The sequence below is a fragment of the Abramis brama genome, assembly GCF_963993115.1.
Source record: "Abramis brama genome assembly, chromosome: 12".
Lineage (NCBI taxonomy): Eukaryota > Metazoa > Chordata > Actinopteri > Cypriniformes > Leuciscidae > Abramis > Abramis brama.
The window spans coordinates 27,210,667-27,341,651 of NC_139974.1; the positions used below are offsets into that span (position 1 = coordinate 27,210,667).

At 37.3% G+C, this 130,985-nt stretch overlaps 6 protein-coding genes across 23 annotated transcripts in view; 3 read left to right on the forward strand and 3 right to left on the reverse strand.

Moving 5' to 3' along the window:
- Window positions 1-20,782: 20,782 nt before the first annotated feature.
- On the reverse strand, window positions 20,783-24,650 carry s100v2 (S100 calcium binding protein V2). The gene is made up of 3 exons (XM_084130444.1): window positions 24,404-24,650; window positions 22,305-22,436; window positions 20,783-21,091 (listed from the first exon to the last, which is right to left on the reverse strand). Exons 1-3 carry the CDS (start codon window positions 24,413-24,415, stop codon window positions 20,933-20,935), a joined length of 303 nt encoding a protein of 100 aa, XP_083986570.1. The 5' UTR covers window positions 24,416-24,650; the 3' UTR covers window positions 20,783-20,932.
- Window positions 24,651-30,359: 5,709 nt separating this feature from the next.
- LOC311094190 (uncharacterized protein) lies at window positions 30,360-33,941 on the forward strand. Its single transcript, XM_084131963.1, has 4 exons — window positions 30,360-30,425; window positions 31,108-31,434; window positions 32,249-32,542; window positions 32,993-33,941. Exons 1-4 carry the CDS (start codon window positions 30,380-30,382, stop codon window positions 33,154-33,156), a joined length of 831 nt encoding a protein of 276 aa, XP_083988089.1. The 5' UTR covers window positions 30,360-30,379; the 3' UTR covers window positions 33,157-33,941.
- A 4,358-nt stretch (window positions 33,942-38,299) lies between these two features.
- Window positions 38,300-39,824, forward strand: LOC311092968 (immunoglobulin kappa light chain-like). Of its 3 annotated transcripts, none has more exons than XM_084130002.1 (4): window positions 38,300-38,397; window positions 38,517-38,882; window positions 38,984-39,289; window positions 39,447-39,824. In XM_084130002.1, exons 1-4 carry the CDS (start codon window positions 38,349-38,351, stop codon window positions 39,551-39,553), a joined length of 828 nt encoding a protein of 275 aa, XP_083986128.1. In that variant the 5' UTR covers window positions 38,300-38,348; the 3' UTR covers window positions 39,554-39,824. The 3 variants fall into 3 exon arrangements, with proteins under 3 accessions (XP_083986128.1, XP_083986130.1, XP_083986129.1); XM_084130004.1 differs by having other exon boundaries at window positions 38,517-38,852; XM_084130003.1 differs by having other exon boundaries at window positions 38,324-38,397; window positions 38,535-38,882.
- A 6,846-nt stretch (window positions 39,825-46,670) lies between these two features.
- LOC311093146 (uncharacterized protein) lies at window positions 46,671-77,842 on the reverse strand. 9 transcript variants are annotated; one of them, XM_084130313.1, is made up of 15 exons: window positions 77,549-77,842; window positions 68,912-69,076; window positions 68,478-68,795; window positions 68,084-68,389; window positions 56,760-56,858; window positions 56,608-56,635; window positions 56,467-56,504; window positions 56,286-56,326; window positions 55,463-55,521; window positions 51,326-55,336; window positions 50,497-51,217; window positions 49,751-49,849; window positions 48,509-48,549; window positions 47,419-47,480; window positions 46,671-46,878 (listed from the first exon to the last, which is right to left on the reverse strand). In XM_084130313.1, the coding sequence occupies exons 2-9, from the start codon at window positions 68,967-68,969 to the stop codon at window positions 55,465-55,467; spliced, it is 945 nt and encodes a 314-aa protein (XP_083986439.1). In that variant the 5' UTR covers window positions 68,970-69,076; window positions 77,549-77,842; the 3' UTR covers window positions 46,671-46,878; window positions 47,419-47,480; window positions 48,509-48,549; window positions 49,751-49,849; window positions 50,497-51,217; window positions 51,326-55,336; window positions 55,463-55,464. The 9 variants fall into 9 exon arrangements, with proteins under 9 accessions (XP_083986439.1, XP_083986434.1, XP_083986433.1 ...); XM_084130308.1 differs by lacking the exons at window positions 68,084-68,389; window positions 68,478-68,795; window positions 68,912-69,076; window positions 77,549-77,842 and adding exons at window positions 57,183-57,488; window positions 57,577-57,903; window positions 58,045-58,234 and having other exon boundaries at window positions 51,326-54,042; window positions 55,297-55,336; XM_084130307.1 differs by lacking the exons at window positions 68,084-68,389; window positions 68,478-68,795; window positions 68,912-69,076; window positions 77,549-77,842 and adding exons at window positions 57,183-57,488; window positions 57,577-57,903; window positions 58,045-58,234 and having other exon boundaries at window positions 50,497-50,802; window positions 50,891-51,217.
- A 16,244-nt stretch (window positions 77,843-94,086) lies between these two features.
- Window positions 94,087-104,874, reverse strand: LOC311093148 (uncharacterized protein). 5 transcript variants are annotated; one of them, XM_084130320.1, is made up of 11 exons: window positions 104,703-104,874; window positions 103,784-103,995; window positions 98,260-98,424; window positions 97,800-98,117; window positions 97,406-97,711; window positions 96,564-96,662; window positions 96,412-96,439; window positions 96,263-96,300; window positions 96,081-96,121; window positions 95,264-95,322; window positions 94,087-95,160 (listed from the first exon to the last, which is right to left on the reverse strand). In XM_084130320.1, the coding sequence occupies exons 3-10, from the start codon at window positions 98,315-98,317 to the stop codon at window positions 95,266-95,268; spliced, it is 945 nt and encodes a 314-aa protein (XP_083986446.1). In that variant the 5' UTR covers window positions 98,318-98,424; window positions 103,784-103,995; window positions 104,703-104,874; the 3' UTR covers window positions 94,087-95,160; window positions 95,264-95,265. The 5 variants fall into 5 exon arrangements, with proteins under 5 accessions (XP_083986446.1, XP_083986443.1, XP_083986445.1 ...); XM_084130317.1 differs by lacking the exon at window positions 96,081-96,121 and having other exon boundaries at window positions 104,703-104,872; XM_084130319.1 differs by lacking the exons at window positions 103,784-103,995; window positions 104,703-104,874 and having other exon boundaries at window positions 98,260-98,741.
- A 127-nt stretch (window positions 104,875-105,001) lies between these two features.
- Window positions 105,002-130,985, forward strand: part of sema4ab (sema domain, immunoglobulin domain (Ig), transmembrane domain (TM) and short cytoplasmic domain, (semaphorin) 4Ab) — a 40,127-nt gene continuing 14,143 nt past the window's right edge. Inside the window, exons 1-3 of one of the 4 annotated variants that reach the window (XM_084132077.1) lie at window positions 105,002-105,294; window positions 105,413-105,470; window positions 121,354-121,601. In XM_084132077.1, coding sequence (XP_083988203.1) covers window positions 121,508-121,601 — 94 coding nt within the window. In that variant the 5' untranslated portion in view covers window positions 105,002-105,294; window positions 105,413-105,470; window positions 121,354-121,507. Of the gene's footprint in view, window positions 105,295-105,412; window positions 105,471-106,874; window positions 107,135-121,353; window positions 121,602-130,985 lie in introns of those variants that run through there. The other 3 variants (XM_084132075.1, XM_084132076.1, XM_084132074.1) reach the window with 3 other exon arrangements.

Sequence of the window (130,985 nt, forward strand, 5' to 3'; positions counted from 1 at the left end):
AGCATCCACCTGGATGATGCGACGGCAGCCATATTGCGCCAGAACACCCACCACACACCAGCTTACTGGTAGAGAGGAGACAGTGATGAAGCCAATCAGTATATGGGGATGATTAGGAGGCCATGATGGACAGAGGCCAAGGGGCAAATTTGGCCAGGATGCCGGGGTTACACCCCTACTCTTTTACGAAGGACATCCTGGGATTTTTAATGACCACAGAGAGTCAGGACCTCGGTTTAACGTCTCATCCGAAGGACGGTGCTCTTTGGCAGTATAGTGTCCCCGTCACTACACTGGGGCGTTAGGACCCACACAGACCACAGGGTGAGCACCCCCTGCTGGCCTCACTAACACCTCTTCCAGCAGCAACCTGGTTTTCCCAGGAGGTCTCCCATCCAGGTACTAACCAGGCTCAGCCCTGCTTAGCTTCAGCGGGCAACCAGTCTTGGGCTACAGGGTGATATGGCTGCTGGCCATAAATGTACAAAACATTAATTTTATTCTTATTCAGAGAAATACGTATTCTCAGTGACAGCTATATGTAGGGCAACATCTTACACAAATTCAGCTGTTATAGACAAATTAATATATGCATGATCTTTTTCCATCATGTTTGGACTCTGTAGGCCTATGCTCAGACTAATGCTGCCTTCATGTGTTATCGGAATTATCATAAATACAAGTTTCCTAGTTAAATATTGGACATGAGTGCCCTCTCAAGTCATATTTACCACTGGGATGTTCGGTAATGGGAGATGGGAACTTGGGTATCAAAAACGCTTTTTTCAGCGCGTTTATATATTTATTTAATATTGGATATAGGTTATTATATTTTAAAATATATTTTTACGTTTTTTGAGCATAGCGGTGTAGTTATTGTATAGTTGTATAAGTCTTCTATTTGCCTTCTGTTTGTTGTTGTTATCTAATCAAAATGTGCTGTCATTTTGTGTCATGGTTATACTGTGTGAATTATTTTTTGACTATAGTTTTGAGCCTTTTACCTTTACTCAGAAAGAACAGTGACGAGTGACTGGAGAGAGATAGGGTGGGATCGGTAAACGACCCCGAGTCACATTCGAACTTGGGTCCCCTGTGAGCACTTGGATCTGAATATGATACGGACATGGCAGTAATGATTTTGTTACTGTTTACGATCTTGTCCAAAGAGCTGGACTTGGAGGTTTTTGCACAAAAAAAAAGCCCACATGGACTTAGGGCCCTATTTTAACGATCTGAAATGCAAGTATCAAACACGAAACGCAAGTAACTTTGTGGGTGGATCTCTAAACGCAAATCTAAAAAGGGTTGGTCTGAAGTAGCTACATTACTCATAGGTGTGGTTTGGGCGTAACGTGAAATAAACCAATCAGAGCGTCATCTCACATTCCCTTTAAAAGCAGGCGCGCTTGTTCCATGGCAGATTGCTATTATAATGGCGGATTTGCCAGGCGCACACCAGGAGCGGTTCACAGCCGAGGAGACCGACGTTCTCGTCAGGGCCGTAAAAGACAGAGAAGTGACATTGTATGTGGATGGGAGAAACCCACTCAAATTAGATTCGGTTAAACAGGCGTATAATAATTTGGGTAAATGTGTACGCTAGATTTATGCCTATTTTTTCACATCTTTATGGACACCACAATGATTTCCCTTGTGTGGTAATATTTTTCCTTGTAAATATGTATGATTTGCAAAAATGGGAACTGCTGCCAGCGTCTGTGTAGATGAGAGATGCAAAGTGTATGTGCGTTGTGCACACGCTACATTACGGCCAAGCATGCGCCCTTAAAATAGCATCTGAATAACGCGCCACTGACTTTAGACTAGGTTTTTCCTGGTCTGTGGCGGAATTGTTTTCTGGAACTACAAAATGGCACCAGGAACACGCCTCCTCTTTTCGCTGAACCGCCCCTGGGAGCGCAAGTTCATTCCCTAATTTACCGACGTGCGTCTGTGGAGGGAAAAGTCCAATGTGCGTCGGGTGCAAAATAGGAATGATACATGCGTCGTGTACAAAGTCAAGCTGGATGCAAGATAGGGCCCTTAGTGTCACAGATTCACCAACACCATCACTCCAGCCATCAGCACCAGATTACCACACTCCGCCCACTCGTTCACCAGAGTTCTGATCACCTGCACGTCCTCATCAGCACACTTTATTTAGACCATCATTCCCTTCACCTCATTGTCTGGTCTCGTTTACGACAAGCTCTACAGACCCTACCTGCATACTCACCTGAGAGACTTACCTGAACTACCTGATCCGTCTTTAGTCTGCCATCATCTGCTCCTCGTCTTCTGTTGTGATCTCCTGTTCGTCTGCTCACCAGCCAGCTAAGTCTGCATCGAATCATCTATTGCCTGTTGACTTACCTGTGTCACCTCCCTGCTTCTCATCCACTCCTGCAAATAAAGTTTTATTATTAATCACTTACCCCGTCTGTCCTCTTCTGTTTATGACACTTAACTGGTTTTGCAGCAAAAGACAATGGGCCCTATTTTAACAATCTGAAACGCAAGTATCAAGCGCAAAACGCAAGTAACTTTGTGGGCGGGTATTGGGCGCTGTTGCTATTATACCGGCGGGATAAATGACTCTTGCGCCCGACGCAAATCTAAAATGGGTTGGTCTGAAGTAGCTTCATTATTCATAGGTGTGGTTTGGGCGTAACGTGAAATAAACCAATCAGAGCGTCATCTCACATTCCCTTTAAGAGCAGGCGCGCTTGTTCTATAGCGGATTCCTATTATAACGGCGGATTTGCCAGGCGCACGCCAGGAGCGGTTCACAGCCAAGGAGACCGACGTTCTCGTCAGGGCCGTTGGGGATGGAGAAACACACCCAAATTAACTTCGGTTGCAGGCGTCTATCATCTATCATAATAATGTATGATTTTCAAAAATGATAACTGCTGCGTCTGTGTGTAGATGAGAGAATCAAAGTGTATGCGCGTTGTGCACACGCTACATTGATTATGGCCCTTAAAATAGCATATGAATAACATGCGCAACGCGCCATGGACTTTAAACTGTTTTTTTTTCGGTCAGTGGCGGAATTGTTTTCTAAACCTGCAAAATAGCATGAGGGAACTTTTGCGCCAGAACACGCCTCCTCTTTGCGCTGAACCGCCCCGGGGAGCGCAAGTGTATTTCTTAGTTAACCGACGTGCGTCTGTGGAGGGAAAAGTCCGCTTTGCGTGGGTGCAAAATAGGAATGATACATGCGGTGTACAAAGTCAATTGTGGTGCAAGATAGGGCACTTAGTGTCACAGATTCACGAACACCATCACTCCAGCCATCAGCACCAGATTACCACACTCCGCCCACTCGTGTAACGGATGACAGAACAGGATGTAAATGCAATAACGCTCTTTATTAGAAATCACAGTTGGTCAGAACACAGAACACAGATGGTCGCCAACACAGGGGGACAGGCGGGCGGACACAAACGCTGGTGGTACAGTGACGCAGGGACCTCGGTGGACAACAGGTGCTGGTGCTTAAGTCCAGTGATGATCCCTCGTGACGGTGCTCTGGTGCAGTGAGTGATCCCACGTGACGGTGCTCGGTGATCCAGTGCAGAGTGCAGAGAATCCAGAGACGAACACGATGAAGACACAGGGAATCCAATCCAACACGAAGAACACAGGAACAGGCACAGGAAACACACCGGGAAACCACAACGATCTGACAATATGAGACACCAGTTACTGAGCATATAAAGGGACAAACAATTGAAACCAGCTGGCACTACTGATCACCGATGATCAGTGACCACGCCCACAGACACACATCCACGCACACACAACAGCACGTTAGACGAGAGAGAGAGACAGTGAATTCGTAAACCTTGACAGTACCCCCTCCCCTAGGAACGCCTCCTGGCATTCCCCGACGGACTTACCTGTCGATTGTAATCATCGATAAGGGAGTGATCCAGAATGTCTCTAGCAGGAACCCAACTTCTCTCCTCCGGACCGTAACCTTCCCAGTCCACCAGGTACTGAAATCCGCGTCCCCTCCTTCTCGAGTCCAGAATACGGTTAACCGAATACGTTGGTTCCCCATCTACGAGACGCGGCGGGGGAGGAACCGGGACTGGCGGATTAATGCGTGAATAAAACACAAGTTTAATTTTTGACACATGGAAGGCGGGAGGCTTCGACCGGTGGCGATCGGCTTTAGCCTTGGTGCGCGCCCCCACTTGGAGTAGAGTCTCACGGGCTCTAGTCCAAGTGCGGTGACACCTCTGGACGAAGGCGTGAGCGGAGGGGACCGCGACTTCGGATTCCGTACTGGCAAAAACTGGTGGCTGGTAACCTACACTACATTCAAACGGAGTAAGGCTCGTGGATGACACTGGTAACGAATTGTGGGCGTACTCCACCATAGAAAGTTGTTGATTCCAGGAGGAAGGATTCTTGGAAACCAAACATCGCAACACTCTCTCCAGATCTTGGTTGGCTCTCTCCGTTTGACCATTGCTTTGGGGATGAAACCCCGAAGAGAGACTGACAGTCGGCCCCAGTAACTTACAAAACTCTTGCCAAAATTTGGACACAAATTGGGGTCCCCTGTCGGAAACCACGTCCGTCGGGAGGCCATGTAAGCGAAAGACGTGATCTACGACAGTTACTGCTGTCTCCTTGGCGGAGGGTAATTTGGGCAAGGGAATAAAATGAGCCGCCTTCGAGAACCGGTCCACGACGGTCAAAACGACCGTCTTGCCCTGGGAGGGTGGGAGGGCGGTAATAAAATCTAGCGCAATGTGGGACCAGGGTCTCGAAGGGACAGACAGCGGTTGGAGTAGCCCATCTGGGGGTCGATTGGAAGTCTTACCAGTGGCACAAACCGAGCAAGCCAAAACAAAACTGCGGATGTCGCGAGCCATTAATGGCCACCAGAATCGTTGCTTCACCAAAAAACTGGTGCGATTAACTCCTGGATGACATGCTATGCTGGAACAATGCCCCCACTGAATGACTTCGGACCGACACTCCTCTGGCACAAACAAACGATTCGGTGGGCAATCGGGCGGAGGCGTTACACCTTCTAAGGCCGTTATGACCTTCGATTCGACCTCCCATCTGAGAGTGGAGACCACTAATGTCTCGGGTAAAATACACTCGGGAGTAGCCGGTCGTTCGGATTGGTCAAAAATACGAGATAAAGAATCGGGTTTGATGTTCTTGGAACCCGGGCGGTACGAAAGAGAAAAGTCAAAATGTCCGAAAAAAAGTGCCCACCGAGCCTGCCTAGAGTTGAGTCTTTTGGCGGTTCTGATATATTCTAGATTCTTATGATCGGTCCATACAATAAAAGGTACCCCTGACCCTTCTAACCAGTGATGCCATTCCTCCAGCGCTAACTTGACCGCCAACAATTCTCTGTTACCAATGTCATAATTACGCTCGGCAGGTGATAAACGATGGGACAAAAACGCGCAAGGATGCATCTTGTCGTCTGTGGAAGAACGCTGGGAAAGAACTGCTCCTACCCCCACCTCTGATGCGTCGACCTCCACCACGAACTGACGTGATGGATCAGGGGCAACGAGGATGGGAGCCGAAACGAAGCGGCTTTTGAGTTTGGCAAATACAGCCTCCGCTGTATCGGACCACCTGAACGTCGTTCTGGGGGAGGTCAAGGCAGTCAGAGGTGCGGCTAGTTGGCTGAAGTTGCGAATAAAACGCAGATAAAAATTGGCAAACCCCAGAAACCTCTGTAGGGCCTTACGGGAATCCGGACTTGGCCAATCTATCACAGCCTTAACCTTGTCAGGATCCATACGCACTCCCTCAGACGAGACGATGTACACTAGAAAAGGAACAGAATGTGCATGAAAAACGCATTTCTCCGCCTTGACAAAAAGCCCATTCTCTAGCAACCTCTGAAGCTCTCGTCTGACGTGCTGCACGTGTTCCTGGAGAGAAGATGAAAAAATCAATATGTCATCCAGGTAGACATATATGAACTGGTCAACCATATCTCTCAGCACGTCATTGACGAGTGCCTGGAAGACCGCTGGGGAGTTGGACAGCCCGAACGGCATGACCAAATATTCAAAGTGCCCCCTAGGGGTATTGAACGCGGTCTTCCATTCATCACCCTTCCTTATGCGAACCAAATGATAAGCGTTCCGTAAATCCAATTTTGTGAAGATGGATGCTCCCTGTAATCGCTCGAAGGCTGAAGACATCAACGGCAAAGGATAAGTATTCTTTACCGTGATGTTGTTCAACCCTCGGTAATCAATACACGGTCGCAGAGACCCATCCTTCTTCCCAACAAAAAAAAAAAACCGCCCCGCTGGAGATGAGGAAGGTCTAATGCAGGGGTGTCCAAACTTTTTTTAGTGAGGGCCAAATACAGAAAAATAAACAAAGGGCCGGGCCACACACTAGAGGTGACATATTCACACATGAATACTGTGTTTTTACGACCTGGCTTGTTACTCGAGGTCTCAACATAAAAAGGAACACGAACAAACAGTTTAGGTTTTAAATAAAGAACTGTTTATTATTAAAGTCAAAATTGTCTAGGAGGTATGAATTAAATAAAATGTCAGTTGTGTGTGTTTGCAAAGAGTCAGGTTAATAACTGGAACTGCAAGCCCAACCCTGCCCGTGCACTGGAACGACAGGCCTGCAGGTGGCACGGGGTCATAACAGTGTGTAGTGTAGCCTATTTCTAACTCACCTATAATGTGAAGAACATTACACTCAGTGGGAGCAGTGATGCTGTCCTTTGGATTGAAGGATGGCTGACATGTCAGGAGAAAGTTTGGTGGTTGAGACTCGAAGGACTTCACAGAGATGGCTATCAGCCATTCTGGTTCTCAGTCTGCTTTTGTTCTGATTTAACAGAGCAGTGTTAATTTCGTTAACGAAAACTATGACGAAAAATGTTCGTTGACGACCTTTTTTCCACTGACTAAGGGACCGTTCGGTATTTATGGAAGGGGCCACCGGAGGAAAATAGGGGAGGGTCATGTCTTTTTTTTCTTTGTTGAGGGGAGGGTCATCCAACTTTTTTTAGTCTAGGGGGAGGGTCACCCAACTTTTATATTCATGAAAACAGCAACATTTCAAAGTGGCTTGTTTGGTGCTATTTTTTTCCATTTAGCTCCATGTTGATCTCGCGTTATCAGCCCTTCGATATCAGATGGGTCTGACCCAACAAAAATCCAGTTTGGCGCTGTTTGACAGTGCGTGCGCACTTCAGTTCGCGCTTAGAAAAAGTGCATCATGTCAGAACAGAATGCCAAAGAAATGTTTACCCGGCAAAGCTTTAAAGCACGAGCATATAATGAACTTTTGTGATTGCAAATAAGTGCACAGTGTCCTGTGAGTGTAACTCTACCGCTGCATTAACATGTGATGTGAACGTACGTCGAGTTTTACAGTATTGGGACTGAGGCGCCAAAACTGCTGAGAATGTGAGCTGTAGCGCGATACCATATTTTAGTTTCCATTCTTATTTTGTTTCCACGATGTGTAAGATGTAGGGCTACCACATCTTTAAATTACTATTAGTATTATTTAAGTTAACATAATAAAATACGTAGACCTACACCACAAAAACTAGTTGAGGATAAATTCGTTAAAATTGGGCGATTCCAGTGTTATGGACTGACATTTGCAGTCAAAACTTGAAATATAAATTCTCAGAAAATGCATTTAATACCAATATTTTGAAACGTCTGAAAGGAGTCAAGACATTAGAAAAATATCAGTCTACACATGCGTTTTATATTTAATATGAGGGAAATACACATGTGACGTGACACAAAAAATCTTTAACTTTTAAGTGGCAAAATATTTTTTAGTAATTCTATAAAATACACTGTGCAAAACAAAAGATATATACCCAAAGATATATATGGATGAATAAAGATTGGCCTCCACAGAACATAAAATATTATTTTTATTTTATTTTTCGTGTTTGCATTTATGTAAAAAAAAAAAACCCAATGTTAAGGGCGTGACAGTTCTCCATTACGGACATGACTGCTCTGAAAGCGACTTTAAACATTTCACAGAGACCTCAAACAGAAAGCACAAAGCCTTTCTTTAAAGTGAATTTCGTTTTTTTATTAATTGTATCTTAATTTTAATCAATGTTTCATCTGGATTTAATAAATAAGAAGTAAATATATTAGAAAATTGATAATAATGACACGGAGGCGCGGGCGAGTGAACTGGACTCTTGTCTCATAAATGAACCGAAACTCACCAGCGTAAGGTAGGCTATGCTACTTGCCTCACAGACCTGAGAAATATATAGAAAGCTTGAAATATCTACTTTTAAACAGAACAATTCAAAACGAAGGAAAACAGACTGCTTTCTGCTTATGAAATGTGCATTTCTCTCTGGCGCGTTCTGAGAAGATCGCGACGCATCGTCAGCTTCATCTTTGCAGTCGACACAGAAAACACTTGTTTATTAATAAACAATTAAAATGTCTCCTTGCTATATTTGACATATTAATAATCATTACTTTTGCCGGTTCTTTGTGACAGCTTTTAGATGCTTTGTTGGCAGCGCCACCCACATATTGAACGAGTCACCGAAAACATGATTTTTTTCAAATCTAAAATAAAAAATCGTGATACGAACCGAATCGTAGGTTATAAGTTTATTTGTATAGGGACAGTACAAAAAAAACATGATCCCAGTCAAAACTGGAAAATATGTATTGCACAGAGAGTATAGCAAAAGCTAATTTGCATCTCAAGGTTTGGTCTATCGTTACAGCCCTAGTAAGATGAAAAAGCAAGAGTTTATGGTTTAAAAAAAAAACAAAAAAACAATGGCTATCTGAACATCTTTGCCAAGCGCAAACCAGTACGCTATCAATAAATTATCTGGGAGGGTCATGCCTTTTTTCACAATCATTTTGGAGGGTCATAGAAAAATGTATTGCTGGCGAAGGGAGGGTCATGTCTTTTTTGACAACAGATCTCAAAACTCCTCCGGTGGCCCCTTAAATAAAAAACGAACAGTCCCTAAGACAAGACGATGAGAGACGACACTCACGTCATTAAACGATAACTGTGACTATATCAACACATGCAATATCGTTGACGAAAAAAGACGAGACTGAAATGTGTTTAAACATTTTTAAACTTAACCAAAACCACTTGTTTGTGTCAAATAAAGGAGACGACAACACATTGACTGTTTTTTACGAGCGTTCATGCTTACGGTTGCCAGATTTTAATAATTAAATCCCCAGAGAGAGCTTTTCTGTTAAAAGAACACGTTTTCTACCCGGTCTTTTCAATAGTATCTGGCAACCATGCGCGCGCGCTCTCTACACTGCTGAAGAAGCGCGGATGATCTGAAAACAACACAGACAAGTAAACTGGAGTTTAGCGATCATCATTTGAGATTTTCTACTTAAATTAAAGTGTCTTTCAGTCGGTCTGTGTTCTGCCACGAGCCGTTTGCGCTATCTAAATCTGCGATCAAAATATAGGCTGATATCCAGTGTTTTTAATGTCGATCATATTATACGAGCAAGAATGCAATGTTTCCTTAATATCCACACGATTTCAAATGAGACATTGATTTTATACAACAGTTCAACAAACAGAAGGGTAACATTAAATTATTTACTACATTTAAAACAGTATTGTCATAGGCTTATTGCTCTATTTTGCAACGAAAGCCACAGCAGAACTGCAGCACACAGCGGTGATTCGTGAACGATTCTGTGGCTTAGAATGAATCGTGAGATTCCTGACCCGTTCATAAAAATAGCAGCTTGCTTCCTTACTGAATGAATGACTCCATGACTCACTCATAAAGACAGTGACTTACTACTGGCTTTAATTTAATATTTTAAAAGTACCGGTATCACTAAGTTTTTACCATCATTGCATATTTATTGAACATTGTTTAATTTAAAAATATATATATAAAAAAATATTGTCCCTTAAAGGCAGGGTAGGTAGGAATGGTCTAAAAAACTTCTTTTTCAAATTTGTTTAAAATTTATGTACATATCAATACATAATTAAAATGTAAGTACTCTGAAAAAGAAAGTATAAAAATCGAGTGTCTGTAGACCTCTCAGGACTGTTTTAAAGACAGTTCATTATTTCCATTCACTCCCACCCCCTCCCTTCTGGGCTCCTTCCAAAGCCACGCCCCCAAAACACATGAACGCGCGACTCCAACCGCTGAGCTGAAGACGCATTATTTACCTGAGACAAGCAGAGAGGAAGGAGCACAGTGCATGTAGTGACATCATGTCAGAATCACATGTAATAAAAAAATCTAACGCTAATTGCTTATGAATATAAACAAATAAGATGTATTTTAGTACTCACTATCAAGCTAGCATATTGATATTGGTAAATTTAAAATATATATTTTTTGATTCGCTAACGAGCTAGTTATATAAGCTAAAAACAGGTTGCATTGATACACTTTTTTACATTACCATCAGTTATATTGTGATGAAGATGAATTTCGTGTAAGATTCATAACATATATGGTGTTCTGCATGTAGGGGTGGGAGATATTGACAAAAATGAATATCTCGATATTTTTTTCCAATATCTAGATATAGATATTCAGGCGATATTTTTGCCATCCTTCAAAGAAATGTGAGCAAACTGGCAAAGAAGGTCCAGTTGGTCTTTTGACTTGCTGCATTTGACCTATATTATTCTAGGCTATAGAAAAAACAATAAAGGAGCTAACTAAACAGAATCTGTGGCACCCCCTACTTTTTCCACTTACAAAAAAAAAAAAAAAAAAAAAAAACTTAACTAGGCACTTCTTGCAACAGTGATTATTAAATCAAACAACAATATTGTTGATGATCAATTCAAAGTAAAAAAAAATTAACATTTTCAAAACGGTATAAATCCATTCATTTTTCCCCCAAAACGCTATAAATCCATCTTTTTTTTTTTTTTTCTAAATTTATGGTTTGTCTTTTTAAAAAAGTTTTTGTCTTTTATTTTTCGTGTTTGCATTTATGAGGAAAAAACAATATTACTTGACAGTTCTCCATTATGGACGCGAGCGCTCTGAAAGCTGCACTGAGACTTTCAAACTTTAACAGAGACCTCAAAACAGAAAGCACAAAGCCTTTCTTTAAAACGAATTTCGTTTTGTATTAATTGTATCTTAATTTTAATATATTTTTTTTTCATTAATTCATTAATATTTTCATTCCTGCATTAAATACATAAAGTAAATATAGGCTATCAATCACAACATAAGGTGCTTGAACTGGAGATTATATCATCGTGAACCGAACCGTAGCCTCGCCTCACAGGCCTAAAAAATGTGGAATATATTTACAGAAATCTGGTTCTAAACAAAACCATCCAAAACAAAATAAAACTATGTAGCCTAAATGTGCATTTCTCCGGTGCATGCGTTCACTAGCCTACTGCGAAGATCGCGAGTCAAATATCGTCAACTTCATCTTTGCAGCCGACACAGAAATTAATAAACAATTAAAATGTCTTATTGCAATATTTTACACATTCATAATCATTACTTTTGCTGGTTCTTTGAGGCAGCTTTTTAGGTTTATGGCGTTTTGGAAAAGAGCTCTTCACGTACAAACACCGTTTCACCAAGGCACAGCAGCCCTTCAGCACATAAGAACAAAAAGAGAAAAAGCACGGACTTACTAATTACGAAACTTTGATGTGGTTGAACAGCTGAAACAGTCACAAATTCCTCTGCAACTCAAACATTCGAAGGAAGAGAACAGCATTACAGTTTTCAGCGCGTCCTCCTTTGATTGCTGTGTTGTGACTGGAAAAGTGCATGCAGGAGCACATGCGCAAAATGTAGGTTTGTAAAATGTCCTTTTGTAAAATAAAAATAATTTTAGGGCGAAGCAGAGGAGGTCGTGCAAGAGGCCGTGGCGTGCAACTAGGGTCCGAGGAAGTAGAGGCTGAGGACGGGGTGGTCGCTGGAAAGCTACGCCGATATTGACACGCGTTTTATTTCTTTGTTTATCCAAAGACTTTTTGTTCATTACCTTTTCTTGTACTGTCTTCTTTTTTTTGCCTTGTTTGCCTTCACTAACTGCATGCCGGTAATGTGAATTTTGATTGCTCTTTCTCTGCCATTGTTTTGCTATTCCTAGGTTCAGTGCCTCTCGAATTCCTCAAATCAAACGTGCGCGCGTCCGCGCGCAAGTGGGCAGATCCCGTGGCAAAAGGGTTGTTGCCATGGTTGCGAGAGAGAGTGACAGTCGCCTAAGCCAATCCTTTGATTCGTCCCGAATCGAAATAATGAGCTGTGTTTAATACAGATTAAACGGTCTAGAGTCACTTGATTTTTATACTCTTTTTTTCAGAGTACTTACATTTTAATTATGTATTGATATATATAGAAAGTTTTAACAAATTTGGATCTTTTTTTTTTTTTATAGTCCTACCTACCCTGCCTTTAATGGAAAAAGTGTGACTGCAGTCTAAGTGGAAGAGAGGGGGTACCAGGGGGTAGGGCACTCTAAAAACCACTGAACTAAGGAAAAGGGGTATGTAGAATTGCACAAGTGCTACTGCTAAAGAGTGCATTGTCAATACAGCCTGTTACCTTAATTTACATTTCTCATAAGCTTAATTGAATTGGCCTATTGATAAAAAATTAGGACATTTTTTGTCTAAAGACTACATATAAATAGCTACCAAAATTAATGTCGGTAACTGCAGTTTGACTAAAAGTTGACAAAAAACGCAATGACTTTTCGTCAACTAAAACTAGACTAAAACTATGAAAGACAAAATGACTAAAATGTGACTAAGACCAATAAGTATTTTCGTCTCAAGATGAAAACTAAGACTAAATCAAAAATGGCTGCCAAAATTAACACGTAACAGAGAAAATGTTTGTTCACATATGTACGTTGAGCCGAACAGGCTCATCATTCTTTTTGCATGGCATCTCATCAGAGGAAACTTTGCACTATCCAAACTCTGATAGAAGTCAGGGAGGGAGAGAAGCTGATTGAGAATGTGATGATCACATTGCATTTCAATCAGTTCTAACTGCAGACTCTCTTCCACTTCTTCTGCATCCACCAGGAAGGGGGTCGAGAACAGATTGATTTGTTTTTCAATGACAGAAAAATCTTGGAAACGCTGGTTGAATTCTGTCACGAGAGATGCAATCACATATTTCTCCTTTTTAGCAGAAAGGTCGGCCTTTGGAAAAGCAGACTTGATTTCAGACAGCGCAGGGAAGTGTGCAGCATTAAAGCTTCGTAGTTGTGTCTCAAACAGGCGGAGCTTTACACAGAAGGCTTTAATGTGCGCATATAGGTGTGGCACAGGGTGGGAATTATGTAATTTTAGGGGCAAGGCCATTTGGCCTCCACCTTTTTTTTTTTTTTAGGGGCACCAAGGCCATATGACAGGGCACAAAGGCCATCGTACAATTCGATGGTTTTCCCATTCAGATACCATAACATCCTAATTTGGAATAAGACATGGATTATGACTTTTTTAATAAAAAAAAAAACATTTTTTAATGAGAGAGAGAGAGCGCCATTACATCCAGAAGGTATACACCATCACACAACAATAGAAACAACATAAATGCCAATAAAAGCATTCAGAAACAACACAAATGCCAATAAAAGCATTCAGAAACAACACAAATGCCAATAAAAGCATTCAGAAACAACACAAATGCCAATAAATTAATAATTTCCTGCATTGTCGAACGCTCTTCTTCATGCGTTTCAAATATGGACTATAATGTTCAGTAGAGCGCCCTCAGGCTGCTGGTATGAATTGAAACAGCACATCAGATCAGTATACAGCGCTCATAATGATTACATCGACGCATTTGGCTATAAATTCAATAAAATATTATTCCTGTCAATAGAAATCTGATGTAAACTGAGAATATATCAATATTTCTCCAAATCTGCACACTTTTGAGCTAAGAGTCGTGAGGGACGTTGTTTTGTGAATCGCTTTCATGACGACAGCATAGGAGTTTTTTATGAATGGGAGCGTCTGACGCTCATAATTCATATTAAAGGTATCGACTCATTTTTGCATTTCATAACTCCTGACACAAATTAAGACATAACTGTCAATATAAATTTCTCAGAATACAATAGTGGTCAAATACTGAAACGTGAGTCTTATATCTTTTTAATGATGTAAGTTATAGTTTGTCAAGGTAATAACATTAAATCTTATAGTAACTTTGAACTATTAAAAAAAAAACGCTTCAGTGCGCCGACGCCGTTACCTCTGGAACCTTGCATAGGGCCCTTTTCTGAAAAGGGCACTTATCTAAGTTACTAGCAAATAGATTTTGATATTTTTAGGTCAAACCGTTCTTGTCTGTCAGTCATATAATGCAGGTCTATGGTCACGGTCTCAAAGAGCAGCCATCCACAGAGTCCAAATTAAAACAATTCCCCATCGTAAGTACACATTGATGGCCTAAGACACGAAACGAGCGGTTTGTGTGAGAAAACGAACAGTATTTATATCGTTTTTACCTCTTGTAACACAGCGACGTCCAAGTGATCTGAGGGCGCCCGCGCTTCCTGCTGTGTGACGTGTGCGCAGACTGGTGCATAGATAGACATATAGATTTCGCCTTGGCTACGGAACCGGGGAATTGTTTTAATTTGGACTCTGTGGATGGCTGCTCTTTGAGACCGTGACCATAGACCTGCATTATATGACTGACAGACAAGAACGGATTGACCTAAAAATATCAAAATCTATTTGCTAGTGTATATATCTATGCACCAGTGTCGACAACAGAGTGTCGTTCTTCTGTTGGTGCTGACGTTACATGCTTCTTGCACTGCTGTTTTGATGCGTGAGATCATCGATGTGATTATGACACTGCACCTGCGCGAATCCACAAACTAATTGAAGTTCAGAGACTACTTGGGTGGAACTTGGACAGGGCCAGGGCACACAGGCCACTGTGGCCATACGATGATTTTTTTTTCACGGGGCATGAAGGCCAAAGTGTAGGGCAACGGCGGCCATGGCCGCGTGGCCGCGGTATAATTCCCACCCTGGTGTGGCACCAGCTGTTCTTTGCCTTGTAGGTTCTTGTTAAGTGTATTCAGATGATGAGTAAGATCAACTAAAAATGCCAGGTCAGCCAGCCACAGAGGGTCACTCAGTTCATGAAGAGGTCGGCCCTTCTCTTTCATAAACTGATCGATTTCTGATCTCAGCGAATAAAACCGCTGCAGCACGTAGCCACGGCTCAGCCAGCGCACCTCAGAGTGGTAGAGTACATCCCCATATTCAGCATCCACATCAGAAAGGAAAGCTTGAAATTCTCTGTGGTACAGTCCTCTAGCTCGAATTATGTTGACAGTTTTTACAACAGTATTCATCACATCGCCCAGCTGGACAGTCTTGGCACACAGTGCTTCTTGGTGGATTATACAGTGCATCCTAACAGCCTCACCTCCGCTCTCTTTTACCTTGGCGCACACCATCGATGCCATTCCTTTGCGATCGCCCGTCATGGCCGGAGCTCCATCCATTGTTACTCCACAGAGCTTGTCCCATTTAAGCCCCATCTTTTCAACTGCCTCTGACACAGCTTCAAAAATATCTCTACCCGTCGTTGTGCCTTTTAGGCTCACCATATCAAGCAGCTCCTCCTTACAGCAAAAATTATCATCTACTCCCCGCAAAAAAATTAACAGCTGCGCGGTGTCTGTAGACTCTGTGCTCTCGAGTAAAAATCAAAAGCACAAGCTTTGTCTCTCAGCTGAAGTTTCAAGTTAGCTGACAAGTCCTCGATTCTCCGCACCACTGTATTTCTGGATAAGCTCACGTTGTTGAAATCCTGCACTTTCTCTGGGCACATTATTTCTGTGACTTTGATGAGGCACTGCTTTATGAAACCACCATCTGAGAACGGTTTGCCGTGCTGGGCAATAAGTTTAGCGACTTCATAGCTTGCTGTTGTGGCGTTTTCCTGTATTTTATTAGCACGAAAAAAAAAACTGTTGTTGAGCTTGCAGGCTAGCTGCCATTTGCTTGACTTTCTGTGTTCGTTCGGCACCGGTGTACGATGTGTAGCTCTGATGTTTGGTTTCATAGTGCCGACGGACATTATAGTCTTTCATCACAGCAACATATTCATTGCAAATCAAATAGACACACTTTCCGTTGATTTCTTTGAAAAAATATTAATTTTTCCACCGTGTTTGAAATCTTCTACACTCACTTACTATTTTTCGTTTCTTGGGTGCTGCGATTTCTGGTGACTCGTGGTAAAAATCTTTGCTTAATTTTGTTTAGTAGCGGTTACCGGGTAACGGTTGAGAAGCACCGTTTCCGTGGCTGGCTCCATCTAGTGTTGAAACTGAGAAGTGCAACAGTGTTGAGCTCAAGGTTCTTGTGTGGGCCATATTCAATTATATTTTCAGAATTTGCTGCGGGCCAATAAAAACTGGACGGCCCGTGGGCCGTAGTTTGGACACCCCTGGTCTAATGAATTTGGATGCTAGAGAATCAGAAATATATTTCTCCATAGCCTCCCTCTCTGGAACAGAAAGTGAATATAACTTGCCTTTAGGCGGAGACTCACCTGGCACTAAGTCTATGGCACAGTCATAGGGACGATGTGGAGGAAGAGAAGCAGCACGAGACTTACTGAACACTTCTCTCAGGTCCTGGTACTCCTCGGGCAAGTTAGACAAATTCACCGCCTCCTCCTGAAACACAGACACAGGTACAGACGAACACGCAGACACTAGACATGACTCATGACACGTATTACTCCACATGGATACAGAATTGTGACCCCAATCGACTCTGGGATTATGTTGTGTAAGCCAGGGATGACCGAGTACGACAGGTGCGAGGGGTGAGTCCATGAGGAGGAATGTTATTGTCTCTGTGTGGTTGCCAGAAGTGATGAGAGTGATGGGTTCAGTAGTGTGTGAAATGTTAGGAAGTTGTTGTCCATTTAGAGCTTTGACAGAAATCTTGTACAAAAGAGGGGAAACAGGGATGTGAAGACGGTGAGCCAGTTCCGAGTCCATAAAATTACCTTCTGCCCCCGAATCCAGTAAAGCCTTGGTCTCGTGTGTGGGTTGCCCACCTTAGTCTTACCGGAAGGAGAGTAGATGATGATGGTGATGATGAGGTCTTCTCGGCGGAGATCCCACCCGATAGTAGCCTCATTGTTACTATCGGGCTTGATCTTTTAACGGGCATGAGTGGATGAAGTGGCCCCCCTTCCCGCAGTATAGGCACAGTCCTTGGGATCTCCGCCGTTCTCTCTCCTCCCGGGAAAGCCGAGCTCTACCCACCTGCATGGGCTCGGGATCGCAAACGGGACTTTGCCGGATAGCAGCGTCAGAACAAATGCCACCTTGGTCTGTTCTTGATTGAACGTCAGTGGCTGTAATGAAAAGTGCATAGAACATCGGGTCAAAAATGCTCTGCAAAACTCCGGTTCACCTGCATATCCCTCTGGTGTTGGCAGTCTCGGTTCACGCTGTTGGGGCGGCTCTGGTGGATTGGGCTGAACGGGCGGTGTGGGCGGCGCAGTGGGAACTCTTAGCTGTTGAAGTTGTTGGGTGAGCTCGGACACCTGCGTCACAAGCGCTTGAACCGCCCGTCCTGTGTTGGAGATGCTCTCCTCTTGGGTGTCCATTCTCGCGATGCTTCGAGCCGCAAACTCGTCCCAAGTCGTGGCACCTGCTACATCCATAATATGGTCAGATCGTTCTGTAACGGATGACAGAACAGGATGTAAATGCAATAACGCTCTTTATTAGAAATCACAGTTGGTCAGAAAACAGAAAACAGATGGTCGCCAACACAGCGGGACAGGCGGGCGGACACAAACGCTGGTGGTACAGTGACGCAGGGACCTCGGTGGACAACAGGTGCTGGTGCTTAAGTCCAGTGATGATCCCTCGTGACGGTGCTCTGGTGCAGTGAGTGATCCCTCGTGACGGTGCTCGGTGATCCAGTGCAGAGTGCAGAGAATCCAGAGACGAACATGACGAAGACACGGGGAATCCAACACGAAGAACACAGGAACAGGCACAGGAAACACACCGGGAAACCACAATGATCTGACAACATGAGACACCAGTTACTGAGCATATAAAGGGACAAACAATTGAAACCAGCTGGCGCTACTGATCACCGATGATCAGTGACCACGCCACAGACACACATCCACGCACACACAACAGCACGTTAGACGAGAGAGAGACAGTGAATTCGTAAACCGTGACAACTTGTTCACCAGAGTTCTGATCACCTGCACGTCCTCATCAGCACACTTTATTTATTCATTCCCTTCATCTCATTGTCTGGTCCCATCTACGACAAGCTCTACAGACCCTACCTGCATACTCACCTGAGAGACTTACCTGAACTACCCGATCCGTCTTTAGTCTTAAGTCTGCCATCATCTGTTCCTCGTCTTCTGTTGTGATCTCCTGTTCGTCTGCTCACCAGCCATTCACCTGCATAGAGAAACACTGTGTCACCAGCCAGCTAAGCATCGAATCATCTATTGCCTGTTGACTTACCCGTGTCGCCTCCCTGCTTCTCATCCACTCCTGCAAATAAAGTTTTATTATTAATCACTTACCTCGTCTGTCCTCTTCTGTTTATGACACTTAGCTGGTTTTGCAGCAAAAGACAATGTGTTAATGCATTGACTAAAGTGACGTTTTTGAAAATAAGACATTTCAATAACTGACAATAACCTTTTCATTACCATTAAAGTGAAATTACTGAACCTAAACACGGTCCCTCAAGCCGGTGGCAATGCCTTGGACTTCCGGGCCTGCAATGTTGTCTCGGGCAGCATCTTTTCATTTTCTCTGGGGTCTCCACCTTGTTCAGCTCCATCTCCATTGGTCGGCCCCCAGGCTCTGTGTCTTGTCTGCTTACCACTGCTATAGTGCTGACACTTACATTCAAGGAAAACAATTTATCACTTCATGCATTCTGGGAATTAAACCCAAGACCTTGGTGTTGCTGCCTCCACTTTCTAATGTTTGAGCTACAGGAACACAAAAGGAACTCACTCTCATATTTTCCCATATGACTTTACACAAAAACAGATATTTTGAAGAATGTCTTACAACAACATTTTACCCTTAGGGGGTACAACAGCTTTTTATGGGGAAATCCTCTCAAAAGGACGTCATTGTAGCCTACCGTATTTAACAGCAGACGATGGTCTGTATGATCAGGATGCAGAGCTTCCCCCATTTTGGCAAATTAAAGTTTATGGATAAATGCATGTATTGCACTGGAGACTGACATTAATTACTTGGGCCCCCTAAATTTGACCGAAATCAATGATTATTGTTCAATCGGAATAGTGTTTTTGTTGGGCAGTGCACTACTGGTATATCTAATGTAGGGTGTTTACCTTAAAAAATACAATACTTTAAATTTGAGACAGTATATATGGTTCATTTTCACTGTAGATTTAGGGGAGTGCAGGATGAAAAAAAAAAAGCATGCAAAAGTGTTCATTCAAATAGGCTGATAAGATAAACGTTCACAGACCAAAATGCTAATTCTGTGGAGTAGTTTTGACAGAATATGTGGTGAAGAAAAAAAAAGTGGTGGGTGTCTACTCCTACTGTGAAAATTTGCTGTGGTGAATTTGTTCATTACAGTACTGAATTAAGAAATCTTAGGTCTGTTCGCCTGTGACCATCCTAGCTTAATGTCTAAATGCAAATTAAGACAGATCAAGCAACATCTGCAAGAAGGAATACTCCAATTTATCATCTTAAGGTCTATAGAGTTGAGTTGAGTTGAGTTGAGTTGAAAGTTGAAAGTTTATTTGCCATTTGTACCGGTACAGCTGTACAGGTACATAGGAATTTTTGTAGCAGAGCTCGTTGAGTCAGAGTCAACGAGTTGAGTCTATACTCAACGGACAAGTGTAGAACTGCCCTTAAAACATATACTGTAGGCATTTTACAATACAAGAGAAAAGAAAATGCCACATAGTTTTATTTATTTTTGTGTGTGTGTGTGTGTGTGTGTGTGTGGTGAAGACAGTTCTCATGCGAACCTACACTGTGATAAAAAATAAAAAAAATAAAAAATATTTACATGTAACCTTATTCAGCAGTTTTTAAAACAGATATAACATTATTAAAAGACCTGATCATCTTTCTGTAGTTGCGTTGTTTTTTTGTTTTGTTTTTCTCAGAAAGGACCTTAGTCTTTACAGTAAGACAGATTTGTTAATATTTGTGTTGCACAGTGACAGCTGATTCTAAAATGAAAATTACAATTGGTTATAAATCAGAAAAAACAAGGGATGTTTTTTTATGTGAATTTTATTAAACAATAATTCAGGGTGTTATTGATTTTTGGCCATACAAAAACAGTATTATAAAATATAAATAAAAGTTGTTGATGTTGTTTTTGTTTGCCAAAACCACTCAGTACATGTCTGCCTGTAAACATAAACATACTTTAGACTATTATGGCAGTAAGTTTAAATGTAGTGTTATTACAAAAAATAATAATAATACTAAAAAGAAAAAATTAAAGATTTTTTTACTGAGAAACACTCAATTCATGTTAAATGTATATTGTGTGGGAAGCTGTAACTTTACTTTCAAGTAAAAACAAATTGAACTCCAGGTTAATTATGGAATATGAAGTAGTTAGTTAACTTGTCTGTATATTACGATTTACTTGATACTTGATTACTTGATACTTGATTGAAGAGAGATGATCACTGTAATGCTTGACACAATGTAAAAAAAAAAAAAAAAAAAAACTAATGTAAAGACATCTTGATGTTTATTTTGTCAGCATTTTATTGGAATGTTTAAGAAGGAAAGTTAGTGTTTTGTCTGGAGATGAGTGGTTCTGGATAAATGCAGAGATGCAGAGAGACCAGATCTTAGTGGCAGATGCAGATGAAGTCTGCGGCTCATAGTAAAAGGCAGGTGCATTTGGACAACTTCTCTTGGCTGAGCAGACCATGCTGGGTTGTGGCCAAGTTCTGGATCAGGCCCCAGAAGTGTTTGAAGCTGATGCCTTCTCCATCTTTCACACCCATTTGCTTCAGCACTTCTCCAAAATGATCCGACTAGAGGAAAAAAAAGAGAGTGAAAATCCTCACTGATGTTCATGTATTCTGTCAAAATGTGCCCCATTTAAAATGTTTTTTTTTTTTTTCTCTTTTGCATTTGAACAATTGCACTTTAGCGCCCTCATGTGGCCGTTGGTTTGTCTGTATTGCTCAGTAATAAACATTATTTTGATAATTAAAAAAAAATGATTATCAAAATTATTTTTCCCCCTTTATTTTAATTAATTATCCCCCCCCTTATGTTCTTTATTAACTCTGCAAGTTCAAGTGCAATGAGTAGATTCAGGCTTTCAGTTATAATCTTTAAATATAATCTAACCTAATTAAACATTGCAATGCTTGCATAATCATATATACAAGATTGATATTAATTTTGTGCTAATACATTTTTCTAAATCTGTACAGTGAGTCTATATAATTTTCTTTCTTCTGTTACTAACATGTCACAACATGAACTGTGAGCACAGTTACATCAACACTGAAGTACAGTTCAAATGTTACAGTATAATTTACCTCAGAGCATTTGCTCTTTATTCAACTAAAATAAATATAAAATCTTCTATGTCACAGGATCTCCCTGAAGCTGTAGAAGGCCTGCCATAACATGATCTAGTACCAACTGTAACTGAAGAGCAGGAGAAATTTAGATCAACGGCAGCCACCATTTTGCTCCCTGAATGGAGCCACACCCAGTGTCCTTCACAGGCTCAACCTGAGTTTAAACTGATCTGTGTAATCAGACCACGCCTCTATCTAAGGCAACAAACTATGAGAAACAGTCTCTATGAAACCAACCAATCCTTCACAGAAATCATACACAGGAAAAACGTTAAATTATGGTAAAATGGCAGCTGTGGTTACCAGAACTTTACTGTAATAAATATGGTTTATATATTTACCCCCCCCCCCCCCCCCCCCCACATCTCTAAAACAATGCAAAAACATTAACTTAACGTAATAAGCTATACAATTAATACTTTTTATATCTAAAAATTATTTTTACAATGTTTTACAGCAAAAGCTTATTTTAAAAAAATAGGCCTAACATTATTGTTATTAAAAAAAAAATGTCACTGTAGCATTTTTTACATTTTCCCCCATTGAAAGGATTATCAATTGTTAAGCTGCAGCTTAATAGTCACCGGACATGAGTAATAGCAGTTTTTAGACATTCTTATCTGGTGGAATGAATGGCATCATGGGTTTTTACCTTGACTAAGGTTGGCATCTGGGAGGAGAGAAGGTTCTTGAACTCATCTACCTTCAGCGTAGGCCGATTATCAGGAGAAGCAGCATGGAAGTTTGTGACCAAGGTGTTAATGGCCTTCTCAAGGTCAGAATACTGCAGAATTAAGAGAGTACAAGATGTTGTGTACAGATAGAAACAAATATTTAAAAGAAAAATAATATAGGTGGAGGTTCTACTGCTTAAAACTGTTTGATTGAAAACAAAAAGGGTTTCATAGCCTGATGTTTTAGGAGAACCTGTTTCAGTTTCACAAAGAAGTTTTCTCTCTCTAGTTCTTTAGAAAATCACCCATGTGTTGGCACTTTAAAGAACATAGAAACAAAAAACACTGATCTGGGGAGAATATAATGATCTTTTTTGCTCAATGTCTATCATAATTCAAATGGAAAATGTAGTGCAGGAAACCATCTCTTAAATTACAAAAATAGAAATGATATGATGATCAGCACTTTTTTTTTGTATTTAGAAATTATTTATTTAGTTTTGGTATGTTAACATCTGTTGCTTTGTCTTTTATAATGTAGAACAATAAACATTCAGGCTGAAACAATCATATGCGCTCAGTTTTATATTGATCAATCAAATTGTCAAAAAGCTTGTGCTTTTCTTCACTCTCTTCAAAACTATCTGAGCACTATTAAAGGAGTCTGTAAACTGTGTGTATTCAAACCTTGCTCCCTTTCACACAATTATCTAGATTCTAAAGTACCTGAAATACCTGCATGTCAGGCCATGACAGCGCCCCCTTCAAGCACTATTTATCTAAGCTGAGCCTTTTATGACGGAAACCATTTCCCTGTTTTGTTAAGACAAAGGGTTAGGGTTTCATTGTTATGGCTCGAAATACATTTACTGTTGAAATAATACATAAAAATCCTGTGGCTACAATAATAATAATAAAAAAGGATTAAAGGGATAGTTCAACCAATAATGAATTTTTTTTGTCATTTACTCACCCTCATTTTGGTAACCAGACAGTTAACTGCACCCATTGACTTCCACAGTATTTTTTCCTGGAAGTCAATGGGTGCCGTCAACCATCTTCTTTTGTGTTCAACAGAAAAAAGTAACTCATAAAGGTTTGTAACAACTTAAAGGGCGAGTAAGTAATGACAAAATGTTCATTTTGGGGTGAACCATCCATTTAATATCTAACACTATGCAGCCTTGACCATTCACAACCACCCTGGTCTCACACCTTCGTCTTGAGGCCTCTCTGCCAATGCACAACAACGCAAGAGTCTGATTGATTCCCCGTGCTTTCCATTTCTACACAATGGCTGTATGTCAAAACCTAGTGAGCTGCCTGCTTAGACAGCATTTTTTTGGCTATCATAGGCGCGACGGGGGTGGTTAGGGTTGGAACGCAGGCAGCTCACTAGGTTTTGACACATAACCATTGTGTCGTTTGAATAGATAAAATTGCGAACATTTCATTGCAGCGATGGTCCCGACTCATATGGCTTGAATTATCTGGCACTATTTCTAAGATTCTTTCTTTGTTAGGGTCACAGGGCGAGTTTTTGCATTCAAAAACAGGGAGACTCACTCAGCGCAGCGGGATGCCAAAGAACGCACGCCCTCGAGAAGAGTTTTCGAAAGTCGAATTTCTTTTCAATCTACATGTCCTATAAAACGCGGTGGTTATGACACGAGACATAACAAAGACACGTCCGCATAAAAACAACCAACCAACCAACCAAACAAACAGAAAACAGCACAAATGAGGTATGCGTCAGTGGCACTTGGAGTTATTAACTGCTCACACAAAAAGGAAACAGAAGCAAAGATCTTTGGGTGGGACACTTTTATAGACTAACATTCACTAACATTTATAGAAAAAAAAGTTTTCTTGTTTTAGTTTGTTTGACAGCAGAATACTGCAGCATCTTGACACCGTTTCAGTCAAGTGCGATAGATTACCGAGACTGACAAACAAAAAGTTTCAAGAGAAAAAACCGACGAAACGCAGCTTATGTAAAACACTCATAAACTGCGTGAACCCCAATTTAAATGTAAAAGAGCAATCACAGATATGTAATATAATGTACACCACATACCTCTGCCGCCATTTGAAGTGAATTTGTTTTATTTTCTTGCCACTAGATAAACTTTACTGTTCCCGTCGTCAGTACTCCTACTTTACACTCTCAGCGTCCCATCGCTTCTGTCACATCTTGGCTGACATCCTGAATCCTCCCACTCTGGGGGAAAAAAAAAGGAAGAAAAATCAAACCCACCTTCCGTGTCAGTGACCGCTATGGGAAAAATGTCTCCTGTAACTTGATGCTTTAGGACAGTAAACCTAACGGGGCGGAGTCGATCGGGTTTCATATGCTCCACACTCTGGAAAAAACTCTGGAAAACCAGGTTTCCGTATGACACATTTTTGTTGATGGATGAAACTATTGGAAACTATTAGGCCTACTGCTCCTTTGGGAACACATCTGGAAGCTCTCAGGATACACATTCCTTTGCGCAACAACAGGCCTTTACTTCAGAACGTGTGATTAGGTTTGCATTGGCCTAGTTTTTAGTTGTGTGGCATGTCGTAATCGTATTGTCATAAAAACTGATAAGTTAGAACGTGTTAGATATTCAGTGTGCAGTTTTGGTCAGCATTAGGCCTACTACACATTTTTCATGAGATTCTTTCCAGGAAGCTATCAGAAATACTCTATAGATTCCCACTGAGCAAGGCGTATCCCTCTACAGATCAAAATTCACTGACTGGCTGTCTTCCTCTCCTTGTTTTCTGAACAGTTCTGGTTATGCACAGGCAAGGGCATGCTTAGCATTTTGGGTGGGTGCACTGAGATTACGAGACATGACACTCCTTTGACAGCATTACAGCAGCACATCACTACAGAATATAGGGCAGCATTGTACAGGTGCAAAAGCACACAGATTTACACATAAACAAACTGAGCAATGAATTAGTCAGCCTATCTTCATCTTCAAACAGTTGCACAACCCTCTTGTGCAATTTTAAAAATGGTAATTGATAACTAGTGGGCTTTGTATAACTGACTCACTTACACAAGCAGAATTACACACTCACACTATATGAGTATTTCAGGTGTTCAGGGACCTTTTTACCCATACACAGACACACGAAAATGGATTATAATTTTTTTTAGTGTTATAGTGAATTTTACATTTAAGGCCTTAATGTACAGTTAAATATACTTTACATGTGCTTTAGTCAATACATCAAAATAAGTGAATTTCTTTAAAGCATGTCAATATTATTAAGGCATGATTTAAAATGTACTTCAATGAAAAGTATATCTTTATTGCATTAGTAATGAATAATATATTATTTTCAAGTACAGATATACTTTTAAGATTAGAAGTACACTACAAGTGCACATTCAGTTCAATTAAGCACACTACTTTTTCACAATGGAATACAAAGGCCATTTGTTTCTGTCTTATTAAGTTTTTTTGTAAGTTGTCCTTAGTGCATGTTGATTCTGGTTTGTTATTGAACAATGTCCATTTGAAAACATCAGGGTTTGGCCCCATATTCAAGTAAATTGTAAATGGTCGCAATTTTTCTGTTCTTTTACCTTGCTATATTTGTATATTTTTTGGGTGTGAGCACAAACAGCAGTGTTTCTCACTGCAGATGGTAGTTTCAACTCAGTGCAAGTCTACATTCTTCACATACCACATTTTTATGGCAAACTGGAGGTAAAACAGGCAGTTTGCAAATGGCAGTCTACCTCAAATGTAGCATACTCACAAAGAGAACAAATGTACTTTGTATGTACAAACTCATGTTCATACTTGTATGATTGTGATGCATAGATTATGCATGCTTCAGAGTCCAGAGTCAAGTATTTGCTCATGAGTGTGTCACCATCATCTGCTTCAATGGATGCTGCACTCTCATGGCTAACTAAACAGACAATAGAATATGCACTGTTCAGCCACAACATTAAATCCACTGACAGGTGAATTGAATGACATTGATTATAACATTACAATGGCACCTGTCAAGGAGTGTGATATATTAGGCGGCAAGTGAACAGTTGGTTCTTAAATTTCAAATGTTGGAAGCAGGAAAATGGGCAAGCTAAAGATCTGAGCGACTTTGACAAGGGCCAAATAGTGATGGATAATGGCTAGTCTTGTCAGGTGTTCTTAGTTTGCATTGGTTAGTACATACTAAAGGTGGTGCAAGGAAGGACAACCGGTGAACCAGCATCAGGGTCATGGTCACCCAAGGCTCGTTAAAGCATGTGGGACTGCTGAAAAACGTAATGCTTCACAGTGCAACTTACAGTACATCGCTGTCTTACATCAAGACATGGACTATAAGGACAAATAAATTTGTGATAGGACTGTAGCTGACACAAATTCATATGTAATTGTTGAAAAATCTTTCAGAGAATAAAATTATTGAATGTTTATCTGCCTTCTGAGTCTGTCTGGTACAACAACAAATTTGATCCATAGAGGCCCCACCTCGAAACTTGCAGGGCTTAAGGCCCCGAGGCCCGATATATACTCACAGTGAAGTTCTTTTTTGTTCTTCACTTTGGGGTAAAAAGAAGTTAGAAATACGTGACCAGCGGTATACTATTTGCGAACATCCCGATGCTGCCCATGCTGCTGCAAGTGGCGTTTAAATGAATATGTAAAAATGTGCCGCACTTTGATTTTAACAAAATAAACAAACACAGCAAAAATAACAGCAGTGAGAAAACAGCAGTTAAGAAAGCATCTGATCATAGCGATGTTGATATTTTTCCACCAGATCTACAATTCAGCACTCCAGTCAAGTCACGTGAGTCGTCAGGTTTATTTACTCATCAATGCTTTTACTTGCAGACATCTGACCTTGACAGACTGCACAGGAGACATGAAGATTTCCTTATCATAAAAAGGCAGAGCTCCAGAGCCCTACCTACCTATAACGTAATTGCCATGGACCAATGGGGGTTCGAAGGTGGTCACCAGCCATAGTGAACTTTTCGGAAAGTAACATCACACCAGTTCATTCTTCGATTTTGTTTAAAGTATATCGGTGCCTTTAAAGGATCTGCTGCTAATGTCTTGGTGCATCAGAGCTGAGGGGGGCGCACACGATATTAGGCAGGGAGTTTTAATGTGTGGCTGATCAATGTATACAACATTAAAACCACCTGCATAATATTGTGTTGCCAAAACAGCTCTGATGCATTGAGGCATGGACTCCACAAGACTTCTGAACGTGTCCTGTGGCATCTGGCACCAAGACATTACCAGCAGATCCTTTAAGTCCAAAGTTGTGCTCTCTGCAGAGTCATTGAGGTCCAGCTCCACCTCTCTGGACGTCTGATGGGTTGGAGGGATAGAGTTGTGGGTAGGGTTAGGGTGTGGTTGGATATTCTAGCTCCAGCCATTAAGCCCAAATTACATTCGCTCCTTATCGCTAGACGTCTAGTGAGGGGGAACTAGACGTAAGCTCCACCCATTTGTTCTGCAGTGAGCAGCCTCTCTTAAGTCCTGCAAGTTGGGAGGTGGGGCCTCCATGGATCGGATTTGTTGGGCCAGCACATACTCAATCGGATTGAGATCTGGGGAATTTGGAGGCCAAGGCAATACCTTGAACTCTTTGTCATTTTCCTCAAACATTTGAATATATAGCTATATTAATTAAAATACTTTGGGGAAAATAGCTTAAGCTAAACCAATATGTCATGAAAATATTAGGGCCAATTTTCTATTATTTTTCATTTTGTAGCTCTTTAATGAGGACTTTATTTAATTTCAAGAGCTTATGGTTAACATTTCTTTTTTTCTTTTTTTTTGTTCCACAACCCACTAGCAACATCAATCCATCCATTTTTCAAACTGCTAGTCTTTAAAAGAAAATGTATCAGGGTGCCTTCCAACCTGTTCAGTTTGTACATATAAAAGTATACAGAGAAGCAGGAAACCAAGAGCACATAGGATTAGTTCCCTGACATCCCAACAAGGGTTGAAACATAACATGACTGATTACGAATTTACTCTGCCTAATCTGATGCCAATGTCACAATACCCTATCCTGTTCAAACCTGTGCTAAACTGAATCTACTTCTGCCCTGCCTTAATATCTCATAACTACTGACATCACAGAGCCATGACTCTCCCTGTATCCGCTTTAACCAGGGGCATTTCTATCCTTTCATCATTACTGGGACAAAGTGTCTCTACTGTATATTTCAATTGTTCTTAACCAGAGGAAGGGGCCCACTAGGAGCCTCTAGGAGCAATCTTCTAATGGGACCCCAAGATGACTTACAATGACTTAAAATAAGACAAAACAAACATTTGATACATTATAATCATTTTATATATTTACATTTGCATTGCCATTATACATTATATTTTATATGTTCTAGTTATGCAAAGTTATAAAATAAAAATAAAAATCCTTATTCCTTAATCCTTGTTCAGTAAATCTCAAACAGCTGGAAAAGTCATAGGGCCTTTGAATAGTGCTGAATGGGTAATGTTCATCTCTGTGGCTGAGGAGAGCCATGACCTTTTAGAGTTTTCGAGGGAATTCCTCCGGCTTGCCATCACCAGCTCCCTTGATAACAACACCCTGAGGACCCTGTTCCAGATTGGGGCAACTTCCAAACACCCTATTGACCTTCCAGACACCACAGGGCTGGACTGGATGGAAACCTTGATTCGTTGTCTGGAGAGTGTTGGGTCCCAGTCTGGAACCAAGCCCATCTCTGAGTCCATTCCAGAGTCTCGTCCCGTCCCGTCATGGCCGCCATTCCAGAATCTCGTCCTGTCCTGTCATTGTCACCATTCCAGAGTCTCATCCCGTCCTGTCATGGCCACCATTCCAGAGTCTCGTCCCAAGATGGCTGCCACTGCGCCTTCTCCTGTCCCCCTCCTCGTCCAGAGTCCAGAGAAATTGGACTTAATAGATTTTGATACTGAAATACCCTGTCTTCCGCCATCATATGTATTATCTGTCTGCCCCGAACTGTCTGTCAGTCCCCTCAGTCGCCAGAGCTGTTGGCATCGCCATGTCCCTCCGGATCCTCAGCATCGCCTTGGCTCGTCGGCTCTCCGTCTACACCCTGGTCTCCTCTTCCACCTGCTCCACCTTCGTCAGTCAGCCCCCTAGAGTCGTCAGCCCTTTCTCCACTATGGCTCCTCCCTCCATTGGCTCCACCATGAGCTGCAGCCTGGGTCCCACCTTGCTCCATCTGCTCCAAGTCCCTCCTGTGTCCTCCAACCATCTACTCCACCCTGGTCTCCCGAGCTGCCGGCACCAACTTGGAGGCTTCCCATTCTGTCAAAGCCACGCCCACGCCCTTGGATGTTTTACGGCGTGAGGATGCGCCTTCCGGGAGGGTGGGGTGCTGTCACGTTTCAGTTCATGTTTGGACTTTCAGTTTGTGTTTTGACTGGTTCCTGTTTTCCTTTGTTCTTTTTCCACCACTCATTTGTTTCTATGGTTACTGTCATGAGTTAATTTGTCCCAGTTGTGTCTGATTAATTATCTCGTTTCTGTTTGCTATTTACGATGCACCCTTTTTTTCAGTCTTTGTCCAATGTCTGTTGTGTGTTTTCCCTGCCTTTCAGTTTGTTCCAGAGTATTATTATTAAAGGTTGAATTTGCATCTGTAATCGGAGTCTTCAGTCTGTTCCTGAGATAACCTTAGTGTGAGAGTAGCAGGTGACAAAATTCTCAAGAAAATTTTGGTTAACATTGAAAGCCATGTTGAGGATGTCACTGTGAATATTTAGACAACTAACATTTAACACTGTTCCAGCTTTTAACTTCAACAGATATTAACAGAAGTTTTAAAAAAGTGCAATGGAACATACTGCATTTCAGTCAAACTGTTTATGAAACCAATCTCACTGCATTTTAATGCTAACTAGACTTGCCATAGTTTTAAGTATCCTGTGTTTTCTGTAGTCACTGACTACTGTGAGAAGACCTATCACAGACGGCTGAACGGAAGACCAAGTTTTTGCTGATCAAGACAAATAAAGGCTAGATTCAGTTGTGTGATAGTCAGACATAAAAGATGAGCATCTGGCTGATGATTTGGGTATCTCTCACTGTGGGAACAGGTAAAGAGATTTTACTCATTTTGTAATGAAGCAGTTTGTTAAATGAGAATTTTAGTCTCTAGAAATATACTTCTAAATTCATACAAAATCAAGTTGGTAACAATTTATTTCGATAGTCCACTTTAGACATTCTACTAACTATAAGTAACTTGTCATCTACCTACCAGTCATTAGAGTATTAGTAGACTGTCTGCTTAATATCTGCTAACACTTTATTTTGATGGTCTCCCAACATACGGACTATAAGTAACTTTGCAAGTACGTCAACTTATTCTACTAACCGTATCCTAACTGTCTACTAAAACTACTAAAATGAAAGTTAGTTGACATGTAGTTGCAAATTAATGAGTTGGTTGGCATGTACAAAAGTTACAAAGTTAGTTAGTAGAATGTCTAAAGTGGGCTATTGAAATAAAGTGCAACCATCAAGTTTATTTAAATGTACTAATGTGCTTCAAAGGTTAACATTAATATTTAATCTGCGAGTTATATTTGTTTGCATATTTGTATTTTGTAAGTATTGTATGAATTTAGCAAACATTGGTAGGTGGGTCAGCATGATAATTTTGAAGTTATTAAAAGTTAAATGCTTCTTTACGTTGTTCAAAAATCTGCTGTATAAAAGCCCCAATAGGAAAGAGTCAGAAGTATTAACATAAACATTACAATATTTCTCATCTAGCGACAAAGCCGTTCATTGTGACACAGTGGCCGACAGTTGCTGAGGTGATGGCTGGAGAGGACGTAATTTTAAAGTGCAACATTGTGGAGTTGTACTCCCCGTGTTCCACGGTGGCTTGGCTGAGAGTCATTCCTGAGAATGCAACAATCAGCCTCACTGACAGACTTCAAATCGATCCTCATCACTTGTCCAACCAGTGGACCAGCATTTGTACTGCTGTTATCACCAATTCAACAGTGCATGACTCCAGTGTGTACTATTGTGCAGCTGTGCAAAGCCGCTTTGCTCACATTGGCAATGGATCCAGGGTTATTGTGAAAGCCAAAGGTGAGTCTAATTAAATATAATAATAATAATAATAATAATCTCTTATTGTGAATTAATAATTTTGTATGAAAAAAATAATAATGGCATTTTTGTCTTCTGTGTACATATATTACTATATATATGTACACAGAAGACAAAAATGCCATTATTGGTGGCACCATCAGGTCAACTTTACAAAAGGACTTAAGAAAATAAATGTATGGCATTTTTTGTCATTTACTCCATAAAATGAGTGGGTAAGTTAGTACAGTACATGAACTTTATAGCAAGATTTAATAATGGCATTTATATCCAGGATTAAATATTTAGCCTACCTAGAATCAATAATTTTTCAGTTTTTGAATATAATTTTACATTTCTTCTTTAGTTTTTACACGCTGAATTATCCATGACTCCCATTTATACACTCACTCTTAAAAATAAAGGTTCCAAAAGGATTTTTTTTTTGTAGTGGTGCAATAGAAACAGCATTTTGGCGTCCCTAAATAACCTTTCAGTCAACATTTCTGAAACAAAAAATATATATATATATATTTTCTTAGCGTGAAGAACATTTTAATAATCAAAAGAAATTTTTTCCATTATAAAGAATCTTCAGTGCAATGGAAATATTCCATTGATATTAAAAGTTTTGATGGAACCATCAATGCCAATAAAGAACCTTTATTTTTAGAGTGTAGCCTATGTGCCTCACACTTAATACAACTGATTTACAGTAAACCCATTGAATAGCAACACAATTTTCTAAAGTCTTTCATTGATGCTTAGTATTTCTCTCCATTATAACCAAATGTTTCTCCTAATCTCTTTCCAGAACACACTGTGTTTCCTGTTATTGATATTCTGACACCGCTGATCCCAAATGGTCCTTTAGTCCCTCTTCATTGTGTTGTGACTGGCATTGAGTCTTCTCAGATTCATATGTCCTGGGCTGTAGAGAGGAGAAAAGAGAAAGGACAGGCAGTTTTGACACATGGGAATGATGGTGGCATCCAGATTACCAGGAACCAAATCCTGATCACTGCTGAGGAGTGGGACAGAAAGGTGAAGTGCGTGTGTGTGGTGAAGTTTAGAGGACAGCTCTATACCAAGACCCTTCAGCGACATGGTAGAGTATAATATCTCTAAAATATACACTACCGTTTACGAGTTTGGGATTCATCGGGGGGATTCTGATGAAAAATATTCATCGGTGCTACTGCTTTCAACATTGATAATAATAAACAGCAAGTTGAGTTGCAAATCAGCATTTTAGAATGATTTTTGAAGGATTATGTAACACTGAAAACTGGAGTGATGGCTGCTTAAAATCAGCTTTTTTACAGGAATAAATTATATTTTCAAATATATTGAAGTACAAAATAGTTATTTTAATTGTAATAATCTTTCACTTTTTTGATCAAATAAATCTACTCTTTGTGACCCCAAACTTTTGAACGGTAGTGTTTAATTAGTTCATAAAATTGATTTATTCATTGTTTTTAATGAACATCTTTATATTGAATATTCTGTGTTTTATTTTTTCTAATGTACTCTTCCATATTTTCTCTCTCTGCAGATGCATCAAATGGGTGCTATGCTGTAAAATACATATATCTGTCTCTCTGCTTCATTTTTGGTCTCCTGTTTCTGATAACAGTGATTGTTTACGTTTATAAACTGGGACGAAAAACTTTTGTGATGATGTGTCTATGCAAAAACCTATCCTCCTGTTCAGTCTGACATTTCCCATCACTGTTTCCAAACCGCTCTACCAGATGCCCCAAGAAAACAACAAACGGTGCTAATATACGCTCACGATTTTATGTAATACGAAAAATTATAGTCTTAACCTTCGTCTCCATAATGAAATCCCAAATGGCCAGACAGTAATTCATCTGTTATGAATCCTTAAAATACTTGTGTTTGGGACGCCGTGAGCACAAAATAGTGAGCAGCGTACATTTTTAAATGTGTGTATGTGCATATATGTGTATATGAATAAATAGTGCTCATAAACGGCTGTTGAAATAATATTCTCAAGTGAAAAGTGTAGAGGCTTGAACCCGGAAACAGCATTCCTTACATCATGACTTAACAAGCGGATATTCAAAGAGTTGTCTGTTTATCTATATTTTGCTTTGACAAACTTTTTATTCATCAAACTTATTTTGGTGTTTGGCATTGCTGTACATCAGTGGAAAGATGGCAATAGTTATAAATTGGCATATCTATATGCAGGAAGCATGTTTCATGAGTAATTGTGATCTTTTTGCTTCAGATTTTTATTGATGTTTATTTGATGTTTTGAATAGTGTGTTATTTTGTGAAATGTCAGTTAATTGAAAGGACAAATTTAGACTTTCACCCAATCTGGGCTGAACTTTGTTCATTCCACAGCATAATATTTTTAAAAGGAATTTAAATATATATATTTCTATAGCCTAGAAAGTGTCAGTCGTGTGTTGCTGAATGGCAAATGTAATTATTAGGAACAAAGAACCAGCAATAAAGAGATATTGTGCCTTATGTGATTTCGGTTGTGTGGCAGGGTCACAGACAGGAAGTGATTTTTTCTTTCCTTCAGTGTTTTGTTTTTCTGTGTCCTCTTTATTGTGTGGTTGCATGCACCACACGAGCAAAATCATGATGAGGACCTCATCTCATATTTGCTAATGTCCAAACTTTGCTTTGTCAGCGGAAAAACTTCAGTCTCAAAAGTACGGCAATGAAACCTCAGAGATGCATAATTCTAACCCTGAAGTGTTTGGGGGAAGAACAGAATTGCTGATTTTGTTGAAATGAAGTAGGGCACAAGTATGTGCCACACTGCTTTAGTCTTAGACTGCATTCATGTATTTGGTAATTATGATCTTATGTGTTCATGCCATGTGTTATGCATCAAGAGTGCAACAGAGATTGCCTGATTTTGCCACTTTACTTATCCACCCAGAATTCGTTCAGCTCTCATGTGAAATTCTTTCAGGTTTAACGTATGCCTTGAAAAACCATAATGTCCAGTTTCTGTCAAATATAATATAGTTACAGTCATTACACTTATCACATTATTTATTTTAGCAATATCGCACAAGAAAGACTGGATGTAAGTATGAGGCCACAGGTTCATAGCTGTGCTGATATTTATGATTGTGAGTGTAAAATTTGTACTATATGCAATAGTGCAATAGATATAGAGTAACAAACATTTTGTCACATGTATACCCATACACAAAAGAAATATATTTGAAATATATTTTCAGTATATATTTTGGAATATATGCAAATATTTGAAATTGGCCCAATAAATATATTTCACACTTAACATCATATATTTTTGTTATATTTCAGAATATATTGCAATGTATTTGGAATATATGCCACATATATTTTGAAACTTTTGGGGACCCATACAGAAAAAAATACATTGAAATATATTCTGAAATATAACAAAAATATATGATGTTAAATGTGAAATATATTTATTGGGCCAATTTCAAATATTTGCATATATTCCAAAATATATACTGAAAATATATTTCAAATATATTTCTTTTGTGTATGAGTATGAATGGAAAACCTTCCTAACCACAGAAAAATCACAGTACATGTTGCAGTTGGCAAATGAGGAATGGTTGCAAGGCTTGCAGACATTGGCAGACATCTTTGCACATCTTAATGAACTGAGCATAAAGCAAAGAAAAATGAGAATTTCCTAACTACCCATACACAAAAGAAATATATTGAAATATATTTTCAAATGTCAAAAATATATGTGGCATGTATTCCAAATACATTGACGTTGTTCACTTATATTTATCATTTTGAAATATATTCTGAAATATAACAAAAATATATGATGTTAAGTGTGAAATATATTTACATTTATAACATGTAATGTAAAATATATGACAAAATATATGGTCATAAAATATTTAGCTTGCCAAAGAAGGGTCGAAAATGTATTTTGATCATAGTAATTCCTCTACCTTTTCCCCTATACACAACAGTAGGCTACCATATTTCACTACTGTATTATGACACACAGCTACAGTATAATAAATACTGTACTTACATTTAAATGACTGCAATGTAAAATGACAGATAGTTGCTTTCCTAGGACTATTAGGCCATATTAGGTGGCACGTACCTAACACTAAGTGCAATTATTAGATTTATTGTTGTTTTATTGACATCTTTCTTGAAGTCATTTAAATATTGAAAATATGCACAATATTTATGATGCAAGTATAACAGTGACACTCCAACAGTGAAGTGCACTTAAACAATAGATAGAACTCAGTGTCTAACACTGCATACACACACTATTAAATAACTGTATTCAATTCTGTAAAAATAAGGGAAAAAACTCTGCATTCTTTGTGTTATTTTCTACATAAAATTGTCATTTTAGGCCATTAAGGTCAGTAAAGGGGCAGCCGTGGCCTACTGGTTAGGGCTTTGGGCTTGTAACCGAAGGGTTGCTGGTTCGATCCCTGACCAGTAGGAAAAATGTGGGTGGGGGAAGTGGAAGAGCACTGTTCTCCCATACCCACATCCACAGCTGAAGTGGTCTATCTAAAGAAATAAACTGAAAATGTGTTGTTTGTTTGTGAAAATGTTAACTTTTTAAATTTCAAATATATTTCTTTTGTGTATGGGTAGCACAGACAAATAGTGTGGATTCAGATCAAAGCTTGCTACTTGGCCATAACATGCGGAAAGAGCCACTCTGTAAATGTTTCCCCTTGTTCAAACTGGACATTCAGACAGCACTGAAGCATTTTGTGAGGTCATTTCTAGCATAAAAAAATGTCTCTTATTTCCCCTCAACTTCAAAGCCATTGACTGAATAAGAGACAATTATCTAATCTGCAATGGAAAAAGGAAATGGACTTTAAAGCAACACGAGCAGCTCACTAAAATTAGACACGACTGTGGTTTAGTGACCTAACTTTTGCCAGTTGCTGGTTAACTGAGGCCAAAGAGTATCCAGTCATCGCAGACAATCTCACCCATACACAAAAGAAATATATTTGAAATATATTTTCAGAATATATTTTGAAACATATTTTTGGAATATATGCAAATATTAGAAATTGGCCCAATAAATATATTTTAGTTAAATATATGTAAATTTATTTTTATTTTTTTGAAAATATATTTTAGTTAAATATGTGAATATATTTATATGTCAATATATTTACTAACAACATATATGTTCATATATGTTTTAACTTTTGCAAATTGTTTCATTTGAAATATATTTTGAAATTTAAAAAGTTAACATTTTCACTGTTGGAGTGTCACTGTTATACTTGCATCATAAATATTGTGCATATTTTCAATATTTAAATTACTTCAGGAAAGATGTCAATAAAACACAACAATAAATCTAATAATTGCACTTAGTGTTAGGTACGTGCCACCTAATATGGCCTAATAGTCCTAGGAAAGCAACTATCTGTCATTTTACATTGCAGTCATTTAAATGTGTATTTATTATACTGTAGCTGTGTGTCATAATACAGTAGTGAAACATGGTAGCCTACTGTTGTATATAGGGGAAAAGGTAGAGGAATTACTATGATCAAAATACATTTTCGACCCTTCTTTAGCAAGCTAAACATTTTATGACCATATATTTTGTCATATATTTTACATTACATGTTATAAATGTAAATATATTTCACACTTAACATCATATATGTTTGTTATATTTCAGAATATATTTCAAAATGATAAATATAAGTGAACAACAATGCAAATATATTTCAGTGTATTTGGAATATATGCCACATATATTTTTGACACTTTAAAATATATTTCAATATATATTTTTTTCTGTATGGGCAGTGTTGCTATTATTTTCCACAACCTGAGCTTTGATTTCTAGACTCTTACTTACATATGTCACAGTGCGAAAAGGACCCAAAAGCGAATGCTGGTTGCAGAGGTTTATTGAGGATCAGATAAATGACAAAAATAGGCTGTCTGCCGGTCACCGGCCGTCTAGGCGGACGCAGAATAGGACAATGAAACTGAAAAGGACCAGGCTGCAACCAGGCAGGGTGAAAGGCACAGGTAGTTGCTGTCAGGAAGGGCACACAGGAGATGATGAGCACTGACTCCACTTGGTGGACACAGCAGCACAGACTAGCAGACTTGGCACAGGATAACAGGTGATATATATCTCTTGTCTAATGCACACACACGGACGGAATTAGGCAAAGGTAACTCACAATGATGAGGCGTCTGTAACAGGCATGAATGAACAAACAATAAACCAACAAAGAGGAGAGAAGAACACGTGATCTAAATAGCAAGAAGATTAGGGCAAATGGGAAACAGGTGTGGGAAGATGAGCAAGGGTGCAAATGCAGATTCAGTTGTGCGAGGAATGCATGTGAAGGAGAGGGAGAATGAAAACGCTGATATAGATTGTGTTAATCTGTGCGAGAGCGCAGGAGTTCTGTGTGTCGGTCATCAATTCCAGCCAGGATATCATCTTTGCGTTCATCGAAACAAGCTCAAGTTTCATATTAAATGTGAATAGCCTACTACTTTTGATGTGCCATTAAAACATGCCATTTGAAACCATAATAACTAGGGATAAGAGCTTAACTGATGTTTTAATTTCTTTCGATTTTAAGGGTTTTGGTATTAGTGGTTAATGCTAAGATAATGCATTAGTAACTGTAAACTGTGGTTCAATCTATGCAATTTTGTTATGGGTAGAGAGTTATATGATGAATAAAACTGAAGACAAGAAATGCAGTTTCAGGTCCACCTCAGAATCTAACCAAGCTTCAATGTGTATCAGTTTTTTTTATCAACAAGCTGATGAAACGACCGTGGACAGACAGGAAAAGGTGTGTGATATGTCAGACTCTGCACATTTCTCTCAGTTGCTTTGGCCTGTAAAGTCTTCAGACAGCATGCATGACCTCCTTTTTCTTGTCTTGTTCTGGTTAATTTCGCCACACGGTAAGCTACAACAGTATTTTCCTCTTCATTTATGCATTTTAGTACATTTGTAACTAAAACTAATTGGTATGACCATCAAAGTAGCATTTATGATATTGTTTAATTTTTCACATTTTGAGGTCTGAATCCCTTTGCAGCGATGGCAGGAACAGTTTATCAGTTTCCCCCGTCAGTGAAAGTAAAATCGGGGGATACAGTGACCATGCACTGCCAACTCAATGAGGTGCAGTCATTCTGTCACACAGTGGCCTGGGTCCGAGTAAATCCAGTGAGTGGAATAATAGACATTCTGCAGGATGCAAACATCCCTCCTCAGACTAAAGATGAGGTGGAAAACCTAGTGTGTCAGGCTTCCATCTACAACGCAGCGGTACAGGATTCTGGGACATATTACTGCATCGCTACAGACCGTGAGCATATGTACCTTGGGAATGGCACAGCTGTCAGTGTACAAGGTACTGTATTAGAACATGGTGGTACTCAAGGTTTGTGTTGATAAGAAAGCTCAGGTTTTAATTATATAATTATGTTTCGATCCTTTTGTTAGTTTATCTCATTAAAATTGCATCTCTCTTTCTTCTTGCAGCAAACAGCACTGTTATGCCGTGTGTTGATATCATGGCATTTACCAGCAGCAACAACCACGACTCTACAGTCACTCTTCAGTGTACAGTCGAGGGATCTGCTCCATCACAGGTCTTTGTGTACTGGCTCATAGGTAGTAGAAAAGAAAATGGACAAACTTTGGTCGTTTGGGAAGAAGGCGAAGAGAACTCTGTGAAAACTCAGAATAATTTAGCCATATCAGCTGAGGAGTGGAAGACTGAAGGACAGTGCACCTGTGTTGTGAAGTTTGGTGGAAGGATGTTCTACGCAACTCTTCATCATTATGGTAAATAACTTTTCATAATCCATATCCTCACTAAGTTAGCAAATGAAAGGTTTTGTTATCTGTCCAAAATGTTGATCAGTATGATTTATTGACTAAACTGCTGTAAACATTTTTGATTCCTTTCTCACATTACTTTACATTTTCTTATTTTCCTCAGATATTCAGGAGACTTGTTATCCTTTCATCGGTGTAACTAGATTTTTTGCACTTGTCGCTGCTCTTCTTTTTTTCATTACCTCATTAATTTTAGCGGGACGCTTCTAAACCAAAGATATTTTGTATTACATTCTATGAACTGAAAAACATAAATATTTCTTGCATAAAGCTTGAATCAACTTTTAAATTGGCAGGGATACATACTATATTACAAGACACAGCCTGCTGTATTAATGAACCTTTAGGAAAATTATTTTCTTGTTATGTTAATGTGAGTACATTTTATGCAAATGTGAGAAGTAAAATTAGTGAATGGGTGAGAATTTTCTGCATGTGAAAGATTACATTTGAATAAAGGCCTACTGCAACTTGTAACAAACATTCTAATGTGCCATCCAGTTTCTGCCATCCAGTTTTTCAGTTAGAATGCAAGTCAATAAGGTTAAAAATATCTTTACAAATATAGGCACGAAAATCATGAATTCCCTTACGAAAAAGAAGTTTATTCAAGTGTTCTATTAGTATACTTCTTTTAAACTAAAAATAAGAAAGTATACTTTCAGTCTACATTTTATATACTTCTCAAAAATATACTTTATGTACTTCTCAGAAATATACTTAAAATTACACTTAAGTGTACTTGACTTATACTGAGAGAAAAGTATATTTGGCCTATACTTGTACTCAATCTTTTGATCTAGATATACTTAAAAGTATAATTAAGTATTCAAAGTATACTTGGCTTGTAGTTGTGTTAACTCTTTTGATCGAGTAGCCTATTAAATATACTTTTTTTACATAGTTTTTCATATACAGTCTTACGAAACTTACATTGTTTGAAAATATTGATTAGAGTATTGATATAAAACAGATATGTTTCTAATTCTGCGCATTTGAATTTTTGTGTAGGCTAGTCCATAGTGTATAGGAATTTACTCTAATTCTACTTTTCCCCACCATTGACTGAATTTTCCAGCTATCCATGTTTTCACTGTTATACTGTAGGGTTCGACACATCTTCTAGTACAGAATCTCCGGATCAAAACACAGGGCTCCGGTGTGATGAACAATCGGGTCCGGCTGAAGAAATGGGCTCTGGGTCCGGGCTTAGGACCCAAGCAATCCGATTGGTTCAAAGGACGTTTTATGGGTAATCGCTTAAGTGCCTGGTTATAAATCATACAAAATCACTTTATTATAGAAGACGTTTGTACTACGTTATAACGAGTCATCAATGTATTTAATGTATTTTACATTATACGTTTCATATACTAGTATTTAACCGAAGCTATAGATTGTGAAATTAAACATTTCTCGTTGTTAGTGTGTTTTTTAGTTAGCTTAGATAGTAGCATAGCATTCAGCTAACATTATCCGATGATCGTGCTATGAGCTTTACCTGATATTACTGCACTGATACTGCCTTACCGTATCGCGAGAACAGATTTAGATCAGGCATACTACTGGCATACTAATTGGGTCCTAAGCTCGGACCCATTTCTTCAGCCGGACCCGATTATTCACCACACCGGATCAACAACTCAAATGTAAAATAACGTGATCATCAAACATTAAAAAGCGTGTAAATCAAAACTGCTTAATATTACCAAATGAAATGAAGCGTAATCCATGAAGAAAAAAACGACTGTGAAGCTTTGGGGGTGTTGGACTCGATCTACTCCATCTGTGTTTTGATCGTTCTTAATCAGATCAAGGCGTAGTCTTTGACAAAAAATTGATTTTCTCAACTTTTTTGTTTAAAATGTTGCCTTTCTTTATCAAACTTACCTACATTCAAGTCTTGATAAAAAAGGATGCATGAAGCTAAAAATATGTTTTTAAAATTAAAGTACAGTTAAAGGTATTTTTCAAGTATAAAAATAATATCTACATTTGAACATAGTAGTATGCAAGTGCAAAAATAATATGTAAATAGTGAACTATAAGTATAATGTTATGTTCACTTAAAGAAAACTAAACTAAAACTAAACTATAGTTTACGGAGAGTACACTTCAGTGTGTACTTTCATAAACTAAAAAGATTACTTCTTGTATTAAAATAGTAAACTACTAGTATACTCATAAGTTCACTTGTAGTACAGATGCATTACAAATGAGAAACCTAGTTGTGTGCTTAAAGTTTACTACTGTTACACTTATAGTAGCCTACACTTAAACGTATACTTTTATATACTAAAAGTGGGCCAATTTAGTCCCAAGCAGTATTGAAACAGTACACTTACAAGTTTACTACAAGTACACATTGATATTAGTATACTTACTACTTAAAGTATACTTGAACATTATTCAAGTATACTTCATAAAATTAACTTGAAGTATACTTATTTTTAGTAAGGGTTATGAATAGTGATGTACTTGTTTGTCCAAGAAAATGCAATAAGGCAGAAAGTAAAGAAAGGACAAATACAAATGTGTTCAGATACATCACATTTGGTAAGAAAAAAAAAGTTTTGTTTTTGTTTTTTGTTTGCCATTGATACGAATGTCTCCCTGTATACCAAATGTATGTCCAAATGCTATACAAATCATTTATCAATTATCTGTTTAATAAAATTAAATCTAAAAATACGGATTTTATTGTAGCAAATTCACCAATGATATTTTGACCAGAGTGGTGCTACTGATTAATGTAGAAATACACAAATGTTTCATTATCCTTCTTTACACCCAATATGTTTTATGTTTAATTATCCTTTATATCATATATCCTATATGTTTTATTATCCTATTCTAAAAGAAGAACACCGGAAAATCTAGCAGGATTACTGCTATTGTAGCTGCAGTAGAACTGGGCTGTGGCGGCTGAAACAATGGATCTCAGTCACCAGCGCTTAGAACTCGTGAAGGGCCCTCGTGTGGTGAACACAAGGAATTGACCAACACGGATGTTTTTAACTTTGGGCGCTCCCTCATGTCGGCTAGTAGGCCTACAATAGTGACATACGCTGAATTTAAGAAAAAAAGTATTCCATGCATCAGAAACCCATGCATTTAACAACACGTGAAACAGCCAAGACATATGATTTCAATAACAGAAATCCAATAAAAACTAAATTAATACATTTTTGGGGATTTTGTAAGAATTGTATATTTCTCATGAATGTATTATTGTTATCATCTTCGTCATCATCAATGTCGTCATTATTATTATTATTATTATTATTAATGAAATATTTTAGACAAACTTTCTCTGCACAAGATTTGATTGGCTAATGGCTCCGTCAGACGCAGCTTCAAAATAAACTATGATTACTAAACTATGATTGGTTATATCCCATGTTAAGGCGGGATCTTGATTGGCGAGTGCTACATGGTCGATGGGTTTGGGATCTTTGAATGAGCGAGATTTGAATGCTAGGCTACAGGACGTCTTCGGAACTCTTAAAAATAGCCCACAAATCATATGTTGCTGCTCTCTCACTCACTTTACGAGGCTGCTTGGAAGCCTCAGAATTCTGTTTAGATCGCAGTTCTTTCCCAGTGTAAATGGAGGAGGGAAGGAATTTGAATGCAACTTTGGACCGCCTTATGCCACACAGGTGGGTTTATTAGGCTATGGTAAATGTGTCTCTTCATAATATTTATATACAAATACCAAGTTTGGGAGTAGGCTACAAGGAGGCCAACATGCTCTCAGGCTTGGAGCTAGGGTTACTTTAAAAATGTATTCCGTTACAGTAACAAATTACTTCATAAAAAAGTATTCAGTAACGTAATCCAAGTACTATAATATGAAAGTAATGTAACTGATTACTTTGGGATTACTTCAAGGTCACGTATATAAATAAAGTCAAGCAAGAAGAAATATTATAAAAAATGTTTATTTATATACAGACATCTAGTGGCTAATGTATGGTATTAAAGATTATTTTGGTTTATTTTTAACTAATTTTTAACTAAAAAATAAAAACAACATTTAAAATTTTTACACAATCTACATATTAGTTTATTTTAAAATAGGCCTACATGTTGACTAAAGCCGTGATCTTTCTTAATTTGCCTGACTGGACGTGGGGCGTTGGCAGTGGGAGTTCCCCTACGTTACAGCGAACATCCCGTTACGTGAGAAAAGATAAGAAAGGACATTTTGGGTACTAAAAAAGCTACTCTCCTAATTTCTACAAAATAGCAGCGGAATTTCCATGAATTGAAAGCGATTTTGCCCCGCAGGCAGCATCGTTTCTACTAGCAGCAGTGATTCAATCTGCGTCTGAGGAGATTGTAGAAAACTGTTATTTGCACATGCACCAGCGCGTGTCACACGTGAGTCATTACTGGCAACAGAACCAGGAACTACTGTATAATCAAGCAGCGCTTAATATAGTGTTATTATGCCAAAATACTTATTTATTTAGTTTTAAATGAAACCATTGTAATCCTGAAAGTATTCCCCCTTTTTTCAAAATGTAACTATAATCTGATTACTACGTTTTTTGACGTAACTGTAACGGATTACAGTTACTGGATTTTTGTATCCTGATTACATAACGCCATTACATGTCTATGCTTATCATAAGATTTGACTAACTACTACAACTATTCTGACAATATACCTATCAACAGTATATATTTGTACCAACAGTATATTTGCATGGTTTTAAAGGTAGGATTAGGGTTTGGGGTAGGTTTGAAGCTTAGTAAATCCTCACACCATGTCATACCACATAAACATAATGCTCACATTATGGTGGTTGTTCCCTGTCCAAATGTGCAAACATTTTTACACACGTCACACTGTCGTACTACATTTGACAGCTTCCTCTGTGCATCATGAAGCATGGTACTCAGGTTTTGAAAGAATAACTGTTTTAACTTTATTTGAGAAAAGTCATTTTGCTGAATTACTGGTCAATCTGTAAATGTGCCAGCTCAGTGACCATACACATTTGCTGTAATTCTGAAGTTAAAGTTTTTTTTAAATCATAAGTTTATTACGGTATTTGCTGTACATACTGTCATATGCGTATGCTTACATTAAATGTTGTTGGTTTTGTGTGGTGTTAGTCATACGTTTTGCAACCTGGCCACTTGTCACCATATTCCGCAAGGGGTCCTATAATGCCCTTTTATAAAGTCTGGATTTTGTTTTTGAGGTGTAATAGAATAGGCTTTCATGCTTGATTGTTCAAAAAACACTTTATTTTTCACGTATTTTACATTATTACAGCACCTCTCTCACCAGTCTGGCTCGATGAAGATGAAGTCTGTTTCGATGAAGCTCTTCCTCCCGAAATACAGAATGTGCTGTGATTGGTTAGCTGCCCCAGTGTGCTGTGATTGGCACCGCTTAGCGTGTCTTCGGGAAATGTCACACCCCTTCATAACATCAGATTCTGCTCTGGTGTAAATATTAAGGATGGCAAACAGCCTTACAAAAGTGAGAGCTTACAAAAGCTACAGTTAACACTAAATCAACACTAATGTTGGCTTGCAGGCGAGCGGAGCCAAACAGCTTTGCCCTTTGTTTACATCGTAGCAACAACATAAAACTTATAATTGCAACTGTTAATAGAGAACGCAACAACCAATAATAAGACATACTTACAAGTTGTGATCCACAAACAACAGGTTGTCCCAACAAAGTAGGAACTGCTCCGTTTCAGTTGAAGCTTTTGTGCGTAGCCTGCATTGTACTCTCTTAGGTTCTGGAAGTTGTCCTCCGTAAAATGTGCAGCACACAGATAAACGTTGGGGTTACAATGTTCAGGAACAGTGTTTAAAAATTTTTTAACCACTCTAAGTTCGTCAGCCTCAGGAAGGTCAAACAAATGAGTTTTGGAAAAGGGGTTGAAAAAACAGCGTCTCACATACAGTAGCAGCAGCACAACCAGGCCTCACACATTTTTTTTTGTGCTTATTCTGTGGGCGGGGATTATTTAAATGAGTACCATAAATCCTGAAGAAAAACACATAGTCCTAAAGAGTCGTTCGTTGTAGTTCTACCAGTAAGACTCGGGAGATAGAATGATGTAAACAAAGCATTAATTTATTGACAGCCCAGCAAGCAATTATTTATAAAGTTCTTTGGCGTAGGCCCCGTCCGTATAGTGCATAATCCGAGGGTAGCGGATCTGTACTTCCTGCCTGAAGACGAAGGCAGGGGCGCAGCCGACCCCCCGGGAGGTAAGGACAGGACCATCCTGGTGGTGGTGGGGAGGATGGAGTAAATTGTTTGCGTCAGCGTCTGCGAACTCAAACATTTGTAAGTACCGATCTTTTATACAGCAAGTATTAGGACATGATTGGATAGATGTGAAGGTAATAAGTGACGTACTTTGAAAAGCACTTTGAATTGCCATTGTGTATGAAATGTGCTATATAAATAAACTTGCCTTGCCATGTGAAGGTAATAAGTGATGTAGTAATTGAGTCTTCCTGGCAGAACTTATGCTAAAGCTTAATTTCTTGGAAAGTGAATTCTGTGAAATATCTCCCTTTGGAGTGGACTTTGAGCTTTGCAACCTTGCAGATCTTTGTTATGCTCAAACAGGAACATTACACACTACTAACTGAAGATGAAAAAGTGAAAACGCATAATAGGACTCCTCTAAGTGCACACCGATTGTGTGATGCAATAATTTGTAATGAGGATTTGCATGTTATTACATTTTGTTTTATTTTGGTGATAACTCTCACACTGACTTTGCTTGTTGCATTTCTTGTCAAATGTAACTTCTGCAGTACTTTAGAAGAGAACACCGTGCTGATTTTCCTGCCGAGGCCAAGGTTCAAGAGTCACGGTTCGCTACTGAAGAGTCATATTCAGTACAGACAGGTATGGAAATTAATTTGGGATTGAGGAGTAATAGCAAGTTGTCATGAGAATGTCAGAAAGTCTCAGATTCGTTGATCTTACTTTTAGAGATTATGAGTAATGTTGTTCAGTGAAGTGTAATTCCTTCAAGCTTTGGCAATCTTCAAATATATCATGTGTTTGAATGATGCAGAGATTAACTGCAAAATACAAAACAAACCCCATGGTCTCTATATTTCAAGTTTTTCTAAACCATATGCTTTGAACAAGAGTGAAATATAAGTCGTTATTCACTGAAAATCTTTAGCTCTCAAATATAACTTGTGCACATGCATATTCAAAAGAAGTTCGTCAAGAACCTTTGCACCAAAATAAAAGTTGGCTTCCTAACAAAGGATTCAATGGCAGGGGACAATTTCTGTTCCTAATACATCAAAATGTAATTCCAGCTTTTAAAAAGTAAAAATATCTTTATTTGGAACCAAGAGGAGACATAATCAAACAATAATACAGATTATTCTTATAATTTTGATTTAACAACAACTCTACATTAGAAGGATGTAAATTTCAATATAATTAACTTTCATTTCAATGATTGTGTGGCATACTCCAACATTCCTTTGCATTCCTTTCATTAACACTGATCTCCATTGATGCCCTGAAAAAAAGAACAGATTATCTGAATAAATAAATTGTGATAACACTTGTCTACCTGTTATGTTTTTCTTCATAACTTTACAGTTTTAAGAAATGGCTATGGGTAAGATTAGGGGTAGGAGTAGGATTAGCGGCTCAAAATATCTTTTTAATGCTATATTTTTACTAAAATTGTCATTTCCCTACACATCTCTCTCCATTATGTTTTATTCTATATATATTCTATATAAAATGGGTATGTTTAGGTTTGGGAGTATGGTCAAGGGGAATTATACAGAAATCTTTAATGAAAGATTTGTAAATATTTAACGTTTTGTAGCTGTAAAACGAATGTTGCAGATACGTCCTTATTATACATTTCAGCATCTATCCAAATGTACAAAAAAAGTATGTTTTGTGTCTTTGAAAATTACGCATTAATATACGTATTGACAATGAGACCAGGCTGCAAGGATTGACTACTGTATAGTGTTTCACATAATTCATATGATTACAGTCAAAAAGTACATACAAATAGAAAATACATACATTTTCTTTTTACCTTTATTTTTTTCTTGTTGGACTTAAATTCTGTCCTAAATTCATGGGATCCACTGGATAAAACTAGACAAAAAATTAAGAAGTTAATATATCCACACCAAAACTATTCTTAACTGTACTTGACAAATCATTTTGACTCTTCAGGTTAAAGTATTAAAGGGTTAGTTCACCCAAAAATGAAAATTCTGTCAGTAATTACTCACCCTCATGTTGTTCCAACCGCGTAAGACCTTCGTTCATCTTCGGAACATAAATTAAGATATTTTTGATGAAATCTGAGTGCTGGATCACTTCTCCATAGGCTGCTAGGTGACCGAAACTTGCTGGTCCAGAAAAGTTATTAAAGACATCGTTAATATAGTCCAAGTGACTACAGTGGCTTAATCTTAAGTATATCAAGCGACGAGAATACTTTTTGTGCGCAAAAACAAACAAAAATAACGACTTTATTCCACTATTCATTTCCTTCTCTCTGGGCCTCGTAGTGTTTTTGCGCAGCGCGTCTGTGTTGCACGTCAACACGCATCACACACATGACCAGCATCGGCCAATTGTGAGCCTACGTGGTGACGTGTAACACAGACGCGCAGCGCAAAAACACTACGTGAACCAACTAGAGGCCCAGAGAGAAGGAAATGAATAGTGGAATAAAGTCGTTATTTTTGTTTGTTTTTGCGCACAAAAAGTATTCTCGTCGCTTGATATACTTAAGATTGAGCCACTGTAGTCACTTGGACTATATTAACGATCTCTTTAATAACTTTTCTGGGCCAGCAAGTTTCGGTCACCTACAGTAGCAGCCTACGGAGGAGTGAGACAGGGCTCAGATTTCATCAAAAATATCTTAATTTGTGTTCCGAAGATGAACGAAGGTCTTACGCGGTTGGAACAACATGAGGGTGAGTAATTACTGACAGAATTTTCATTTTTGGGTGAACTAACCCTTTAAGTATTTTTTGTCAAGATTTATTTTTAAATGTTACGTTTTCACAAATTCACTAACAACCATTCAAATGGAATAATTAACAAACAATAATTATATCTGTATATATAAATATCAGTCTATAATTATTAGATTATACCATGCTTACCATTACAGATGAAATGTCTGCAGTCGCTTCACTCTGTTTACCTGTTAAATATAATATATTTAATAAAAAGATACATTCAATGCAATTATGTGTTATGATGAAGCCACTGGCAGATTTGATGCACTAGAAGATGACTTCATGTCTATAACATATGCACTGAATTGCATACAGTACAGTTTACAGTAGAATACTTTTTGAGTGATAGGCACACAGACTTTAGGAAAAACTTGTCTGTCAGACTGGTATATTCCATGCAATTGTGTTTATAGAAAAAAATTAGATGCATTTAAGTTTCAACATTGTTGTTCAGATATTCCTCTTTAAAAGAAAAAAAGTATCAGCTGTATGCAAAGTGACCCACATTTGGTTTTTGACGACTGAAAAAGTGGACAATTTACCAATTTACTCATGGAGCATTAAGATCTCCATCGAAACATATAGGGCCTTTATAATGAAGATACCAAAATAAATACTTCTTAAAAACCAAAATCTAAAAGGATATTAAGATATATTTAATACCTCTTGAGTTAGACTCATGCAAGCTTGGAGCAAAAAAACAAGCCAGTAGCCTGTATCTATTTTTACCAGCCTGTAACTTGGCTCCAAATCTCAGGTGAAAATTGTCATTTTAACCCCCCTCTACAAAATAGTGGATTACTCAGTAAATATACATCCATGACATTTAATATTTTGGCTTTCATCACTATTTATGTTTGTCTTTAGAAAAAATATTAACAAAAATCAAAATTTTGAGCCGGGGAAGTTTCCGAAATTTGGTTGATTCAACACGGACTGAACCTTTAACTAGTTAACATGATCTAAGAATGAACAATACTTTTACAGCATTTATTAATCTTAGTTAATGTGAATTTCAACATTGAACTAACATGAACAAACAACGGACAACTGTATTTTAACATTAACAAAGACTAATAAATACTGTAGCAAATGTATTGCTCATTTTTAGTTCATGTTAGTTAATTCATTAACTAACCTATTGTAAAGTGTTACCAATAATTTGTAAGTAACCCATGTTTTTTTCAGTTATTTATTTGTTTTTTCACATTTCAGGTTTTTATAACTTTTACCGCAGATTACATACAGACTAGATAAAAACATATGAATATTGGTAATAATTTCCTCAGATGTACTGATTTAAGTATGTTAGTTAGTTATAATATTTGTAAATTATTAATTTATTAAAAAAATTAAACGGGTATCCAGATTGATTTAAATCTTTACCTTGGCATAAACAAATAGAGAAGATCGCAGCCATAGCCAGGAATGCTGCCCCAAAGCCACAGTATAGAGGCCAGAAGGATTGAGTCCTTTGAAACAGTCCTGAAAGATTAACCATCACAATTATATTCATAATTAATATTTATCATGTAATGTTCTATAGTGGAGACCGAGGTTCAATTCTTTGGAATTCTTTATATCGACCTATGTATCCTGCTTGAATTTCTGAAAATGTATTATTTTGTTCACATAATAGAGATTAAATTTTAATTTGTAGAACAGAATTATTAAACTTATTCTTCTTATTAGGGCTATTCTAATAATTTTTAATCACTTCATCAAGGTTTTGATATATGTTAACACACACAAAACCACTGCCAAAGAAAAGAGAAAAAACAACATTTGTGTAAATGACCTCTTGAATCTAGACAACCTTTGGTCACACTTTATTTTTAAGGTGTCCTTGTTACAGTGTAATTACACAATTAAGTACTAAGTTATAGTTATTAACTATATAATTAGGGTTAGGGTTAAGGTTTGGTTTTGGGTTAGTTGCATGTAACTATGCATAATTGACTATTATTGCTGTAGTATCTACATGTTAAATGTAGGGACACTGTCAATAAAGTGTTACCCAACCTTTTAGTGCAACTAGTCTCTGATTTATTAAAAAACAGAGAATAAAACGGGGAAATATCACGTAATGTTTGTCCTGATGTTTCTCTGAGACTTTTATCATTTATACGTACCGTATCGCTTCAGAGTTTTGGACATGTTCTTGCCATTATATTCAGCAAAGCATTGGATTTCATCGGTTTCTGCCCACTCATCTGCAGAAATAGAGAGATGAGCACGCGTGAATTCTGTGGCTGAATCAGTGGAGTTTGTCCAGGCGGATTCGGTCCATCCAACATGCGCTTTCTCTCCAATCCTCCAGAACACCTGCACTTGAGACGGGACAACTCCGGTCACCAGACACTGCAGCGGTACCGATGATGAGCCAGTTTCTGGTGGTGAGTATAAGATGGATAGTTCTGGTTCCACAACAGAGTGATCTACAACACATATCATCACATCAGAATGTTATCTGTTATAGTGACCGTGACCCATAGAAAAGTTGATGAGATTTAACCCCAGATTTACCTGTTACGATCACCCTGCTTCCACTGCCAACAATAGTCATTGAGTTATACTGGCCATTGTGGCCAATGCAGTAGTACAAACCTGAATCATTCTGTGATACATTTGTTAAAGTAAAAACGCAAGTTTTATCATCATGTTGAAATAAATCGGACTGAGAGCCAGACCTCGCCGGTGTGAGTTTACCAGTCCGTAGGTTCAGCTTTTGCCATGTTGCAGCAGTATAGCAGTAAGAAACTCTATGCTCAAATGTACATCTTAATTGTACAGTGTCACCAACTGAGACGTGTATGAGGTCCGGTGACTGAGCCAGGAGGAATGAGTAAGTAGCTGAAAACGAGAGAATAAAAGCAAGTTTAAAACGAATATTCAACATGATGAAATATTAATGAGCTGAGATAAATGTGATGACATTCTTAACTTGCATAAAAGACTTACTTTGTAAAGCTGAAATGCAAAAACATAAAATCCCACAGCACATCCAGGTACTCATGTTAACAGTTTCAAGGCTCTGATGCACCTTTTAACGGTCACAGTCTTAATGCCAAAAGATGCCAGATACCTTTTTACTTGCAAAAAGGTTAAAAATAACCCCTCACCAGTGGGTGGACCTTCCTAGCATTTAGAAAAGCAATTGCAAAGCATACACTGATATACTAGATCTCTTTATGTTGCAAATTACACTCTTATAACGTATAAGGTAACTTATTATACAGGTAATAATGCTTTAATCAAATAAGCTGCAAAGTAACACTTATACTGTGTGTGTGTACCTAATGAAAAACAATTTCAATGTCTATTTCAATGTATCATCTACAATTATTGGATTAGTTTTATCAGGATTAGTTAGTATTTGTTTCTCTGTGTAGCAATCTATGCAAGCTGAGAATTTGTTCTTGTCTGTTAACTCTTTTTGACAGTCGCTGTCACAAGTTTTTATCTAACTACATGGTGTGAGATGAAAAGAGCAGTAGTGTGTAAGAACGCCCACACCTTCGCTCACAAGCTGACAATAACGTTTCTCCACACTGCACTTCAGATAGCTATACATATGTGGAATGTCACGCTAGAAAATATACTGAATGAATTATGTAACGTCATGTTAAAATATTCAATTCACATTTATTTGTATAGCGCTTTTCACAGTACATATCGTTTCAAAGCAGCTTTACAGAAAATGCATGTCTACATTGCAATTTAGAGTGATTTGTTATGAGGTGACTGTATCCAAGTTATGTATCACACAGTTATCTAACAATGTTAAACAATGTATTAAAATTAAGGCAGAAAAAAATTGCTTATTGAAGTAAAGAATACATGTTGTTAACAAATGATTAAGATATATGTTTTAAGTTAAGTTATTTAACAACAATAGTTTAAAAAAAAATTAACACAAATATGAAAATTAAAAATACTCCAGTCTTGCATTACTTTCTTTCTTCAGTGGAATGTTTTTGGCTAATGCAATGCTGTTATTGACCTCATATGGATAAAACAGTTGAAATATTCGAAATATCTTCTTTCGTGTTGCACAGCAGAAAGTCAGTCATTTGGAATGGCATGAGAGAAAGAGTAAACGATGTTTGGGTGCCCTTACAAAAAAGTTTATTCAGGTGTGCTATTAGACCTATTCTTGAACTCAACTCAATCTGCATGTACAGATATTCATACAACAAAATATTCTGGGGGCCATGACATTTTTGTGAACATGATCAAAAAATACTGGCACTGGCTAGCAAATAAAAAAAATAAAATGCTGGTGGGGAATGAGTTAAAAATACAGTTGAAGGTACATTTCAAGTGTAAAAATTAATACCTAAATAAGAACAGTAGTATACTTATAGTTATCTGTATTATTTTTGCACTTTAAGTATGATGTTAAGTTATACCTATAAGTTCACTTGTAGTATAGTTGCAGTCCAAACGAAAAACTATTTGTAAACTAGTGCTCAAAGTTTACTGTTACACTTAAAGTATACTTTTATACATTAAAAAGTGGGCCAATTTAGTTCCAAGTAGTATTCAAATAGTACACTTACAAGTATAGTACATATTACATGAAGTATGCTTAATTCAATTTCAAATATATTTTATGAACTTGAACTTGAAGTATACCTATTTTTTTGTAAGGGTGCACTATCCCCTTAAGCTTGACATTTTACCAAGTAAAATGGACAAAATAAAAGTATACTCCCTTAATAGTGTGAAATCAGAAATACAAAAATGTAATTTAATTTCTTAATTCAGAGTTTTCATTATATGATCTGTAAATCTGCATAATACAAAAGAGGAAAACAAATGTTGCTGATGTAATATTCACAACTTTGCTCTCTCATCTGTTATCATTAAGGATTATATGCCAAAATATATTTACAGTGATTTAATACAGATTTGCAGTCTAATTTTATTTATCCTCAGACCAGGTTAATATGGTAATTTAGGTCATGTATGACAAATGAGAACATTATGTATCAATACAAAGGTGTAAGGTCCAACATAAACAGTTTCAAATCAAGGCTTAAGTTATGTCAGTGGAGTTGCTGCAAAAATGGACAGTAAAAGCAGGTGTGCAGTTCATCTCATCTAACATCCTGTTATGCAGCTTATGTCTAACCACAAACACTTAAGTGAGAGTATGAAGGCTACAACAAGAGGCCATACATTGTCTTTTTAGATGCACTGTGGTTTTTCAACCCATCACAGGAAAATATGCATACATTATGAACACAATCTCACAGGCTCATGTAGTAAAACAAAAAAGCTATAGAATTACAAAAGACTATAGAATTGGTGCCACTCTTCTAATTTTCATGTCCTTATTTTTAATCGCAGGATGCCATTAAGGTTGTATTTTGAATCAGCCTGTTTTCCTTTAGGACAAATATAAATCGCATAAAATTTCACATCATATGAACTACTCTGGAAAATGGTCTAGAAAGTGTGATGGTCTACAAAGAGGCATGATTTAACCCAATTTCAAGAGGACAGATTTTTATTAGGGGAAAAAAGTGAAAAAACAAACTTAAAATAACAGAAATACATACAGGAAAACCTACATTTCCTAACTAATAAATATTCATGATTATAAAACAAGAACAGGTCATCTTATTGTATTAAGACAATATGTTTCATTTTCTAACTTTTATTTCAGTCATTTTTAAAGGTTGTATCAGCGATTTCAGGCCCAAACATAAATGATCACATTCATCTAATCTTTCCTAACGATCCGCTAGCTACCCGCCCCATAAGCATGCCGTCAAAAAAACGCGTCTCTGTAGGCAGCCTAGGCTCTGAGATCTGCACACAAAAACAGTTGGTTTCACCTAGCCTGGATGCCAGCCGAACTTAGCCCCGCCCACAAATTTTTTAGGTCGGGAAGTTCGGTCTGGACTCGATCCGTTGAGGAGCTATTATGCCCGAACAAAAATTGTTCGGACCAATCAAATTGTCAGGGCGGGCTTTATACGATGATGGACAGATGAGCAACGTAACGTAATCATCCACGTCACCAACGAGCGCTTGGGTTGAATTCATTTACAACAAAGATGACTGCCACTGGAGAATTGAGATTTCACGAGTTCACACTTACAAATAAGTCAGATAGAATAAATGCATAATTGGCGTGCTGTCCGAGGAGAGGCTCTGGGCTCAGTATTCGGCCCGAACCCAAAGTACTCCCCCCGTATTCCTGGCTGTGGAAGAACAAGCCGAGAGTGAGTGGAGGGATGCTGAAAACTGTCAAGGAATGTTAGGTGAGTTGACAGAGTGAATAAATATATTCTTCCTCTCATGCTGATATACCGTAGACGGTAATTGTTTGATGACAAGTTGATTGGATTGATATTGAACGTGCTCCTCTCGAACTTTGTTTATAAAACATTATGTGTAGATTCCGCCATCACGTCTGTTATAGAAGATATCGACAGCGCATTCATTTTAAAAGAGGAACAGAGAACCGCGATCAAGGCATTTGTCGATCGGAAACATGAATGAAGAACCCATTGCTCTGATTGGTTGTAGGTCTATCCAATTTAGTGCAGAGGCATTTTCCTTCCTGGTTCGGTTGAAACACGCCCCATAATCAAAGCTCAATGGAGCAGTATCAGACTCACATTCTGACTAGAATTTGAGTATGACGACGTCAGGCTAGGTTTCACCACCACTCAAAACCAAAATACAACCAATATTTGTGTTCTAACCAATCACCGACAGGGGTGGGTGTTGTGAGGTTTTCGCGTGCGTGCAGCCGTCATAGGCAGCCGTGCACGAGCGCAAAACCTCACAACACCCAACCCTGTCGGTGATTGTTTTTTTGACGGCATGCTTATGGGGCGGGTAGCTAGCGGATCGTTAGAAAAGATTAGATGAATGTGCTCATTTATGTTTGGGCCTGAAATCGCTGATACAACTTTTAACATACTCCAACATGTCCTTCTCCACTATAGCACCCTAAAAAAAAAAAAAAAGAAAGAAAGAAAATCTCAAGGCCACGTGAGAATGATCCTTACATTCTCTATTTCTCTGTTACTATTTGCTGTTGCACATAATTCATATAAAATTCTGCTTTTGCTTTACCTTTATTCTTTTGATGGGCTTGTGTCCTGTCCGTTACTGATGAGATCCCCAGAGAAACACTGGACAAAATGTTGAGATCATAAAATATAATTATTTAAAGTTAGTACAAATTTTGTTTGGTAAAAAGTTTGCAAAAGCTTAGTATGTAAAATAGTTTGTCTAATTGAATCTGCTGTTCAAGGTTACATGGTTTACTGGTCAAAAACCACAAAATAAATCCTATGTACAAAAAGGAGTAGAAACTATAGTTAAGACACTAAAAAGACTTCATAAAGTTCCATCACAACCTTTCTTTCTTATTGATTGAAGTTTATTGGTCATTAAACATTTTTAACTGCTCAATGCCACAATTGATCAGTCGAAATCAAATGATCTGAGTCATGTAATACATAAAAAAAAAAAAAAAAAACCTTTTTAAAGAATCTGCACACAACTATTTTCCATTCCACGACATTCATAGTGACCACATCTGCCAAGCTCGAATAAAACTTTTACCAATATAACAAAAAGCGCACAAACATAATGTCAAAGGAGTTACAGGCAAAAACTATTTTGATCAAATTTCAAAAACCACTTATATATATTTTTTTTTCATTTAATATTAATTTAATATTATCGCAAGCCTTGTTCATATTGTAGAATACATATAGAATTGCGTCTGTTGATTTTTTTAAAAGTGCATTTATGCAACATGAACCTGTTCTCATGTTCTAAATAGCACACATTAAATAGTTGTTTTGAAACAGCAAAAACAATCATTTGCAGAAGACACACATGCAGTAAAAAGTTTAGTTCAGTCTTCACAATTTTCTGTGTCTCTTACCATAACAGATGAACTCTCTTCTCTCAGTGTGTTCTGTTTGCCTGTTAAAGGGTACATTTTTTTTGTGATAAACAAAAATAAAACATTTTGTGTTTGCAGGGTTTTTTGTCTTGACTCTTTATTACTTTACAGCTATTATTGCATATATTATTATAGTTGTAGGTTGGAAAGGAAACATTACCATATGAAATTTTGCGGTGGGCATCTTTTCTTGTGAGCCTAAAAAAAAAAAAAAAAAAAAAAAACTTTTGGTTTAGTTACTCCAGTTACATTCCTAAAATAGACTTTTTGAAGTTTATAGGGTAGAAGTTGAAATACTGACCCTCTGGTTTTTTTGTTCGCCGACATATCTGAGAATTTAATGGAAAGAAATTACAAATATATTATAAAAAAATATGCCGCAATGTCTCATATATCAAACTATTTAGGACATATATTTAAACATCCTCTAAATCAGAAGCACCAAATTCTCACCTCGGTACAATCCTACAGACATAATGACTGTTAGAAGTATGGTAAGCAGCGCTGCCACGCAGCCGGTGTACAGAAGCCACGAGTAGATTGGTTGGGTTCCTGAAATATAGCAATGAGCAGAGTAATTAAACTAGATATAGATATGCCTATAGTTTAATGAATAACTAGAAGCAAAATGCAGTGGGCAGTGTTCTGTATCTACTGTAAACTGTTATCATCATTTGTTTACATTGTTTTTCACTTTTACTCGATTTCTCGAGTTTTCAGAGTTCCAATGCAACTTTCCTCTACAGTAATTACATTTTGAAAATCAACTTGAATAAAATCAATTTAGTCAAAAAAATGGCTGGACAATAATAGGTATAGATAGATCTGTTATTTTTCCTGATATGTTTCTCTGAGACTTTTATCATTTATACGCACCGCTTCTCTTCAGAGTTTTGGACATGTTCTTGCCATTATATTCAGCAAAGCATTGGATTTCATCGGTTTCTGTCCACTCATCTGCAGAAATAGAGAGATGAGCACGCGTGAATTCTGTGGCTGAATCAGTGGAGTTTGTCCAGGCGGATTCGGTCCATCCAACATGCGCTTTCTCTCCAATCCTCCAGAACACCTGCACTTGAGACGGGACAACTCCGGTCACCAGACACTGCAGCGGTACCGATGATGAGCCAGTTTCTGGTGGTGAGTATAAGATGGATAGTTCTGGTTCCACAACAGAGTGATCTACAACACATATCATCAAGTCAGAATGTTATCTGTTATAGTGACCGTGACCCATAGAAAAGTTGATGAGACTTAACCCCAGATTTACCTGTTACGATCACCCTGCTTCCACTGCCAACAATAGTCATTGAGTTATACTGGCCATTGTGGCCAATGCAGTAGTACAAACCTGAATCATTCTTTGTTACATCTGTTAAAGTAACAACGCAAGTTTTATCATCATGTTGAAATAAATCGGACTGAGAGCCAGACCTCGCCGGTGTGAGTTTACCAGTCCGTAGGTTCATCTTTTGCCATGTTGCAGCACTATAGCAGTAAGAAACTCTATGCTCAAATGTACATCTTAATTGTACAGTGTCACCAACTGAGACGTGTATGAGGTCCGGTGACTGAGTCAGGAGGAATGAGTAAGTAGCTGAAAATGAGAGGATACAAAAAGTCTTAATTATTATGACTAGAATATCAAATTAAATTTACTCTTTAAAATTAATGAGGTGAGATACTTAAAACAGAATGTTCTCAACTGAAATTTCAGGCAAAAATGTCAAATACTTACTGGGTGAAGCAAACATGCAGAAACATGACAGTATCCAACAATGCGTCGAGGTGCTCATGTCTGCACTTCCAAAGATCTGAAAGAATGTTAGATGTATACCACTTTTAACTAGCCTAAATACGGCAATCTTACAATCAAACGCCACCCAGTTTGACGGAAAATGGCCTGCAAGGAGAAACAAAAGAAGAAAGAAAGAAGTCCTCAGTGGGTGGACCTTTAGCCTATACATACACTTGTGATGGATACACCAAGACTGTAGATGGAAAGACATGTTTACATTGTGCATTACAGTTTTCCCAGTGGTCTGCAGCCCTCAAAGGTGCTAAATCAGTAAGCTAGTTAGAAAACATGTTGCCAAGATAAAATAGCATTTTACTTTTTGCATTTACTTTGGTGTTTCAGGAAATAGGGCCATGGGACCATATCACTTTTCTTAGGCCTCCTAGAACAGAGCTTCTCAAACCTGTTGGGGACCACCATTGCACATTTTGGAAGTCTCCCTTATCAGACACACCCAAGTAAAGCTGATAAGTTGAATCAGGTGTGTTAGATGAGATATACATACAAAATGTGTAGTGGAGGACAGTCCTCAGGACAGGTTTGAGAAGCACTGTCCTAGAATGACTGCTTAATGCAGTTCTCGGTCACTAACTTGGAAATAAACTTAGTCAATGTGTCAGTCCGCAGAGGCCTGCCACTATTCGTTCCTGATGTTTTAGATGCCAATACATGAGGCCAAAAAGGAAGTTGTGCTGATGTGGTATCGCTAACATAGACACATAGACAAGGGCCCAGGTTGGATTTCTTGCAACTATTGCATATTGGTGTGGCTTAGTCTGTATTGCTCAAATCTACAGATTTTTATCCTGAAAGGTCAACAGAATGAGCAGGTGTTCTTTTTGTCGGTTGACTCTACTGTGTCTGACAGTCTGCTGTTTTTCTGGATGCTGTTACTTGTTTTGATCTAACCTCACGGGTTTGAGATGAAAAGAGCAGTATGGCGAGAGAATAACAACCAATGCTGAACACCCACGCCTTCGCTCGCAAACTGAGTCTAAAACATTTCCTGCACTTCAAATACCTATGTCATATGTGCAACGTCATGTTAAAATTCCATTCTATAAATATCAAATATATTTCTTTACATAGAAAAAAAAATCATTAAATTATACTAAAACAAATCATTTTATTCCTGAGTCCTGAGTATTAAGAGTTTTGTGATATGAAAAAAAGGGAGAAACTTTCTGAATGTTGATTTTATCAACGATAAGTGAATCACCAAAATATATGGATTTTTACAAACCAGCTTGTAAAGTAATTTAAGTCTATAAATAAGTAAGTTTACAAATAAAAAAATGGATCCATATATCACACTAGCCTATAATAATTCTGTCTATATTTATGGTCAAAAATGCATGTTCATATCATAACACCAGCAATTGAGTTATTTAGAATTTATAGGGATGGGAGTACATGTATTAAAGTGATTATGTTTGCTCCATTTTATTTGGGTAAATATTTTGTTTCAGTAAAATGTTTTATATCAGTGTTGTTGTAATGCCATTGGGTCATTGTGAATGGACAGCTGTATGTGAAAGTAAGCATGTTCAGTTTAGTCTGTTTCATGAGACCGTCGTGTAACATCCTGCTGTGTATTGCACTTTGGTCTAACCACACGTGTTCAGATGACAGCAGAAAGGCTATAGCAGAAGGCCCACGCATTGTCTTGTTGGGATGCAGTGTGGTTTTTCAACCCCTCACCAAAGTATAGCATACATATTCACATAATCTCAAATATAAAATATCAGATATCTTTTGATTAATAAGTGTTAACATTGTTAACAGCTTGTTTTAACAAATTTTTTTTGTTTTTGTTTTTGTTTTTTTGCTAAGAAAGAAAGAAAAAGTGAAATATGTTTAGGGGTTATTGTTGATTTTTGTTTCAGCCTGTTTCTTGACACTGCTTCACACACATCGGATAGTGCAGGCATTAATTTGATTCAGATCAAAATAGTTGATGCTGTATGCTGTGACATTGTGTCCCAGAGGCTCATCAGGCCTGTAACTCCTCTCATCTCTGTGAGGGTCTGAAACATTAATTTCACACTGTAGTTTATCCCTGGAGGATCTGGGACGGTTTTGTTTACGACCACTTAAACTATTTGCTTTTTGGATTGTTTTTTATCATTGCATAAACAACTTCTTCTTCAGCGCTCTGAAAATGTAAGGTGTTTTTATATTTATTTATTTATTTTGCCAACTTATTTACTAACTAAAACTGTTTAAATCAATTTTGTACCAATTCTGATATTATTCATTGCGTTATACATTTTATCTATAATCATTTAATTTAAAATATAGATATGTTTATTTTTATAGAACCCTTGTGTGTGTGTGTGTGTGTGTGTGTGTGTGTGTGTGTGTGTGTGTGTGTGTGTGTGTGTGTGTGTGTGTGTGTGTGTGTGTGTGTGTGTGTGTGTGTGGTTCAGGTATTTTTGACCTGAGCAAAATGTGACCCATGAGCAAAACACCTTATAAATTATATTTATTTATATTTTTTGAAAATGTAAAAAACAGAGAAAGTTTTCTGTGAGGGTAGTGTTTAGGTGTACTGGTAGAATATACAGTCACAGTACAAAATCATTATGTCTGGAACCCCCACTGCTGTGACTGTCACACCATTTTAGCTAAAAACACACAGCTCTGTCACTCTCAGAAACGCTCAAGATAATTTATATTATGGTACATAGTCTTTAAATAAATGCACAAAAATATAAACAATCATTAAGCTGTAATTTTTGTGTATTCATAAAGTCAAAGGGTTTTCTAATACTGTGTTCTAAGTTTAAAAGTTAGAAAATTATATCTGATCTGCAAAAGGCGTCAGAATTGAGTTTCATTTTTAGGTTTCATCTTTCTTTCACGCTTTCTCCAAGAACAACAGGATGGGGGACAGCACCCCCAGGAAGGAAGGAAGATTTAACTGGTCAGAACAATCACTGGATAAGAGTAGGCTATAAAATGTAGCTTCCTGGCCATTTTGTTTTGACCCCTGACTTTTTCCTGAAGACACTGGTATAAACATCTAATTATACTGATCTTACAGCCTGGTCCCTGTGAAGTGTCAAAATGGTAACATTTTGGGTCTCCCTGCCAGACAGGAAGGCTTCAGATAGGAGATTTTATGATAGGAGTCTGTGACGTCTTTGATTGTAAAACACCAGGTGACCGGCCTATCTTTGAATTGCTTGATGTTTTCTGAAACAAACTGCATGCTAATACATAGCAACTACACAGAGAGGGAGGGGAGGGGTTAGGGTTAGGGTTAGGGTTAGGGTTAGGGTTAGGGAGGGCCTGTGCCCCTGCCATGATGGAAACAATCTTCATTTTCAATTTAGCAAACGGAGAGCAAACATCTCTTCTGCTCAGAAATTCAAGGATCTATGACTTTAACCAGTGACAAAAAGACCTCCTAATTTCACAGATGAGTGTAAGTTCACTTCAACACGTTTAAACCTTTAAAATACTTGATAATTTAACGTCTTATTTCAAACAAAACAAACTATTATTCACTATTTTATGTTTTATTTATATGCAAGTCAGTATATTGTGGCGCCCACATGATGACCCTATATCACTGATGTTTTAGATTAAAATGCTTATACTTGATAATTTAACATTTCAAATAATATGAACTATTATTCACTATTTTATGTTTTATCTATGTCAGTATTTTGTTGTGTATTAGATTAAAATACTTGATAATTTGACATTTCAAATATGAACTATTATTCACTATTTTATGTTTTATCTATGCAAGTCAGTATTTCGTTGTGTATTAGATTAAAATACTTATACTTGATAATTTACATCTTGTTTCATATAACCTCTATTGTTTATTTATGGACGTGACTGTGTAATCTGAAATCATTCTGACATATTTCTTCGGTGCCGAAAAATTCCACGATAGGCTATTCGAGACTATCTGTTGTGAATCATCAGAGTCTGAGAGATCCATTTGCAGCTAATTTATTTAGAAAAGAGAAGTCGACAGGCAAAGGTGAAAACACCGGCAAACAGTAGCAGGAGAGAGCAGGAGAATTCGTGGTCAGTAAACAGGCAAATGGTCGATGCAGGCGGCGAACAGTCGAATTCCAGTATCCAGGCAGAGGTAAAGCAGGCAGGCAGCAGGCTGGCGCGATCAAGGAACAAAATAGGGTCAAACCAGGTATGCAAACACAGGAAGAAATGCTCGGAATTGTTCACAGTAGTAATACAAAAGCTGTTTCTCATCTACTGGGCTTTATAGCTGCAACTCGCACAGAATGCTGTGTGAGTTGCAGCTATAAAGCCCAGTAGATGAGAAACAGCTGAGCGAGATGATTAGGATAAGAACAGGGGTTATGGGAAATGTAGTGCGTGAATGAGTCAATATTCGGGCGAGGGCGCCCTCTGATGGCCTGAGAGGGAGGTTGCAGAGTCTATGATTGTGACACTATCAGACAGACATTTGTATTCTTAACTCATATAATGTGGTGTTTAAAAGGTTAAAACTTACTTTTAGAAATAGTTATATTTAAATAAATTTCATCTTATTTCATATATCTGTTATTTTACATGTTTTTAATTTGTCAATGCTATTTCTTAATTTCATTCACCCTGTTTTTATTCTCTCCCACAGCCATTATGGACAATACAGTAAAATCTGAAAAACAAATCCATTACAGATCTCTCCATGTTCATAATTTCACCAATCTGTGGACATTATCCACCAATAATAAAAACATCCCTGAAAAACATTCACTTCCTTGTCACGCCAAGCAGCTTACAGTCATAAACACACATCCATAAACCCCCTGGAACCACACAGGGTCAAATTTCACATGGCCTCATAAAACCGCCATATAAGGACATCCTGTCATAAACACATGTCATAAAACCATAAATCATTTTGACAGTCTAACCCTCATATCAACTACTTCTGGATTTTGTTTTTGAGGTGTAATAGAATAGGCTTTCATGCTTGATTGTTCAAAAAACACATTATTTTTCATGTATTTTACATTATTACAGCACCTCTCTCACCAGTCTGGCTCGAACACTCCATACAGTTCCTGTTTCGATGAAGCTCTTCCTCCCGAAATACAAAATGTGCTGTGACTGGTTAGCTGCCCTAGCTATTGGCACCGCTTAGCGTGTCTTCGGGAAATGTCACACCCCTTCATAACATCAAGTTCTGCTCTGGTGTAAATATTAAGGATGGCAAACAGCCTTACAAATGCGAGAGCTTACAAAAGCTACAGTTAACACTAAATCAACACTAATATTGGCTAGCAGGCGAGCGGAGCCAAACAGCTTTGCCCTTTGTTTACATCGTAGGAACAACATAAAACTTATAATTGGAACTGTTAATAGAGAACGCAACTACAAATAATAAGACATACTTACAAGTTGTGATCCACAAACAACAGGTTGTCCCAACAAAGTAGGAACTGCTCCGTTTCAGTTTTGTGCGTAGCCTGCATTGTACTCTCTTAGGTTCTGGAAGCTGTCCTCCGTAAAATGTGCAGCACACAGATAAACGTTGGGGTTACAATGTTCAGGAACAGTGTTTAAAATAAATTTTAATCACTCTAAGTTCGTCAGCCTCAGGAAGGTCAAACAAATGAGTTTTGGAAAAGGGGTTGAAAAAACAGCGTCTCACATAGCAGCAGCTCAACCAGGCCTCACACATTTTTTTTTTCTTTTTTTTTTCCGTATTCCGTGGACGGGGATTATTTAAATGAGTAACATAAATCCTGGAGAAAAACACATAGTCCTAAAGAGTCGTTCGTTGTAGTTCTTGGAAAGTCAATTCTGTGAAATATCTCCCTTTAGAGTAGACTTTGAGCTTTGTAACCTTGTAGATCTTTGTTATGCTCAAACAGGAACATTACACACTAACTAAAGATGAAAAGGTGAGGATTTGCATGTTATTACATTTTGTTTTATTTTGGTGATAACTCACACTCACTGTGCTGTTTGCTTGTTGCATTTCTTGTCAAATGTAACTTCTGCAGTACTTTAGAAGAGAACACCGTAAGCTATGCTGATTTTTCTGACGAGGGAAGTGGGTGAGAGGGCCAAGGTTCAGGAGTCACGGTTCACTACTGAAGAGTCATATTCAGTACAGGTATGGAAATTAATTTGGAATTGAGGAGTAATAGCAAGTTGTCATGAGAATGTCAGAAAGTCTCAGATTCGTTGATCTTACTTTTAGAGATTATGAGTAATGTTGTTCAGTGAAGTGTAATTCCTTCAAGCTTTGGCAATCTTCTAATATATCATGTGTTTGAATGATGCAGACATAAACTGCAAAATACAAAACAAACCCCATGGTCTCTATATTTCCAGTTTTCCTATACCATATAAAAGCTTTGAATAGAGTGAAATATAAGTCGTTATTTACTGAAAATATTTAGCTCTCAAATATAACTTAAGAGGTTCCTCAAGAATCTTTGCACAACAATAAAAGTTGGCTTCCTAACAAAGGATTCAATGGCAGAGGGCAATTTCTGTTCCTAATACTTAAAAATGGAATTCCAGCTTTTAAAAAGTAAAAATATCTTTATTTGGAACCAAGAGGAGACATAATCAAACAATAATACAGATTATTGTTATAATTTTGATTTAACAACAACTCTACATTAGAAGGATGTAAATTTCAATATAATTAACTTTCATTTCAATGATTGTGTGGCATACTCCAACATTCCTTTGCATTCCTTTCATTAACACTGATCTCCATTGATGCCCTGAAAAAAAGAACAGATTATCTGAATAAATAAATTGTGATAACACTTGTCTGCCTGTTATGTTTTTCTTCATAACCTTACATAGTTTTAAGAAATGGCTATGGGTAAGTTTAAGGGTAGGAGTAGGATTAGCGGCTCAAAATATCTTTTTAATGCTATATTGTTACTAAAATTGTCATTTCCCTACACATCTCTGTCCATTAAATTTTATTCTATATATATTCTGTATAAAATGGGTATGTTTAGGTTTTGGAGTAGGGTCAAGGGAAATCATACAGATATCTTTATGAAATGAAAGATTTGTAAATATTTAATGTTTTGTAGCTATAAAATGAATGTTGCAGATACGTCCTTATTATACATTTCAGCATCTATCCAAACATACAAAAAAGTATGTTTTGTGTTTTTGAAAATTACGTATTAATATCTGCGTATTAACAATGAGACCAGGCTGCAAGTCTACAGTCAAAAAGTACATACAAATAGAAAATACATACATTTTCTTTTTACCTTTATTTTTTTCTTGTTGGACTTAAAGTCTGTCCAAAATTCATGGGATCCACTGGATAAAACTAGACAAAAAAAATAAGAAGTTTAATATATCCACACCAAAACTATTACTTGACAAATCATTTTGACTCTTCAGGTGAAAGTATATTAAGTATTTTTTGTCAAGATTTTTTGTTTTAATGTTACGTTTTCACAAATTCACCAACAACCATTCAAATGGGATAATTAACAAACAATAATACTATCTGTATATATAAATATCAGTCTATAATTATTAGATTATACCATGCTTACCATTACAGATGAAATGTCTGCAGTCGCTTCACTCTGTACCTGTTAAGGGTAAATACAATATATTTAATAAAACGATACATTCAATGCAATTGTGTGTTATGATGAAGCCACTGGCAGATTTAATGCACTAGAAGATGACTACATGTTTATAACATATGCACTGAATTGCATACAGTACAGTTTACAGTAGAATACTTTTTGAGTGATAGGCACACAAACTTTAGAAAAAACGTGTTTATGGCTCTCAGACTGGTATATTCATACAATTGTGTTTATAGAAAAAAATTAGATACATTTAAGTTTCAACATTGTTGTTCAGATATTCCTCTTTAAAAAAAAAAAGTATCAGCTGTATGCAAAGTGACCCACATTTGTTTTTTGACGACTGAAAAAGTGGACAATTTACCAATTTATTCATGGAGCTGCATTAAGATCTCCATCGAACCATATAGGGCCTTTATAATGAAGATACCAAAATAAATATTTCTTAAAAACCTTTAAGCGGTATCTTTAATACCTCTTGAGTTAGTCTCATGCTTGAAGCAAAAAAACACAGGAAGTGCTTTTTCCCATTTTTGAACTTTCACTGTTGGCATATAATGCAACAAAGATTGCTAAAGTCAACTTATAGACCTACCAATCTCTGTTTAAAAATAAAATAATTATACTGCCATCTTTCTAAAGTAATTTTTACCAGCCTGTAACTTGGCTCCAAATCTCAGGTGAAAATTGTCATTTTAACCCCCTCTACAAAATAGTGGATTACTCAGTAAATATACATCCATGACATTTAATATTTTGGCTTTCATCACTATTTATGTTTGTCTTTAGAAAAAATATTTACAAAATCAAAACTTTGAGCCGAGGAAGTTTCCGAAATGTGGTTGATTCGACACGGAATGAACCTTTAATTGGTTAACATGATCTAAGAATGAACAATACTTTTACAGCATTTATTAATCTTAGTTAATGTGAATTTCAACATTGAACTAACATGAACAAACAACGAACGACTGTATTTTTACATTAACAAAGACTAATAAATACTGTAACAAATGTATTGCTCATTTTTAGTTCATGTTAGTTCATACATTAACTAACCTATTGTAAAGTGTTACCAATAATTTGTAAGTAACCCATGTTTTTTCAGTTATTTATTTGTTTTTTCACATTTGTTTTTTATAATTTTTCTTCTTATGAGAATTATGTACTTTTACCACAGATTACATACAGACTAGATAAAAACATATGAATACTGGTAATAATTTTCTCGGATGTGCTGATTTAAGTATGTTAGTTAGTTATAATATTTGTACATTTTTTTTTTTTTTAACAAATTAATAATTAAATGGGTATCCAGATTGATTTAAATCTTTACCTTGGCATAAACAAATAGAGAAGATCACAGCCATAGCCAGGAATGCTGTCCCAAAGCCACAGTATAGAGGCCAGAAAGACTGAGTCCTTTGAAACAGTCCTGAAATATTAACCATCACAATTATATACATAATTAATATTTATCATGTAATGTTCTATAGTGGAGACCGAGGTTCAATTCTTTGGAATTCTTTATATCGACCAATGTATCTTGCTTGAATTTATGAAAATGTATTATTTTGTTCACATAATAGAGATTAAATTTTAATTTGTAGAACAGAATTATTAAACTTATTCTTCTTATAAGGGCTATTCTAATCATTTTTAATCACTTCATCAAGGTTTTGATATATGTTAACACACACAAAACCACTGCCAAAGAAAAGAGAGAAAAAAACATTTGTGTAAATGACCTCTTGAATCTAGACAACCTTTGGTCACACTTTATTTTTAAGGTGTCCTTGTTACAGTGTAATTACACAATTAAAGGACAAATCCAGTGAAAAATGAACCTAGGGGTAATTAACACATGGTTACCGAGTCGATCGTTCCCTGCGATGCGTTTTCATGAAAATCGAATGTATAGAGTTTTATCTTTAAAAACAGATTAGCTCATAGCAGTAGTATATGGGGCACAGAGTAAGTAAAAATAAATCGCTAGTTAATACCACTAACAAGGCTCAAAATAGCCTCACACTAACACGGTAGCATAATGAGGGTCCTTACATACAAACCGAAGCATTGAGAACTTTGTAAGTGTACAGACAGTTTAATAAGAAGATACTTTATAAAGACAGTACATTACCCGTTGACATGCAGGATCCATCTTGGAAAACAGTCTCGACTAATCGAGCCACGAACGTCATGAAAACGCATCGCAGGGAACGATCGACTCGGTAACCATGTGTTAATTACCCCTAGGTTCATTTTTCACTGGATTTGTCCTTTAAGTACTAAGTTATAGTTATTAACTATATAATTAGGGTTAGGGTTAAGGTTTGGCGTTAGTTGCATGTAACTATGCATAATTTACTATAATTATTGTAGTTTATATTTATACGCACCGTATCTCTTCAGAGTTTTGGACGTGTTCTTGCCATTATATTCAGCAAAGCATTGGATTTCATCGGTTTCTGCCCACTCATCTGCAGAAATAGAGAGATGAGCACGCGTGAATTCTGTGGCTGAATCAGTGGAGTTTGTCCAGGCGGATTCGGTCCATCCAACATGCGCTTTCTCTCCAATCCTCCAGAACACCTGCACTTGAGACGGGACAACTCCGGTCACCAGACACTGCAGCGGTACCGATGATGAGCCAGTTTCTGGTGGTGAGTATAAGATGGATAGTTCTGGTTCCTCAACAGAGTGATCTACAACACATATCATCACATCAGAATGTTATCTGTTATAGTGACCGTGACCCATAGAAAAGTTGATGAGACTTAACCCCAGATTTACCTGTTACGATCACCCTGCTTCCACTGCCAACAATAGTCATTGAGTTATACTGGCCAATGCAGTAGTACAAACCTGAATCATTCTTTTTTACATCTGTTAAAGTAACAACGCAAGTTTTATCATCATGTTGAAGTAAATCGGACTTAGAGCCAGACCTCGCCGGTGTGAGTTTACCAGTCCGTAGGTTCAGCTTTTGCCATGTTGCAGCAAGATAGCAGTAAGAAAAACTAAGCTCAAATGTACATCTTAATTGTACAGTGTCACCAACTGAGACGTGTATGAGGTCCGGTGACTGAGTCAGGAGGAATGAGTAAGTAGCTGAAAACGAGAGAGTAAAAAAAATCACTTTTTTACTCTTTAAAATTAATGAGGTGAGATTAGTAAAACAGAATGTTCTCAACTGAAATTTCAGGCAAAAATGTCAAATAACTTACTGTGTGAAGCAAACATGCAGAAACATGACAGTATCCAACAATGCGTCGAGGTGCTCATGTCTGCAGTTCCAAAGATCTGAAAGAATGTTAGATGTATACCACTTTTAACTAGCCTAAATACGGCAATCTTACAATCAAACGCCACCCAGTTTGACGGAAAATGGCCTGCAAGGAGAAACAAAAGAAGAAAGAAAGAAGTCCTCAGTGGGTGGACCTTTATTGCCAAGCCTATACATCACTTGTGCAAAAGATACACCGAGATTGTAGATGGAAAGACATGTTTACATTGTGCATTACATTTTCCCATTACAGTTTTCCCAGTGGTCTGCAGCCCTCAAAGGTGCTAAGTAGCAGTCAGCTATTAGAAAACATGTTGCCAAGATAAAATAGCATTTTACTTTTTGCATTTACTTTGGTGTTTCAGGAAATAGGGCCATGGGACCATATCACTTTTCTTAGGCCTCCTAGAACAGAGCTTCTCAAACCTGTTGGGGACCACCACCATTGCACATTTTGGAAGTCTCCCTTATCAGACACACCTAAGTAAACACTGTAAAATCCAACAGTGATTCTAACTAACACTATTTAGTTAACTTTACTTAATGTCTTAACTTAATTGTAAAAATCTAGTAATCTGCACTATTCACATACTATGCTTTGTTTACTAAGCAAACCCAAGTTAAGATTAATTGATTGGTTTGAGTGTAGTTTTTGAGGCGGGGAAAATCTTAATGGACTTTTTACTCATTTCCTCCACTTCTGCAATTATTTTTCTCTGTTTGCATTCACTCATTTCCCAAAGTCATCTTAAATGTTGAAATTTTAATACAACTGAAAAATTTGAGAGAACATCACATAAGTTGACTTCATAAATTGATGTTGATTTTCCTAAAATGTTTTTAGTCACCATTATGGCGATTAGTGATCCCTTTGGTTGGGCACTTGGAACTTCATTTATACTACTGTAATTCTCTTCCCATTGATGCAGCGAATGCAACAAGAAATCAGTTATTCGGTTTCATAGGAAGAGAAGTATATATATGAATGAATGATGTATAATATAATTTCATATCAATTAATGATCTTTTATAATTTTGTTGCTAACACTTATATCCTAAACACCTTGTGAAACTTTTAATTGGGTCTATATAATCCCTCTATATTTGTGACAATCTTGCAATCAATCATACTTGAGTCACACAGACTTCAACATTCAGCATGCAAAACACAACAATGGTAACAATTATATTTTATTTAAAGTAAATTATCAAGTACTCTCTACAGTTCTTTTTTAGGTACTAGAACTCTTGTGTAAGTGAACTATACTAACTAAGCATTTGTCAGTACCACATACTATTCCTATTTCACTTTAATTGTTTTTTTAAGGCAATCGATTTGCATGCTTTTTTTAAGTAAGTCCAACTAATTTGATTTTACAGTGAAGCTGATGAGTTGAATCAGGTGTGTTAGATGAGATAGACATACAAAATGTGTGAGTGGGGGTGTCACGGCACGCACACGAAGGAAAAGGTGATAATCCAAACGCAGTTTTATTTAGGGTAATCCGTATCATAATCCAATAACAGGCAAAAGGTCGTAATCCATATAAGCAGTCCAAAACACAATAAACAGGCTTGAAGAACACAGAGAAGCGGGTGACATAAAACAAGGATACCAGAACGAGTGATAAAACAGGCAGGGTATAAATACACACAGAACTAACATGGGAACGGGAAACAGCTGTGTACAATGATCAATGTTGAGTGCAGACAAGGATTGTGGGAAATGCAGTTCATAATGTGAATGACACCGTGGGGGAAGAGGACCTCTAGTGGAGACCAAGGGAACACAAACCAGACACTGTGACAGGGGGGTCTTCAGGACAGGTTTGAGAAGCACTGTCCTAGAATGACTGCTTAATGCAGTTCTCAGTTACTAAATAAACTTAGTCAATGTGTAAGTCCACAGAGGCCTGCCACTATTCGTTCCTGATGTTTTAGATGCCAATACATGAGGCCAAAAAGGAAGTTGCTGATGTGGTATTGCTAACATAGACAAGAGCCCAGGTTTGATTTCTTGCAACTATTGCATATTGGTGTGGCTTAGTCTGTATTGCTCAAATCTACAGATTTTTATCCTGAAAGGTCAACAGAATGAGCAGGTGTTCTTTTTGTCGTTTGACTCTACTGTGTCTGACAGTCTGCTGTTATTCTGGATGCTGTTACTTGTTTTGATCTAACCTCACCGGTTTGAGATGAAAAGAGCAGTATGGCGAGAGAATAACAACCAATGCTGAACGCCCACGCCTTCGCTTCGCTCGAGTCTAAAACATTTTCCCACGCTGCACTTCAAATACCTATGTCATATGTGCAACGTCATGTTAAAGGTGCTATAAGCGATCTCACGCGTTTTTTAGGCCAAACATTTTTTTTTCACATACCGCAAACATCTCCTCACTATCCGCTAGCTGCCTGTGATGTGGGGGTGGGGTTCGGGGGTTAGTGCGCGGATGAGGAGGAGGGAGGGTCTAGCTAGCCTCCGTTTTGTTTGATAATAATTCAAACATCAACAAGAGGTTACGCCAACCGAGATCGCTTACAGCACCTTTAAAATTCCATTCTATAAATATCAAATATATTTCTTTACATATAAAAAAAAATCATTAAATTATACTACAACAAATCATTTTATTATGCCTGTGTCCTGAGTATTAAGAGTTTTGTGATATGAAAAAAAAAACATTTGTCAGGGTGGGAGAAACTTTCTGAATGTTGATTTTATCAACGATAAGCGAATCACCAAAATATACGGATTTTTACAAACCAGCTTGTTAAGTAATTTAAGTCTATAAATAAGTAATTATACAAATAAAAAATGGATCCATATATCACACTAGCCTATAATAATTCTGTCTATATTTATGGTCAAAAATGCATGTTCATATCATAACACCAGCAATTGAGTTATTTAGAATTTATAGGGATGGGAGTACATGTATTAAAGTGATTATGTTTGCTCCATTTTATTTGGGTAAATATTTTGTTTCAGTAAAATGTTTTATATCAGTGTTGTTGTAATGCCATTGGGTCATTGTGAATGGACAGCTGTATGTGAAAGTAAGCATGTTCAGTTTAGTCTGTTTCATGAGACCGTCGTGTAACATCCTGCTGTGTATTGCACCTTTACTTTGGTCTAACCACACGTGTTCAGATGACAGCAGAAAGGCTATAGCAGAAGGCCCACGCATTGTCTTGTTGGGATGCAGTGTGGTTTTTCAACCCCTCACAAAAGTATAGCATACATATTCACAAAATCTCAAATATAAAATCTCAGATATCTTTTGATTAATAAGTGTTAACATTGTTAACAGCTCGTTTTAACAACTTTTTTTTTTTTTTTTTTGCTAAGAAAGAAAAAGTGAAATATGTTTAGGGGTTATTGTTGATTTTTGTTTCAGCCTGTTTCTTGACACTGCTTCACACACATCGGATAGTGCAGGCATTAATTTGATTCAGATCAAAATAGTTGATGCTGTATGCTGTGACATTGTGTCCCAGAGGCTCATCAGGCCTGTAACTCCTCTCATCTCTGTGAGGGTCTGAAACATTAATTTCACACTGTAGTTTATCCCTGGAGGATCTGGGACGGTTTTGTTTACGACCACTTAAACTATTTGCTTTTTGGATTGTTTTTTATCATTGCATAAACAACTACTTCTTCAGCGCTCTGAAAATGTAAGGTGTTTTTATATTTATTTTGCCAACTTATTTAATAACTTATTAAACAGTTTATTTACTAACTAAAACTGTTTAAATAAATTTTGTACCAATTCTGATATTATTCATTGCGTTATACATTTTATCTATAATCATTTAATTTAAAATATAGATACGTTTATTTTTATAGAACCCTTGTGTGTGTGTGTGTGTGTGTGTGTGTGTGTGTGTGTGTGTGTGTGTGTGTGTGTGTGTGTGTGTGTGTGTGTGTGTGTGTGTGTGTGTGTGTGTGTGTTTTTCAGGTATTTTTGACCTGAGCAAAATGTGACCCATGAGCAAAACACCTTATAAATTATATTTATTTATATTTTTTGAAAATGTAAAAAACAGAGAAAGTTTTCTGTGAGGGTAGTGTTTAGGTGTACAGGTAGAATATACAGTCACAGTACAAAATCATTATGTCTGGAACCCCCACTGCTGTGACTGTCACACCATTTTAGCTAAAAACACACAGCTCTGTCACTCTCAGTGACTATGGTACATAGTCTTTAAATAAATGCACAAAAATATAAAAAAATCATTAAGCTGTAATTTTTGTGTATTCATAAAGTCAAAGGGTTTTCTAATACTGTGTTCTAAGTTTAAAAGTTAGAAAATTAAATCTGATCTGCAAAAGGCGTCAGAATTGAGTTTCATTTTTAGGTTTCATCTTTCTTTCACGCTTTCTCCAAGAACAACAGGATGGGGGACAGCACCCCCAGGAAGGAAGGATGATTTAACTGGTCAGAACAATCACTGGATAAGAGTAGGCTATATATAATGTAGCTTCCTGGCCATTTTGTTTTGACCCCTGACTTTTTCCTGAAGACACTAGTATAAACATCTAACTATACTGATCTTACAGCCTGGTCCCTGTGAAGTGTCAAAATGGTCACATTTTAGGTCTCCCTGCCAGACAGGAAGGCTTCAGATAGGAGATTTTATGATAGGAGTCTGTGACGTCTTTGATTGTAAAACACCAGGTGACCGGCCTATCTTTGAATTGCTTGATGTTTTCTGAAACAAACTGCATATGCTAATACATAGCAACTACACAGAGAGGAAGGGGAGGGGTTAGGGTTAGGGTTAGGGTTAGGGTTAGGGTTAGGGAGGGCCTGTGCCCCTGCCATGATGGAAACAATCTTCATTTTCAATTTAGCAAACGGAGAGCAAACATCTCTTCTGCTCAGAAATTCAAGGATCTATGACTTTAACCAGTGACAAAAAGACCTCCTAATTTCACAGATGGTAAGTTCACTTCAACACGTTTAAACCTTTAAAATACTTGATAATTTAACGTCTTGTTTCAAACAAAACAAACTATTATTCACTATTTTATGTTTTATTTATCTATGCAAGTCAGTATATTGTGGTGTCCGCATGATGACTCTATATCACTGATGTAATGGATTAAAATACTTATACTTGATAATTTAACATCTTATTTAGTTTATTTTGTTTTGTTTATCTGAGTAAAACAGTATATTGTGGCGCCCACATGATGACCCTATATCACTGATGTTTTAGATTAAAATGCTTATACTTGATAATTTAACATTTCAAATAATATGAACTATTATTCACTATTTTATGTTTTATTTATGTAAGTCAGTGTTTTGTGTATTAGATTAAAATACTTATTGATCATTTAGCATTTTAAATAATATGTACTATTATTCACTATTTTATGTTTATTTATCTAAGTCAGTATTTTGTTGTGTATTAGATTAAAATACGTATACTTGATAATTTGACATTTCAAATATGAACTATTATTCACTATTTTAGCACAGCATTCTGTGCGAGTTGCAGCTATAAAGCCCAATGGATGAGAAACAGCTGAGCGAGATGATTAGGATAAGAACAGGGGTTATGGGAAATGTAGTGCGTGAATGAGTCAATATTCAGGCAAGGGAGCCCTGTGATGGCCTGAGAGGGAGGTTGCAGAGTCTGTGATTGTGACAGAGCACAGATTGTGGATGCGTCCACTTCAACCACAAAGGGCATTTCAGGATCCGGATGGGACAGGATGGGCGCTGAGGTGAAACGCTGCTTGAGTTGGTTAAAAGCTTGGGTTGCTGATTCATCCCAAGGGAGACGATGCGAGCCCTTCTTAACCAGGGACATGAGGGGGTTTGCCACTGAATTGAAGTTTCTTATAAAGTGGCGATAAAAGTTGGCAAACCAGAGGAAGCGCTGGAGTTCTTTTAGAGTGGTGGGTTGTGGCCACTCTAGGACTGCTCTGACTTTTCCCTCATCCATGGCGACTCCGTCCGGGCTGATTACGTACCCCAGGAAGGTAGTGGACGTCTGGTGGAACTCACACTTTTCTATTTTGGCGTACAGTTGGTGCTGGATGAGCCTCTGAAGGACCGCTCGAACGTATTGCACATGGTCAGCCAGAGTGTCCGAATAGATAATGTCGTCGACAGCCTCGCCGCAGTACATGCACAGACGTTGTGTAATACGTCCCTCACGTTCATCAGCTGACAAATGGTACGTGTTGAGTTGCATGGGTTCGGAGTCATCAACTGGAACGGTTACTGAGGGACGAGGAATCGGTACGTGCCGGGGGGCTTGAACAGTGCGATGACTCGCTCGGCAAAATCGTAGGAGATTGTCAATCTGAATCGTGAGGTTGATGAATTCATCCAAGTTTCTGCCTTCATCCCGACAGGCTAGTTCAGACTAAAGTTTGTGAGTTAAGCCTCTACGGAAGATCACTTTTAGCGTGTCATTAACCCAGGAGGTTTGGGCTGCGAGGGTACGAAAACTGAGTGCATATTCTGCAGCGGTTAATTTGCCCTGCGTAAATTCAAGCAGACGATCGCCCCAACTCTTACCCTCCTTGGAGTGCTCAAATACTTCACGAAAGCGGCATAAAAATATCTCAAATGACGGAAAAGCAGTGCCATCCTCCCTCCACACAGCCGTTATCCAATCCAACGCCCTCCCGGTGAGTAATGAGCATACAAAGGTGATCTTACCAGCCTCGGTGGTATACAGCGTTGGCTGTTGAGCGATGAATAAGGAGCATTGAAGAATGAACCCTCTACATTTACTTGGATCCCCGTCAAATTTCTCTGGCAGCGCGAGACGGGGGCTCGCAGAGGGCGTGGTCTCTGCCGACCGGGCGGGGTTAGGTTGCGGGAGAGATAGCTCTGGCGTGGGCGTTTGGAGAGATTGAACTGCTTTGACCAGCTCCTCCGTCAAAGCGGTGAGCTGAGTCAACTGATGATGGTGAGCCTCGAGCTGACTTGCCTGAGCTGTATAAGCGGCAGTCAAGGAAGACACAGCTGCTGGATCCAATTGTGACAAAGTTTTCTGTTGTGAATCATCAGAGTCTGAGAGATCCATTTGCAGCTACTTTATTTAGAAAAGAGAAGTCGACAGGCAAAGGTGAAAACACCGGCAAACAGTAGCAGGAGAGAGCAGGAGAATTCGTGGTCAGTAAACAGGCAAATGGTCGATGCAGGCGGCGAACAGTCGAATTCCAGTATCCAGGCAGAGGTAAAGCAGGCAGGCAGCAGGCTGGCGCGATCAAGGAACAAAATAGGGTCAAACCAGGTATGCTAACACAGGAAGAAATGCTCGGAATTGTTCACAGTAGTAATACAAAAGCTGTTTCTCATCTACTGTGCTTTATAGCTGCAACTCGCACAGAATGCTGTGTGAGCTGCAGCTATAAAGCCCAGTAGATGAGAAACAGCTGAGCGAGATGATTAGGATAAGAACAGGGGTTATGGGAAATGTAGTGCGTGAATGAGTCAATATTCGGGCGAGGGCGCCCTCTGATGGCCTGAGAGGGAGGTTGCAGAGTCTATGATTATGACACTACCAGACAGACATTTGTATTCTTAACTCATATAATGTGGTGTTTAAAAGGTTAAAACTTACTTTTAGAAATAGTTATACTTAAATAAATTTCATCTTATTTCATATATCTGTTATTTTACATGTTTTTAATTTGTCAATGCTATTTCTTAATTTCATTCACCCTGTTTTTATTCTCTCCCACAGCCATTATGGACAATACAGTGAAATCTGAAAAACAAATAATGTTCATAATTTCACCAATCTGTGGACATTATCCACCAATAATAAAAACAACCCTGAAAAACATTCACTTCCTTGTCACACCAAGCAGCTTACAGTCATAAACACACATCCATAAACCCCCTGGAACCACACAGGGTCAAATTTCACATGGCCTCATAAAACCGCCATATAAGGACATCCTGTCATAAACACGTCATAAAACCATAAATCATTTTTGACAGTCTAACCCTCATATCAACTACTTCTGGATTTTGTTTTTGAGGTGTAATATTCAATTCAATTCAATTCAAATTTATTTGTATAGCGCTTTTCACAATACATATTGTTTCAAAGCAGCTTTACAGAAAGTGCATTTCAGAAATGTACATAGAAATATAATAGGCTTTCATGCTTGATTGTTCAAAAAACACATTATTTTTCATGTATTTTACATTATCACAGCACCTCTCTCACCAGTCTGGCTCGAACACTCCATACAGTTCCTGTTTCGATGAAGCTCTTCCTCCCGAAATACAAAATGTGCTGTGATTGGTTAGATGCCCCAGTGTGCTGTGATTGGCACCGCTTAGCGTGTCTTCAGGAAATGTCACGTCCCTTCATAACATCAAGTTCTGCTCTGGTGTAAATATTAAGGATGGCAAACAGCCTTACAAAAGCGAGAGCTTACAAAAGCTACAGTAAACACTAAATCAACACTAATGTTGGCTAGCAGGCGAGCGGAGCCAAACAGCTTTGCCCTTTGTTTACATCGTAGCAACAACATAAAACTTATAATTGGAACTGTTAATAGAGAACGCAACTACAAATAATAAGACATACTTACAAGTTGTGATCCACAAACAACAGGTTGTCCCAACAAAGTAGGAACTGCTTCATTTCAGTTGAAGCTTTTGTGCGTAGCCTGCAATGTACTCTCTTAGGTTCTGGAAGCTGTCCTCTGTAAAATGTGCAGCACACAGATAAACGTTGGGGTTACAATGTTCAGGAACAGTGTTTAAAATAAATTTTAATCACTCTAAGTTCGGCAGTCTTAGGAAGGTCAAACAAATGAGTTTTGGAAAAGGGGTTGAAAAAACAGCGTCTCACATAGCAGCAGCTCAACCAGGCCTCACACTTTTTTTTTTTTGCGTATTCCGTGGGCGGGGATTATTTAAATGAGTAACATAAATCCTGGAGAAAAACACATAGTCCTAAAGAGTCGTTCGTTGTAGTTCTTGGAAAGTCAATTCTGTGAAATATCTCCCTTTAGAGTGGACTTTGAGCTTTGTAACCTTGTAGATCTTTGTTATGCTCAAACAGGAACATTACACACTAAAGATGAAAAGGTGAGGATTTGCATGTTATTACATTTTGTTTTATTTTGGTGATAACTCACACTCACTGTGCTGTTTGCTTGTTGCATTTCTTGTCAAATGTAACTTCTGCAGTACTTTAGAAGAGAACACCGTAAGCTATGCTGATTTTTCTGACGAGGGAAGTGGGTGAGAGGGCCAAGGTTCGCTACTGAAGAGTCATATTCAGTACAGCCAGGTATGGAAATTAATTTGGGATTGAGGAGTAATAGCAAGTTGTCATGAGAATGTCAGAAAGTCTCAGATTCGTTGATCTTACTTTTAGAGATTATGAGTAATGTTATTCAGTGAAGTGTAATTCCTTCAGGCTTTGGCAATCTTCTAATCATGTGTTTGAATGATGCAGACATTAACTGCAAAATACAAAACAAACCCCATGGTCTCTATATTTCAAGTTTTCCTATACCACATAAAAGCTTTGAACAGAGTGAAATATAAGTCATTATTTACTGAAAATATTTAGCTCTCAAAATATAACTTAAGAGGTTCCTCAAGAATCTTTGCACAACAATAAAAGTTGGCTTCCTAATGTGGCAGTTTGTAATTTTAGGTTAAGTCCGACTACGCCACCCGGAAATATTCCGGGAACCCACAGATTATTCAGGTACACAAAGCACGCAGATACGTAGTGGCTGAGTCAGATAGCAGACAACGATGATCGTACAAAAGTTTATTCAAGAAAACACCATTTAATAAATACAACACGATCTTCAATAATAAATCGTAGAGTCAAATAAAACAACAATCACACACACACGCCTACCACTTCAGAACCTGGGGTATTTGTCCTGACTATTAGATCAACACAGCAACCACTCGTGCTCTCACAACACTCCACCCGCTGTGAACACTGCAGACTGTCAGTCAAACCACCACCACACCCAGAATACTTCAGGAACCACAGGTACCCCAGATTCTGAAGGGAAAAGACAAGAACAATCAATATAACAATAAACACATACTCTTTCCACATAAAACTCTGTCAATGAAGCATATAATCACACCCGGCAATAAAGGCCTGTCTTTCTCAGTAACAATACCAGCCAACCAGCTGATGCTCGTGGACCGTGATCAGCACGATAACGGGCGGTAATGGGTCATTCCCCCATGTCTTGACAAACATATTAACCACAAACAGAAAATCATTCAACACAAACAAAACAGAAAATACAAAAGAAAACCAAACACTCCTAATAATGTACAAATATAAGGGTGACACACATAGACCTTCGTCACTGTAAGGATACCCCTCCCCCGTCCTCAGTCCACCCGTCGAGAAACACTGTGACAGCCCCAGGCACGTGCACACATAGACATCAAAGGGGGCTTGAGCACCTGCCCTTTTTATTCCTGGAGAGAAAGTGCCCTTTTTTCTGGGGTGCTTTTTTATTTTTGAAAAATAATATATATTCCTGTTTGCGCACAGCTTCCCTGTCAAACAAATCAGGGGTGCGTTTCCCGAAAGCATCGTTAGCCAACTATGGTCGCAAGTTCCCTCGTTACCAATAGAGTTCAATGGACATTGCAATGAACTTGCGACCATAGTTGGCCAACGATGCTTTCGGGAAACGCACCCCAGGTCAGGAGTTCTGAAGCGCTCCGCCCCTCTCTCTCTCTCCCGATTAAAACCATAGACAGTATAAGAAGTGGACAGAGCCATCTCATTGGATCTCAATTGAGACAAGTGAAGCCCATTTTTAGCGATTTCTTAGCACTTCCTTTCCTGACGCGCAGACTCAAACCGAGCAAAGCATTACACGGACCACGTGAGCAACCCATCTGTCTTCTAGTAGCTGTGCCAAGAGAAATCTGAATCATTCCCTTCCGAATCTTGCAGAGACGGAGAGTGTGAGTAGGAATTGTCCATGAGCTTGGAGCAGGAGCAACTTTTACTAGGTATTCTGATTAATTATTTTGTCATTTTGCCTCCACGTCCCCCCGATTGCCCGCGAGCTTCTCCTCCCGTCCATACGGTAATCTCTCTACTGTGCGACAGAGAGTCGCGTGGTTATGACGCAATCGTTAGCCTACTTTTACAAAAACTGCTTCTACGGGGCCATAACATAAGCTACAAGGTAATGGAGCATTTTATACATTGTCGTGTTTCTTTAGAAATAAATAATGGACAAATGGAGTCTTCAAACGCCTCAGATGTAAAGTTATTCGCTGTCAAAGTGACGCCAAAATGAATGGGAGTCAATGGGACGCTAACTGCAGGTGAAGTTCTGCTACAAGATGGTGGTACGCGGCCGGCTTCAACTTCCGGTCGACTTCCTTCCCGCCTGATTAAAACCCGATTGTGTTGCTTCCGCTAAAGAAAATAGTGTGCTCCGTCTCTACGGTTAGAATCCTGTGAGTCCATAGCAACGCTCTGTTTTTCATGGCAACTTATTTTATTACATGGCTTGGTTGAATTCCAATGTAGAATGCGGTCTGTTATTTCTTGATAACAGACCGCTGTGCGGAACAGACCGCATTCTACATTGGAATTCAACCAAGCCATGTAATAAAATAAGTTAGTAATAAAATAAGCATATAGCCTATCAAGGTGATATGCTTTAGTTATTTTGTTTATCCCATTTACCTGCATTGCCCTGCCAATTAGATGCAAATGTGCGCATTTTAACTAGTTGACGCCTAATTTGCATACAGAACGTCCCCAGTTAATGACTTACATCAAGAGTCTTTCCCCCTGAAATTTAGAAGAAATCTACAGATGCAAACAGATGGAGGATACACTCTAAAAAATGTAGTAAATCTGAGTAACTGCATCTGGTACATTAATAAATAAAACTGAGTAGAAATAAGTTCACATTAAACTTTAAAAATAACAATATTTATAAATTAACTTTTTATTTATGAGTAATTTAACTTTTTTTATTTCCTCTAAACCTTTATAAAATAGTATTCCATACAACCACAAATACATACATGACATTGGCCTTTATTGAATTTTTACTCAATTATTTTGGTAAGTTTAACTCAAACAATCAAGTAAAGATTTTCAGAGATTTTATTAAGTTAATAAAGTTAAATATTTCTGTAATATTTACTAAGCCACAGAATATTTTTAGTTTAAAACAAACTCCATCTAAATGTGGATTTTGAAGGTTTTATTTGATGATGATGATACAGTCCTCCCTCAAATGTGAAACTAAGTCCATGTCAGTCACCATCAGTTATTGTGTATGTGTGTGTGTATGTGTGTGTGTGTGTGTACATGCATAGCAATAATAATATTAATGTATTTGATTAAAACATTAAGGCAATTCAGTATTCTGATGCTTGGTTGTGTGAAGCTAAAAAGTTATTTTGCTTGTGAAACAAAGTATTCAAACAATTAATAAATATATACTTGAAATTAGCATAGAAAATGTTTTCAAAACATGCACATTGTGGAATGGTTTCCTTTGCTGCTCTATAAACCTAGTGAATACTAAGGAGACCATGGTCTCTGTGTGAACTGATTATTTTGTAGACATCTTTTGAAAATGAAACAATTGCGTGAGTTTGAGGAAGATAAAATTAAATTAACTTTTAATTTTTTTTTTTTTAAAGGAAGTCAGAGTTGCATTAATATATATACTTTTTTGTAAAAAAAAAAGAAAAAAAAAAGTAATTATGAGAAGTGCCCTTTATTTCACTTGAGCCCCTGCCCCTCAAAATGTCTGTGCACGTCCCTGGACAGCCCCAATTTAGATGTATCCTAGCAGGCTGTACGCTCGGCGCGTATTTTGATCAGCTCTGACGTCGTCCTTGGCCGGATGGAGACCGTCGCACTGTTGAATTAGAATTCGCATACAAGTTCACAGAAACTGTAGTTCGAATAAGAGACGGAAAGGCGGGCGAACACAGCGACTAGGGGGTGAAACACAATCCGTCCTAAGTCGTTCAGCGTCACACACAAATAAGAGTTACAGAAAGTAGTACGAGCCGACAGCGTCTTCAATGCTCCCAGAATCTGCAAAGCCGGCTAGGCCTGTTAAGCCTGCTGCAACACCTCCACGCCTCATACCACTAAAACATAACATTAGGTTTAGATGATCATCTCGTTAGCTTAGGCATAAGAAGAATGCATCACATACCTGCGGTAATTAACTCATGCCGCGCAGTGCACTCAAGGCGTGCTAATAAAAGGCTCGCCACGATAAGAGTTCACTCTACGTTCTCCTCCACCACACTGCAAGTTAAGCGAGTCCCAAATTACCCTTTCTGATCCAAACATTTATGCACTTGCCACAAAAGCACTTACCTCCTAAACCTAAACCGGCGCCCCAGAATGACGTCACCTCCCGGACTCGGAATAGCACGCTTGTCTAGATGCCTGCCGCATCCCTTTTTATACCCGCAGAACACCATATTTGGGAATTAACCCTATGATGGCTGATTACATCACCACACTAACAAAGGATTCAATGGCAGAGGGCAATTTCTGTTCCTAATACTTAAAAATGGAATTCCAGCTTTTAAAAAGTAAAAATATCTTTATTTGGAACCAAGAGGAGACATAATCAAACAATAATACAGATCATTGTTATAATTTTGATTTAACAACAACTCTACATTAGAAGGATGTAAATTTCAATATAATTAACTTTCATTTCAATGATTGTGTGGCATACTCCAACATTCCTTTGCATTCCTTTCATTAACACTGATCTCCATTGATGCCCTGAAAAAAAGAACAGATTATCTGAATAAATAAATTGTGATAACACTTGTCTGCCTGTTATGTTTTTCTTCATAACCTTACATAGTTTTAAGAAATGGCTATGGGTAAGTTTAGGGGTAGGAGTAGGATTAGCGGCTCAAAATATCTTTTTAATGCTATATTGTTACTAAAATTGTCATTTCCCTACACATCTCTGTCCATTACGTTTTATTCTATATATATTCTGTATAAAATGGGTATGTTTAGGTTTGGGAGTAGGGTCAAGGGGAATTATACAGATATCTTTATGAAATGAAAGATTTGTAAATATTTAATGTTTTGTAGCTATAAAATGAATGTTGCAGATACGTCCTTATTATACATTTCAGCATCTATCCAAACATACAAAAAAGTATGTTTTGTGTTTTTGAAAATTACGTATTAATATCTGCGTATTAACAATGAGACCAGGCTGCAAGTCTACAGTCAAAAAGTACATACAAATAGAAAATACATACATTTTCTTTTTACCTTTATTTTTTTCTTGTTGGACTTAAAGTCTGTCCAAAATTCATGGGATCCACTGGATAAAACTAGACAAAAAAATAAGAAGTTTAATATATCCACACCAAAACTATTACTTGACAAATCATTTTGACTCTTCAGGTTAAAGTATATTAAGTATTTTTTGTCAAGATTTTTTGTTTTAATGTTACGTTTTCACAAATTCACTAACAACCATTCAAATGGGATAATTAACAAACAATAATACTATCTGTATATATAAATATCAGTCTATAATTATTAGATTATACCATGCTTACCATTACAGATGAAATGTCTGCAGTCGCTTCACTCTGTTTACCTGTTAAGGGTAAATACAATATATTTAATAAAAATATACATTCAATGCAATTGTGTGTTATGATGAAGCCACTGGCAGATTTAATGCACTAGAAGATGACTACATGTTTATAACATATGCACTGAATTGCATACAGTACAGTTTACAGTAGAATACTTTTTGAGTGATAGGCACACAAACTTTAGAAAAAACGTGTTTATGGCTCTCAGACTGGTATATTCATACAATTGTGTTTATAGAAAAAAATTTGATACATTTAAGTTTCAACATTGTTGTTCAGATATTCCTCTTTAAAAAAAAAAAAGTATCAGCTGTATGCAAAGTGACCCACATTTGTTTTTTGACGACTGAAAAAGTGGACAATTTACCAATTTATTCATGGAGCTGATTAAGATCTCCACCGAACCATATAGGGCCTTTATAATGAAGATACCAAAATAAATATTTCTTAAAAACCTTTAAGCGGTATCTTTAATACCTCTTGAGTTAGACTCATGCAAGCTTGAAGCAAAAAAACACAGGAAGTGCTTTTTCCCATTTTTGAACTTTCACTGTTGGCATATAATGCAACAAAGATTGCTAAAGTCAACTTATAGACCTACCAATCTCTGTTTAAAAATAAAATAATTATACTGCCATCTTTCTAAAGTAATTTTTACCAGCCTGTAACTTGGCTCCAAATCTCAGGTGAAAATTGTCATTTTAACCCCCCTCTACAAAATAGTGGATTACTCAGTAAATATACATCCATGACATTTAATATTTTGGCTTTCATCACTATTTATGTTTGTCTTTAGAAAAAAATATTAACAAAATCAAAACTTTGAGCCGAGGAAGTTTCCGAAATGTGGTTGATTCGACATGGAATGAACCTTTAATTGGTTAACATGATCTAAGAATGAACAATACTTTTACAGCATTTATTAATCTTAGTTAATGTGAATTTCAACATTGAACTAACATGAACAAACAATGAACGACTGTATTTTTACATTAACAAAGACTAATAAATACTGTAACAAATGTATTGCTCATTTTTAGTTCATGTTAGTTAATACATTAACTAACCTATTGTAAAGTGTTACCAATAATTTGTAAGTAACCCATGTTTTTTCAGTTATTTATTTGTTTTTTCACATTTGTTTTTTAAAATTTTTCTTCTTCTGAGAATTATGTACTTTTACCACAGATTACATACAGACTAGATAAAAACATATGAATATTGGTAATAATTTCTCAGATGTGCTGATTTAAGTATGTTAGTTATAATATTTGTAAAAAAAATTTTTTTTAACAAATTAATAATTAAATGGGTATCCAGATTGATTTAAATCTTTACCTTGGCATAAACAAATAGAGAAGATCGCAGCCATAGCCAGGAATGCTGCCCCAAAGCCACAGTACAGAGGCCAGAAGGATTGAGTCCTTTGAAACAGTCCTGAAATATTAACCATCACAATTATATACATAATTAATATTTATCATGTAATGTTCTATAGTGGAGGCCGAGGTTCAATTCTTTGGAATTCTTTATATCGACCAATATATTGCTTGAATTTATGAAAATGTATTATTTTGTTCACATAATAGAAATTAAATTTTAATTTGTAGAACAGAATTATTAAACTTATTCTTCTTATAAGGGCTATTCTAATCATTTTTAATCACTTCATCAAGGTTTTGATATATGTTAACACACACAAAACCACTGCCAAAGAAAAGAGAGAAAAAAAAACATTTGTGTAAATGACCTCTTGAATCTAGACAACCTTTGGTCACACTTTATTTTTAAGGTGTCCTTGTTACAGTGTAATTACACAATTAAGTACTAAGTTATAGTTATTAACTATATAATTAGGGTTAGGGTTAAGGTTTGGTTTGGGGTTAGTTGCATGTAACTATGCATAATTGACTATAATTATTGTAGTATCTACATGTTAAATTTATTACAGGGACACTGTAAATAAAGTGTTACCCAACCTTTTAGTGCAACTAATCTAGTCTCCAATTTATTGAAAAACAGAGAATAAAACGTGGAAATATCACGTAATGTTTGTCCTGATGTTTCTCTGAGACTTTTATCATTTATACTCACCGTATCGCTTCAGAGTTTTGGACGTGTTCTTGCCATTATATTCAGCAAAGCATTGGATTTCATCGGTTTCTGCCCACTCATCTGCAGAAATAGAGAGATGAGCACGCGTGAATTCTGTGGCTGAATCAGTGGAGTTTGTCCAGGCGGATTCGGTCCATCCAACATGCGCTTTATCTCCAATCCTCCAGAACACCTGCACTTGAGACGGGACAACTCCGGTCACCAGACACTGCAGCGGTACCGATGATGAGCCAGTTTCTGGTGGTGAGTATAAGATGGATAGTTCTGGTTCCACAACAGAGTGATCTACAACACATATCATCACGTCAGAATGTTATCTGTTATAGTGACCGTGACCCATAGAAAAGTTGATGAGACTTAACCCCAGATTTACCTGTTACGATCACCCTGCTTCCACTGCCAATAATAGCCATTGAGTTATGAAGGCCAATGCAGTAGTACAAACCTGAATCATTCTGTGATACATTTGTTAAAGTAAAAACGCAAGATTTAACATCATGTTGAGGTAAATCGGACTGAGAGCCAGACCTCGCCGGTGTGAGTTTACCAGTCCGTAGGTTCAGCTTTTGCCATGTTGCAGCAGCATAGCAGTAAGAAACTCTATGCTCAAATGTACATCTTAATTGTACAGTTTTACCAACTGAGACGTGTGTGAGGTACGGTGACTGAGCCAGGAGGAATGAGTAAGTAGCTGAAAACGAGAGAATAAAAGCAAGTTTAAAACGAACATTCAACATGATGAAATATTAATGAGCTGAGATAAATGTGATGACATTCTTAACTTGCATAAAAGACTTACTTTGTAAAGCTGAAATGCAAAAACATAAAATCCCACAGCACATCCAGGTACTCATGTTAACGGTTTCAAGGCTCTGATGCACCTTTTAACGGTCACAAAAGATGACAGATACCTTTTTACTTGCAAAAAGGTTTTAAAAAAACAACAACCTCACACCAGTGGGTGGACCTTCCTAGCATTTAGAAAAGCAGTTGCAAAGCATGCACTGATATACTAGATCTCTTTATGTTGCAAATTACACTCTTATAACGTATAAGGTAACTTATTATACAGGTAATAATGCTTTAATCAAATAAGCTGCAAAGTAACACTTATACTGTGTGTGTGTACCTAATGAAAAACAAGCAGTCTATTTCAACGTATCATCTACAATTATTGGATTAGTTTTATCAGGATTAGTTAGTATTTGTTTCTCTGTGTAGCAATCAATGCAAGCTGAGAATTTGTTCTTGTCTGTTAACTCTTTTTGACAGTCGCTGTCACAAGTTTTTATCTAACTACATGGTGTGAGATGAAAAGAGCAGTAGTGTGTAAGAACGCCCACACCTTCGCTCACAAGCTGACAATAACGTTTCTCCGCACTGCACTTCAGATAGCTATACATATGTGGAATGTCACGCTAGAAACTATACCGAATGAATTATGTAACGTCATGTTAAACTATTCAATTCACATTTATTTGTATAGCGCTTTTCACAATACATATCGTTTCAAAGCAGCTTTACAGAAAATGCATGTCTACATTGCAGTTTAGAGTGATTTGTTATGAGATGACTGTATCCAAGTTATGTATCACACAGTTACAGAGGCAGACAGAATACACAGCTTCATTACTTGAGTAAAAGTACAGATACCCCTTGCTAAATTTTATTCAAGTACAAGTAAAAGTACTACAGTCAGATGTCTACTTAAGTAAAAGTACTAAAGTACTTGTTTTTAAAGGAACACTATGTATCTTTTCAACCTTCATAATATATTTCCAAGACCCTTGTGATGGTACATCGACTTACAATAGGTTGAATGACGCGTCTGCCATAGCCTGACGGGGTCTGTATCACTTTTACTGGCACTGCGTAACTTCGGGGTTCGGGTAGTAACCCAAGCACAAAAAGAACTACAAATTCGACTGCTTTACGGCATACGTCACTTCCCCCACCACTTCCTCAAATTTGGACATGAGAGGCCAACCAGCATTTGTTTTCGGCTTTCGTGCGTATGTTTTTGTCATGGGGGCTGTTTACACCTGGCCACTTCACGTGTGAGAGCGTGTTATAGGCTATATTATTGCCAGATATGACGACGCTACTAGAACACGCATCACCGCAGATAAGCAATGAGCATATTCATCAAGACAACGTGCAAACTATCGCAAATCAAAGTGAAAGTAGCCTAAGTCACAGACGCTTAACACACAATCATCATCATTAAAAGTAAAGAAATGAAGTGATCTTACCAGGGCTGTTACTGCTCTCTCTTATTGCGGTCTTTGATTTTGAAATTTTAGCTGATGATCAATAAAATGCAGTTCATATCTGTTGCTTTCGGTGACGTGCACTCCATTAAATCTGCATATAGCGCGAGAATTGAAGATCGGATTTAAATCCGTTTCGCAAAAACACATTTATGTGACCAGGTGTAAATGGAATCGTTTTGATAAATCAGAAATCCGATCTGAGAAAACGCATGAAGTGGCCATTAAATAAATCTCTTATTTGTAAACTTGTTTGCATTCTATGATGTATGTTGTTGCGCTTGTAGTATGTCATTTTTTTTACATGCTGTTCATTCATCCATTGCTGATAATTAGACCAGTCCAATAATTTCCACATATGTCTAGCTAGCTTTCGATTATCAGAGCTGTTAACAGACTTGCTAACAAACACTCGTTTCTCTTACGTGTTTTTTTGCGTTATGTTTTATTGCTTAGCTTGCCAGCTGAACTCAGGTGTTGTGAGGTGTATTTATCACATAGTCCTGAGGGATATCAGACGACGCTGTTGGGGGATGGGTGGGTATTTACGACAGTGCAAGTATTCCAAAGCGACTCTAGGGGTCGCTGTTTGACAAAAACACAATTTCTCCACAGTGTGCCTTTAAAAGTACTTGAGTATCAAGAGTACAAGAGTACATTTTTTAAATATTGCATTAATACTGCCACAGTGCTTACATTGGTAAACACAGCAAACACTTGAAGCGAAAACTATCATTAACTTGTTCAGAAAATTGAAATAGTCTGGCGAGGTGGGGCCACTGGTTGGCACATTCCTGGGATGGACCTGCTGCGTCTTCATCCATTGTTTCGTCCATGGTTTCGTCTCTTATATAAATCTGGCCATGGAGTTGACTTTGGCGGAAAGCTGAAGGTGATTGCTGATAGGCTGTCCCAATCAGTGGCGCCTGCACAATCCAATCACGTTTGAGAGGGAACCAACAAATTGAGGGTTTCCGAGATTTTTCTTTTTTCCTTTTTTTTTTTTTTTTTAGAAGAAATAACGGGTACTCACGGTTATGGATAGAAATGTAGTGGAGTAAAGAGTACAATATTTGCCTCTCAAATGTACTTGAGTAAAGTCATGAGTACTCCCCAAAAATGATACTCGAGTAAAGTACAGATCCCACAAAATTGTACTTAAGTACTGTACTCAAGTAAATTTACTCCGCTACTGTCCGGCTCTGCACAGTTAGCTAACAATGTTAAACAATGTATTAAAATTAAGGCAGAAAAAAATTGCTTATTGAAGTAAAGAATACATGTTGTTAACAAATGATTAAGATATATGAAGTTTTTTAACAACAATAGTTTAAAAAAAAATAGTTAACACAAATATGAAAATTAAAAATACTCCAATCTTGCATGACTTTCTTTCTTCAGTGGAATGTTTTTGGCTAATGCAATGCTGTTATTGACCTCATATGGATAAAACAGTTGAAATATTCGAAATATCTTCTTTCATGTTGCACAGCAGAAAGTCAGTCATTTGGAATGGCATGAGAGAAAGAGTAAACGATGTTTGGGTGCCCTTACAAAAAAGTTTATTCAGGTGTGCTATTAGACCTATTCTTGAACTCAACTCAATCTGCATGTACAGATATTCATACAACAAAATATTCTGGGGGCCATGACATTTTTGTGAAAATGATCAAAAAATACTGGCGCTGGCTAGCAAATTAAAAAAAAAAATGCTGGCGGGGAAAGAGTTAGAAATACAGTTGAAGGTACATTTCAAGTGTAAAAATTAATAAAAAAGAATTGGAAAAAAATCCAGGTCCAGGCACTCAGTAGGATGCAAAAGTTAAAAAGCCTTTATTATTTTAAAGGGCTAAAGCATTAAAACACCAACGCGTATCGGCCCACTGGCCTTCATCAGGGTGTTGGTAACAAACAAACAGAATCAAGCCATACTTAGTTGCATTGATTTCAGGTGTGCCACTCTGGCACTTGCAACACAATTTCTTTGCCACTAGAGGCAGTAGTTCAGGTCATGTCTAATACCTGAGGTTAAACCAAACAAGACCTAATGAGACATCTCCAAGTGGAAAAACAGGAGTGACACCATTGCAAACATCCAATGTACTCCACACAATATGCACCAAAAGTCAATAAACCACATCATAATTCTTAATTCATAGTCAAGATGGTTCTAAAACAACATGAATAGTGTACAAAAATGGCAATTGGCAATTGTGTCTATTGCATTCAAAAACTAGTCATCATTTACGAACAGCAATATACTGTCCTTATAGAGACACAACAATTATAAAAAGGGTGAAAGGTCAAAATCTTCATTGAGACCTGGATAACTAGTGGCCCTCAAGGAATAGATCCAATATGTCTCCCTCTGTTTAAGGCATTTGATTATATCCCCACCCCTGGCATCAAGGCGAATAGCCTCAATGCCCACTACTTGTAAGGTCGAATCCCTCCCATGTTTTGCGTCTACATAATGTTTGGCCATTGGATAATTCATATTTCCAGTCCGGATCAGATGGCATACCTATGCTCAGATACCCTGTCTCTTAGTCTCCTTTTAGTGAGGCCTACGTAAAAGCAGCCACAAGTACACTCTAATCAATAGACGACATGGTAGTATTGCAATTTATAAAACTGTTAATAGTATAAGTCTTATTGCTGAAAACATCCATAAATGTAGCAGTTTTAGCCATATTCTCACAACAATTACAATTACCACAAGGAAAGTTTCCCTTGGGTTGACGAAGCCAAGTTTCACGTTTAGGAGCAGGGAGGTAACTTCTTACTAACTTGTCTTTAATTGTAGGGGCCCTCCTAAAGCTGATCCCAGGGGGTTCAGTGAATATTTCCCGTTAAGTCGGGTCACATTCAATAATGTTCCAGTTTTTCTTAATGATGTATTTAATCTGGACAGCCTCCTTGCTATAATGAGTGACAAAGTAGGGTTTCTGAGTTGACACTCTTTTGGGTCTAGACTTAAGCAGGCTCTTCCTTTCAAGTGATTGTGCTCTATTATGAGCTTGAACAAGAGTTTGGGTTCGATATCTTCTTTGTCGAAAACACTGCTGCATATCCATAGATTGATTTTGGAAATCCTGATCTGAGTCACATTATACGGCTTAGTCTCTGGATCTGTCCAAAGGGTATGTTATCAATAAGCCATGGCGGATGAAAGCTATTTGCATGCAATAAGGTATTATGATCTGTTGCCTTTCTGAAGATAGACGTGTGTAAGAATCCCTCATTATCTTTTGAGATCTGTAGATCCAGAAAATGCATGGTGTGTAAGTCATAGTCCAGACTAAATTTAAGGTTCTCATTTAGGCCTAAGCTGTTGACATAAACATGGAAGTCTACAAGTTCTTTTTCTGAGCCTGAGAACATCAGAATCACATCATCAATATATCTACCCCACCACAAGACCGTATCTTTAAAAGGGTTATCTTGGGAAAATATATAGCGTTCCTCCCACAAGCCTAAAAACAGATTGCCATAATTGGGTGCAAAACATGCGCCCATTGCAGTCCCCTTTTCTTGTCAATTTATCTTGAAAGAGAAAGATGTTGTTCTTTAAAGTCCACTCAGTAAGTTGCACTATAAAGTCACTGGGAGGCATCAAATGTTCAGGTCTGGATGACAGATAGTGTTTTAAAGCCTCTAGACCCTCGTCGTGTACAATATTGCTATATAAAGACTCCACATCCATTGTGGCCATAATACAAGAGCCTATGTTACATATTTGCTCAATTTTCTTTAAAACCTGTGTAGTATCTTGAATATAAGAGGGCAAATCTGCAACAAATGGCTTGATGAAATAATCCACATACTTGGAAGCAGGTTCTGTTATTGAATCATTCCCACTGATTATCGGTCTACCAGGTGGATTTTCCAGATCCTTGTGGACTTTGGGGAGCATATAAAAAGGAGAAAAACGTGGGTGTTGACAGAGCAAAAACTCATATTCATTCTTAGTAATCCAATTATGTGATTTTGCCTCATTTAGCAATTGCTCCAGCTCTCTTCTCATAGTGTCCATTGGATTGGATGAGGGCTTTGAGTAGTACTTAGTATTATAGTTGACAAAGAGCTTCACTTATATACTTCTTCTTGTCCCACACACAGACAGCACCCCCCTTATCAGCACTTTTTATGATTATATCATCTCTCTCCGAAAGCCATTTAAGTGCTTGAGATTCTTTTATTGTGAGATTATGCTGTGTGATCTTTTTTGTTTTGTTTACTGTAAAGCTTTTCAACTTCATAGGACACCTTTTTGGTGAAGGTAGTCAATGTGGGATTTGTAGTACAAGGTGAAAAGGTAGACTTAGGCCGAAAAGAAGAGTTTACCGTGGTGGTTGAGTAGGTAGCTGTACCCAGTGTGTTCTGGGAGTACCAGACCTTCAAATATAAACTCCTATAGAATTGATAGAGGTCCACTTTGGTGTCAAATGGTCTACCTGAATTTGTAGGAGAAAATGAGAGACCCTTTGACAAGACAGAGACGCAGTCATTAGAGAGGGGGAGGTCTACCTTATTGCATGGAAATAGCTTTCATACGCCATGGCTTATTGATAACATACCCTTTGGACAGATCCAGAGACTAAGGCGTATATGTGACTCAGATCAGGATTTCCAAAATCAATCTATGGATATGCAGCAGCATTTTCAACAAAGAGGATATCTAACCCAAACTCTTGTTCAAGCTCATAATAGAGCACAATCACTTGAAAGGAAGAGCCTGCTTAAGTCTAGACCCAAAAGAGTGTCAACTCAGAAACCCTACTTTGTCACTCATTATAGCAAGGAGGCTGTCCAGATTAAATACATCATTAAGAAAAACTGGAACATTATTGAATGTGACCCGACTTTACAGGAAATATTCACTGAACCCCCTGGGATCAGCTTTAGGAGGGCCCCTACAATTAAAGACAAGTTAGTAAGAAGTTACCTCCCTGCTCCTAAACGTGAAACTTGGCTTCGTCAACCCAAGGGAAACTTTCCTTGTGGTAATTGTAATTATTGTGAGAATATGACTAAAACTGCTACATTTATGGATGTTTTCAGCAATAAGACTTATACTATTAACAGTTTTATAAATTGCAATACTACCCATGTTGTCTATCGATTAGAGTGTACTTGTGGCTGCTTTTACGTAGGCCTCACTAAAAGGAGACTAAGAGACAGGGTAGCTGATGCCATCCGGACTGGAAATATGAATTATCCAATGGCCAAACATTATATAGACGCAAAACATGGGAGGGATTCGACCTTACAAGTAGTGGGCATTGAGGCTATTCGCCTTGATGCCAGGGGTGGGGATATAATCAAATGCCTTAAACAGAGGGAGACATATTGGATCTATTCCTTGAGGGCCACTAGTTATCCAGGTCTCAATGAAGATTTTGACCTTTCACCCTTTTTATAATTGTTGTGTCTCTATAGGGACACTATATTTTGCTGTCGTAAATGATGACTAGTTTTTGAACGCAATAGACAATTGCCATTTTTGTACACTATTCATGTTGTTTTAGAACCATCTTGACTATGAATTAAGAATTATGATGTGTAACTGGTTTATTGACTTTTGGTGCATATTGTGTGGAGTACATTGGATGTTTGCAATGGTGTCACTCCTGTTTTTCCACTTGGAGATGTCTCATTAGGTCTTGTTTGGTTTAACCTCTGATATTAGACATGACCTGAACTACTGCCTCTAGTGGCAAATAAATTATGTTGCAAGTGCCAGAGTGGCACACCTGAAATCAATGCAACTATAATTATGGCTTGATTCTGTTTGTTTGTTACCAACACCCTGATGAAGGCCAGTGGGCCGATACGCGTTGGTGTTTTAATGCTTTAGCCCTTTAAAATAATAAAGGCTTTTTAACTTTTGCATCCTACTGAGTGCCTGGACCTGGATTTTTTTCCAATTCTTTTTTATGAACATTTAACCCTTCCATGAGCACCAGAGGATACAAGGGATACCAACAGCGCTCCAGTTCCCCTTTGTCCTGTAAAAATTAATACTTGAACTTGAAGTATACCTATTTTTTGTAAGGGTGCTCTATTCCATAAGCTTGATATTTTACCAAGTAAAATGGACAAAATAAAAGTATACTCCTTTAATAGTGTGAAATCAGAAATACAAAAATGTAATGCAATTTCTTAATTCAGAGTTTGCATTATACGATATGTAAATCTGCATAATACAAAAGAGGAAAACAAATGTTGCTGATGTAATATTCACAACTGCTCTCTAATCTGTTATCATTACGTATATATTTTTTTTATTATATTCCAAAATATATTCAAAGTGATTTAATACAGATTTGCAGTCTAATTTTATTTATCCTCAGACCAAGTAGATAATAATAGGTAATTTAGGTCATGTATAGGGATGACAAATGAGAAAATTATCAATACAAAGGTGTAAGGTCCAACATAAACAGTTTCAAATCAATGCTTAAGTAATGTCAATGGAGTTTCTGCAAAAATGGACAGTGTGCTATAGTGCAGGTGTGCAGTTCATCTCATCTAACATCCTGTTATGCAGCTTATGTCTAACCACAAACACTTAAGTGAGAGTATGAAGGCTACAACAAGAGGCCATACATTGTCTTTTTAGATGCACTGTGGTTTTTCAACCCATCACAGGAAAATATGCATACGTTATGAACACAATCTCATGGGCTCATGTTTTACTTTACAAAAAAGCTATAGAATTACAAAAGACTAAAGAATTGGTGCCACTCTCCTAATTTTCATGTCCTTATTTTTAATCGCAGGATGCCATTTTGAATCAGCCTATTTTCCTTTAGGACAAATATAACTCGCATAAAATTTGAACTATGAACTATGATCATACTATGAACTATGATCATACTATGATCATATGAACTACTCTGGAAAATGGTCTAGAAAGTGTGATGGTCTACAGAGAGGCATGATTTAACCCAATTTCAAGAGGACAGATTTTTATTAGGGAAAAAAAAGTAAAAAAAACAAACTTAAAATAACAGAAATACATATAGGAAAACCTACATTTCCTAACTAATAAATATGCATGATTATAAAACAAGAACAGGTCATCTTATTGTATTAAGACAATATGTTTCATTTTCTAACTTTTATTTCAGTCATTTTTTAACATACTCCAACATGTCCTTCTCCACTATAGCACCCTAAAAAAAAAAGAAAGAAAGAAAATCTCAAGAACACGTGAGAATGATCCTTACAAGGGTTACTATTTGCTGTTGCACATAATTCATATAAAATTTGCTTTACCTTTATTCTTTTGATGGACTCGTGTCCTGTCTGTGACTGATGAGATCCCCAGAGAAACACTGGACAAAATGTTAAGATCATAAAATATAGTTATTTAAAGTTATAACAAATTTTGTTTTGTAAAAAGTTTGCAAAAGCATAGTTTTGTAAGTAAAATATTTTGCTGTTCAAGGTTACATTGTTTACTGGTCAAAAAACACAAAATAAATCCTACGTACAAAAAGGAGTAGAAACTATAGTGAAGACACTAAAAAGACTTCATAAAGTTCCATCACAACCTTTCTTTCTTATTGATTAAAGTTTATTGGTCATTAAACATACATTTTTAACTGCTCAATGCCACAATTGATCAGTCGAAATCAAATGATCTGAGTCATCTAATACATTAAAAAAAAAAAAAAAAACATTTTTAAAGATGAATGCTATTTTCCATTCCACGACATAGTGACCACATCTGTCAAGCTCAAATAAAACTTTTACCAATATAACAAATAAGTGCACACACATAATGTCAAAGGAGTTACAGGCAAAAACTATTTTGATCAAATTTCAAAAGCCACTTATATAATTTTTTTTTTTCATTTAATATTAATTTAATATTATCGCAAGCCTTGTTCATATTGTAGAATACATATAGAATTGTCTGTTGATTTTTTTTAAAGTGCATTTATGCAACATGAACCTGTTCTCATGTTCTAAATTAAATTAAATACACACATTAAATAGTTGTTTTGAAACAGCAAAAACAATCATTTGCAGAAGACACACATGCAGTAAAAAGTTTAGTTCAGTCTTCACAATTTTCTGTGTCTCTTACCATAACAGATGAACTCTCTTCTCTCAGTGTGTTCTGTTTGCCTGTTAAAGGGTAAATAATTTTTTTGTGATAAACAAAAATAAAACATTTTGTGTTTGCAGGGTTTTTTGTCTTGACTCTTATTACTTTACAGCTATTATTGCATATATTATTAGAGTTGTAGGTTGGAAAGGAAACATTACCATATGAAATTTTGCGGTGGGCATCTTTTCTTGTGAGCCTAAAAAAAATAAAAAAAATAAAAATAAAAAAAACGTTTGGTTTAGTTACTTCAATTACATTCATAAAATAGACTTTTTGAAGTTTATAGGGTAGAAGTTGAAATACTGACCCTCTGGTTTTTTTGTTCGCCGACATATCTGAGAATTTAATGGAAAGAAATTACGAATATATTATAAAAAAATATGCCACAATGTCTCATATATCAAACTATTTAGGACATATATTTAAACATCCTCTAAATCAGAAGCACCAAATTCTCACCTCGGTACAATCCTACAGACATAATGACTGTTAGAAGTATGGTAAGCAGCGCTGCCACGCAGCCGGTGTACAGAAGCCACGAGTAGATTGGTTGGGTTCCTGAAATATAGAAATGAGCAGAGTAATTAAACTAGATATAGATATGACTATAGGTTAATTAATAACTAGAAGCAAAATGCAGTGGGCAGTGTTCTGTATCTACTGTAAATGGTTATCATCATTTGTTTACATTCAGTTTTTCAGTTTTACTCGATTTCTCGAGTTTTCAGAGTTCCAATGCAACTTTCCTCTACAGTAATTACATTTTGAAAATCAACTTGAATAAAATCAATTTAGTCAGTTGACATTTGTAAACTTTAAAAAAAAATGGCTGGACAGTAATAGGTATAGACCTGTTATTTTTCCTGACATGTTTCTCTGAGACTTTTATCATTTGGGCTATATACGCACCGTATCAAAACCACTGCCAAAGAAAAGAGAGAAAAAAAACATTTGTGTCTCTTGAATCTAGACAACCTTTGGTCACACTTTATTTTTAAGGTGTCCTTGTTACAGTGTAATTATACAATGAAGTACTAAGTTATAGTTATTAACTATATAATTAGGGTTAGGGTTAAGGTTTGGTTTGGGGTTAGTTGCATGTAACTATGCATAATTGACTATAATTATTGTAGTATCTACATGTTAAATGTATTACAGGGACACTGTAAATAAAGTGTTACCCAACCTTTTAGTGCGACTAATCTAGTCTCCAATTTATTAAAAAACAGAGAATAAAACGGGGAAATATCACGTAATGTTTGTCCTGATGTTTCTCTGAGACTTTTATCATTTATACTCACCGTATCGCTTCAGAGTTTTGGACGTGTTCTTGCCATTATATTCAGCAAAGCATTGGATTTCATCGGTTTCTGCCCACTCATCTGCAGAAATAGAGAGATGAGCACGCGTGAATTCTGTGGCTGAATCAGTGGAGTTTGTCCAGGCGGATTCGGTCCATCCAACATGCGCTTTATCTCCAATCCTCCAGAACACCTGCACTTGAGACGGGACAACTCCGGTCACCAGACACTGCAGCGGTACCGATGATGAGCCAGTTTCTGGTGGTGAGTATAAGATGGATAGTTCTGGTTCCACAACAGAGTGATCTACAACACATATCATCACGTCAAAATGTTATCTGTTATAGTGACCGTGACCCATAGAAAAGTTGATGAGATTTAACCCCAGATTTACCTGTTACGATCACCCTGCTTCCACTGCCGATAATAGCCATTGAGTTATGAAGGCCAATGCAGTAGTACAAACCTGAATCATTCTGTGATACATTTGTTAAAGTAAAAACGCAAGTTTTAACATCATGTTGAGGTAAATCGGACTGAGAGCCAGACCTCGCCGGTGTGAGTTTACCAGTCCGTAGGTTCAGCTTTTGCCATGTTGCAGCACTATAGCAGTAAGAAACACTATGCTCAAATGTACATCTTAATTGTACAGTTTTACCAACTGAGACGTGTGTGAGGTCCGGTGACTGAGCCAGGAGGAATGAGTAAGTAGCTGAAAATGAGAGAATACAAAAAGTCTTAATTATTATGACTAGAATATCAAATTAAATTTACTCTTTAAAATTAATGAGGTGAGATACTTAAAACAGAATGTTCTCAACTGAAATTTCAGGCAAAAATGTCAAATAACTTACTGTGTGAAGCAAACATGCAGAAACATGACAGTATCCAACAATGCGTCGAGGTGCTCATGTCTGCAGTTCCAAAGATCTGAAAGAATGTTAGATGTATACCACTTTTAACTAGCCTAAATACAGCAATCTTACAATCAAACGCCACCCAGTTTGACGGAAAATGGCCTGCAAGGAGAAACAAAAGAAGAAAGAAAGAAGTCCTCAGTGGGTGGACCTTTATTGCCTAGCCTAGCCTATACATCACTTGTGCAAAAGATATGATTGTAGATGGAAAGACAGGACAGGTTTGAGAAGCACTGTCCTACAGTAACAGCTTAATGCAGTTCTTGGTCATTAACTTGGAAATAAACGTATAGTCAGGCAAAGTAGCGTTTTACGACAGACTAATTGTAAAATAATTTTTTGCAGCATAGATCATTTCTATGAGGTGTCCAGAACAACATACTAAAAGTCCTAAGAAATCCTAGTTGAGGAAATATGTTAAATTCTCATCAATCCAAGATGTGTGCCAATAAGGCCAGACAACAATACACCCCAATGGGGCTATTTTTTCTTTTTCTTTTCTCCTATCAAAATGAAACTTTACACAATGAAAGTACCCATGAAAAGTAATTTTTTTTTGTATTACAAGTTTCTTTGAAAATGAATTTTAATATGCAAATGAGCTATACACTAATAGAATATGCCCAAAATACACCCAAATAGGCTTAATTTTTTCCTTTATTCCTACCACAATAAAATTTTACATAGTAAAAGTATACATGAAAAGTAATTTTTTTTGTATTACAAGTTTCTTTTGAAATGAATTTGAATATCCACATGAGCTCCACACTTATTGAATATGTCCTAATTTGCATAGGCAGAAACACCATTCATATGTATGACAAATACATCGGCCCAGTCTTCATCCAATCATCCTACTGCCAATGGGTGATGGCAATGCTGCTTTTAGACTGGCCTCTAACCTGAAAACTGCCTGGCTTGGTAGTACCTGCCAGGGGTATAACCCCCGCCGGTATAGACTTCAGGGTCACGGAGGCACGCAAGCCTCCCCACCACGACAAGGTAGCAACAACAGGGGAGGTTTCTTTTTGGTGTTTTTTATTTTATTTAATTTTGTTTTTGTTTTTCTTTAACTAACCTAGATATTGCTGTTGCTAGCTTCTCATAACACTGCAAAACTACTTTACAAACGGTGGAAGTCTGATGTGTGGCCCGCCTGGTCTGAAATACTTGCTAACTACAAAAAGAGAAGCAGTTTTGGTGTCTGGCAAAATTATTTTAAAGAGCTGGAATGTCTGGAAAGTGTGTCTATCTGGTTTTTTCATCTGTCTTCTGTGTGAGAGTGAATCGTTTAGTTGGTAAGAACGACTTCTGCCTGTAATCTTGTAATCTTACCGACAATCCCAATCATTTGTAAATCTACCAGCCCAAAACTTAATCTCACCACGTTACTAATGACTAAGATGGCTATTCTGACTTTCTTCTGATGTTATCTGTGGGGGAATGTCATTAGGTAAGGCTTGTTCGCAAAAAAAAAAAAAAAAAAAAGAATTTAGTAAGCAACTGGAGGCAAGATTGTGCAATCAATTCTTAAAGGCACACTGTGGAGAAATTGTGTTTTTGTCAAACAGCGACCCCTAGAGTCGCTTTGGAATACTGTCGTAAATACCCACCCACCCTCCAACAGCGTCGTCTGATATCCCTCAGGACTACGTGATAAATACACCTCACAACACCTGAGTTCAGCTGGCAAGCTAAGCAATAAAACATAACGCAAAAAACACGTAAATGTGTTTTTCTGAAACGGATTTAAATCCGATCTTCAATTCTCGCGCTATATGCAGATTTAATGGAGTGCACGTCACCGAAAGCAACAGATATGAACTGCATTTTATTGATCATCAGCTAAAATTTCAAAATCAAAGACCGCAATAAGAGAGAGCAGTAACAGCCCTAGTAAGATCACTTCATTTCTTTACTTTTAATGATGATGATTGTGTGTTAAGCGTCTGCGACTATACTTTCACTTTGATTTGCGATAGTTTGCACGTTGTCTTGATGAATATGCTCATTGCTTATCTGCGGTGATGCGTGTTCCAGTAGCGTCGTCATATCTGGCAATAACATATAGCCTATAACACGCTCTCACACGTGTTTTTTTGTTTGTTTTTTTTTAGCATTTTTGGGAGGAGTACAATTTACATATGTGGTTTCAACAACCAGATGCATTTACACTTGTCCAGTTTCGTCTGGAATGCGGCACAGACCGTCTCGAATGCGTTTCGGAGGGCATTTACACCTGGTCTTTTCACGATCGGATAGCTATCCGATCTGAGAAAACGCATGAAGTGGCCAGGTGTAAACAGCCCCCATGACAAAAACATACGCAGTACGCACGAAACCCGAAAACAAACGCTGGTTGGCCTCTCACGTCCAAATTTGAGGAAGTGGTGGGGGAAGTAAGGTATGCCGTAAAGCAGTCGAATTTTGTAGTTCTTTTTGTGCTTGGGTTACTACCCGAACCCCGAAGTTACGCAGTGCCAGTAAAAGCGATACAGACCCCGTCAGGCTATGGCAGACGCGTCATTCAACCTATTGTAAGTCGATGTACCATCACAAGGGTCTTGGAAATATATTATGAAGGTTGAAAAGATACATAGTTCCTTTAAGGTCAATATAGCCTAAGTCTTTTTGTGGCAAGTGACCCAGGTAAGTGTGGCAGGTGGCAAATTTATCGTGTTTATGCATAGGTTAACTTACTGAATGGACATGAATGTGTGGCCCCTGTTTTTTCTACTTGTGACTTTATGGTTTCTTGGCCATAAGTCAATTAGGCCTAGTGTTGAGCTCATTTGGATATTTAAAATAGATTTTTCAAAGAAACATGTAAAACAAAAATGTTACTTTTCATGTATACTTTCACTGTGTGAGGTTTGATTGTGATAGGAGTAAAGGAAAAAATAAGTCCATTAGGGTGTATTTTGGGCATATTCGATTAGTATATTGCTCATTTGCATATTCAAATTCATTTTCAAAGAAACTTTTAATACAGAATGTTTTACTTTTCATGTAGACTTTCATTGTGTAAAGTTTTATTGTGGTAGGAGTAATGGAAAAAATTAAGCCTATGCGGGTATATTTTGGGTAGCATATATTCGATAAGTGCATAGCTCATTTGCATCTTCAAATTCATTTTCAAAGAAACTTGTAATACAAAAATTTTTACTTTTCATGGATACTTTCATTGTATAAAGTTTTATTTTGATAGGAGTAAAGGAAGAAAATAGCCCCATTGGGGTGTATTGTTGTCTGACCTTATTGGCACACATCTTATCTACAGATTTTTATCCTGAAAGGTCAACAGAATGAGCAGGTGTTCTTTTTGTCGGTTGACTCTACTGTGTCTGACAGTCTGCTGTTATTCTGGATGCTGTTACTTGTTTTGATCTAACCTCACGGGTTTGAGATGAAAAGAGCAGTATGGCGAGAGAATAACAACCAATGCTGAACGCCCACACCTTCGCTCGCAAACTGAGTCTAAAACATTTCCCCACGCTGCACTTCAAATACCTATGTCATATGTGCAACATCATGTTAAAATTCCATTCTATAAATATCAAATATATTTCTTTACATAGAAAAAAAAAAATTATACTAAAGCAAATCATTTTATTATGCCTGTGTCCTGAGTATTAAGAGTTTTGTGATATGAAAAAAAAAAAAAAACATTTGTCAGGGAGAAACTTTCTGAATGTTGATTTTATCAACGATAAGTGAATCACCAAATTATACAGATTTTTAAAATTAAGTAATTTAAGTCTATAAATAAGTAAATATACAAATAAAAAATGGATCCATATATCACAGCATGTATTAATTCTGTGTCTACTTATGGTCAAAAATGCATGTTCATATCATAACAGCAGCAATTTACTTATTTAGAATTTATAGGGATGGGAGTACATGTATGTTTGCTCCATTTTATTTGGGTAAATATTTTGTCTCAGTAAGATGTTTTATATCAGTGTTGTTGTAATGCCATTGGGTCATTGTGAATGGACAGCTGTATGTGAAAGTAAGCATGTTCAGTTTAGTCTGTTTCATGAGACCGTCGTGTAACATCCTGCTGTGTATTGCACCTCTTTACTTTGGTCTAACCACACGTGTTCAGATGACAGCAGAAAGGCTATAGCAGAAGGCCCACGCATTGTCTTGTTGGGATGCAGTGTGGTTTTTCAACCCCTCACAAAAGTATAGCATACATATTCACAAAATCTCAAACATAAAATCTCAGATATCTTTTGATTAATAAGTGTTAACATTGTTAACAGCTTGTTTTAACAACTTTTTTGTTTGTTTTGTTGTTAAAGCAACACCATGTAGTTTTTCAACCTTCATAATATATTTCCAAGACCCTTGTGATGGTACATCGACTTACAATAGGTTGAATGACACGTCTGCCATAGCATTTACTGGAACTACGGAACTTCGGTGTTCGGGTAGTAACCCGAGCACAAAAAGAACTACAAAATTCGACTGCTTTACGGCATACCTCACTTCCCCCACCACCCTCCACCCCCCATTTCCTCAAATTCGGACGTGAGAGCCCAACTATCGTGTGTTTGCCGGCTAGTATAGCGTGTTTATGTTGTTGTCATGCAACGAAACCGAAGAAGGCAAAGGTTTTGTCGGAGGAGACTAGGAAGAGAAAAAGGGAGAGTGACAAAATCAAAGGCCAGACGAGGATCAATATTGGTCCAGCGTTCGCTCGCTGGCGTGAACTAAAGGAGGAGGAGGGGTGCCCGACCGATGCTGACTTGGCCATCATGCTGTTGGACTAGTAAGTATATTGCTTGCATACTATCTCTAATTTTTCGAATTTGTTGTCTGCCTGGCTATGTTACGGAAGCTATCTTGTCCTCCATTTATCTTCATGAATCAAGTAATGCTAGTAGAGGAGCGAATTATCAATCTGGTAGATTCCTGATAAAACAAGAGAGAAGTGTTATGGTACAAGTGTAAACTTTGTACAGCCTAATGTTGGAGTAGTGTTTTATGACGAAGCCCCTTTTTTAGGACAAAAAAAAAAAAAGTCAGAAGTAAGCCTATGTCTAAACGGCGTGTACACGTTTGGTAGGGGCTACATTCTTTCAAGTAAATAATACATGATTAGACGGACAAAATCATCTTTTAGGCTAACTAGCCTAATGACTGCAGGCTGATAGTTTGTATATTTATTTTTCTGGTGAAAGTGTCTTGCCTCAGGCTATAATGCAAATTGATTTTTCAACTTTGCAGATTCATCTATGGTAGCTTGATATTATAATATTGACGATATGGCTATTACCTACCACACAAACATTGAATTGAATTAGCATATCCATTCTGTAAAACAGTAGCCAATAGGCTACTATAATGACGCTGGCTTGTAAACGTGAGCTACACAACCTTTTGGCATTTGAAAAAAATAAAACCCATGAAATTATATTCATATGACATGCTGAAATATATGCCACTGTACCTGTACTGGGATGAAGACATTTCACACGCAACGCAAGCAGTCTGCCCAAGACGTGAGAACTCCTCCTGCAGAATTTGGGGGTATTGGCTTGTCAACAAATGCACATGTATCCCCTGCATGGTGTAACCATGACAGATTTTATGACAGTAGTAGAAGACAATACTGTTTCCCAACTGTAGGGGGACCCCGAGAGCAAAACTTACATGGTGTTGCTTTAAGAAAGAAAGAAAGAAAGAAAGAAAGAAAGAAAGAAAGAAAAAGTGAAATATGTTTAGGGGTTATTGTTGATTTTTGTTTCAGCCTGTTTCTTGACACTGCTTCACACATTGGATAGTGCAGGCATTATTTTGATTAAGATCAAAATAGTTGATATCATTTGTTTTAGGCTACTCTCTCTTTAAGAGTGCAACATGCACGCTGCAAACCTAAGCCAACTTAAACAAAGTTTAAATGTAGTCTTTCATTCTGGTTGCCATTCTGCCGTTCTCATATTTTAATGCCAAAATGACATGTACAGCTGAAATGTAATTTAACTAAACTTAATTACAAACTGTAAGTAGGCTAATTCGCAGCCTTTCAATGATGGATAAACGCTTTTATGAATGAATTCACCAACAATTCCACTCTGTAAGAAATTAAAATATATTAGAATTTATTAAATAGGCTAAATAATTGAGAAATTGAAGAATGACACACCTTTTCCAAACTAAATTTCTGTTCACGTCCGCAATAAAGGCACGCCATGTGCGACTCCCCGGCACGATGCGCACAGTGAATCTGAGCCTGAACTATAAAGTGTTTAGGCTAAAGAAAGACACGAATAAAAAGTCGTTCTCACTAGTCCTACCTGGCTACCTCTGATGAATGTCACAATTACAACTCCAAAGAATTTTGGAAGAATGTCTTTTATCACACTTGCCTGTTCGATTATCCAGAACTTCAGCTTAAACATCACCAGACACTGATAATTTTAATTAAAATAATGTAGCCAAAAATAAACAGGTTTTATTCGAGCACATTTATTACAGCCATTAATAAGCTACACAACAAAACACGTTCGCGTTGATAAGCGCAAGGAACCATTTGCGCGCAAAAGCCAGTTGAGGTCGGCGCTAAGCCTCAAATCTTCTTTGCTCATATTACTAATCTTACTACCCGCTCCCCTGTCGTGCTCGATCCTGACCTACCTATTAGCCTATATCAGTGAAAGCCTGAGACGACAGTCTTGGTGATTATTGAACATATTGCTTGAATAAACTGCTCTGCAAATGTTGTTCGAATAGGATATCTAGGCCTACCAGTCGGTGCAGAATTTCAGAGAGCTGTAAAAGTAATCACTTGGTTCTCAAGTGAATAATGAGATCTACATTTAGGCTGCTTAAATCCACACTGAATGCACAGATGGGACAGGTGCGATGACAGGACAACTCTCACCGTTCCGTTCCCTTGACGGACGAATATTGCTGCGTTGTAGTGGGCAGATTTGATAAACATTCGCTATCACGGATTTGGTGAGTTTTAGTGTTGCTCCGAGATAACACGTGCCTTTATGGGCCTATATGTTTTAGTTTAGATGACTGCGAACGCTAAACTGAGGTTTCAACCCCTTGGATGTCCCTTTATAAGCAGAAGAGAAACGGAGACCAATGAATGTCAAACAGCGAACTTGCTGTCTTGAAAAAGTCAGGTAAGTGTATGATTTTTATTTTTTATTTTTATATATTGGCTAAATATGCCTTTAGGTATGCACTGTACATTTTTAATTTCAACTTTAATTAGGCCTACATTAATCTGACTTTAAAAAATTTGTTGAATCTTGTAGGCGATATAACAAAAAAAGTTGAAAATTGCTTAACATATTTTTTTTTAAAGTTAAATCAAAATGTAAAACATGTTGTCACAACTTATTGATCATACTTGTTTTGTGTAGGCTACATTTATAGGCCAAGTAAGATTCCAATTATATTCTAGACCATACATGTTGACTCAGATTTTGCATCAATCACATTGGACATTTTTGTACAGCCAATTCATAATGCATGCATGTTGTTGTTAGCCTATTTAGTAGTTTGATAGCATAGCTCATTGCACAATGCCCAGCCTAGGCAATTATCCACAGCATTAATAACAAAGCCTTTAGCTTGTCACGTATAGACCTTACTGTTTTGGCTAATACGTGACATATTCCTGTTCAGAATGTTCCGAAATGGTGAAACATGTGACAGTATGCCATGTTTTGAGTCTACATTGAAAAAGAAGAACAGGTGACTCAACCCCCATGACTGACTGAAAACCCCTCCCTCAAAACCCTTGCCTTTGATAAAATAGCATTTGATTTTTACTAAGGAACTGTAAGTTTATAGTTCTTAGTGTGTGGAGTACAAAATACAACTATGGGATTAAGATTATACTGACTCCAAACTGTTAGCCAAAAACAGTGTAGGCTACTTTTGTAAAGTGTACTTTTCCACAAAGCTTGATATAATTAAAGTGATATATCTGGCATTGAAATATGCAGTCTATGAAGTCTATGAAGGAACCAGTCTGTCTGCACTAAACTGTCTTACAAGATGGCCTTTCTTTCTTTTTTCTTGAATGAATGAATGAATGGACACTTCAGTTTAGACCTTCACTTTTAAAAATAAAGTTCTTTATTTGGCATCTCTGGTACATCTTTGAAAACTTTCCATTGCACAAATAGTTCTTTATAGTGAAAAGGGTTCTTTAGATGATTCAAATGTTCTTCACACTAAGAGAAAAAAAAGGTTATTTTAAGAACAGTTCACTGAAAGGTTCTTCGGGGAGCCCAAAATGGATATTCTTTGAAATTATAGCAAAAATCCATTTGCAATTGTTCCATTTTCTCTCCAATCTTTATTTTTAAGAGTGAGTGGAAAAAAATTATTTAATTTTTAAAACGTTTCTCACAATAAGAAAGCCTCAAAATGGTTCTTCTATGACATTCATGCGCAAACCCCCTTTTGTAACCTTGATTGTTTAATGTTTTATGTTGTTCCGTGTCTTACGGCCAGATGGCGCTGTTGTTTAGTGTAGCGCTGTAATGTCGTTGACCTGTGTCTTCCCCTTGGGCAAAACGGCGTTTACTTATCAACAGCGCGTGTGTGAACAATAGATAGGGAGAGACGAGGGTTTACATGAGAACGAGCTACTTTAGAAAACAAAGGGGGAGAATTCTGTCAGTAAAGACTATGCTTCATATTTTCGATTACTTCGAGTAGTAACGTTAGTTTGGGGGTTGTTCTTAATTCAGAAACGGTAATATACACGGACTGGACTATCATATCAACACTGGAGCGCAGCGTAACAGATCACGGAGAAGCACATTTTGATGTGAGTACAACCGTTGAATCGTTGCAGAGCCTTATGAAGTGAAGTAAATGCGTCGTTCAGTGTATTTGACGATAGAATGGAAAGGACACAAGCAAATCCCAAAACTATGGGCGATAATTGATAGTATTTAGTGCTGAGCATGCATCTAAATCAATGCATATGCAGATATGAGGTGTACAGTGAAAATTTTAGCGTGAAACGAACATTGACTAATGCTATTATGTTGCTATGGGTTGAATGAGGTATGTTAGTAACAGTGTAGAAACTTTGCAAGAGAAGAGAGAAAAGAGAGAAGAGAGAGGGGAGAAAGAAACAAACACGTGCTTTCACCCTGTATGTCTGTGGTAGTTAGCAGGACGTGTTTTGATCTGTTGTAACGTTGAACATTTTCTCTGATTGCAAAGTCTAGTTTAAAGTTTTTGTGCTTTCTTAAACTTAAGTTGTCCAGGTCTTGAGTGGATGCATCAAATAACACACATCAACAGCACATCATGTTTGTTTTTAAAAGGCATCACTTCTAAGTTTACGTTTCTATTTTTGAACCCTGTATTTGCTTGTGATCTAATCTACTGAAAATCAAGCCGGGGTTTTCGTGCACATTTGTTATCCGGAGTCTGGTGCAGTAATGCACACTTGTATAGAAATTCAGTTCAGTATGCAGTTTATACTGGTACAGTCAGTGTTGAATTACCAGTCATTGAAAGACAGTTCTGATCATTTTAATACAGAAGTTTACAAAATATAAAAAAACATTAAAATACATATTATATAATTCTATAGTCTAATTATTGTTATTAGTATTTTTATTGTTGTCGTTGTAATTATGTGATTAACTAAACCTGTGGTGATGTTAAAGGGATGGTTCACCCAAAAATGAAAATTCTGTCTTCATTTACTCACCCTCACGTTGTTCCAAACCTGTGTGAATTTCATTCTTCTCTGAAAACAAAATATATTTTCTTTGTTTTGAAGAATGTCGTTAACAAACAGTTGATGACATTGACTTCCATTGTGTTTGTTTTTCCCATTAAAACTTTTATTTTTGGGTGAACTATCCCTTTAAGACACTGACTTCATCCATCCACTACCTTGGGATCAGTTGGTTAAAAGTCATTGCAAAAATGGTTCAGAAAAAATGTTGTTGTGTCCGAGGTAGAACCAGCTGTGTATTTTTCCATAGTGCAATGAAATTAATCTGAGCTTTGCCGGATCTGTCTCTCCTCAATACATTATCCAGAGACTCAAATCACCTGTACTGTGCAGATTGTGATGGGATTTGTCCTTTTTTTCCCATGGGTTTTCATTCCTCTCTCAAAACAAACCTTACATCACAGCCTGCATGGCGTAGTATCACCGGCTGTTTTTTTTATTTGCTGGATTCAACAAACACACTTAAAATATTATGTGGCATTCTCACACTGTTCCTTCACCGCATTATACTATAGTGCATCTATAGTGCATACTGGCTGACACACACCTCATAACTCCACTGTAATCACATCAGCTGTAGTCATGGCAACTGCACATGGGAATGAAAGCTTTCACTGGGAGAGCAATTTTCTTCTCCTTCACTGACTCACCGCTTTTCCTCCATGGACCGAGATGTGTTACCTGCTTGCACGCAAAATGCAATGTTAAGGACACCATTTGTCCTTAATACTTAATGTTCTTCCAGAGGCAGATTTTTTTTAATGCTTCCCCTTCACGCAAGGATTATGCTGTGCCAGTTCTTTTTGTGTGTGTGTGTGTGTGTGTGTTTGTGATTAATAGTTTTTGCAATATATTAGTTAAGCACATTTAACCTTAAATTCTCAAATTAAAAATGTTCATATTCTCTTTTATTTTTCAAATTAAAAATATGTAGTATATTAATATATAAATATTTAATACATCATGGTATTATTTGTCATGCTTTCATTTATGCTATAGCCTACTATTTTAACATTATATAATATAAATAACATATTATAACATTACCTTTTTTATGAATGAATAATGAATAATCAGTGATAATAATTGGGAATAAACTGTCCGAAAATGTCAGAGTGCAAACAGTAATCTAAAAAATAGGTTTCACTTTTTTTTAATGTAAAATGTATTTTCTTTATGATTTCATGAGATCCCTCCTAGACATTGGGTAGATCAGTCTTTCCCAAATTGGGGTTTGAGAGTTGATTAAAAGCTAATAATAAATTCATTATAAAAAAAAACAAAAAACATTCATTTTATTTTATTTATTTACCTGCATGAGTGCAAGTATGACCATTAAACAACATCAGAGAACCATGAACATGTGAATACATGGTCATATTAATGAAATATTAGCTTCAAATAAAAAACAATACCGTTATCATCTCCATGTAAACAACAAAAACGCAAATTTGTGAAAACTGTGACGGTCATGCGTATTACTTGTTCAGTCTATAGGTGCGTAGTGTGTCTTTACAAAGTGACATCGCCAACTACGGGCAGGGTAGCATAATTAGGGTTGGGTACCGAAACCTGGTGCCATATGACTGGTATACCCGACCGAATCAGAACACAGATTTCGGTGGCACTTAAATGCCTGAGCTGTCGAGGTGGCGGCAAGGGACTGACTTTGAGTGAGTCATTAAACCGTTCATTCAACGAACATGTTCAAAAACGTACATTTATTCAAAGATAGATATAATGAAACGAGGTGAAACTGATGCTTCACTTTATAGAGACCGATGGCATTGATTTAATGCATTGACCAGCGCTGACACCAGGAAATACCCTTAAATGTTAAAAGGATGATGATACGACAAAGATTTCACATTCCTTGGACGTGGCACACTTTTTTTACATTTTTATTTTGTATTTTTTTGATGAATATAGGCATATGACTTGACCTGAAGATCAGACACAGGAATCGCATGCACTAAGTCGATATCTCTCTCTCTCTCTCTCTCTCTCTCTCTCTCTCTCTCTCTCTCTCTCTCTCTCTCTCTCTCTCTCTCTCTCTCTCTCTCTCTCTCTCTCTCTCTCTCTCTCTCTCTCTCTCTCTCTCTCTCTCTCTCTCTCTCTCTCTCTCTCTCTCTCGCATTCACTGCCTAGGCTTGTTAAGTGCAAATCCACGGAGCCATGATAAACACAATCTTGTTATTATTATAGTGTAAAACAGGAACAAGGTACAGTTTTAAAAGTATCGATTTGGCACCGGTATTGTAAAAAAAAAAAACGATAGCCAACCCTAAGCATAATACAGCATTTTTAATTTTCCGCAGATCTGTGTGACTGTGAATGGGGATAATTACGGCAACTTTTACCCCTTTAAGCTTCATGCATTTGTGTGAAATGGAGAGAGAATTTTGTCTTCACCCCATTAGTTATGACCCACCCTCCCTTCAGTTCTCTTTTTCTATATTACCTTTCTGTCTTCTGCCTACGTGCGACTGAGATTTAGGGGAAAAGGGAACCTTTTTTTGCCCCATGCATGGGCAGCTTCAGAAGTATTGCTTCCTCATGACACTAGCTCTTTGCTCATCTTCAAAAGTTCAGATTCTCCCTAAACAGTCAGACCTTTTTGCCCTTAAATTTCCAATAATAAATGTCCCTGATTGGATCTCAGGGACATGTCAATTCTTCATTTTAAATATTGCAAGGATTCCTAATGCAATAAGTCTAACTAATTAACTAATGTTAACAATTGAGACCTTATTGTAAAGTGTTAGCCTACCACTTTTTTGTATTTAATGTCAAAGAATGCACATAATTCATTTCTTATATATATGAAAAAGGATGTTTGTTTCTTGGGGCAGAATTAAATGTAATTACAGAAAAATATCACATTAGATAGGCAATTATGTTGATTTATAAACATCAGTAGCCTAGATTTCAAAACTGTGTCTTTAAAGGGACCTATATGGGAAATAAGTTTACAAAATGTGAAACAAAGTGATGGGTGAGAGGCAGTACAGTCTACATCTCCTTTTTTTAAAATAACACATACGGATATGAAAAGTGGCAAATGATCTTACGGTAAACAATAAGAGGAACTCTTTCAGTTAAATGAACTGTTATCTTGAGAGTCTTTGTCTCAGTCGTTTTCAGTCTGACTCAAATAGTGCATAGGGCCACTGTAGTTTCACTGGTACATGTGTGCGTTTCTGCACCTGAAGCTTGTAATTTAGGATCTGTATAGTATGACAAACATGTTTCTGAATGTTTATGGCTAGGTATGAATGAATGAATGAGGCATTTATATAGCGCTTTTCCTGTTACTGTACACCCAAAGTGCTTTACAATCATGTCGGGGTCTCTCCTCAACCACCACCAGTGTGCAGCATCCACTTGGATGATGCGACGGCAGCCACAGTACAAGGGCGCCAGTGCGCTCATCACACACCAGCTATAGGTGGAGAGGAGAGAGAGTGATAGAGCCAATTCAATGGATGGGGATTATTAGTACGCCATGATTGGCAAGGGCCATTGGAGGCAATGTGGCCAGGACACCGGGGTTACACCCCTACTCTTTAGTGCCATGAGATTTTTTAATTACCACAGAGAGTCAGGACCTTGGACCTCATCCGAAGGTAGGTATGGAAAGTGCTGGCAGGTTGTGATGTAATGTTTGTCGTGTTTATATCAGGCTTGCGTGACTTCCTACACTAGAGGTGTCACCTTTCAGACAGTCCTGACACGAACGTTTTGACGCAGAGGTTGTGTATTATTTATCAAGTAGCTGAAGGCATTTTTTTCTCATTGGCAGCTGACTTCAATTCTCTAAATGAATATGTGTTTTATATTAGGATGACTACCTTATGATTACCTCCCATGTTTTCTAAGACTTGTTCCTATTGCAATTCATAGAAAATATGAGGCCCAGTGTGCTTATAGTGGGCAACAGAATAGATGTGTCAGCATAAATGATTGGCAAATTTAGGGGTTAAAATTAGTAATTAAAGAACTTGTGGGACCATAATAGCTGAAATTGAAAAATGTACTGCTTGTAAGGACATTCCTACAATGTTGTTACCAGAAAAAAAACATGCCACACAACTGTCCCTATTTTGACTGTGGTTTGGATATTTACCAGTTTGATCCTGCCCTTGGCTCAACAAACAATCTGTCTTAAAGTGTCATGAAACCCCCTGTTTTAGCGCTGGTCATAAAAAAAAAAAAAAAAAAAAAATGTGAGTAGGGCCGGGTGATATGGCCAAAAAAATTATCATGATAAAAATGTTCATATCAGTCAATAATTATCATGATATTAACTGATATTAGGTCAGTTAATTAGATATTAACTGAGTATTAGCAAATCTAAATTTTGTTTCAAGTTTAAAGGCAGATTTTTGCTCCTGATTGAAAGTTGTTGAAAAAATTGACAACCTCATTATGAGGTAAAATTTTACAGGGTAAAATTGTCTTCCATAGTATTTGAATTATGTTAACCATAACTTACAGTTTTGTTTATTTGGTAGGCCTATTTGTTATGAAAAAATAGGCCTAAAGACATTAGTATAATACAAATGCACTCAAAATATCTCCCCATTCACCAGGTCGTACTTACCATTACATGTACACCAAATCTTTTCTGATTTATTTTATCTACCTCAGTACCCTGGAAATCCAGAGTTCTCGCAAGAGCACAAATTTAATTTGCTCAGCGAGTTTACTCTGGCTTCGAGTAATGACGCTCATTAAATATGCCCTTGTATCCGAACTGCACCAATCACATCGGGTTATCTGATATAGGTGGGCCAGAGACGAGCTAAACAGACGTCGAAGTCATTAGTAAACATTGCAAGATGGCTATGGATGAACACCAGTTGTTTGAAATGGCTTTGGCCGCTACAATGAACGAGTTAGACTTGGCTTTTTATCTAAAAGAGGAACAGAAGACGCCGCTCAAATCGTTCCTTTGCAAGAAGGGCGTTTTTGCTGTTTTGCCGACCGGATACGGCAAGAGTCTAATCTACCAGTTAGCTCCGCTGGTAGCATATGGGGCTTGTTTTGATTGGTCGTAGTGTTATCCAATTGCGTGCAGTGAGATTTTCAAATGCATGCTTGGTGCCGCCCCTCGAGCTGGACGATTTTCATTAGTCGATGCCAGACCATTAATCTTTCAGATTTAGGTCTGTATTTCCAGGCTACTACCTCAGTAGAGATAGTGATTACTTGTTAACGATATCAAAAGCACAATAGTTCATCAGTTAGTTTGTTCTGCACTTTGACATCGTGCACATTGGTCACGGTGACCTGAAGTGATGAACTTTAAAAAGTCCCAATAATGGTTCAAATAAATTATACTTTTCAGCAGGTTATTGCCTGTCACGCAATCTAGCCTACAAAATATAACATTTCTGCATAGATTTCCCATCCTAAGGTGCACACTGTCCTGCTTTACCTTCAACGTATTCTTTTCTTCTTTGAACATCATCTTTTGAGAAAACAATACTTAAAGGGATAGTTCACCCAAAAATAAAAATTCTGTCCTCATTTACTCACCCTCACGTTGTTCCAAACCTGAGTTTCTTTCTTCTGCTGAACGCAAAAGAAGATATTTTGAAGAATGTCAGAAACTAAACAGTTGATGGGTCCCATTGACTTCCATAGCTTTTTGTTTCATACTATGGAAGTCAATGGGGTCCATTAATAACAATGTTCGTTGACCACCTTTTTTCCCATTACTGAGACAATGACGAGACGACACCAACGTCATTTAAAGGTGCTCTAAGTAACTTTTTTACCTTAACTGAACAGCTTCGGAGTCATTGGAATGGTTATATTACTTATTTCAGGTTGAATGGTGGTCGTTTCGCACCCCCCTGGTGCCCGTGAGCTGAAAATCCGCACTTGCAACTTTGAGCCGGCGGGCCGCCGGCCGCCGCGTCAGGAAGTCTCGCGTGATATCAGGTCTCGCGATGTAAACAATTGCTTTACGGCCAAAAGAAATCTGCTCAAATACTGTCATTATTGCGCTCCCTCACGCTGTCCGAACCCGAATGAAGAAGACGTTTTAAAGAATGTCCCATCTGCTTTGATGTTGTTGATCTACTAGCCTCTGGTGTCCGAGAATCGCCTACGAGTTTTTACAACAGTGTTGTCAAATATCTATTCCGAAGCTGTGGGGGGAGCTCTAGAGAGAAACCTGTGAGCAAAAAAACGAAAATACAGCGAAGAAATCCCGAAGCTACTGAGTGCTGCTTTAACAATAACTGTGACTATCAACATGCAGTATTGTTGACTAAAATTATGAGACTAAAATGTAGTTAATAAATAAATAACTTGACCAAAATCTCTGTTTTTGTCAAATAAAAATAGGAGACAAAATATTACAGACTGTTTTGATCGAGCATCTAAGAGCTTTCATGCTTGCCGTTGCCAGAAGTAGTTAGCCTACTTTAAATCCCTTTTCTGTTAAAAGGATACATTTTCTGCCCTGTGCTTTACTTAAGGGAGTTCAGCAATCTCCATTTGAGATACTCTTCTTAAATTAAATTGTCATTTAGTCAGTCTGTGTTCTGTTCACGAGCCGCTTGTGCTGTTTGCTTCACTAAATCTTCGATCAAACCTTCATAGTGATGAACTGTAATAAATCAAAACCTGGATCTCGACTATTGTTTGTGATTGTTTAGTTTGGGACTAGGCTCAAGCCTTGAAAAACCAGGGATTAGTTGACTAAAACTTGACCAAACAAAAAACAAAACAATTTTTTTCTAAAAATGATAAAAACAAACTAAAAAGGACTAAGACTAAATTGCAAAATAGCTGACAAAATTAACTACTTTCTACTGCCTATCACATCAAAACTAAGAATACTTTCTAACTGGTAGTGACAGACTTTGTGCGAGTTCTTATGAAGCTGGTTAGTGTTGTCATGACGTGATTTCCTGTGGCTCTAAAATAATCAATCACATGTGATTAACGGCTCAGATGATTGATCCCAAAAACCTGGGCAAAATTAAGCACCAATGAGTAAAGATTGTAGAATTTCAAATCCTGCGCCTGCCAAACAACTGCCATTGATATGAATGGGAATGCTAGCAGATAGCACTCTGTTATAGCAGTAGCAGATAGCACTCTCCGGCTATTATAAACTTCTAGAGCCCTTACTGTAATTTCACACTCATCAGTTGATTGTGAAATGCTCATCTGACCTGTTCTCACACACTAATTACTATCTGTTTTGATCTACCACTATGCTTAATCAAATGTGACTGGCTCTGTTGTAATATTTAGCGTTTGCTGTCACATGATAGAAGTCAAGATATGACTCAGTTGAAATTCCATTGCTTTGTCAGACATCTGTGTGTCATATGTGACCAGTCAAACCAGTCACAAGTCGCATGGGTATATTTGTGGCAATAGCCAACAATACATTGTATGGGTCAAAATTATTGATTTTTCTTTTATGCCCAAAATCATTAGGATATTAAGTAAAGATCATGTTCCATGAAGATATTTTGTAAAAAAACATTTATTTTTGTGAGTGAATGCAGCACAATCGCGAACATAAATGGACAACTTTAAAGGCGATTTTCTCAATTAGATTTTTTTTTGCACCCTCAGATTCCAGATTTTCAAATAGTTGTATCTCGGCCTGTCCTACATCAATGGAAAGCTTATTTATTCAGCTTTTTCAAAATTGACCAATGTGACTGGTTTTGTGGTCTAGGGTCACACATGTGGTGGATCAACACTGGAGTATCCAGCACTTGTTTTTAGTTTCAAATTCCATCCAAGTTGAAAAGTATTGCATTGAAGATCTAGTCTGGTTTACAGCATCAGGGTTTCAATTTACTATTAACTTAAAGAGGATAGATTTTGGCTTGGATTGTATGTCTTATAGAAGAAGATTTTACTAAATGTATTTTTTAATTTGTGGGCGTTGGAGTTTGCTCTTTTTCACCTTGCTTTTTAATCACTTATGAATGCCCGTGTGCATTTTACTTCCGCTTTTTGAATTAGCTAGGGATGCAACGATACCATTTTTTCAGAATCGATCCGATCCGATACCAAAAAAAATCTAAAAAGGGTTGGTCTGAAGTAGCTACATTACTCATAGGTGTGGTTTGGGCATAACATGCAATAAACCAATCAGAGCGTCATCTCACATTCCCTTTAAAAGCAGGCGCACTTGTTCCATGGTGGATTGCTATTATAATGGCGGATTTGCCAGGCGCACACCAGGAGCGGTTCACAGCCGAGGAGACAGACGTTCTCGTCAGGGCCAATAATTTGGGTAATTTAATTAATGTAATTTATTTAATTAATTAATTTAATTACCCAATAATTTGGGTAAATGTGTAAGCTAGATTTATGCCTATTTTTTCACATCTTCATGGACACCACAATGATTTCCCTCGTGTGGTAATATTTTTCCTTGTAATGATGTATGGTTTGCAAAAATGGGAACTGCTGCGTCTGTGTAGATGAGAGAAGCAAAGTGTATGCGCGTTGTGCACACGCTACATTATGGCCAAGCATGCACCCTTAAAATACCATCTGAATAACACGCCACTGACTTTAAACTAGGTTTTTCCTGGTCTGTGGTGGAATTGTTTTCTGAAACTGCAAAATAGCACCAGGGAACGTTTGCGTCAGAACATGCTGAACCGCCCCCGGGAGCGCAAGTTCATTCCCTAATTTACCGATGTGCCATTGGGTTTAAATCCGAAATATTGCCAATAAGACGCTTTTACATTTCTCTCTGAAACCAAATCTTCCGCCATTATCTTGTCAGTCAGCTCGCCTCACTCTCGTCATGTGATAAATGAAATCTGACTCCTGCTGCTGATCTGAGCTGCGACTCATGTTCGGCTCACACTGAATTGATCAGACGAGTTCTTTTTTTAATTTATTGTAGTGTCTATTCTGTTCTGGGGGTGGTGGCGCGGTGGGCAAGTTATGTAATCGGTGTCTGAACACCAGTAACACAGACTATCACAGCAAAAAATACATTTGAATTGCATTAAAAATGTTTATATTCCAGTGTCACCTTAACTGTGGGAAGAAAATAATAATTTGCTTTGGCTCCAATACAGTGACAATAAACAATGTTTTTAAAAAAAAGTATTTTTTAATAAAGTATTTTTCTCACAGAGTAGCCTATAAATTCAAAATCAAAATATGTACAGTAGAGGTCAAAAGTTTGGAAACATTACTATTTTTAATGTTTTTGAAAGAAGTTTCTTCTGCTCATCAAGCCTGCATTTATTTGATCAAAAATACAGAAAAAAAAAAAAAGTAATATTGTGTGATATTATTACAATTTAAAATGATTGGTTTTCAATTTATTATTTATTATACTTTAAATTATCATTTATTTCTGAGATGCAAAGCTGAATTTTCAGGATCATTACTCCAGTCTATCACATGATCCTTTAGAAATCATTCTAATATGATGATTCATTATCAAAGTTGGAAACAGTTCTGCTGCTTAATATTTTTTCATAACCTGTGATACTTTTTTAGGATACTTTGATGAATAAAAAGTAAAAAAATTAAAATAAAATAAAAGTTTTTTTAAAAATAGAAATCTTTTGTAAAAACAATATACACTACTGGTCAGTAATTCGGGGTCAGTCATTTTTTTTTCTTTCTTTTTTTGAAATAAATCAATACTTTTATTCAGCAAGGATGTGTTAAATTGATAAAAAGTGATAGTAAAGTATAAATAAATAATAAAATAAATTTATATTATTAGAAAATATTTTTTTATTTTGAATAAATGCATTTCTTTTTAACCTTTTATTCTTCAAATATATTAGGCAGCAGAACTGTTTCCAACACTCATAATAAATCAGAATATTAGAATGATTTCTAAAGGATCATGTGATAGACTGGATGTCACATGTGACACTGAAGACTGGAGTAATGATGCTGAAAATTCAGCTTTGCATAACTGGAATAAATTATTTTTTAAAGTATTTTCAAATAGAAAACTATTATTTTAAGTTGTAATAATATTTCACAATATATTACTGTTTTTTTTTTTTTCTCCTGTAAGGCTAGCTTTATGTTAGGGTGTCCTTTACAACCAAAATATTTTAATCCTGTCTTATAAGGCTGTCACTGTTTTCTTATGATCCGGTGCCGTGATCATAATCGTGATCACTAATCATGCAGGAAGTGACTAACTGAAACTGCTTTTAATGGTAATACATCATTGATCTTTTAAGGAACTAATGCTTGGGTAATTCGTATTGTTCCAGTTAATGCCACTGGCCGGATATAAAAGGATGAAAATACACATCTCTTCTAATCACACTACCTATATTATTAACAAAGTATATAATTTATTAACAAAGTTCAGGAGGAGCCCTCCCCTCGGACTGCGTGTTATTCATACACTTTTTTAGTGTCACGTTTTGTAATATTTGCACTGTTTTATTTGTTCTCATCCAATTTCTTTGAGGAGACACTGCCTTCCTTGCCTACTCGAAGGAAATGCCCCTGATCTGGTTATACGAAAGTACGAACTCGTGAAAATATGAATGAATAATTTGGGTTTGTATATTGATGACCTGCAGAATAGTGTGTAGGAAATAAGGTTGACGTGTGTATTGTGTTGTTCAGGTGAAACAATCATCCCTCAAGGCTTGTTGCTTGTGCAGGGTTAGTTCTGTGTAAACTAGGGATCATGCACCGATACCAATTTTTCCAGAACAAGTCCAATACCGAAACTTTCATTTTTGGTACTCGCCGATACCGATACCGTATAACCGATACCTGTATTTTCACTGCATTTGTAAATTTTAAATGTATTGGTAGAAACCAAAATAATATAAATCAAATTAGTTGGCTTAATTTGTTCATCAAATAAATATTTCCTTCACTTATTTTCATGCTTAATTAAGCCTGCTAAAATGCATTGTATGAGCTTCTGTTACTTTCACTCTTCATTCTGTTGCTCTATCATATTTTATCTTTCATTTAACAGTAGGGGTGTCAAACGATTAATCGCGATTAATCGCATCCAAAATAAAAGTTTGTGTTTACATAATATGTGTGTGTACGGTATATAATTATTTTCTATATATAAATACACACACATCCATATATATATATTTAAGAAAAATGTGTTATTATATATAAAATATTTATATATAATATAAATTATATAAAATATAAATATATATACACAGTATATACATGCAAATATTTCTTAAATATATACATGTATGTGTGTGTATTTATATAGAAAATAATTATATACCGTACACACACATATATTATGTAAAAACAAACTTTTATTTTGGATGCGATTAATCACGATTAATCGTTTGACAGCCCTATTTAACAGTACATCACATATTTAGAGCAGCTCCAGAAGGGCTCAGTGCTGAGGATTGGGTCAGTGGTACACATGTTTAGACACCAGTGAAATATCAATTCTTTATTCCAATTTTGATACTACAACAAAAACTACAGTAATCAATCAAATGTGAAAAAAACACTGCATATTCATTACTGAATAAATTAAATATAGATGGATATTTTTGTAAAGTTACAAAAGGTAGCCTATTTAGTCAAGAGCAGTGAGTAATTTATTTGTCCTTTGTTTGATTAACATTAAAACACAGCAGCAGGTTTATAAGATGCACGGACCCCATTTAAATATACTGTCTATGTTCACTTGAATTCGTCAGTACAAGCAAGAGACGTGAAAGACAATTCAATTCAGTATTGGGTGCGCACTTTGAATGTTTGCGTTCATGGAACTTCTTGACTTGCACACTTTTCCATGTAACTCAACGTTTGTGCTGTGTAGCGCGTACATTAATAATACCTCAGTTTGTGCTGCTGGTTTTGGAGAGGTTTGTAATTTATGTAAGTGACTTGTGTGTTACATGTACAGACTTGTAATTTTCATCAGGCAGATGATGAAATGGGAGAAAAAAATAGGATGTACCCAGGCTTTATCTAAAAATCTAAATATTATAAAGACCATAACACCAACAACAACATAAGATAACATGCTAAAAAACACCAACATTAAGGTAAACTTCCCTGCATCATTTTGGTGAGTTTTGCTTGGGTAAACACCACTTGTTTTCTTCAGAAATTAAAAAGTTTCTTTTATACAATACTGTTACCTGTGAGATTAATGCAAGGCATTGTTTTTATGTAAATCGAACTGAAAACTGCTTTTCATTTGTACCTTTATCATTGCATTTATTTGTGCTGCTGCTTGTAATTTGTTTATTTGTTCTTATTTTATTACTGACTGTTTACTTGTCTTTTTTGTAAATACAATTCAAAGTTTGAAATCAGGCTTGTGCAATGTGTAAGCTTTTGTGCAACACAATCTCCCCATTTAAAAGAAAAATGCATTGCGTCTAAATGTAAAAAAAAAAAAAAGAAGCAAAAATCCAAAAGAGTCACTTAAGGGTGGAATTTCCCAAAACAAAATTCAGTCCCTGAATTAATGTCTGTAAATTCCTGATCAGGGCATCCTTATAAATAATGCTACATGATAAATAGAAGGCTTCAAATAGACCCCATGATCGGCATGCTGTGATCGGCCCCAAAAATTCTGATCGGGGCACCCTTACTTTTTTTCTTTTCTTTTTTTCTGATGGTCAACAGAGCACTCCACATGTTTACAAGTGTTTAGTAAATCATGGTTGCCCAAGCACAAGACACTAGTCACCATGTTTCTGTTTTTGGGTCACAGGGATTTTCATCATATAGGCTATTCATTAGACATGATTCAATGTGATTTATAAAAAATATATATATATATATCCACTCCATCTCATTGAGTTTTCCATTTCCTCCTCCACACTCACTGATGAGAGAAACACAACTCCATGTTTGATCCAAAGCTCAATTTGCATCTAGTTAAACCACAGTAATTAAAATAAAATATTTTGAATAATTAAGCCATAAGATATATGGCTATATTAAATGAAAAAATGAACAGTACTTGGCGAAAAGAATATTGCTCTGTTTCCACTCTACACCGCTGATAGTCTTTATCAGATTACGTTGTCTTTGCTCACAGACTTTCTCTGGATGATGGTCAGTCTCTTGTCTTCTAATGTAAAAATGTAACTTAAATCCCCCTCCACCAATCAGAGATGAAGACGTCATGTGCTGATGTATGTCATCCTTTGACTGTTTCTTAAGCTTGTTAAGAATTGTAAAAGAGGAAGAGGCGAGTGGAAGTGATTTGAGACACTTCAGAGGAAGTGATGACTTAAAGAACTCGCCTACATTTCTAACACATACTTAATTTTTCTGCGCAGATGAGATGACGGCAGACTCTTTTGGCAGTTTGAAGTGTCCTTGTGGGCTACTCAGTGCTGAAAGGACAAACGCAGAACCTGACAGCGACAGATATACCAGTCTTTGGATTTAGCTCATCTGTTGTGCTCGGTGGCCTCCTGGTTTTCCAACAGGATGGTGCATTCAACGTCACTTTGTGCCTGTCTGTCTCTTCTGACTGTCCTCAGCTGTCATTCTCATGTCCTCCCCCGTCTCTCTTTTCCCATAGGTAAGTCTTATTTTTAAACTTTTCAAGATTTATGACCTGAATTTAGAGCAACAAGTTGTTTTTCAAATGCCATTAGATATTTGAATAGCTTATGAAACTTGTGAGCTGCTGTTGTTCTCTTTACCTTGCAGTGGTTTTATAGAAAACCAGAAGGTGAATAAAGTTGAATTATATAATACAGTCTAGTGAGATTAGCTTCTGTGCCACCTGAGTTAAACATACTTGAAATATTGTACTGTACTGTTGATATCTTCATAGCGACATTGTAAATTGTAATCATTTTATTGTGTAAATATCTTGTAATAGCATGAATATATAAATGTCCCTCAAATCAGTGTTAATTTACTATTATATACTATTATAGTATTTATTAGTATTTTGTAGAGCTGCCCCCTAATATTCGACTAATCATTGGTTGACTAGAAAGGTTTAGTCAACCAAACATTTTATTAGTCGGTTAGTTGCAGAAAGAAAGAAAAAAACCTTGTGGCGAAGTCACAAAGTCTGTGACGGACTTACATGGCTACTCACTCTAATGTTAACCTAGATAAATGTGCGCTATTATAAGACGCATATCCAAGTGTTTGTGCAAAGTGTGGAAGCTGAAGAATAGTGCGCTTGCTGCATGACATGGAGGTGCCGGCGCTCTCTTTTGCATTTTTTTTTTCCTGACAACAGCGGAAACAACTTAAAATACTCAGTCTCAGTTTTTGTTCATACAGATAAGAGTAATACACCATTCCAGACATACTTTTAATTGTGTGCACTGACAATAACAAGAAAACATTGTGCTTTTGTAAAAAACAGTCTTGGTTTCTGTGAACTTAAGCGCGTCAAAACCCCCCCCCCAAAACTCAGTGTATACTTGCCTCACAGGCATGAGAAATATATCTATAGAGAGCTTGAAATGTCAAGCGATTGTCAACCAATTGAAGCAAAAAAACTAATATTCTCAGATTATGTAATATATATAAAACATGCATAGGCATTACTGCAGAGTTGACGAGTCAGCATTGTCGACTTCATCTCTGCAGCCGATCTCTGCCGGTGCGCTGTGGCAAGCTTTAAACATGCGCTTTGAGCGCTGATGTATTATAGGCAATTAAAAGTCCCGTTCTTCGTGATCCCATGTTTCAAACTTTAGTTAGTGTGTAATGTTGTTGTTAGAGTATAAATAATATCTGTAAAATTATAAAGCTCAAAGTTCAATGCCAAGCGAGATATTTTATTTAACAGAAGTCGACTACATCCCTCTACTTCCTTCTTTTGACTAACCTCCGCCCACAGGAATGCTCCCTCAACTACCAAAATTCGTTTATGTACTTGCGCACTTCTTATAACTTACTGTGCTTACTCAGCTCTTACGGTGATTTTCTATGGTAAAACTAACGCGTAAAAATGACAATTTAAACATGCTGTAAAAAATGATCTGTTGGGTATTTTGAGCTGAAACTTCACATACACACTCTGGGGACATCAGAGACTTATTTTACATCTTGCGAAAAGGGGCATAATACGGGACCCTTAAGGCTTATTATTATTATTATTATTAAGGCTTATTATTGTGATTTATGTGGCTTATTAATACACACGTACAATTAGTCGACTAAAAATCTAGTCGACTTATAAAAAAGTTAGAAAAAGTTTTAGTTAACAATAACAATGCTTCAAAATGGGTCAAACACTTTTTTATAAATTGACTTTTTATATAAAAAATTGTGTTATCAGTGCTTTAAACACTGATTTAATATGATTATTTTCAAAACATGAAGCACTAAATGGAGGGGTCAACATGAGTCTTTTTTTAAATGTAATCAAATTATAATATCTTTTTTTATTCAATATCATAAATATTAAATACTTAATAATAAGTTAGGAGCTATCTGAATGCTAGCATTTTTTTCATGTTGAATCATGAAATTGGTGTGACACTGTCAGTGTTGCTAATTATTACCTTTTAATTATGTGTGTGACAAAGTATTTGAAATTAAGCGTGATCTTGTTTAAAATGAAAAGCAAGAACAATGAAATGGCCTAAACAGTTGCTGAACCATTTCACTTGGTTTAGCTGTGCACTGCAGTGACTGGTACAAGTACTTATTGAAAGACTTTGATTGGATGAGATGTTTAGCTGTGATTAAGCCAAAGACCTGTAAGAACATGGCTAGAATTTTTACTTTTCACTTATATGCAATATGCAAGTTATTTGTTTCAAGAAATGCTATTATGAAAAAAATTATATATTTAATATACTGCTCTAATCATTATGTGACTATCATAACGTTGTCATAATCATCATTGTCTTATTAGTTACATTAGAGCAAGTAGTCAATTATTATTTGAGTAGATAAAGAATGCTTATTCTATCAAGAATACTGAGATTTTGCAGACATGAGACACTTTTTTTAAGAGTTGTTTTCCACAACAACTACTTTTGGAGTCTGCACAGATTCTGTTTGACAATCAATTTGTACAGAATGTGTGTCTACCTTAATCATTTGTATGTTAAAATACCAGCAGGGCTTCACATTTCATTTTTACTAACAAGAAAAGATAACAAGCAGGAAGCAAAAGATAGATCATTACAAGAAATATCTTTCCGTGTAGATCATGTTTATTGCCCTGCATTATTAGGAAGCTTTGAATGTAAGAGGAATGAAAGATCCTGCCCAGATTCTCTTAAGAGGAAACATCTGTCATTCACCTTAATGGGAGCTTTGATGCAAATCTCTTATAATGGCTTCTTGAAATGTTTCTGAAACGTCTACATTAGGTTTCATTTCTCCTGTGACCTCTCAGGAACTTAAAGTTCTTCTCTCAGGTTCCTAAAATCTAGGAACTTGTAGCACACTTTATTGCCATATAAAGCTGTTATTGACATAATACTTTTGAGTAATATTGTTTTTATTTGTTTGCATTGCCGCACATTACTGTTTTGCATTTTAAATTTCAAATTCTTTATTGGATTGTGTGGAACATACAACATTGCCACGGTATCAGCTCAAAGATTAAGGCAAACAAAAACAACAACGACAAAAAACAAGACTGATCAAAAAAAGCGTCCTTGCTGAATTCTTTAAAAAATATGTCTATATTATATGTGTATTAAAAATAAAATGCAATAAAATAACATTAAAAATATACTATAAGACGTGATTTTAGGGTTATAAATTTGGGTCAGAGACAAGGAAGTTAAAATGATCTACTTTTGAGAAACAAGAAAGTAAGCAGATAAATCCGCTGATGTAATTGAAAGTGGCTTTGTTGTTTTTATTTTTTAATGAATGGAGGCCCTTGTTCTCTGAACAACAGTTATTTGTTAAGAGGAGGCCAGAGTTGGCAAAGCAGGGCAGAATCAGGCTGACCTGGCAAATGGCTTTTCTATGAGAGTCTCACAAATCAGTTAAAAGGAGATTCTCTTTGTTTATCAGAACAATTGAGAGACTGTGCTACAGGTGCTTAGACATGCAGATCCATCACTTTTGCTGATTCATGATCAGTCATTTGACCCTGTCAGTGACTAGACATGAGTTTGTGAAGATTACAGGGCTTAATTCAGACTCTGAGTCCCTGTTTCCCAGCAGTACCAATTACAGCCGATGCCAGAATGAGTCTGGTCACACCTATGCAGGTGTTTGAGCATGATTTGATGATGACATCTGCAAACTTATAATTGCTGCTGTCATTGTTATTGACAGCTGCAGAAACATGAAAACCAGACTTGATAATATAAGTAACATGGTGCTTCAATAAATGCTTTCTGTATTCTTATATTTTAAGACTTTTTTTTTAAGGTACACTATGTAGCCTAACTTTTCTTTGTTCACAATTACTTAATTGATTCACTATGGTAAGCCTATTATAAGTGTTTATATTTTAGACATATTGGAATGGTTTTCGTTGGCATTTGCGTACATACGTCACCTGTTTTTGTCTAGTCATATCCGTAAATAGAGAAAAGTTGCTCTAGCTACTTTGATGCGTGTATGGTCAAAGTCCCTTTAAGGCAAGTTATTTCACTCGGCGGCCATCTTTGAAACACCTCTCGGGCAGCTAATTCAGTCATGCAAGTACAGCTCCTATCATTTATATTTGAAATCACCAATGAAATCTGACAACCGGAGCTTCTAACGGCAGCTGCAGTGATGCAATGACTTTACTGATTGGCAATTGGCTCTTTTATTTAGAAGATGGGACTTATTCCACCATATTGTGTGTTGTGTGGAGGTCACACCTTTGAGTTTTTGCTTGACCAATAGGGGCTTTCGCACCGGAGGAACCTTTTCATAGTTTGTATAACTATTGGTGTAAGTACTTGGATTTTTGCGTGTGCGCACCACAGGAACTAGGAACAATTTTAGTTCTAGGAACTCCTTTTGGAGGAACTTATTTAGCTCCTACTTCAGAGAAGGGTCTAAACCAGCACCATAGGAACTACCAGTGACATAAGTGTATGCTGATTGGCCGAACGCACACGAAACCAGCACCCGCCATTTTTAAAAAAGCTGTGTAAACACACAGATCATAGCCTATATATTTACTCCAGAAACTTAATCTACGAACTTGGAAAACAGTGATAGATGAGCCTCTAAAACTTTATGCTGAGAAGAAAATCCAATGCAACTTTGATGGGACCAAGCGAAGCATGATTATGAATTTCTGCTCCGCTAATACCTTTTCATAGACTGTCTACTTTCTATGTATAACAGTTCTATTTAAGGCGAGACACGGCAGGCAAAAACATTGTTTTTTTTTTACTGGTCAATTTTGAGATTTTTGGATATTTGTCTTCAATAACATGTCTTCTTTCAGACTGTGGTGAAAAAAAGTCTGAAATACACATTTAGGTCTTTATTTTATTTGTCGCTTTGTCTGTTTGCGTCTGTAGATTTCGCGTAAATTCAACAAAAGTTGTCGTTGTAAATCATCCCGCCGATCCGCGATCTCTGTCATCACAGGCACGGCTGGAAAGCTCTCTCTTCACTGTACAATGCTGTCGGATCCAAATATGGTCATTTCCTTTTTATCAGCAACCAATCGCGAAAGTAAAAGGGCTGAATGCGCGAACTGTGCTCTTTAAAGCCTGTTTTCTCAAAATGACCTTTCTCTCATACTCCAAGTACGAAATCTCCACTTCAGTAGCACCGATATACACCAAACTTTCCAGTCTTGTACCTAGTTATATTATGAAGACATTTACAGAGGGATTTGTAAATATATTATTCCTAGCCTGATTTATATAACATTTTATTACAAAAAACATGGCGAAAATCATTTTTTTAAGGCTATTGACAGTATATTCTGATTTACAGGATAACAAAAGTAGATATCCATAAATCCCTCTGTAATTTTTTTCCCCATCTAATATGTGAACACAATGAAAAAATAATTTTTAATCTGGCTTTATCCAATACTCAGATTTCGTTTTTTAAAATATATACAAATTAGCGCATATTTAATTAGATATTGCCTAATTTGCATATTTAAACATTAAATTACAGAAAACTTGTAATACATTTTTTTCTCATCTTAATGTAGGTAATCAACTGGGAAAGTGTCATGGTGATATCTGCTAGTTAAAATTTTTACCCTATTCACCTGTAGTGTCTCGCCTTAATATAGTAGTAGACAGGACTTTTAGACAGATCGTAAATTAATGAACACGGAGAATGCGAGCACTGTGAGCTCAGGCTCTGGCTTTCCCAGCGCCATCAAAATAAAAGTCACAACAACAAGCATGGCTTACGTCACTTCAGAGTTCCTACTGGCGGTGCGAATGCAACCAGGAAAATTTTCATATTTTAGCAGGAATAGTTCTCGGGGAACCACCCTGGTGGCTACTAGTTCCTAGAACTAAGTTCCTAGAACTACCTGGTGTGAAAGCCCCTGTTAACTAGTAGTTCTATCATCAGGCATGCATAACACTATACAATATAAAAAGACAATATACAAACAGTAATGATACACAAAATGTACTGGGGAAATGCATGTCCTACCATTAGACAGATTTGTCAATGAATTAGTGGAGAGAATTCCATTTCTATGGGACTACATGTCTGTTTATTGTAGCCTGTACTGTTCTGTGCAGGCACTATCTCTTGGAGTGTCTTTGGTGACCAAAAGGGTGGTAATTCTCAGTGGGGAAACCAGACATCACGGAGTCTGCCTGGGTGAGGGGTTATGAAGATTAAGTGATGTTTGATCGGTCCAGTCATTAGTCTTCTGACAAAAAGAGAATGCAACAGAGCTTGTAATAAAAGGAGAATCAACATTGGCTTGGCTTTTCGGAGATGGTGATAACTGAGGGATTTGAGATGCAGAGATGGTGTTTTTATTGCTCAACCAGGTGAATTAGGTATTTTATTGATCAGATAAATTGCCATATGTAGCACTCTGACAGAGTTCATTACAAATGTGAAGGGTCATTTCAAATGTGAAGGGTCATTTCAAATGTGAAGGGTCATTTCATTAAAGTTGGTGTAGCACTCTGCTGGAATTTATTTTTGAGGAAGTACCGTGTCTATTAATGGGTATAGCCTCAGTAACGTCTTCAGCTAGTCAGCTTGAGGTCCTTTCCATCTAAACTGATTATATCTCTTAAGCCTAGTATTGAATGTTTTATGAGTAGTAGGATAACCATATTCATCCGCCCATGCCCAGTCAGGCAGAGCCAAAGCAAATTGCTCTTCCAAAATACATGGTTTTGTTTTTTTAACCGCTAGAGTGCCAAATGTTACATAGTGTACCTTTATTTAAAAGTGATTAACTGATTATACTAATGAATTAGTAATTTACCTTTCCACCCGAAATCGGGATGACCAACCTGCGCCCAGACCTGGTATTCTGGTCTAACTCCTGCCATTGTGTCTTCATTGTGGAACTGACAGTCCCTTGGGAGGAGGGAATCGAGGCAGCTTATGAAAGGAAGAAGCTGCAGTATGCCTAGTTGGCAGCTGAAGCAGAGAAGCGGGGCTGGAAGGTGAAGGTGAATCTAGTGGAGGTGGGGCTGCAGGGGGCTTTGTAGCCAGTTCCACCATAAGGCTGCTGAAGGAAGTGGGTATCAGTTGCCTGGCCCAGTGGAAAGTACTTAAAGCAACACTAAGGAACATTTTTTACCTTAAAACAATGTTTCCAAAATCGTATCAGTGGTTCACAAAGTCATAATAGGGTGAAAGGCACTTCTGGATTGGCTTTACAGTCATATATCTGCTATAACCACACTATGCAAGTTTGCCAAACCGGGTCACGTTTCTGTAGTTCGAATGAGACATAGGTTCCTTAGTGAAAAAAGTTCCTTAGTGTTGCTTTAAGGAACTTGCCACTGTCGCCGAAGGAAGTAGTCACTGGCTGTGGCTGAAAGGAAAGGAGACAGTGTGGGCCGCCAAATTACCTATATAGTCACCATGCGACACCCAGGTCTTATCAGCCTGTGCTAAGCTTGCCTCTGCTGAGGATGTCTTGTGATAAAAGGCTAAAACATCCAGTGAGGCAGCGGTACACAACTACTGATGTATTGGTGCGAAGACCCACCTAAGACGACTCCTTCAACATGGACTGTGGTAGTGCTGAATCTTTCAAGGCCAGTGCCTGTGCTGAGCGGAATCGTAAGGGATTGTAATATCTAGTCCTAGTAAACAAATCAAATTGGAAAGTTGTGGATATTTTAGAGGTAGTTTATTTGTTTAATTTATTTTCTATTAAATGCACAGAAGTTTTTTTGTTTTTTTTGCCATAGTTTAGTTTTTTTGACAAGTTTTTCATACTCTATTATCCTGTTAGTAGAAGTTCAGAACCATGTTTTGGCTGCTTAGTTTCAATAAATTGTCTTTTTTAGGGGAGATTATCAACTTTTTAAGTTCTGGAAGTTGTGAACACTTTACAATAAGGTCCCATTAATTAACTTTAGTTAATAAACAATACATGTTACAGTATTTATTTCTCTGTTAATGTTAGTTAATAAAAATACTGCTCATAGTTAGTTCAGGTTAGATAAGGGAAGTCATTTTGTAAAATAAACTCTCATCTTAAAATATAACAGATGTTTTGATTCCTCGTGCAACTTTTATGGCCGATTCACACTGCACTGACAGACGACCAATGCGGACAAGCACCAGATTACAGTACTGACATTCCAAGACCCGACAAACGTAGATTCAATTTGTTGCGTCGGAAGTCAAGTCACCTTTATTTATATAGCGCTTTTTATAATACAGATTGTTTCAAAGCAGCTTTACAGTGATAACAGGAAATGAATGCAACAAAGATTGTTTTGGCTGTACAGCAGCAGAGGAAAAAAACATGAATCTGTGAAAACGAGGACGGCATGCACGTGTAGTATGCGTTTAGTCTATAGGCGTGCACGTTTAAATACATAAGTGCACAGGCGCGTAGTCTTGTCTACTTGTCTGGCATGCATACAGTGTTTTAAGTCGTTTTGGTGGATCCGTGTGGATGGGTCAATTTGATAATATTGTCATCTGTATAGAGGGGAAAAAAACGTTTCAGTTTTTTGTACATCGTTGTCGTGTAAACGCACCTTTAGTTTATCTATACAGCAGCTCTGGAGAAAACAGGGATGTCGTTGTCCAGCTCAGTTCAGGTCTCATACAATGTTGTCAAAGCAGGCAGGCAGATCAGTAATATTAAGAATACTGTTCTGTCGGTGACATGCACAGACCAACGGCAACAGACACGGATAGGAGTTACACACGGATTTGACAAAACCAGACGACGTGGTCTGTATTTTAACATGACATAATCATGAAGAAGGAAGCATGAGCAGTTAGTCAAGCAAACTTCCTCAGCAGTCTGCACCTCGTTTTTGTCACATTTAGTTTCTGGGGAAAATGTACTGTTACAAGACATTACTTTTTCACATACTTCTATATAAAACTAAGTCAAGGAGGTAGCTTTTGGATCTTTACAAATGAACTGAAGTGTTTTGGTTTCTCTGGCCTGGACTGAGAGTATGTACCCTGGGGTTGCATAATTTCACAGCCGCGTGCTGACTGTCAGATCCACATTCTTTACAGGCCTCACAGACAAGAGAGCAGCTCATATGAGGAATTATAGGACTTTAGTTCAGTGAAATGGCCATAAGACCAAAATCACCATTAAGTGCTGCTAATAATCCAAGATTTTCTTGGAAATTCCTCTTCCTTCCCCCTTTTTGCTAGAACAGCATTTTCAAAGACATTATGCCTGTTTTATGACCTTGTTTGTTTATCGGCTTATTTGTTTTTAGCAGATTTGCAGACATTTTCTGCATTTCCAGGACTAATTTTGGTAAAACTCTGTCCGAGATCTGTAGATTTAAACATGGTACAAAACAGCTAATTATGTCATTTTATCACATGAACAAAAATATTTGACACCCAGGGCCAG

Excerpts from the sequence above, each read along its gene's own strand:
- LOC311092968 (XM_084130002.1), top strand. The coding sequence starts at position 38,349 with ATGCATGACCTCCTTTTTCTTGTCTTGTTCTGGTTAATTTCGCCACAC. Across the intron at positions 38,883-38,983 it reads AGAACATGGTGGTACTCAAG|CAAACAGCACTGTTATGCCG; the intron begins GTTTGTGTTGAT and ends TTCTTCTTGCAG. Across the intron at positions 39,290-39,446 it reads CGCAACTCTTCATCATTATG|ATATTCAGGAGACTTGTTAT; the intron begins GTAAATAACTTT and ends TATTTTCCTCAG.
- LOC311094190 (XM_084131963.1), top strand. The coding sequence starts at position 30,380 with ATGAGCATCTGGCTGATGATTTGGGTATCTCTCACTGTGGGAACAG. Across the intron at positions 30,426-31,107 it reads ATCTCTCACTGTGGGAACAG|CGACAAAGCCGTTCATTGTG; the intron begins GTAAAGAGATTT and ends TTTCTCATCTAG. Across the intron at positions 31,435-32,248 it reads GGTTATTGTGAAAGCCAAAG|AACACACTGTGTTTCCTGTT; the intron begins GTGAGTCTAATT and ends ATCTCTTTCCAG.
- LOC311093146 (XM_084130310.1), bottom strand. The coding sequence starts at position 58,102 with ATGAGCACCTCGACGCATTGTTGGATACTGTCATGTTTCTGCATGTTT. Across the intron at positions 56,505-56,607 it reads GCGAACAAAAAAACCAGAGG|GCTCACAAGAAAAGATGCCC; the intron begins GTCAGTATTTCA and ends TTTTTTTTTTAG. Across the intron at positions 55,522-56,285 it reads AAGAGAGTTCATCTGTTATG|TGTTTCTCTGGGGATCTCAT; the intron begins GTAAGAGACACA and ends CATTTTGTCCAG.
- s100v2 (XM_084130444.1), bottom strand. Across the intron at positions 21,092-22,304 it reads AGATGCCAACCTTAGTCAAG|TCGGATCATTTTGGAGAAGT; the intron begins GTAAAAACCCAT and ends TTTTTCCTCTAG.
- LOC311093148 (XM_084130317.1), bottom strand. The coding sequence starts at position 98,317 with ATGAGCACCTCGACGCATTGTTGGATACTGTCATGTTTCTGCATGTTT. Across the intron at positions 97,712-97,799 it reads AAGCAGGGTGATCGTAACAG|ATCACTCTGTTGTGGAACCA; the intron begins GTAAATCTGGGG and ends TATGTGTTGTAG. Across the intron at positions 96,440-96,563 it reads GTCTGTAGGATTGTACCGAG|ATATGTCGGCGAACAAAAAA; the intron begins GTGAGAATTTGG and ends TTAAATTCTCAG.